Raw genomic sequence first — 144179 nt, forward strand, 5'->3', positions numbered from 1 at the left:
GGCTTAGGTTTTGGTTTGCTTGCATAAGCTACTAAGGCATTAAAGCCACCTCATTCTAATGGCCTCCTTGTTTAATTAAGTTGACAGAAGCAATTTTGCCTATCTTCTGTGTTGAAAAGACCTATAGCATTCTATATATCAATCGTCCTGAACCTGAATTCAATAATGCTAATTTTATGAAAGACAAAAAAGGGTGGAATGGAGAACATTTTATTTTTTTAAAATGTTTTCTTAGTTTTGAGAGAGAGAGAACCGGGGAGGGGCAGAGAGAGAGAGAGAGGGGGGGGGGAATCTGAAGCAGGCTCTACAATGACAGAAGAAAGCCTGATGCGGGGCTTGAACTCACAAACTGCAAGATCAAGACCTGAGCCAAAGTCAGACACTTAACTAATTGAGATTGAGCCACCCAGACTCCCTGAGTGGCATTTTAGATTAAGGGACACTGAAGGGATAGGATAGACAAATGCAGTTTGTAAACTTTAATGGGTTTACAGATTGAAAGCAAAGGAAACAATCAAAAGACATTTTCTTTTTTGTAACTGGGAAGTTAGAGTGTGTTATTTAACATTGAATCAATATTTATTTTCTTGAGTATGATAATGCTACTGTGTTATGTAAGAGACTATTCATGTTTCGAAGATAAGCCAAATGTTTATGGGTAAAATTCATAATGTCTGCAACTATTTAAGTGGTTGAACAAAAAGTGTGTGTGTGTGTGTGTGCGTGTGTGTGTGTGCGTGTGTGTGTGTGCATGTGTGTAGATAGATGGAATATGGATGTTAATTGTACTATTCTTTCAAATTTTGTTGGTTTTATATTCTTCAGAATTAAAAGGTTGGGGGAGGGAGGACCCATAAGTTGCTTTCTAGAGTGCTTGGCATGTAATAGGGGGACAAAAAATATTCTTGGGAAGAAAGACTGCAAGGATGGTCTGACTGTGGTGGATATTGGAGTGTCAGTATAATCTGGCATTACTTATTCTTTATAGCTATTTTATGGAAGTTAATCTATGTAAAAATTTTCTTCATCTATAAAATGAGAGTTAATCATTATCTTTCTTTCAGGGTGATAGAGAGCTCAGTTTGAAAAGTAGTAAGTCCTTTCTAGGTATAAGGTATAGGTAGTGGAGATTCCAGAAGCTGAGCTCGCATATATTACCATTTATATATTGAGTGCAACTGTATTTGATGCTTAAAAGTAGAGCATCTCTGTCCCCTAGGTTGATAGGTTAATTGTCCCACAATTATCCAAATGTCAGCAGTCCAAATTTCTGTATGTTAGGGAAGGCAGTAGAAGATCTGGTGCTAACACCACAGTGACATCAATCCCCACCTTCAAGTGGAAAAAGTGTAATAACCTGGTACTCATCTGATGGATGATAAGATCACTATTAAGCCTGGGCTCCAAGGACAACTGAGTTAAATTATTTTGAACCCTCACCAATCAATTACCCTTCCCCTGCTTAAATACCAGCAATTGGATAACTCAATTTCTGTTAAAGAAGCCATTCAATAGTTCTTATTTCTAGAAAGTTTTCCTTCATGATGAACTGGATTCTGTTTTAATCAGTCTGCTTCCTCTGATACAAGACAGACTTGCATAAATCTGAAGACAGTGTCCTCATTCTCCTGTACCTTCTCTGATTCAAGTTAAACAGATACTGCTCCTCAGATCTTTTCTCTTGGGACCTTGGCTCCAGCCTTATCCTGTTCTGCTCACTCTTATTGTCACTCCTAGTTTGTCTATGACACATTAAGATGTAGGGTCCCAAACCAAAACCCAATCTTCTGGCAAACTTTGTCACTTTCCTCCAGCTCAGATTCTGGATGTTCCTAAGAATTCAAATGAGCAGGTCAAGGTCCCAATCTCCAATGCTTCTAATATATATAGTAGAGGAAACAGTATATCAATTGGCTTTCTTGAAAGCTGGCAAGACGTGTGGAGCCTTAGACCTTACTGGAAGAAGAAAACTGACTGAATTCAGACAGGGGTTGCAGGTGGTGCCCATAAATTATGTGCCTTTTTCCAGACTCTTTCTTACAAAACAATTCTCTCGAAGTAGGAAGAGTTGTTGGTATTATACATGCATCCATCACAGTGTCTCAACACACTGGGGCACCACGCACTTGCCAAACATCACTTCCTGGATAGATATGTGGGGTCCAGATATTTTCAGACTTGCTGGGCAGCAATGTCTTCCTGTCTGATGGTTGGATGGAAGGAATGGGGCCTGCACACAAGTGTCCAGCCTCTGAGTATCATGTAGCAGAGGGAGACTCACCTCTAGTGTGTGAGTTACTGCCTGTTTCTCACCACTATTTGTTTAGCATCTGTCCTTCTCGATTGTGCCTTTGTACCATTGCTCATGCTAAAAAGGAAGGCAAGAGAGACAAGAAAGTCATCATACTTTCTTAACCTGGCCAGAGTCCTCTGGTTAATAAGTGAAGACTGTGAAGGAAGTAACTCTAGTTAGGAAGAGACAATTACACACCAGTCTCTGTAGTTTTTCCTCTTGAGTTGTGATAGCAGTTAGTCACAGCCATTTATGGAACATGTGAACGAAAAGATATATAAGACATCTTTTATTCTTTCAAACATTTCACAGTCAAAGACAGAGGCACTGTAGAGTGTACCAGATATGTTAATTGGTTATAATTAAGTATAATCAATGTCATTAACAACAGATTAATTAAATTTAAAAGAAAGCAGCAAATTAATCTTGGGAAGGTTGGGGGAATAATTCACATTTAGAATATTTGTGCATTATTAAACAGAGCTTGCCAGGCATAGAAGTCAGGATATGTATAGAAGTCATGATGGAATACTGAGAGAAAACCACGTACAAAGGCACAAAGAAATGAAAGTACATAGCAAAGCAATAGTAATTTGAAGAGGATAGGAGTATGGATAGGAAGTCTGAGATCCAATTTTGATGCTATGCTAAGAAGTTGTCTATGTCCTGTGGTTAAGTAGTAACCAAATTTTCATTTTAAAAAGTGACAGATTGAAGTATAGAGGATGAATAAAAGTTGCGGTTGAACTCTTGAAAGAGATTTATTTAAAATAAATAAACATTAAGGGAATCTAAAAAAGGAAATAAGTGTGTAAATTAAAGACACATAGGGCAGACAAATGAAAAGAATAGGTAATGCATGTGTAAAGAACCATATTTTAGCCACAGAGTGACTTGCGTGATTTAACCCCTGGCTGTGGAGACCGTGAGAAGATGATGGTTGTGACTTGATTAACTTTTGATTCAGAGACAAACAAAGCATATTGAGAAAGTGCTCTATATCTGGGATATGCTAAGTAATTTTACATATATTAGATGATTTTAATCAGGCGTTTGGATATCATATCTGATTGTTCCTCTATGCCAAGTTACCACTCATCCCTCTTCTGTACTCCCTACTCCAACCTGGATGTAGGAACAGAAGCACTGGATCAACAATCAGAAGCCTTTGAGCTACTGTGTGACCTTGGGTAATTCCTTTACTGTCTCTGGGCCCCAATTTCCTCATTAGTACAGAGTTTTTGAATCATCTCTAAGGCTGCTTCCCACTATTTCATACAATTTTCGGAATAAGCAATACAGATACATTAGTGCTATATAGATTCTAAGAGAATCCTATGGGCTGGGATGGTCAAGGAGAGTTTCATGAAAGATGTGAAATAGAAACAGAATCAGGTAGAACTAGGTGTCTTTTATATTTTTTCTTTTGTTTATTTTATTTTACTTTTGTTTCTTTTTTAAGTTATTTAAATTACAATTAGTTGGCATACAGCATAATCTTAGTTTCACGTGTAGAATTTAGTGACTCATCACTTATATACAACACCCAGTGCTCATCACAAATGTCCTCCTTAAAACATATTACCCATTTAACCCATCCCCCGCCCACCTCTCCTCCAGTAACCCTCAATTTGTTCTTTAGTTAAGAGTCTGTTTTCTGGTTTGCCTCTCGTTTTTCCTCCCATGTTCATCTGCTTTGTTTGTTCAATTCCCCGTATGAGTGAAATCATATATTTGTCTTTCCTTTACTGACTTAGCATAATACTGTCTAGTTACATCCAAGTTTTTGCAAATGGCAAGATTTCATTCTATATGGTTGAGTAATATTCCAATGTATGTATGTGTGTGTGTGTGTGTATATACTTTTTTAAATTTTTAATTAAAAAAATACATCCAAATTAGTTAGCATATAGTGAAACAATGATTTCAGGAGTAGATTCCTTAGAGCCCGTTACCCATTTAGCCCATTCCCCCTCCCACACCCACTCCAGTAACCCTCTGTTTGTTCTCCATATTTATGAGTCTCTTTTTTAAAGTTTTTTTTTAATGTTTATTTATTTTTCAGAAAGAGAGAAACAGAGCACGAACGGGGGGAGGGTCAGAGAGAGGGAGACACAGAATCTTAAACAGGCTCCAGGCTCTGAGCAGTCAGCACAGAGCCTGACGCGGGCCTCGAACTCGCGACCACAAGATCATGACCTGAGCTGAAGCCGGACGCCTAACCTACTGAGCCATCCAGGCGCCCCATGAGAGTGGACATCCCTGTCTTCTTCCTGACCATAGAGAAAAAGCTCTCAGTTTTTCCCTATTGAGGATGATATTAGCTTTGGGTCTTTCATATATGGCCTTTATGATCTTGAATTATGTTTCTTTTATCCATACTTTCTTAAGAGATTTTATTAAGAAAGGATGCTCTATTTTGTCAAATGCTTTTCTTGCATCTATTCAGAGGATCATACACTTCTTATCATTTCTTTTGTTAATGTGGTGTATCACGTTGATTGATCTGTGAATATTGAACCACTCTTGCATCCCAGGAATAAATCCCACTTGATTGTGGTAGGTGATTCTTTTAATGTACTGTTGGATTTGATTTGCTAGTATTTTGTTGAGAATTTTTGCATCCATGTTCATCAGTGATATTGACCTGTAGTTCCCTTCCTTAGTGGGGTCTTAATCTGGTTTTGGAATCAGGGTAATGCTGGCCTCATAGAATTAGTTTGGAAGGTTTTTAAAGTTTATTTATTTATTTTGAGAGAGAAAGAGAATGTGCTTGGGGGAGGGGCAGAGAGAGAGGGAGAGTGCTGTCAGCACAAAGCCAGATGTGAGACTCTATCTCACAAATCATAAGATCATGACCTATGCCGATATGAAGTTTGACACTTAACTTACTGAGCTACCCAGACACTCCAAACTCTTCTTTAAATGTCTGGTATAATCCTCTTGGGAAACCATCTGTCCCTGGACATTTGTTTGTTGGGAGATTTTGGATTATTCATTCAATTTCTTTGCTGGTTATCAGTCTGTTCAAGTTTTCTATTTCTTCGTGTTTCAGTTTTGGTAGTTTGTATGGTTCTAGTAATTTATCATTTCTTCTAGATTGCTTGATTTGGTAGCATGTAATTTTTCATATAATATTCTCATAATTGTTTGTATTTCTGTGGTGTTGGTTGTCATTTCCCCTCTATCATTTGTGATTTTATTTATTTACATCTTTTTTCTTTTTTGCTAATTCTAGCTGGGGTGTTATCAATTTTATTAATTTTCTTTCAAATAACCAGCCCTGGCTTTATTGATCTATTTTTCTGCTTGTTTGTTTCTATATCATTTATGTCTGCTCTAATCTTTCCCTAATTCTTCTGGCTTTAAGCTTTGTTTGTTGTTCTTTTTCTAGATCCTTTAGGTGTGAGGTTAGGTTGTTTATTTGATATTTTTCTTGCTTGTTGAGGAAAGCCTCTATTGCCATATACTTCTGTCTTCTGACTGCTTTTTCTGCATTCCAAAGGTTTTGGATAATTTTGTTTTAATTTTAGTTTATTTTAATGTATTTTTAAATTTCTTCTTTAATTTCCTGGTTGACCCATTCATTGTTTAGTGCCATGCTCTTTAAGGCTCCAAGTATATGTGATGCTTCCAAAATTTTTCTTGTGGTTGACTTCAAGTTTCATAGTATTCTGGTCAGAAAATATGCATAATATTATCTCAATCTTTTTGTTCTTGTTGAGGCCTGACTTATGACCTAGGATTTGATCTGTTCTGGAGAAGTCCCTTGTGCACTTGAAAGGAATGTGTAGTTTGCTGCCTTTGGATGAAATGCTCTGAATATATCTGTTAAGTCCATCTGCTCCAATGTGTCATTCAAAGCCATTTTTTCCTTAATTACCTGTTTAAGTGATCTGTCCATTGAAGTAAGTGGGGTGTTAAAATCTCCTACTATTATTGTATTATCATCAATGAGTTCCTTCATGTTTGTAGTAATTGTTTTATTTATTTTTTTTTTAATTTTTTTTTCAACGTTTATTTATTTTTGGGACAGAGAGAGACAGAGCATGAATGGTGGAGGGGCAGAGAGAGAGGGAGACACAGAATCGGAAACAGGCTCCAGGCTCTGAGCCATCAGCCCAGAGCCCGAGGCGGGGCTCAAACTCACGGAGCGCGAGATCATGACCTGGCTGAAGTCGGACGCTTAACCGACTGCGCCACCCAGGCGCCCTGTAGTAATTGTTTTAAATATTTGGGTGTTTCAAGTTGGGGGCATAAATATTTACAATTGTTAGATCTTTTTGTTGGATAGACATGTTCATTATGATATAGTGCCCTTCTTCATCTCTTCTTACAGTATTTGATTTAAAATCTAGTTTGTCTGATATAAGTATTGCTACTCTGGCTTTCCTTTGAAATCCATTTGCATGGTAAATATTTCTCCATCCCCATCCTTTCAACCAGCATTTTTCTTTAGGTCTAAAATGAGTTCTCTTGTGGTCAGCATATAGATGGGATTTTTTTTATCAATTCTGATGCCCTGTGTCTTTTGATTGGAGCATTTAGTCCATTACATTAAGAATAATTATTGACAGATATGTATTTAATGCCATTTTATTTCTTGTTTTGTCATTATTTCTGGAGATTGTTTCTGTTCATTTCTAGTATTTGTGGCTTTTGGTCTTTCCTTCCCACTCAAACAGTACCCCTTTCCCTATTGTAGTGAGATAAGCTGAAGGGCAGAGGCAATGGTCCTTAAAGGTATACTACATTACAGGGCACCTGTGCGGCTCAGTCAGTTAAGCCTCTGACTCTTGATTTAAGCTCAGGTCATGATCTCATGGTTTTGTGGGTTCAAGCCCCATGTTGGGCTCTGCACAGTCAGGGCACACTGTGCAGAGCCTTCTTGGGATTCTCTCTCTTTGTCTTTCTCTGTCCATATATCTCTCTCTTTCTCTTTCTCTTTCTCTTTCTCTTTCTCTTTCTCTCTCTCTCAAGATAAATAAATAAAAATAAAAACATTTTAAAAACGGTATTGTATATTAGAAAAAATATGTAGGTATTGGAGTTGACTGGGCCTGGTATGAATCCTGTCTTTGCCACTATTTGTAATCTTTCAGAATCCTTGTCTGTAAAAGCAAGATAGTAATAATACCTCCTTCAGAGAATTGCTGGAAGAATAAAGTTTTAAACAATATTTCACATAATGCTTAGAACAAATGTCTTGTATGTAATTTTTCTCCCCCTGTTCCTTTCCTGCATCTCTCTACTGCATGCCTTAGACTAGCCCAGGCCTGGACACTCAGTGGGAACTCCATCAACACTGGTTTATTCATAATTTAATTTGAAGTCTGAGGCTACAGTCAGGCCTATGAACGAACCTAAACTGTTTTGAAATGGGAAGTTGGTGTGTGAATGGTTCAGAGTGTAAATGTTCTTTCACTACCATTACATTAATTTATCAAATTAATCAATTTATTGTATAAACAAGCTACCTGCTGCTCATGGCTTAGAAGGGACTGAGAGTTCTTGCTGGTAAGGGGAGGCAGACTATCATAACAACAACTAATTGAATTTTGATGAATCTGGAACTGAAACTATGACCTGTGTAATATTTTCATATGTAATAGTAATAATTTCACATAATCAACACCACACTGAAAAGAGGTCTTACCCCGTGGCCATGTTTCGCTCCCTGAGCTTCTGCATTCACAAGAAGGTTGTGCTGAAAGAACAAATAACAACAGGCAACAGTTCTACTGTTGGAAGACTGAAATCATGTGGCAGGCTGAAGAACTGGACATATGGTGGGGTGAAGTGGGTCATGGGAAAGAATCCTGTATTAGTGATACCTATATCCACCCACATATATGCATAATCCCCTTCTTTACCCCAGCAGTACAGACGTACTGCTCCATGTCCAATGGATCAGATCCGTACACAGCGGTGGATGACAGAAAGCAGGGCCTTTGCCACTGCATGATAAAGGGAAGCTGATGGACTCAAACATCTCCATCCTGCCACCATTGGCTACGGATGTGCCATATGAATCTGTTCATTATCTCTGACACAGAGTACAAGGCAGACCCAACAAGGGAAGGATACACAAAAGATTCACTCTATGTCATTGTATATATGGAGTAACTGGAGCCCAGAGAGGGGAAGGGACTTGGACAAGAACACACAGAGAATTGGTGATAGGGCCAGAACAAGAAGAATATAACTCTTAGCTTCAATGTGCAGCCAGCCAAGTATTTCCCAAATTATACCAGCACAACTTGTCTGTGGTATGCAAAATTATTTTAAGTGGTTCACAGTTGAGTGTTTTTTTTTATTTTAACAGTTATGTATATATTTATGTTTATTAGGAAAAACATACTTGTATATCAGAACAATGATTTTGTGGATAGTTACTCTTTAAGATATGGCAGAAATTGTGAGGGTTGTATACAAATGGCTGAATTTTTAAAAACACTGATGTGGTAATAAGGATCTTGGAGCTAGCAAGACCTTGATTTGAATCATAACTTGATGCTTTCTATTATCTTGGGTCCTTGATTAATTCACCTTCTCTATCTAAATTTGTGATTTCTCATCTAATAATAGGGATAGTGATAACTACCCCCAAAGTAATTGCAAGGATTAACAATAAGCATGTATACATATATATACTAAATCTAAAAATATGTGTGCTCCACACTCCAGTAGAGGGATTCTATCCTGGGGGTTCACTAAATCGAAATGGGTGTTTATAGCTTCATTATAATATAGTTCCAACAACTTGCAAGAAACTGAGGACCTCAGTCTAGCAGCCTTCAACTGACTGCATGCTGTCAATAACCATGTTAGTTTGGAAGTAATTAATTTTCCAAATCAAGCCCAATTAAGACTGCTACTCTCGCCAACATTTTTTTTTCTTCTAACTGGTTTTTGGTTTTATTTTTTTTAACATAATTTATTGTCAAATTGGCTAACATACAGTGTATAAAGTGTGCTCTTGGTTTGGGGAGTAGATTGCAATGGTTCATCGCTTACATACAACACCCAGTACTCATACCAAAAAATTACCTCCTCAATGCCCATCACCCATTGTCCCCTCTCCCCAACACCCCCATCAACCCTCAGTTTATTCTCTGTATTTAAGAGTCACTTATGGTTTGCCTTCTTCTCTCTCTGTAACTCTTTTATTTCCCTTACATTTCCCCCATGGACTTCTGTTAAATTTCTCGAGTTCCACATATGAGTGAAAACATATAATACCTGTTTTCTCTGACTGACTTATTTCACTTAGCATAATACCTTTCAGTTTCATCCACGTTGCTGCAAATGGCATGTTTTCATTCTTTCTCATTGCCAAGTAACGTTCCATTGTATATATAAACCACATCTTCTTTATCCATTCATCAGTTGATGAACATTTAGGCTCTTTCCATAATTTGGCTACTCCTATAACTGCTGCTATAAAAATTGGGGTACATGTGCACCTATGAATCAGCACTCCTGTATCCTTTGGATAAATTCCCAGTAGTGCTACTGCTGGGTTGCAGGGTAGTTCTATTTTTAATTTTTTGTGTAACCTCCACACTGTACCAATTTGCATTCCCACCAACAGTGCAAGAGGGTTCTCATTTCTCCACATCCTCGCCAGCATCTGTTGTTTCTTGAGTTGTTAAATTTAGCCACTCTGATCAGTGTGAGGTGGTATCTAATTGTGGTTTTGATTTGTATTTCCCTGATGAGGAATGATGAACATCTTTCTTTTCATGTGTCTGTTGGCCATCTGGATGTCTTCCTTGAAAAAGTGTCTATTCATGTCTTCTGTCCATTTTTTTCAGTGGATTATTTCTTTTTTGGGTGTTGAGTTTGGTAAGTCCATTATAGAATTTGGATACTAACCCTTTTTCTGATATGTCATTTGCAAATATCTTTTCCCATTCTATCGGTTACCTCTTAGTTTTGTTGATTGTTTCTTTTGCAGTGCAGAAGTTTTCTATCTTGTTGAGGTCCCAAAAGTTCATTTTTGCTTTTAATTCCCTTGCCTTTGGAGATGTGTCTAGCAAGAAATTGTTGTGGCTAGGGTCAAAGAGGTTCTTGCCTGCTTTCTTCTCTAGAGTTTTGATGGTTTCCTGTCTCTCACTTAGGTCTTTCATCCATCTTGAGTTTATTTTTGTGTATGGTGTAAGAATGGTCTAGTTTCAACCTTCTGCATGTTGCTGTCCAGTTCTCCCAGCACCATTTGTTAAAGAGACTGTCTTTCTTCCATTGGATACTTTTTCCTGCTTTGTCAAATATTAGTTGGCCATACATTTGTGGGTCCAATTCTGGGCTTTCTATTCTATTCCATTTGTCTATGTGTCTGTTTTTGTGCCAATACCATACCGTCTTGATGATTATACCTTTGCAGTAGAGGTTAAAGGCTGGGATTATGATGCCTCCCACTTTGGTTTCTTCTTCAATATTACTTTGGCTATTTGGGGTGTTTTGTGGTTCCATACAAATTTTGGGATTGTTTGTTCTAGCTTTGAGAAGAATGCTGGTGCAATTTTCATTGGGATTACATTGAATGTGTAGATTGCTTTCGGTAGTATTGACATTTTAAAAGTATTTATTCTTCCAATCCATGAGCATGGGATGTTTTTCCATTTTTTTGTGTGTCTTCCTCCATTTCTTTTATAAGTTTTCTATAGTTTTCAGCATACAGATCTTTTACATCTTTGATTAAGTTTATTACTAGGTATTTTATGGTTCTTGGTGCAATTGTGAATAGTGCAAATTGTGCAATTTCTTGATTTCTTTTTCTGTTGCTTCATTATTAGTGTATAAAAATGCAACCGATTTCTGTATGTTGATTTTGTACCCTGCGACTTTGCTGAATTCATGTATCACTTCTAGCAGCCTTTTGGTGGAATCTTTCAGGTTTTTCATGTAGAGGATTATGTCGCCTGTGAAAAGTGAAAGTTTGACTTTTGCTTTGCCAATTTGGATGCCTTTTATTTCATTTTGTTGCCTGATTGCTGAGGCTAGGATTTCCAACACTATGTTACACAACAGTAGTGAGAATGGGCATCCCTGTTGTGTTCCTGATCCCAGGGGGAAAGCTGTTTTTCCCCATTGAGGATGATATTAGCTGTGGGCTTTTCAAATATGGCTTTTATGATGTTTAGGTATGTTTCTTCTATCCAAACTTTCTTGAGGGCTTTTATTAAGAAAGTATGCTATATTTTGTCAAATGTTTTTCTGTATCTATTGACAGTATCATATGGTTCTTATCCTTTCTTTTCTTTTTTTAAATTTTTTTAATGTTTATTTATTTTTGAGGGAGGCAGAGACAGAATGCGAGTGGGTGAGGGGCAGAGAGAGAGGGAGACACAGAATCCGAACCAGGGTCCAGGCTCCCAGCTGTCAGCACAGAACCCGATGTGGGGCTCAAACTCACGAGCTGTGAGATCATGACCTGAGCCAAAGTCGAACCCTCAGCATACTGAACCACCCAGGCGCCCCTTATCCTTTCTTTTATTAATGTGATGTGTCCCACTGATTGATTTGTGAATATTGAACCATCCCTGCAGCCAAGGAATGAATCCCACTTGATCATGGTGAATAATTCTTTTTATATGCTGTTGAATTTGATTTGCTAGTACCTTCTTGGGAATTTTTGCATCCACCTTCATCAGAGATATTGGCATATAATTCTCCTTTTTTGTGGGGTCTCTGTCTGGTTTGGGAATCAAGGTAATGCTGACTTCATAGAATGAGTCAGAATATTTCCTTTTGTTTCTATTTTCTGGAACACCTTGAGAAGTATAGGTATTAACTCTGCTTTAAATGCCTGTTAGAGTTCCCCTAGGAAGCCATCTGGCCCAGGACCCCCATTTGTTGAGAGATTTTTGATAACTAATTCAATTTCTTCACTAGTAATGGGTCTGTTCAAATTTTCTATTTCTTTGCATTTGAGTTTTGGTAGTGTGTGGGAATCTAGGAATTTGTCCATCTCTTCCAGGTTGTCCACTTTGTTGGCATATAGTTTTTTCATGGTATTCTATGATAATTGTTTGCATTTCTGATGGATTGGTTGTGATAAATCCATTTTCGTTCGTGATTTTATCTATTTGGGTCCTTTCTATTTCCTTTTTGAGAAGTCTGGCTAGAGGTTTGTCAATTTTGCTTTTTTTTTTTTTTCAAAAAAAAAACCAGTTCTTAATTTCATTGATTTATTCTCCTGCATTTTCCTTGGATTCTATATTGTTTATTTTTCCTCTGATCTTATTTTTTTTTCCTCTGCTGGACTTGGGGTTTCTTTGGTGTTCTGCTTCCACTTCCTTTAGGTGTTCTCTTATATTTTGTATTTGGGATTTTTCTTGTTTTTTGAGATAAGCCTGGATTTCAATGTATTTTCCTCTTAGGACTGCATTTGCTGCATCCCAAAGGGTTTGGATTCTTGCGTTTTCATTTTTATTTCTTTCCATATATATATTTTTAATTTCTTCTTTAATTTCCTGGTTGGTCAATTTGTTCATTAGTAGATGTTCTTTAACCTCCATGCATTTTGAGGTTTTCCAAACTTTTTCCTGTGGTTGTTTTCAAGTTTCATAGCATTGTGATGTGAAAGTGTGCATGTGATCTCAATTTTTTTATATTTATTGAGGGCTGTTTTGTGACCCAGTATGTGATCTATTTTGGAGAATGTTCCCTGTGCACTTGAGAAGAAGTGTATTCTGCTGCTTTATGATGAAATGATTTGAATATATCTGTCAAGTCCTTCTGGTCCAGTGTATCACTCAGGGTCACTGTGTTTTTCTTGATTTTCTGTAGATGGCCTGTCCATTGCTGCAAGTGGAATATTAAAGTTCTCTGTAATTACAACATTCTTACCAATAAGATTGCTTATGTTTGTGATTGTTTTATATATTTGGATGTCTTCCGAATTGGGTATATAAACATTTATAATTGTTAGCTCTTCTTGATGGATAGACCCCGTAATTATGACATAATGCCCTTCTTATCTCTTGGTACAGCCTATAGTCTAAAATATAATTTGTCTGATATAAGTATGGCTACTCCAGCTTTCCTTTGGCTTCCAGTAACATGATAGATGGTTCTCCATCTCCTCACCTTCAATATGAAGGTGTACTCAGGTCTAAAATGGATCTGTTGTAGACAGCAAATAAATGGGCCTTGTTTTTTTCGTCCATTATGATACCATATATCTTTTGATAGGAGCATTTAGTTCATTTAAATTCAGTGTTATTATTGAAAGGTAAGGATTTAGAGTCATTGTGCTATCTATAGGTTTCATGCTTGTAGTGATGTCTCTGGTCCTTTGTGGTCTTTGCAACATTCCACTCATAGAGTCCCCCTTTGGATGTCTTGTAAGGCTGGTTTAGTGGTGATGAACTCCTTCAGTTTTTGTTTGGGAAAACCTTTATCTCTCCTATACTGAATGACAGGCTTGCTGGATAAAGGATCCTTGGCAGCATATTTTTCCTACTCATCACATTGAATGTTTCTTGCCACTCGCTTCCAGCCTGTCACTTTTCAGTAGATCGGTCTGCAAGCACCCTTATGTGTGTACACTTGTAGGTTAAGGTCCATTTATCCCTAGGTGCTTTCAGAATTCTGTCTTTACCTTTGTATTTTGCCAGTTTCACTATGATATGCCATGCAGAAGATCAATTCCTGTTATGTATGAAGGTAGTTCTCTGTGCCTCCTTGATTTCAATGTCTGTTTCCTTCCCCAGTTTGGGAAGTTTTCAGCTAAGAGTTTTTAAAGTACACCTTCCATCCTTTCTCTCTCTCTTCTTGTTCTGGAACTCCTATGATAGTGTTTCTTTGAATCACTTAGTTCTCTATTTCTCCTCTCGTGGTCTAGAATTTTTTTTATCTCTCTTTTTCTCAGCTTCATCTTATTCTCCCCTCTACCTCTTCAGTTCTTGCTGTCACCACCTCTAGTTTATTTTTCACATCATTTACAACATTTTTAAATTCATCATGACTACTTTTTAGTTCCTTTGTCTCCGTAGCAATAGATTCTCTGCTATCTCATATACTTTTTTCAATCCCAGTGGTTAATCTAATGATTATTATTCTAAATTGTTGTTCAATTATATTGTTTATATCGGTTTTGATAATTTTTTAGCTGTTATATCTTCCTGGAATTTCTTTTGAGTAACAATATTCTTTTTCATCATTTTGCCTAGTTTTCTGTCCCTTATGTGTTTTAAATGCCTGCCTTGCATCTGCGAACACTACATATTAAAGAGAGATCATACACTTTCCAGGGCTTGGCCCTTCAGGAGGTGTTTTTTGGAGTGTGTTACTTGCTGTCTGTTGTTGTGACTTCATCTCCCTACTCTTAGTGATGTTTTGGACCCTCCACCAGGTGTGATTTGATTTTTTTTCATTGATGTATCCCTGGAAAGGAAAACAAACAAACAAACAAAAAATAGAAAAAAACCCAAAAACAAAAATCCAGAAACACCAACTACAACTAAACAGCTGGGTGGGGACCATATTGATGGAAGAGGCCTTATCCATACAAAGAGAAAAATGGCAGGGGTGGGGAAAAATAAAATAAAGTAAAATTGACCAGACAGAGAAATTATACAGCTTAATCCAGAAAGTGAGTGAGTGAGTGAGAGAGAGAAATAAAGAAGGAGATGTGAAACAGGTATAAAGAGAATAGATTAAATATGCCTGCTTAAACAAACCAACAGCTAGAATAACCAGAATAGAGGAGGGAAGAAACAAGAATGAGAAAAGGAAGAAAAAAAAAATATATATATATATAACAAGAATTGTCCAAGAATTAAATCAGGAAATGCAAAACTTTGGGTGCCTTGGAACCAGTGGCAGCACTTGTCTGGAGGAGGGGCTGTCTGGTTCATCAGCATCTGTCCCACCCCAGTAGATACTCAGTTACCAGGCTGGAACAGTGCGGTTTGGTGTAGGTGGGTTCCACCTCACTGTGGGCCCACTGTCCGTTCCCTGAGACCCCACCTTGTTGGTGATGGGGAGAAAAATGGCAACATGCCAGTCTCTCCTACCTGGACTGGGTGTCTCAAACCACTCTGTTCAGGCAGTCCTCACAGTGCCATGGGTATGAAGGAGGCAGTTTGTCCTGCTCTGTCAAATCCTGTGCCACTTGGTGGTCAGCTGTGATTTAAACCCCATTGTCTTAAAGGGTTCCACTCTGTGCTCCCCAGTTCTGGGGAAGTGCCACTCTGCGCAGCTGTTATATGGTCTCTGGCTGGCGGGTACAGGCAGTCTTTGTCTTTTGAATGGTTATATACCTTCTTCCCACAGCACTCCAAGCAGGATATTGCTTTCTCCCACCGTGGACAGTGCCTCTGAACTAGTTACCAAGCCCAGAGCTGGTTTCCCTCCTCCCCAGGTCCTTGAACAGGGCAGCCGGCCCCAGTTTGGAGAAAGCCCTGCAGTTAGAGATTGGATCATTCTCTGTCATGGCCCATAGTTTTTCTCTTGTCCAGATACATTTCTATGCTTCCGCAGCCTCTCTTTCTCTTCCTTTTGTCTCTCCACAGAAGGTGATCCCTCCTATCCATGCCCATGCAGCCTGTATTATCTCTCGCAGTTTGCAATCGCACACCTATGACCCTCCAGCTTGTCTCCGTGGGTCTCTGGAGATGTCTCTGTCACTCTGCAGCCTGGACTCTTGGAATTCAAAGTCCTTTGGCATCAACACTGCTGTGTTTGAGAGACGAGGGAACTTTGGGTCCCCTTACTTCTCCCCTATGTTGGATCTTTCCCCATCAACATCTTGATTTCATCTTTATGAGACCTTGAAGCAGAGGACCCAATTAAGTCATGCACTGAATCCTGACCCATAGAATCTATGAGATAATAAATATGTCGTTTTAATCTGCTAACTTTACAGTAATATTGTTACAGAGAAATATATGACTAATACAATGATACAACATAAAATAATTTGAAAAACATGCTTAGTGAAAAAAGCAAGACTCAAAAGTATACATACTTTGTGATTACATTTATAAAAACTCTAGGCATTATATGCTTATGTGTTTTATAAACAACAGGCAAGACTAATCTATGGTGCTAGTTCTCAGAATAAGGGTTATACCCAGGAAGGTAGTGAATGGAAGAAGCACCAAAGGAGCCTCTGGGGATGTTGGAAATGTTCTATATAGCTTGATCTGAGTATCAGTTACCCAAGTGTATATTTTTTTCAAAACTCATCAAATGTATACTTACACTTGAAATTAGTGCACTTTATTACGTATGTATTTTACTCAAGTACAAAATAAAATACAACAAATGTCCCTTTTGGGGGTTAGAATTCAAAGTTGTTTTTTTTTTACATTTATTTATTTTTGAGAGACAGAGAGATACAGCATGAATGGGGGGATGGGCAGAGAGAGAAGGAGACACAGAATCCAAAGCAGACTCCAAGCTCTGAGCAAGCTGTCAGCACAGAGCCTGATGCAGGGCTCGAACCCACGAACCTCAAGATCATGCCCTGAGCTGAATTCGGATGCTCAACCGACTGAGACTCCCAAGTGCCCTGGGTTAGAATTCAAATAAAAATGGAGGCATACGTTTAAAATGGTTAGCAAAATACGCGCTTTTGGCACATGCCCTGATCCCTCCTTATCCAGGGCCCATTCCACAACTTCAAATAGTTTTCTACTTCTGCATGGGGTAGCTTGTGGAACTATAGGCTAGAGAGGTCCCATTATTTGGGTTTGGAATTTCAGGACACTAGTGGTGTTCCAAACATCCTACCCCTTCCTTTCTGGTTTTGAAGACTACCTGCATACTCACTCTAGATGAATGACTGAAGGATGTTTTTGACCTGGCAAGGTAGATCTACAGTTGGAAAACCACAGGCCACTGGAGCCAAATCCGTCAACTTTTTCAAACCATCCACTGCAGCTGGTCCCACACTTAGCCACATAGAGACAGAAACATGTCACACTCGTGTCACACATATACACACACTCACCCAGTCAATATTGTATTCTTTTGTAGCTGTATAAATCAACCAATTAGCAAACCCTTACATTTAGGCTTGCTTGGTGTTCAACTATGCATAAAGATCAACGAAGGACTTTAAACCTTAGTTCCATCAGACTGACCTTTAAGTATGATTGGGAAGGCCCAGTGATATAATAAATGAGTAAAAGCCTGGAGAATTGTGATACCATATGAAAAGAAGCATGGGTAGCAATTTCTTGTGAATTTTAATTGCTTAAGTAATGCTTTTTGCCAAACTGAACTGTGTAATAATTCTGTGTAAAAGAACTGTGTAATAGTGTCTTTGGCCATCTTCTTTTTGAAGAATACCTTCTAATGATGCCTACCTTCTGCTCTGCCATTGCTAGTCCATGTATAGCCATAGCTGAGATCCCAATCAACATTTAAGTTGAAGATGCTTCAACAATGATAGCTTCCACCTGTCAAATTACCTCCAGTTTTAGAGTCCCCCCAATTCTGAAGACGTTGTGAAACAGAGACAAGTTATCTTCACTGTGCCATATCTCAAATTTACTCACAGATACCATGAACATAATAGAATAATTGCTTTTTATCTAAGTTTTAAAATAGTTATCTAAGTTTTGGGATGGTTTGTTAAACATCAGTAGATATTAAAACATCTACCTTTCCCCATTAAACTGAATGCTCTTTGTAGTCAGTGACTGTCATCTGTAACTTGAGTGCCTAGCACAGGGCCTGATATGTATTCATGGTCAGTAAATATTTGTTCATGTGCTTTGAGTTGAAATGGTTATTGAATGGATAAATAGAGGTAAGCAGCAGTGCTTAGACAAATATGGATATATATATATATATATATATATATATATATATCCAAATATATATATATATATATATATATATATATCCAAGTATATATATATATATCCAAGTATATACACACACACACACACACACACACACACACATACATACTTGGAAAGAGAGGGGAGACTGGAGTGATGTAAGAGCAGATGAAGAGATGTAGGGCTCCTTTGTTAAAGGCCAAAATTACTACTGAAGAAATAATGAGGGACTAGGAAGAGTTTGGAGAAGCAAAAGGGACCAAGGAGAAAGCTATAAGGTATGCCTACATTTAAAAAAAAATCAGGGGCACCGGGATGGCTCAGTTGGTTAAGTGTCTGATTCTTGATTTTGTCTCAGGTCATGATCTTACAGTTGAGATCAGGCCCCGTGTCAGAATCCACTCTGGGCGTGTAACCTGCTTAAGAGTCTCTCTCTTCCTCTACTTTTTCCCCTTCTCTTTCCCCTGATACTCTCTCAAATAAAAAAATAATAATAAAATAAAATAAAATAAAATATATACCAACAAATGAAGATGTAGTCAGGGAAATTAATGAATAAAAGGAGGGAAATGAACATTTTTTGAGAATTGGCTAAGTACCTGGGATTTTGTCTTTTGTTCCTTGTAACAGTACCATGAGGCAAGGCTTTGCCCAATTTTGAAGGAGAAAATATTAAAGTTCAGAGAGCCTACATGATTTGTCTAGCACTATAAGAGTAAATAGTAGGAATTCAGTACCCTGAACTTATCTACCTAATGGTTTAAACTTTTGGCCTGCTGGTAGAAAAAGAATGACGTGACTGGCTCTAATAGCTTCGTAAGCGACCCCCAAACTTTATCAACTTTCCATCATACTCGTTTCATTCATCATGACTCCCTAGGCCCAAGCACTAAGAGACCTATAACTTAGCAAGGCTTATTCATGCTGCGAGGAAACTATCATAGATGTAGTACTTGAATTTTACCTGCAGACCATTTGATCTGATTTTATCTTTGAAAATAACCCTAAAAAGTATCCTTCAGATCACCACACGTATATATTTCTGTGCATGTGTATGTATGTGCATGGTGAGAGAAGTCAAGAAACTCACCGAGATGATCATCTGCACCAGACAGACATGGAAATCTGGAAAAGGAGGGAGGGAAACAGGAAATAAATATATCTCTATCTCTATCTATCCATCTATCTATCTATTTATATACCTATATCTATATCTATATCTATCTATATCTATATCATCTATATCTATATCTATCTACATCTATATCATCTATCTGTCTAATTTTACCCTTTCTCTTTCTTTTGGAAGTAGTAGGGAAGGAGGAGAAGAGCCAAGCAGAGGGAGTGAGGAAAATTTTCTCTGGGTAGTTACAAATTGCTTTGAGGTCTCAGAAACTCATTGGTTATTATTCTTGTTGCTAAAGAAAATGTTCCAGGCTATGAGAAGACTTTTGTAAAGACATACATGTTTGAGATTAATAATAAATGATGAATGATGTCAATTGAGGGTCTGTTTATTCTCTAAATTGAAGGTTAATTACTTGTTAGCTGATGCAAGACATAATACCTTGATTACAGGGAATGTATTCAATTCCATTTGACAAATATCTTATGAGTTCTGGTTCCAGATCTGTGATCTTGAGCCAATCACTTCTCCTCTTTAAGTCTCACTCTCCCCATGTATACAATGAGATCCAGATCTTCTTTACCTTTCACTCTAAAACAAACATGGTGGAGATATATGTCAGAACTTTGCTGCTGGGGGTGTCTACCACAATGGGGACTGTTGAAGGTTTTGAGATGTTGAAGGCTTGAGATGAGATGTAGAGGAGCTACAAGAGCACTTAACTTTGAATTCTCAGTCTTAAGTTTTAGAATAAAAAAACTGTATGACTCTGAGCAAATCATTTCTTAGAGTTTCCTTTTCCTCATTTGTGGAACAAGGGCTAGATGATCCCTAAGGTAACTTCCAACTTAGAAACTACAAATGCATAAACTTTCAATTACAAAGACCCTACTTCAGGTGCTGTGGGGGAATAATTAGATAAGACAAATTCTTGCTCCCAAACAGCTTCATATCTAGGATTAAAAAAAAAATGGATGTTTTTGTAATTCTCCTTCTTACCTTATCTGCAATCCTTGGCCCTATTCACAAACCTTCACCTCCCTCTCCAATTGAAAAATTCCTTTAAATGACCCATTTTATACTGACTTGAGTGATTAATCAAACACATGTTGACATGGTAAGTATAAGAATAGCATTTATCCAAAGATATACTCTTTGCTTTCGTAACCTAATTCTTTTATCTGACATTCTAATCTGGATCTAACCTCATTTCCTCAGTCCTTTTCAGTGCTTTTGTGTACCTGTGTACCTCTATTTTCACACAATATATACATAACCAATATGGTGTGATATATCTGTCATTTTCCAGGTGGACACAGCTCTTGGAGGGCCACAACTAAGCCTTGGTCATTTCTGAGCTCTTAACATGTACCTGGCACATACAAATGCTCAGTCAATATACGCTAAGCAAAAGAATAAATGAGTAAGTGAATGAATGAAACGAAACAAATCTAATTTAATTGAAAAACATATATAAATCACAGAGGAGTTTTTAACCTCTTGCAGTTTTTGTGACTAGTGGAATAAGGTGAGGTTCTTTTGGAAGAAGTTCTATGTCATTAAAAGATTCTATGTCATTAATAAGGGGAATTTTTGAGGGGAAAGGTTCTATGTCACTAAGATTATTAGAGTTTCATCTTGTGTAAGACTCCAGTAGAAGCCAAGTTAAGCCAATAGCACTATGCAAAGAGGGTGTATATTCAGAAACAGGGGAGCAGTCCAGCTTTGTCATTCTATCAAAGTTGATAAAAGGATGAGAAGGGAGATAGGCAAAGGTTCTTCAGAAGCACGTTATAGTAAACCTTGAGTATCAGGTTAAGGGTTTTTAACTTTCTTCTGTAGGCAAGGAAGAATTACTGCTGGATTCTCAGAAGGTAAGTGTGGGTTTGGCTTTCAGTTTTGTCCAGCAAAGCCAAAGACAGCAGAAAGGATTACTCAAGAGTCCATGTAAGTCAAGAGAGGTGAGAGAGAGGCTAAAGGAAGTCTCACCTAGCTTCTCTCAAGCTCCCATATTTATTAAGCATACATTTAGGGAAATAATGTGCAATACACCAGAGGGCTACATGCCAGGAAAAAATGTATTGAAAATGTGCAGAAAAACAAGTTAAGACAGGATAAAATATTCCATATGATAATATGGTATAAGGAATTTATGAGTATAAGCAGGACCTATCCCTTAGATATACATTAACTAAATAAGCAAAGTGGGTGCCCCCAAGATATACATTAACTAGATAAGTGAAGCTTGGCCTGCTGTTTTCAGCAAGGCCAGAAAGCAGTGTTCTGCTTTTCAATGTATTCCCTATAATTTCCTAACCTAGGACATAGTTATTTGATTTCCTACATATCCCCCCCCTTTTTTTTGAAGAATCTTTTTATTTATGGGAGTTGAGGAAGGCAATCAGTTGTATATGATACCTTGAGGAGGCCGCTATGGTGTAGATCATTCAGAGGGCTATGAGAAATACAAAAAAGATTAACAAGCAGAGAGATCCAATAATCCAAATATGTAAATTGAGGCCCTGGAACCAGTTGGTTGGATTTAACCACTTCATATTGTCAGATAACTCCTGTTCAACTCATATCTGCATTTCCTATTGAATATCTAACAGTTGTTGATGCAGCTGGGAAGACAGAGCATTAATCTCAGATTGTAAATTGGTAGAAAAGGCTCCTTGTAGGTGTTTTTTCACTGAATCCCGGGAGGGTTGAGACATATTATATTTTAAGAGAGTGAGACAAATTTTGTCATGTTGCCAGTCACATTGTATATTTTGATGATCAACAAGTGCCTGTTGGTAGTCCCCCTCCATTCGAGTGCTGCTTCTGAAGTTTGCAGTCTCTGCATGATACTGTTATCAACCTCCATTTGAGTAATAATTGCCTTGGTGATATAGTCATTACGTGATTGACTAACTGTATGGATAGACTGTCAGGGAGACCACTGCAACAGAGGCTGTGGATAAGATGACAACGGATGAGATAAGGAAAGCAATGAACTATCCGACAAATCTTTTACGTCTCCACTTAGAAATAGCTTGGGATAACTCAGCAAGACCATTGGACCCTTCCCAGGGCCTTGTTAGATTTACTGCCAGCCGAATTTAAGGTTGTCATTTTAAGATGAACACATGTGAGATAGAAAATTTGGTACTATTATAATGGCTGATACAGGCTGTGTATCAAGCTGGAGGAAGTACTTCAAAAATATAATATGGGTTGTCAAAATGTTATATTAACTGGCTTAGTGAAAATTATCAAAGCATAGGCATGAGGGATGACACTGAGACATTCTGTGTGCGATTCATATAAAAGGTACCACTATTATCAACATAATATCCATGAGAGAGATTGTGTAACAAAAAGGGAAGGCTAAAACACCATAAATTGTAATACTATGGGCTATATGAATCTTTGTTTTTAATTCTTAATATTGGCTCTGAAAGTCTGCCATCAGTCCGAAGGATGGAGGAGTTGCTAGGTTCTGAAAACTCAATAGGTTTGCCTGCTGAGGCCAAGTGTCTTTTAGGACCCCAATGAATGAAGGTAAGATTTTGAAAAAAATTCCTCTTTATGGGCAATAGAGGTCTTCCAGGGCTGTCAGATTACTGCAGTTACTAGGGGACCATATCTTCTTTATTTGGCAATGATAAATGGGGGTTAGCTAAGAATCATTGGTGTAGTGAAGGTGGCTACTGAATGAATGTCAAATTTGCTCTATGGTCCTTTGTTTTAGGCATGTAGTGGAGATATATCTGTGCTGTGGTTTTTAAACATCCAGAAGTGTTCATAGTGGTTACACAAATAGGAGGGAAAAGTGACACAAAAGGAACAGAAGTACTCAGCTTTAACCAATCTCTCTGTTCAGGAAGAGGGCCTTTTGGCAGTAGCCAGGTGCCTCCAGTCCAAAGAGAATCATTACTAGCTAGCAGTGGGTTTTCATCCCATAATGTAACTGGCTCAAAGAAAGGGGGGTCTATGATATGAGACCAAATACAATGATGAAAAAGCAGCAGCAGTCTGGATAAAGAAAGAGATTAAGCAAATCATTACCTTAGCTGAGTTTTGAGAAACCACACATAAATATGCTAAAAAAATTATTTTCTGGGGTCGGTGGTGCTCCTACACAGCACATCATTTCAGTGGCGTGTTGATAGAGTGTCTTAAGTTGTCCCCGGGTGACATTATTTGCCTTGATTGTTCGTGGGCATGGTCTCCTCTCTTTTCCTTGTAAGGACAAATTGGCCATCTGAGAAAGAGGGTTGAAGGGGTGCTCCTTCCAACTCATCATCTGGTTTAATCAGATGGGCAGACACCCAGTGCGATGCTGATGGGAGACAAACACATGCCTATCCCCTTCTCCATGTTATTAGTTCATAAGGTCTTTTCCATGAATTATTGCCTCGTATGTTTTTAAGTAGCGCCTCAGCTCTGATATTTGAGCTGGGAGATGGTGCAAAATACCATTTGGCATCTGTGAGGCCATGGGAATCACAATTTAAAAAAAAAATAGGGGCGCCTGGGTGGCTCAGTTGGTTAAGCGTCTGGCTTCGGCTCAAGTCATGATCTTGCAGCTTGTGAGTCTGAGTCCTGTGTCGGGCTCTGTGCTGACAGCTCAGAGCCTGTAGCCTGCTTCAGATTCTGTGTCTCCTCCTCTCTCTCTCTGCCCCTACCCTGCTCATGCCCTGTCTCTTTCTTCCTCTCAGGAATAATAAATACACTTAAAAATTTTTTAAAAATTAGAGTGTATAAGGCTTTATATAATGAATTCCAAGTGGAGGCATTATGTAGGTTCCTCCCTTTTTGTTTGTGAATCATTTGGTTTAAAGTGGCATGTGTATGTTCTATAATAGCCTGTCCAGTAGGATTATATATGGTATGCCAGTAATGTGTTGTATATTCCAATTTTGGAAGAATTCCTTTACCATGGAGGAAAGGTATTCAGGCCCATTGTCAGTTTTAATTTCTTGAGGTTTACTGGCTTGTGAAAACCCATGTAAAAAATGGTGAATGATATTTCTTGCATTTTCTCTGGTGTGAATAGAGGCCATTATAAATCCTGAAAAGGTGTCTATAGACACATGGATACATTTGTGACATCCAAATGGGGCATAGTGTGTAATATCAGTTTGCCAAAGCTGATTTGCATTTAGACCTCTGAGGTTAATTCCCCATTGTTTTTGTCCTCCTGATGGCTGTTGACAATCAGGGCAGGCAGCAGCAATTTGTCTAGCCTGAGTAACTATAATATGGAAATGTTTAATAAGGGACTATAATTTTGATGACAAAAGTCATGAGATAATTGAACAGTTTTAAAAGGCATATTGTAGCCAACAAATTGGTCCACAACCTTGTTTCCATACCTCATTTCCAGATAAGCCTGAATGTGATCTTATGTGAGTGATAAAAAGAAGGCATGTCTGTTTATCTAGTAAGGCTTGTAAAGTCAAAAATAACAAAAGTAAAGAAGGAATTCTTTAATTCCCTAATAAGTCCTGTTCTATATTTTGTATCACATAAACTACATATTGAGAATCTGTTACCATATTAGTAGGTTGGTGAGTAAATTGTTGGAAAGCCATAATAGCAGCCTTTAATTCTGTTCTTTGAGTAGATGTTTATCCTTTAGAGAATATTTTATGCCAGCATTATTCAAACCAAGCAATAGCAGATTTAGTAGTTTTTCCAGAGTCATCTATAAAAACAGTGATTGCTTGTGAAATTGGCTGTGGAGATAATTTTGGGGGGTAATGTTTAAAAGAGGTAGTTGTAGCAATTTGATGGCAGAGAGTAAACAAGTTGGTCAATAAAGTCTGCCATAACACTTTGCAGTTTTATAGATTAAGAATCCGTAGAAAGCATTCATAAGACATCCCAGGATATATGAAATCAGGATCATATCCTGTTAGTTGTTGGTAACAATATCTTCTTTTAAATAGCAACTCTGTAATTTGTTGTATATAGGGAGTGAGGGTTTTCTTAAATGAGTGGGAAAGAAAAAGCCATTCTAAACTTTGAATTTCTTTTATAAGTTGGCCTAGAAGTCCAGTTGGCATATGGAGGGTAGGGAATATAAATAAATAGGGTAAACTAGCTTTTGGTGATGCAGTTGCCTGTTTTCAAATGCCTGTTCAATAATAATTAATTATTTTTCTGCCTCTGGGGTTAAACCACAAGGAGAGTCTAAAGCAGTGTCCTCTTTTAAAATATTAAATAAATTAGAATGTTGTCCTGTAGTAATTCCCAAAGTTGGATGAATCCAATTAATAGCTCCTGATTTTTTTTTAATTGGGGCACCTGGGTGGCTCAGTCAGTTAAGCACCTGACTTTGGCTCAGGTCATGATCTCACAGTTTGTGAGTTCGAGCCCTGCATTGAGCTCTTTGCTGACAGCTCAGAGCCTGGAGCCTGCTTCAGATTCTGTGTTTCCCTCTCTCTCTGCCCCACCCCTATTTGCACTCTGTATCTCGAAAATGAATAAACATTAAGGAAATTTAAAAAAAACTTTTTTGGAAATCATTTAAAGTATGTAAATGAGTGGTATCTAAGGAGATGCACTGAAGCCATATTGTCTGAGCAAAGACTATATGTCCTAGATATTGCCGAGGCTCCTGTATTTTAACTTCTTCAAGAGCTTGAAGCCCATGTTCTTTTGTGGAAAGTTCTGAGTGTTGACATATTGTGAAAAGTAAGGTCTGTGTAGGAGCAGCAAGAGCAGCAAGAATATCATCCATATAATGATAAATTAGAAAGGATGGAAAATTTTTTATGAATGGGCAGTAAGGCTTGTTGGATGAAATATTGACATATAGTTGGTCTATTAATTATCCTGTGAGGGAATACTTTCCATTTATATCTAGACAAAGGTTCTTCATTGTTAGTAACAGGTGGAGAAAAGGCAAAACATTCTTTGCCTTGTTCCGCTAGAGGTACGGTAAAAAAAAAAGCAAAGCTTAAGATCTATTACTGTAATAGGCCATGTTGAAGGAATAAAAGCAGGGCTGGGCAGGGCTGGGCAAGCCTGGCTGTAATGCCCCCCCCCCATAGGTTGGATTATGGCATTAATATCTCTGAGGCCATGTAACAATCTCCATTTACCTGATTTTTTAGGAATTTTAAAAATGGGTGTTTTCCAAGGACTCCAAGGTTCAATATTGCCAGCCTCCAATTGTTGTAAAACTAGATTCTTAGCTTGTTTTGATCATTCCCTAAAAGGGGGCACCCTTCATTCCCTAAAAGGGGCCACTGTTCAATCCAAATAGGCATCTGGAAAATTTCCAGATTTTCCACTGGGAAGGGAGGAAATTTAATAGTGGCCCCTATTTAAAAAAAAAGACTGAATGACTACTTTCCATTCTTTAAGTAGTCCCTTCCCCATAATGACATAGGAACAAGTGGAATAAAGGGTCAAAATAACCATTTGTCCTTCTGGCATGCATCACACATGTGAAATGCTTTTTGTTTTGTAATGGAAAGGGAGGTTTGTGCCTCCCACTCTAGTAAAAGCCAGGAGGCTAGGTCTTTTTTCCCATTATTTAGGACATTCATGGGAAGCTAGGATGGAGATATCGGCTCCAGTATCAATTAACCCTGTAAATTACTTTCCATTCACAGTATTAATTAAAAATAAGGTTTGTCACACGACAGGGATGTCCACTCTCACCGTTGTTGTTTAACATAGTGGGAAAGTGCTAGCATCAGCAATCAGACAACAAAAGAAAATCAAAGGCATCGAAATTGGCAAAGAAAAGTCAAGCTTTCACTTTTTGCAGATGACATGATATTATACATGAAAAACCCGATAGACTCCACCAAAAGGCTGCTAGAACTGATACATGAATTCAGCAAAGTCGCAGGATACAAAATCAATGTACAGAAATCAGTTTCATTCTTATACACTAATAATGAAGCAACAGAAAGACAAATAAACTGATCCCTTTCACAATTGCACCAAGAATCATAAAATACCTATGAATAAACCTAACCAAAGATGTAAAAGATCTGTATACTGCAAACTATAGAAAACTTATGAAGGAAATTGGAGAAGATATAAAGAAATGAAAAAAAAATATTCCATGCTCATGCATTGGAAGAATAAATACTGTTAAGATGTCAATACTACCCAAAGCTATCTACACATTCAATGTAATCTCAATCAAAATTGCACCAGCATTCTTCTCGAAGCTAGAATAAGCAATCCTAAAATTTGTATGGAATCACAAAAGACCCTGAACAGTCAAAGTAATTTTGAAGAAGAAGACCAAAGCAGGAGGCATCACAATCCCAGACTTTAGCCTCTACTACAAAGCTGTAATCATCAAGACAGCATGGCATTGGCACAAAAACGGACACAGAGACCAATGGAATAGAACAGAAACCCCAGAAGTAGACCCACAAAAGTATGGCCAACTAATCTTCGACAAAGCAGGAAGGAATATCCAATGGAAAACAGTCTCTTTAACAAATGTTGCTGGGAGAGCTGGACAGCAACACGCAGAAGGATAAAACTAGATCACTTTCTTACACCATTCACAAAAATAAACTCAAAATGGATAAAGGACCTGAATGTGCGACAGGAAACTATCAAAACCCTAGAGGAGAAAGCAGGAAAAGACCTCTCTGACCTCAGCCGCAGCAATTTCTTACTTGACACATCTCCAAAGGCAAGAAAATTAAAAGCAAAAATGAACTATTGTGACCTCATGAAGATAGAAAGCTTCTGCACAACAAAGGAAACAATCAACAAAACTAAAAGGCAACCAACGGAATGGGAAAAGATATTTGCAAATGATATATCGGACAAAGGGCTAGTATCCAAAATCTATAAAGAGCTCACCAAACTCCACACCTGAAAAAACAAACAATCCAGTGAAGAAATGGGCAGAAAACATGAATAGACACTTCTCTACAGAAGACATCCAGATGGCCAACAGACACATGAAAAGATGCTCAACATCGCTCCTCATCAGGGAAATACAAATCAAAACCACACTGAGATACCACTTCACGCCATTCAGAGTGGCCAAAATGAACAAATCAGGGGACTACAGATGCTGGTGAGGATATGGAGAAACGGGAACCCTCTTGCACTGTTGGTGGGAATGCAAACTGGTGCAGGCGCTCTGGAAAAGAGTGTGGAGATTACTCAAAAAATTAAAAATCGATCTACCCTATGACCCAGCAATAATACTGCTAGGAATTTCCCCAAGGAATACAGGAGTGCTGATGCATAGGGGCGCTTGTACCCCAATGTTTATAGCATCACTTTCAACAATACCAAATTACGGAAAGAGCCTAAATGTCCAGAAACTGATGAATGGATAAAGACATTGTGGTTTACATACACAATGGAGTACTACGTGGCAATGAGAAAGAATGAAATATAGACTTTTGTAGCAACCTGGATGGAACTGGAAAGTGTTATGCTAAGTGAAATAAGTCATACAGAGAAAGACAGATACCGTATGTTTTCACTCTTATGTGGATCCTGAGAAACTTAACAGAAGACCATGGGGGAGGGGAAGGAGAAAAAAAGGGTTAGAAAGGGAGGAAGCCAAAACATAGGAGACTCTTAAAAAACTGAGAACAATCTGAGTGTTGATGGGGGGTGGGAGGGAGAGGAGGGTGGGTGAGTGGTATTGAGGAGGGCACCTGTTGGGATGAGTACTGGGTGTTGTATGGAAACCAATTTGACAATAACTTTTGTATAAAAAAAAAAAAAAAGCTTTGTCAGGTTGACAGATTGAATGATCTGAGTCCAGTATAATTCCTTGAATCCTATGCTGCAAACCATTCATTTCCTCTTTGTTGTGTTAAAGTCCCTGGAACTTCAAAGGTATTAGGAGTAGTTGTGCTAACCATGTCCCGGGGGTGGGGGGGGGGGGGAATGTGTAACCTATTAACTATTATCATATTTCCCCTGTATAATCTGAGTCAGTGACTCCAGGTAGTACAAAAATTCCTTTTTTTTTTGTAGTGCTAGATCTTCCTAGAATAACCCCCACTGTGTTGGGGGGTAAGGGACAATATACCTCAGTGAGTATTGTATAGACATGATCTTGTACCTTTAAAATCAATTCTGAAGTAGTGCATAAATCTAATCCTGCACTTCCTGTGGTGGCTGCTCAAAAGGCTGTAACCATCTTTGATCTGGTTTAAGAAAACCTGAGGAACAGGGTTTTGTATGGTTTTGCTCCACTTGGGATTGTGGGTGAGGGAGCTGATGCCCCTTCTCTCATTTCCCGAGAGGGGTCATCCTTCCTTAGCAAGTTTAGATTGGCATTGATTTGCCCAATGTTTTTCTTTTCCACATCTGGGACAATCCTTATTGGGTAACTTATTTGTTTGTCCCTTTGTTTGTTGGTGATAGTCCTTTTGCATGTGCCCTGGTTTTCCACATTTAATAGCTACAAGAATTTGTGCTTTATGTGTTTCAGTTACCACATTTTGACATGCCCTAATGAATTCAGCAATACCTTTGGCTTGAGTACATTTGCCAGAGAGAATGGCCTGAGTGTCCTCATTAGCATTTTCATAGGCCAGTTTCTGCAGTAGAACTTGAGCAGCTTCTTCATTATCTATTTGCCTGGAAATACTCTATTGTAACCCATTCACAAAATTGACATAAGGTTCAGTGGATCCCTGCCATATAGTGACAAAGGAACTGTTTTTGTCTTTGTGTCAGGAACACAGGACTAGACAACAATTGCAATAGTAGAACATTATTGGAATTACCTATGATCTACCCGGGCTTGGGCTTGGGCTTGAGTTGTTGTATAATGGTGATGCCCTGTAGCATTTTTACTCCTATTGGAATACCCAAATCTCTATTATGAATTGCCTGTGTGGCACAACCCTCTTAACATTCTGAAGTCCACATAGTATGCTGAGAAGGAGAAAATATGTTTTTGTCAATGCCTTCCAATCCCAGGGGGTCATTTCATATCCATGCCCTATTGTTTCAATTATCCCCTTAGTAAAGCAGCTTTGGATACCTTTGCCAGCAACACTTCATTTCAATCCCTTAAAGACAGTAAAAGGGAGGGACTCATGCCTAGGTTGATGTCCAGCAGTGGTAATGGTGGGGAATGTATGAAACTCCCCAGCAGCATATCCCTTTTCTAAACACTGCTGAAAAATTGATGGCTTGTATCCTTCCGATTTGGTATTGGCTTTAAGCAATCAGGAGTAGTAGGGACAGGAGGAGGCCATGGAAGGAAGTTGCCCTGTATTGTAGCAGGTGCCATAGGAGAGGCGTGTGTTAGGCTTTCTTTGTTTTTTAATTCTCTGTAGATACATGTAATGGACATAATGCCATAATGCCTGGACTAAACTCTAGGTCACTAAAATGGAAGTAGGAACCTTCTCTCATTTTTCATGTTTCTTTTTAAATTTCCTCCCACTTGTTCCCGTAGATCTAAATCAACTGTACCATGGTCAGGGAACTAGGGACAGGCATCTCATATTTTCATAACAATTTACTTAATTGATCTTTTGTAACAGTACAATGAGCTGCCTTTAAAAGCTGCTGTAACGTTTTTAAATATAATAGCTGTTTCTTTGATATTTTTTGGCCAATGATGAATAAAGAGAAAAGAAATACTCTCACTGACTACCGGACACGTTGGTAGTTGTCCCAAGTAGGTATTGCTGTCCCTTACCGGGATGAGGTCTGCCTCAAGTCTGGACAGTCTCACTTTCTTCTCCTTAATGCCGAATCTGCTGCCTGAAAATCTTCCTCTCAAGGCTATCACCATCACGTCCGGGTCACCAATTGCGGGTTTGGCTTTTGACTGTCCAGCAAAGTTGAGGGTGGCAGAAAGAGTTACTCAATTACTCAAGATTCTATGCAAGTCGAGAGAGGTGAGAGGGAGGCTAAGGGAAGTGTCATCCAGCTGCTTTCAAACTCCTGTATTTATTAAGCATACATTTAGGAAAACAACATGCAATACATCAGAGGGCTACGTGTCAGGAAGAATGCGTTGAAAATGTGCAGAAAAACAAGTTAAGACATGACAAAATATGTCATGCAATAACATTGTTTATGAGTATAGGCAGAATCTACTAGATATACATTAACTAGATAAATGAAGTGAGTGCCCCCTTCATATATATTAACTAGATAAGTGAAGCATGGCCTGCTGTTTTCAGCAAGGCTAGAAAGCAGTGTTCTGTTTTGCAATGAGTTCCCCATAATGTCCTACCCCAGGACATAGCTATTTGATTTCCCACAGGTAATTCTGTAATCCAAGGTGTACTTAATGGAAAGGATTGTGGGAATGGGGCCAATGAGGGACTGAGTGGTCAGCGAAGTGAGACAATCTCAGAGACAGGAAGACAGACCCCGGATTCTGCTGTGAGATGGCAGAAGTTTGTGAAAACTCAAACACATCAAAATTTGGTGATAGATACCAATAATCTTAACAAATGAATAGTGAGTCATTCTTTACAGCTGTGAACATTAGGCAGCTGTGGCCCATTTATGTAGTATCAATCACCTGGGATGTGACATACCAAACTTAATAGGGAACTCTAAGCTCTGACTGAGCCTCTAGCAATCCTAGCTCCTATGTAACTTGGCCCATTCAGCTGTACCTGTTCCCTATGCTACCAGGGGAAATTTCCCTGCCATAATATTGCCCTCTAGTGATCTTTGTTCTTCCTACAGCCAGGTGTACACAACTTTGAGCTTAAACTGTTTGCCTTCCTCACAAATTGCAGTTTTCTTTTATATCTCTGTTTCCTTTTTCATCTGTACCTCCTCTTTTCTTTCCTTCACTTATTCCATGGTGGAGTAAAGTGAGTGAAGCAGAAAGGACTAGAGGATATTAACTCAATATAACAGATAAAGAGAATGAAACTAAGAAAGGTTAAGTAATTTACAAAACTGGATGGATTGGAATTAAAATCCTATGACTTGATTTGGAATTCTGGGTTCTCTCCTGGCGGATTCTCTCCTGCTCTCCCCACCTTTCCCTATTCTTTCCTTCCACAAATGCAAGTGACTACTGTGTGCCAGGGACAGTGCTAATACCTAAAGATGAATAGATTCTGTTTTAGAGAAAGCTTCATGTCTCTCTCTCAGTAAAGAATGCATATGATGGTTAGAACCCAATGTAATTGGTGTATTGAAAGATTCACGTTGAATATACTAGATCACCAAGGATGTGGAATAATTTATCTGTCAGAGAAGGAGGAAAAGGGGAGATGATTTTAGGACAAGGGACCAGCAAGCATTAAGGCACAGATTTGTGGAAAGGACATGGCATTTTCAGAGAAATGGTAAGGGGTAGAAGATATGCAATTCCTGAAACTTATAAGTAAATATACTTTATAGGCTCACTCGCTCTCTCGCTCTAGCTCTCTCTCTGTCTCTCTGTCTCTCTGTCTCTCTGTCTCTCTCTCTCTCACACACACACACACACACACACACACACTAAGCTATTTATTTGTCAAGCAGGCAAAAAAAATATTTTTAAGCTTTCCCAGAGACACAATGTAAACCCAGGGCTGAATAGGGCCCAAACTCTGGTCTCCTGTCTTCTAGGTCTTCTGATATTGATCAAAATGGAGGGTAGGAGGCATATATGGAGAAAGTAACTCAAAAATAGTGGGTAAGGTTACAGATATCTGGACCAGCCTCAGGTAAATCAATATGCAGACTATGTCTTTTTAACTCTGACTTTTACATTACTTAAATACCTAGGGATTGAGTGAGAAGCAAATGTTAGTTCACCAAAGTGTATCCACTGATCTCCAGAATATTTTCAGGGATGGATGCAGTTCCATTGAAGATATGCAAGCCACAATACATTAGCTTTAAACTATACAAGAATCCTCATATTTATTACAAATAATATTCTCTTTTCTTATGTTTTATCTGAGTACATGTATTAATTAATTACTAGCCTACCAATTCCACTTCTTCACATGTATGGGGCTTTGTATGAACAAAGTCCTCTTACAACCATTGGGATGTTCAACAATCCCAAGAGGTAAGTTAAGAGGTGAATTCACCTCCTTGTTTTTCAAAAGAATAAATAAAATTTCATAGATGGGGTTGCCCCCAGCTAAGGGAAGGAGGCAGAATAAAACCCCAAGTTCAGTACTGTTACTACCCATCCAGTTCCTGTCAGGAAATGTAATAAAAGGAACATTAAAACCTCAAGCTATTTAGAGACTCATTAATAAAACCTACATTAAAAATACCTCACAGTTAGTTTTTATTTCCTGCACATTTTCTCCAGATTCAGGGTTCCAAGACCCAGAAGAGCCACACTGAGCCATTGCTCTGACTAGTGTGGTGCATTTAAGAGCCAAAATGTGACAAAGGTCATTCTTACCTTTCAAAATGGGGCTCTTCAAGGGTAGAAAGGCCCCTAGGGAGTGCATGACCACTTAAGCAGCATTTATGCCTATAACTCCAGGAATTGGAAATGTACCAAAGAATTAACATATTTTCCTCCACTAGATAAAACTTCCCTTGTAATCCTGAATTGTTCAATAGCATTAAAACATTGTTCTGCCTTTAGCTGTGTTTCTTACTGACTTTCTCTTCCTTTGCACCTCTTGACCTCTGGGGAAGGGACTCAAGGATCTGCCACTACTTTCTCTAAACATTTTCTCTCTGTGTGTCTTGTATCTCTATCACTGTGTGTGTGTTTCTAAGTGATTTCATCTTTTCTGTGATGAGATTCCCACATGTCTTTGTGGGGTACCAAGTCATACATAATATAATAACAAAGATTAAGATATTTTCCAAAGTCAAACAGTTTACAAGTGCAAAATTTGAACCCAAATAAGTTATAGAGCCTGGATATCAAAGTATCATCCATTTTGTCTTAATTTTAGTTTTAGCATTCAGGGCCTCTCACTTCTTGACCTTTGTATCTTGAGTTAAGCTGCTTCCCTGCTCCCCATTCTTTTTCTATTTCTTTGTACCTATTACAGATATTTGGAATCTTAATTCAAGTTCTGCTTTCTCTACAAAACTTTTCTTAAACACTCCATTGTTAGGATATCCTAACATTTTGATTGCAGTTAGCATGGTATCTCTGAATCTTTCCATCAATATTCGAGGATAAATATCTTTTCAATTTTATTTTAACTTTTTGAAGAGTAGAGACATTTATTTGCACTCATGTGGCTTTTGCACAATACCTAAGTACATGCTTTTACTGAACCCATTTTCCAAATCTAAATAAATACAGGTTTGACAACAGGTCAAATTACTTGAATCTGGAATGAATGATTCCAGTCCACAGGATAGACAATAGCTTGCACAATAAATTATTGAAACAGTGGTCAATTGAATAATCAATTACCTTGTCAGTTAATCACTTCATGCTTATCAGAATGCTATCAGATGGAACTAAAGTACTGAGTGCCAAGCACTGCACTGAGTAATAATCATATACCCTTTTCATACAACTCTCATGGTAGTCCTGAGAATGACTTCCCACTTACTGAGTGAACTAATCCTTATTACTTGCATGAAAAATAGTGTTACATGTCAGGGCACTTTTCATGGAGGAGGGTCTCACCAGGATCAATCTTTGATGATGGCTCTCCAAAGCAGGGCAGAGTTCTTTCAGAGTAGAAGTGCAACAGTTTTGTGTCCATCTCTTCTTAAAGGGCTACAGGCTAAGCCAGTACCTTATTATAAATTAGAATACAGGCAGGAAGTTTTCCTTAGGAAAGTCACTTTAATGTGAAACCAGCAAAAGAATTTGAGTTTTTTAAGTGTTTTGTAGCAAGCTAACTAGCTATAATGGTATATATGAGGATATATACTATCTATGTATTTATCTATATGAATAAGAATTCTTAAGTGAGTTCACACCCTTTGACTCAAAATTTCTGCTTACTTCTAGGAATCTATCCTAAGGAAATAAAGATTCTGACAAAGACGTCTGCACAAAGGTGCTTCAGATGTTATATTTTTGCCAATACAGCAGGCTGTACAGTAGAAATAGAAATTAAATTGAGTTACAAAGAATAAAATTATTTTTCCAGTACATGCATGTTTATAGACTTACTGAGATTCGCACTTGATATAGATATAAATATAGATGATATAGATATACATATGCATATATGCATATACATATAGATTTATAGTGAACCACATTAAATGTTCCAGGAAAGGGTTACATAAATATAACATAATTGTTAAAGATAATATATAACCATTTCAGGGGTGCCTGGGTGGCTCAGTCAGTTAAGTGTCTGACTTCAGGTCATGATCTCATGGTCTGTGAGTTCGAGCCCCACGTCGGGCTCTGTGCTGACAGCTCAGAGCTTGGAACCTGATTCAGATTCTGTGTCTCCCTCTCTCTCTGCCCCTCCCCTGCTCATGCTCTGTCTCTGTCTCAAAAATAAATAAAAACATTAAAAAATTTAAAAAAGATAATATATAGCCATTACAAAGAATACTTAACAACAGGGGTAAATGCCAATTTTATGGCATTAAGTGAATAAGGAAGGACACAACACAGTATAAAGAGCATGATCTCAATTAAGTAAAACAAATAATACACACACATACATGCACACACGCACATACACATTCTGAAAAAGGACTGGCTCTCTCCCTCTCTAAAACCATAAGAGATTCTTGAAAACTGAGAATAAAGTGAAGGTTGATGGGGGTGGGAGGGAGGGGAGGGTGGGTGATGGGCATTGAGAAGGGCACCTGTCTGGATGAGCACTGGGTGTTGTATGGAAACCAATTTCACAATACATTTCATATTTTAAAAAAGAAAAGAAAAAGGACTGGAAAGAAATGAACCAACAAAGTTAACCGTGGTTGGTTGCCTCTTGGTTGTAGGATTAATGAATTTTTTTTCCATTACATATATCTTGTTCTCTGTACTTTTTTGAAGGGGCATTTTCCTCATTATTATTTTGTATTAATTTATTTTTTTGAGTGTAGTTGGCACACAATGTTACATTAGTTTCAGATGTACAACACACTGATTCAATAAGTTTATACATTATACTATACTCGCCACAAGTTTAGCTATCATCTGTCACTATACTGTATTATTATAATATCATTCATTGAATACATTCCTTATTGGTAAAGAAGTTCAATTGTCACCATTTGCAGGTGACCATTTGACATGATATTATACATAGAAAACCCTGAAAACTTCACCAAAAATCTACTACAAGTAACAAATGAATTCAGTAAAGCTGTAGGATACAAAATTAATACACAGGAATCAGTGGCATTTCTATACACTATTAACAAAGCAGCAGAAAAATAAACTAAGAAAACAATTTCATTCATAATTTCACCAAAAATAATAAAATACCTAGGAATAACCTTAACCAGGGGGATGAAATACCTGTAGTCTGAAAACTGTAAAACATTGATGAAATAAATTGAAGATGACACAAACAAATGGAAAGATATTCCATGTTCATGGACTGGAAGAATTAATATTGTTAAAATGTCCACATTAGAGAAAGCAAGCAACAGATTCAATGCAATTCCTATCAAAATGCCAGCAGTATTTTTCACAAAATAAGAGCAAATAATACTAAAATTTGTGTGGAACCACAAAAGACCCTGCCTGAATAGCCAAAGAAATCTTAAGAAAACAGAACAGAGGCATCTGGGTGGCTCAGTTGGTTAAGCTTCTGACTTTGGCTCAGGTCATGATCTTACTGTTTGTCAGTTCCAGCCCCACTGTGGGCTCTGTGCTGACAGCTCAGAGCCTGGAGTCTGCTTCAGATTCTGTGCCCCTCCCCTGCTTGCACTGTGTCTATCTCTCTCAAAAATAAATAAACATTAAAAAATTAAAAACAAAACAAAAGCAAGAGGTATCATGATCCCAGATTTCAAGGTGTACTACAAAGCTGTAATAATCAAAACCGTATGGTTCTGGCACAAAAATAGATACATAAATCAATGAAACAGAACTGAGAGCCCAAAAACAAACCTACACTTATATGGTCAATTAATCTATGACAAAGGAGGCAAAAATATACAATGGGGAAAAGACTGTCTTTTCAATAAATGGTGTTGGAAAAACAGGGTAATTACAATAAAAGAATGAAATTGGACCACTTTCTAACACCATACACAAAAACAAATAAAAAATTAAGACCTAAATGTGAGACCTGAAACTATAAAAATCCTGGAAGAGAACACAGGCGGTAATTTCTCTGACACTGGCTATAGCAACATTTTTCTAGATACGTCTCCTTAAGTAAGGGAAACAAAAGCAAAAATGAACTATTGGGACTATTTAAAAATAAAAATCTTTTGCATAGGAAAGGAAACAATCAACAAAACTAAAAGGAAACATATTGAATGGGAGAAGATATCGCAAATGATATATCCAATAAGGGGTTAATAAGCAAAATATATAAAAACTTTATATAGTCAACACCAAAAAAAAAAAGTCAACACCAAAAAAACCAAACAACCTGTTCTCTGTACTCTTGAAATTATCTATTTTCAGCATCTTTTACTTCTATAATAGCAAGAAAAAAAATTTACACAAAGTAAAGTGTGTGTGTGTGTGTGTGTGTGTACATGCGCGATTGGGAGTAAAGGGCGGAAGAACACCAACGGGATAGAGAAAATATGATGGTTCTTGGAACTAGGGGACTGGAATAAAAGGAACACAGCCAATGTTAGAGCAGCCCATGGAAAGCTGAAAGTAGCTATTAAAAGAATTGGGGCACTTTGGTTGCTTTTCAGAAAGAATTTGGAACCTGAAATGGGTATATTGAAGGCAAATTTTCTATGCTTGCATGTTCAGTAATGGTAGGGGTTGGAAAAGAGCGGGTGGGTGTCTGGGCAAAGTAGTAGCAGTGGGAAGTACAGTGAAAGAGCCTCAAGCACAAGTTCAGCCTAAGGGAAGAAATTTCGTTTTCATCCTACCACTCCCCCCACCCACCACCTGTTCCCCACTCTTCATACCTTAAACAGGGCCTGACAGAATAAACTGTTCAGTGTTTCAGTGTTTGTTGACTAGAACACTGAATGGCAAAGAGATAGAGACCCTTCTACCTAGAAGTTTCCATCTAGGCTTTTCCTCTGCCTCCCTGGCTTTTTCTTTTACTTTTTCTTTTTCTTTTTGCCTTTCTTTCTTTCTTTTTCTTTATTAATGGAGGCTTTCTTATATAAGCACACTCCATGACTATCATACTTTATTTTTTAGCTTGTTTTTTGTTTTTTTATACAAACAGTACATATTTATTATAGTAAAATGCAAACATACAGGTAAGCAAACACAACATTAATTAATTAATTAAACTACCTACAATTTCACCACCACTGCCTCCCTCTTCTAAGCATTTTGCTGTACATCCATTCAGACATTTTTATTATATTCTTGCAATGTTATTATGTTGTTTTATAACCTATTTCTTTTCATTTTGCAATTTAACATAAACATCTTTCCAGGATATTAAATGTTTTTATTTTCGGATCTTTAAAAAGTTACTTTAAGGTACTCAAATAACATTTGAATGTATTTCTCTTGTAACAATTGAAAGATATAAAATGTGCAGATAAGATCAATACTGTCTTTAACCATCAGTCTCACCTCTACACTAGTCCTCATCCCCTTCCTCACCCTTCAGAACTAACCATTCTTATCATCTGATGTGTATTCTTACAGATGGCTCTTTAAAGATTTTTATCTTTTCATCTATGTATCTATCATCTATGTGTGTGATGATATATATATATGTATATATATATATTTGGCCTATATATGTATATATATAGTTTGGCATATATATATATATATATATATATATATATATATATATATAATTATTTTGAGTGTTCTGCATGGTGTTTCCTTTCTATATAAATGGTATCATGTTGAACACATTAATCTGCAAGTTACTTTTCTCATTCAAAAACATGACTTGGATATCTAGATGTATTTCTATTTAACTGATCCTTGGTATTGTGTAGTACAGATGCACCGTCATTAATTTGACTATGTCACTACTGATGTGGGTTTTAATAATTTCTAATTTTTCGCTATTACCAACCCTGATATAAATATCCCTGACATGACTTCTTGTGCATATGTGTAGTAATGTTCCTTTGGGATAGATAACAGGAGAAATTAGTAGCTCATGGGATGCATAATTTTAACAATTATCAACAGAAGGCCAACCTTGTTTCATCTATACTCCATTCCCCATACACATTGTGCATTTTAAAGCAAATTATACCATCTGGATACTTATTTTTCAATTTAGTTTTGCTAAAAATTTGCCTCCAAAATGACTATACCAATTTATATTTTCATCATCAGAGTTTGATATTACCTATTTTCAATACATTTTCCAAACTTCAAATTATCAAACTTTAAAATTTTGCTAACCAGAAATAGTATTTTATTATTGTTTTAATTTGCAATTACCTGATTAGTAGTGAAATTGTTCATCTTTTTAAATATGTTTAACAACTATTTGTTTTTCCTCTCCTGTGAGATTCCTGTTCAAATCCTTTGCTGAATTTTCCATTTTGATTTTTTTATGAAACAAATTAGATATTTATGAATGAAGTGCCACTAGATAAATGTATACAACGTTAGCTTGTTTTTAGCGTTTTGAATGTTGAAAGGCAAGGAGATTTTTCTTAGCATGTACTTATTCTTTTATTTGTGTAGTTGTTGAACACCTGTTATCTTCCACACTTCAGAGAATTCCTAACCTTATAAAAGTTATGATCAACTAAGTGGGAGAGATTGATATTAATTAAATGGCAACAAATATAAATATAGAGTTTTTTATATAATTTTATATAATTACAGAGTTTTATATAATTACAAATAATTATAATTACAAGTAATTATATCAAATAAAAGTACAATGACTAGAAGGCTTGATATGGTCAAGCTGGTGGATCACTGGGTAGGCTGAAATAGAGAAATGGTGAGTAGCAGTTGCTCCTATTCAAAGAGTGAGAACAAATAGGAAAATATATCTCATTTCTTCAATACATTCACCTCTAAGACTGTTTCTCAGTAGCTTTAGTGTCACAATCTGCTTGGAAGGTATTGCTCTATGAAATAAAGTTAGCTATAAAAGCACTGGTTGAATGTGTGATCTAGGGCTTCAGTATTAATCTTTGGCCCAAAATGAATCAGAGACTATCATCTGTATCCCCAAGACAAGTGCACTGCTAGAATCCTTCTAGGAAAGCCAACAAAAACATGTGATAAATAGACCAAGTATCTTCTGAAGAAACTGGGGAAATTGTGAGTTGGGGAAATCCGATAGGACTGTGCACTACTGCCTTTATAGCACTATCAATACCAGCAGAAGCAACAATGTTAGCAACATGAAAACTCAGAGCAATTGCAAGAATATCAAGATCTATAAGAACAAGTGAAATAATTTCAGCTAGAGCAGGAACATTAACTACATCAACAGGCAGTGTGAGGACAGAGGATGATAAGGGCCCCTCAGACATTTCTGTGCCTACTCTTTCAAAAGACAAGGATGTTCAAGGATGCTTGCAACTTCTGCTACGCTCTGCATTGAGCAACCACCTCCAGCTTCAAGAGACATGAAATGCGGGTAAAGTGTGGCCCTAGGGTGATCCATTAAACTCCAATGATCCACTGTATAGATACCATCCACCATGAGGAAAACCACAATACGAGGCAAGAACTGCTTCAAACTCTTATATGTATACAAGTCCAAAGAATTTGGGGGAAGCGGTCCATTTCCTCTGTTCTGTACTCTCACATTTCCACTTTTTTCATGCTTGAATGTGAGATACCTACATAGGCTTGCTTGGGACCTAAGAAAGTCTTCCTAAAGCAGAAAATAGTTTGGCCTATGGTGGGTGGCAGTAGCCTGAAAGGCTACTATTTGTTATGCTTTATAACAAAGTAGAATGGCCTTTATGTGAATTGACTCATGATTTTAAGCCCCTAATACTTGAGAGGTAGAAAAGTATAAGACCCCAAATTCTCCAGGACTCATGGCTCTGTGGCTGATGAGAGCTTCCTGATATGGCTTAAGGCTAGGCTGCAAGCAGGGTTGGGTTGTGGTGAGTTTGCAGGATAAGGTTGCTCTGGGGGAAGTGTGAACCCACAACCATATCAAGGGAAATGTGACAGCTGAGGCTTTCCCTGTTTGTCAATGTTCCTTTCAGAGTGTGGTGTGCATAAGGAAAATATTCTGTCGTCTCACCAGTGCTAGGTAGAGCAAGAATGTCACCTTCCTGGTTCTAGACACCACATTTTTGTCAATGCAGTCAAAGATAGTGTTAACTTTTGGCCACCACGTCTCACAACTGACACATACTGAGTTCACTACCTACCAATATCCTTAAGCTGGATTACACATGCTGCTTCTAGGCCATATCTCCTCCATTTTGAATACACGTGTGTATGTGTGTGTGCACACACACATGTGTGTGTATGTGTGTGTGTAGCAAGTTTAGGGAGAAGAGACAAAAAAGACCAGAAAGAATTCAAAACTGGGTAAGAACTTCTCCAAAATATCTGGCATGGAGGCATTAATTCTCAGGCTCCATAAGCAAAGCTGAATTACCCATATCTGCTATTCATCCAACTTCTGACTGAGGGTGAGTTCATTCAGGGGAGAAGACTTGAGTGCAGAAGAGAATTTGAAAAACAGAAGATTAAGACAAAAGGGCTTAGATGCCCTTCTGGGACATTTACCTAGAGCCAGAGTAGGTGTATGAATTGGTTTCTCCAGCTTTTGGGATATTTCTGTTTCTGTGGCACAGGTCGAACCATAGACTCAATGGCCTCTCTCTCTGGATAGTGCCAGTGCCACATCTTCACATGCTGTTTTGTTCTTCTTTTATTTTTTTATTCTTCTTTTTCTCTAACCTCCATGGATACCCCATCTCCACCAACAACAACCTCCTCTCTGTTATGACAACACAACACTACAGTAACTTCAGCCAAGTTACAACATAATTGAGTAGGTTACTGTTTCTGTATACCAAATTCCATTCATGTTATCTATGTCTTCCTAAAAATCTGACTTAGGTCCTTGACGGAGACTTGGATCACATTGTATTTCCATCATACCAATATCCAAATTTTTCTTTCAGGCTGAACTTTTTCTGCAAAGGGTTCAGCTGATATGCTTCTTGGTAATTCTGTTTGGGCCAGTTTCCAAACAAAATCAAAGTAAAATTTGGTCTAACTTGGTCTCTTCATGAGCAAGTAAAGGAGCTGGGATTGGATGGAGAATTTCCTTCTAATGGGATTTGGCACACCTTTGTAATAACCATCCAAGTTCCAACTCCTCCAGAATTTATAATAGCTCTTTAGCCACTATAAGAGACCAGTGAAATACACATTGTCACCTATTTATTGATCAGAAAGTCAAAGTTTAGAGACACTAAGGCCTTTGAGTAAAATAACTGAGTAAAACAACTAATTATTCCTGAACACAGGAAATAACTAATTATTCCTGAACACAGGAAGTTCCTTGATCCATATCCAGGGCTTTTCTGCCTTTCCATTTGGCTTTGCCTAAAAGTTGGTGGGATTTCCCACCTATGTGACCCACTGCTAGGGCTATCCTGTATCTGGGGACCTCAAAGAGGGAACAAAATATTCCAGTGACAAAATCACTTGGCACCTTGTCCAAACCTAAAGTAAAAGACACAAGAAACTGGTCTCAGTGCTTAGGCTCGGCTGACCATGAAGTGCCTTGGTCATAGTGGTAAAGAGGAGGAGAGAGACCTTACCAGACTATTAAGAAGCCCTTCCTTTGCCAGGGACTCCTGATGCCTTGGGACAGGCATCAGTGGACAGTGGACTAAAAAAAAAATTGGTCCTTGCCTGCATTAGTTTTCAAAGGGCCATCATAACAAAATATACTGAATTGCTTAAAAAAACATAATCATTTATTATTTATTATTATTAATTATTTATTTATTTTCTCACAGTTCTGGAGGCTAGAAATCCAAGATTAAGGTGTTGTAAGGTTTGGTCTCCTGAGGTTTCTTTCCTGGATTGCAGATGGCCACCTTCTCACTTTATCCTCACATGGTCTTTCCTTTGCATACACACATCCAAGGTGTCTCTTTTCTGTCCAAATGTCCTCTTCTTGACAGGGACACTAGTCAGATGGGATTATGGTCCATACTAATGGCCATACATTAAGTTAATCCATTATTTAAAGGCCCTATCTCCTAACAAAATCACATTCTGAGGTTCTAGTGTACTTCAATATAGGAATTTTGGTGGGGAGATACTGTACTCAGAGGTTGGGCTGAAACTAATACACCTTTTAGGTTTAAATAAATAGAGAAGAGCTGCATAAAAAACACATAAGTAATATGTTGTGAGATAAAAGATATGAAGTGGGAAAGATCAAAGATATTAATTGCCATTTTATATCTACACCTCTTTCTCCTAGAATTTTGGGGTTGCTTGGCAACCACTGATTGTTCCCTTGCTAGCATAATCTTGTTTTTTTTTATTTTTTATTTTTTATTTTCCTAAGGAACTGTTTCTTTTCTCCTTTTTGGCCAATATATAATCACTTTAGAAAACTTTGGGCTCCTGACTTCTTTTCTAGAAACAAGCACAATAAGAATTTGCTCTATAGATCTTTAATTCAGAAATGGAAATATACAGTTCTTTCTTTAGGCAGTGTTAATCTTAAATATGGTGGACATAGATTTCAGATTTCCCACCATAACTTCAGGTCCAAAAATTTTGTCCTGTTGCTCCCATAGCTATGTGCACATTTTTAAGAGTGGTTGTTCATATCTGGGTTCAGAAAATATACTTTGGGCAAGTGCTAAGTGGATTTTAGCATTCCCATTTTGTCTCCATTGTTTTGGAGACAAATTTTAAAGTCAATATACATTCAAGGTCATCAGCAATGTGGACCTGTACATCTATGCAGTTTTGTCTCCTGTCACTCCTCAGCATATATTTGGCACTCAAACCACTTAGAATTGTAGTCACCCAAATGTACCTGTTTTATATATCCACATGTTTGCATATGCTGACATAGGATACTCTTTTAGAATGCATATGATGCCTTTTTTCCCCAACCCTACCTATAAACTGCTTGATATCTTGTTACTTATCCTTCAAGTTTCAGTCCAAATCTTCTTTGTAAAATTGTTCCTGCTCTCCCCCGAAAGTCAATCACTCCTGTTTTGCCACTGTAGCTTATACATAATATATTACATATTATCCTTGAACATATCATAGTGAGGAGCACTTTGTGCTAATTGGAAGTCTGTTTATTTGGCTATCTTCCCTAGTATATAGGGACCTAGTTAAGAGTATGTGTGCATGTGTTTGTTAAATGAACAAATGAAAACATTGGAAAAAGACACTGCCAAGGATGAGTGCCTTCCTCTTTCCATCCTCTAACATGATCAAAATGATTTCTGTGATTAAGATGGTAATAAGGGAGTGAGGTAGTTAGGTATAACCCAGTGTAGGCTTCTAGCCTGTTTACCAGTTATGGGATCTGATCTGATCTAAACTGCATTTCCAATGCTGGGCCTTAAAAAGACTAATGCAAGTTGCCAAATTAATCTAGATCCCAAAAAGTATAAGTAGTTGAAGGGAGGATAGGATGGCCTGACAGACATTTTCCCAGATAGATCAGGTGTTATGTTGAGGAATCTAGAAAACTTGTTCCTCCCACCCCTTCACTGCTCCAGGGTCTCTGAGACTCTGGGAGACCAGAACATTGCCACAGTGGTGGGGAAATGCCAGGCTGGAAATTGCCACACAAGTTTTGGGAGGCAGTATGAGAGGTAGGGTTGGGGGCAGAATGGTATAGAGGGACTGATGCAAAAGCCAACTGTCATTGTTGAGCAACTGTGGAGGTATGGGCTAGAAGTCCAGACTGCTGCTGCTAGGACTTCCCTTTGACAATGAATCTGCAATTTAGAGGCTTGGGAGGTGGTTACATAGGTTACCTTAGGCCAAACCTGGGTTAGGAGTGGTAGTAGATAAGCCACCCACTCATGAGTTCCCTACCCATTCTACTTTGTTCTTTCACATCTATTATTACATCATATCTGACAATAGCTCTGTAATTTAAGCAGGACAAAGATTATGACCTCTGTTTTACACTTGAAGATGTCAAGGTCTAGAGATATGGGCCATGAGGCAGCTTCTTTCCCTACTCCACTGCCTTTAACTAATTGCTCTTCCATTACCACACCCTGAGCTCTGCTGTTACTGGAGCTTGATGTCCATCCAACTAAACAGTTATTTGGCCTTTCCATGCCTTCAGCTTCTTTGTTTCAGCCTAATCATACAATTGATGCCAGTAACACCAACTCCTCTTATCTTGACTATGTTTTATCAGGAGCATCAGTCATTTACTCACTAAATATAAAATAAATTTTTAAAAAAGATTTGGAGGTAAGAAAAAAGTGTGAGAGGTGTGCATAGTCTAGTCATCTGGAGGTTGATAGCCATCTGGAGGCAGTGTAAGGAGCAGGAAGAGCACTGGCTACAACCTTAGAAATCTGCTAAGAGTCCATTGTTTCTTTTTCTTTTCTTTTTTTAATTCCATTATGGTTAACATACAGTGTTATATTAGTTTCAGGTATACAATATAGTTATTCAACAATTCCATACGTAACTCAGTGCTCATCACAACAAATATCCTCCTTCCTTAATTCCCATCACCTATTTCACCCCTCACCCCACCCACCTCCCCTCTGGTAACCATGAGTTTGTTTTCTGTAGTTAAATGTCTATTTATTGGCTTTTGTCTTCTCTCTCTCTCTCTCTCTCTATTTGTTGTATTTCTTAAATTCCACAAATGAGTGAAATTATATGGTAATTGTCTTTCTCTGACTGACTTATTTCACTTAACATTATACTCTCTAGCTCCATGCATGTTGTTACAAATGGCAAGGTTTTATATATATATATATATATATATATATATATATCACATATTCTTTAATTTTTTAACATTTATTCATTTTTTTGAGAGACAGAGCATGAGTGGGGGACGGGCATATAAAGAGGGAGACATAGTCTGAAGCAGGCTCCAGGCTCTGAGCTGTCAGCACCCAGCCTGAGCCTAACATGGGGCCCAAACCCATGAACCATGAGATCATAACCTGGGCCAAAGTAGAATGTTTAACCAACTGAGCCACCCAGGTGCCCCCCACATTTTCTTTATTCATCAATTGATGAACACTCGGGCTTCTTCCATATCTTGGCTATTATAAATAATGCTGCTCTAAACATAGGGGTGCAAGTATCCTTTGAATTAGTGTTCTTGTATTCTTTGGGTAAATAGCCAGTAGTGTGATTGCTGGATCACAAGGTAGTTCTATTTTTAACTCTTTGAGGAACCTCCATACTGTTTTCCAGAGGGACTGCACCAGATTGCATTCCCACCAACAGTGCAAGGGTTTTCCAATGGTTTGTGAGATGGAGCCTGGTGTAGGGCTGTGCACTGACATTGTGGAACCTGCTTGGGATTCTCTCTCTCTCTCTCTCTCTCTCTCTCTCTCTCTCTTTCCTTCCCCTGATTATGCTCTCTCTCTCTCTCTCTCAAAATAAATAAAAACACATAAAAAACACAAAGTACAGGAGACTTTGGGGGAGCCAGAGAGGTTTCTCAAAGGCGGTAAAAATTGAGCTGGGCCTAAGGAACAAACACACAGTCTCCTGGAAACATTAGAGGTCAAGAAAACTTTTCAAGACCACAGAGAAATATGTGTAAAGGTCGGAGGTGTATTAGAGTATAAGATGTGTTGTAGTTGGAATATAGGATGGATGGAGTTGGTAGACAGGTTGTGAAGGGTCCTGACCACCTTACTGAGGAATTTTGAACTTTTACCTTCATGCAATGGGAAGCCACTGTTCATTTTTTAAACAGTGGAATAACACCATCAAAGCTGTGTTGTTAAAATATTATTCTGGCAATAAATACCAAACTTTAAGGAGAAAGATGTTATTGACTAAAAATGAATAATATTATGTTTATATATTTTTTCATTTTTCTAAATCATTAGAAACAAGATTATTGCTCTTAATATAGGCATTCTGGGAGCTGACCTCATTGCTTTTCATTTAGCCCAACATTTCTTAAACAGTAGCTCACTCTGTGCCAAAAACTGGGGATGCAGAAATTAATTCATATAGAGATCCTTGTCTTTGAGGGAACCTCTGGATATAATGATGGAAAATCAAGGCATAAAATATCATGCTACAAGGTAGTAAGAGTTATAAAGTATTAATAAAACATATATTATATATATATATATATATATATATATATATATATATATATATAATGGTGGCCAAAAATGACTTATTTTTCTATCTTGGTTTCCCTCCATGGAGATACGGATTCCCTTCAGGATGATGAGTAATGTTGTTTGAGGTGAAAGTTTGAGGACATGAAGACTTAGACATTTAGAAAGATATGTTCAATATTGACTTTAATCTACAGTTCTGGATGTTGGGAAGATAGACAGTGAGCAAGTATGCAGACACACATATGTATACACACAAAAAGATACAGAGCTCTGGGAAACACTGACATATAATGAGAAGCAAGAGAAGTCCATGAAGAAAACCAAAGACAGTGGTCAGGAAAATATGTGAATCAAAACAGTATAGGTAAACACATTTAACAATTCTTACTAAACAATACTCTGGATCAGGTGCTGAGTTAAGCACGAGGGAAACAAATGAAGAAGGCAGTCGGGTACCTGGGTGGCTCAGTTGGTTAAGCAACCGGCTTCAGCTCAGGTCATGATCTCAGTTTGTGGGTTCGAGCCCCGTGTTGGGCTCCGTGCTGACAGCTCGGAGCCTGAAGCCTGCTTCATAGTCTATGTCTCCCTCTCTGCCCCTCCCCTACTCATGCTCTGTCTCGCTCTCTCTTTCAAAAATTAAAAAATGGAGGAGGCGTCACTACCATGAGCTATGATCCTTTGGCAGGAAGTTGATCTTTACATCTCATCTGAACCATGATTGTGTGTCTTCTGATGATAAAATTCAGTCAGAAGAGGGAGGATATCCTCTAAACCCAGTTGATGACAGGGCTTTAAAGAAAGAAGGAATAGCTGACAGAGTTATCTGCTACAGAGACATTAGTAGGATGAGGCATAGTAGAGAGGCTTTTGACTTTGTTGATTAGGGGTTCATGGTAATTTGGTGACACCAGATACCAGAGTCAGTGCAGAAATTGGAATAGAGAACAAATAAAAAGCTAAGTTATGGTGGATTAGAAAGTTAAAAGTTTAGAAACTACTTTCTAAGAATGTTGTATTGAGGGAACTGAAGAATGTTTGGGGTGGCCATTGGAAAGATATTGGGGGGGTTGATTGTAACTTTACTATGTTTATAGACTGAAAGATCGATAGAGGAAGGACCAAATAGAATGACATTTGAGAAGAGGTCACTGGGTTGACGAACTTTGTGAAAGCAGAGCCAGGGGAGCAGTCGAAGCAGGTGGCAGAAGTGGTCCTAATCTCAATTCTGAAACCCCATTGCTTGGCTTATGGGTCAAAATTAGAGGTTCAAAGTTTCAAAAGAGGCACCAGAGCATGGAGGCTGCAGCGTACAACTCAGGGGGAAATGTTTGGAGGATAAGGGGACAGGAAGTTGACTTAAACCACAACAGTCATGGTTCAGGTGAGATGAGAGGACCAACTTCCTACCAGAGGACTATAACTCATGACAAGAGAAGAGAAACTCTATATTTGAAATTCCCCCAAACTTACAATTATCTCTCTTCTTTGGAATAAAAATTGGTATGACCCAGCCTGGGGGTAGTGGGACTGAAATGACTCTCCCAAGTGTCATGTGGTATAGAAGAAAGTAGTAAAGTTGGTTTGAACTCCAGCTCACTTGCTTACTGGGTGACTTGAAGTAAGTCATTTGAGCACTCTGAACTTCATGTTTCTCATCTGTGGAAAGGGAAGGACAATTCCCACTTCCTAGAATGGTTGTGAAGATTATATGAGCGGTATGCATAAAGCATATAGCACAGTGCTTGGGACAGACTAGTCATTAGTCAACTGTTAGCTCTCTTCCCTTACTTTCTCTGTCTCCTCAGTCCTATGAATACAGTGTGCTAGAGTCCCAAGATGCCTTGCCCTTTTCCTCCCACTTTTAGTTTTTAATAGATAACGAGAATATGAAAAAAAAATAACCCTCTGGATGCTGGTAGTACATGCCACAATCTCCAAAGAGCTGACCATGTCCTGTATAAAGTCAAGCTGATGAGAGAGGCCTGCACAACACCCCTCCTCTTGTCTCCATTGCCAAGCATTGAGACAAGCCAGGCAGCTTCCATGATGTCTGATACCATCAGTAGGCCAGAGAAGTGGACATAATATGTAGTTAGATCTAAAACATATATATATATTTTATTTTCAGAGACAGATGGCATCAGCTTCACATTACAGAAAACAGCAGCAGATCACCCTACAAGTCCCATAGAGTCTTGGGTTCATGCTCAGGTCCAGCCTCAAGAGCCCATGGAGTGACAGCTACCCATAGTATCCTAAAACAGGTCCAAAGAAATTCCCAGCCACATGAAAAAAGTCATCACTCACATTTGTATTATTTTACAGTCTAAAAAGCTTTCTTCACATGTTAGGTAAAGATTTATATAAATGTGTGTGTGTATGTAAATATACATATGTATTTATGTTTAATATGTTTACAATAAAAGTATATATAATTATATAATAAATAATAAATATATAACATAATTAAATATGATATAAATAACATTAATGCTTAATATGTATGTTAAAGAATCCAAGGCCCAGAGAATTTTAATTAGTCTGGATCATTCTTTGGATCTTAATTTTAGACAGTTTTGAAGAAAGACTTAAACTCTCATATCAGATTATATTCACTATTGCTTTCTCTCATAACACCCTATATTTATATTCCATAACACATTTTTATTGTGAGATTGTTTGTTGAGTGCCTCTTTCCCTTGTTAGGACATAAGTTCCAAGAGGGCAAGGTCCTAGTCATATTATCTTTGGTATCTTTATTGCTCATACCATTTGGGAAATTTATGAATGGGGGAAAAGGGCTCTTAAAGACCAACTAGTCTACCACTCTTATAAAGAAGAGTAAAGAAGGGACTTGCCCAAGGTCATACAACAAGGCATGGCATAGCTGGGCCTGAAACTCGGGTTTTCTTATATTCTCTGTCTACATCTTTTTAAAATGAATCTTCAATTCTGGTTAATTTCAGGCCCCAGGTTATCAGGAACCAGGGGAAGGGAAGGCCATGGAATTCAGTATTTAGATGTCACCTTATTTTCAGGCCTGTGCAACAGGAAGAATTATTTTTCATCAATAAATATTTATTGAACACATACTATAAATAAGGCACATTTCTAGTCATTAGCTATATTGTTGTGAATAAGATAAAATTGCCTTCCTACAGCTTGGTAGAGCACCAACAATAAATAAAAATATAAAATGCTAGAAGCAAAGTCAAAAGGCAAATGATAAAGTAATGGAAATATTTGAATTCTTATACAAAAGGAAAATTTCTCTAATATATAAAGAACCCTGAAAATCAATTTAGAAAAAAAATTCAGCAACTTAATAAAAAAATTAGGCATAATAGACATGGTTCTTTCTCTCATAGAGCTTGTAATCTAGTGGAATAACCCCTTTTTCTCTAAGACTGAAGGAGTGGCTTGCCTGCAGGGTTTAAAGGAACCAAAGCAAATGTTGAACTCTTGAGTAGTCCCTTAAATGCCTTTTTAGGGGCATGGTTAAAAGTCTGAACCCCAACTCTGCCACTTACTAAATATGTGACTTTGAGGGAAATTGTTTAATGTCTTTGGGTTTCAGTGACCTCATTTTTGAGATGGGAATGATGCTTATTTCTACAGGATTGTTGCAAAGAATGAGTTATGTAATAGATACGAGCATTCTTAAGAACAACAACAACAACAAAAAAAAACACAGATTTTTTTTTTTTGCCCTTCCATTTCTCACTTGTTATTCTTCCTAGGACTGAGAATAGAAGAGCAGTGCCCTTTACTGTGGCAACATGTAGCTTTTTGTTTTTTCTTTGTTTGTATTATCTGTTTTTTTTTTTTACCTTGTATTATCTCGTATTGACAGAAGTTCTGAGGTATATCACTTTCCTGAAATCCCATGAGGTACCTATTTCTTAACTCAATTTTGAAATGGGGAAATGGATAGTTAGAAATATTAGTAATTTCCACAAGTCCCTAAAACTGCAAAGTAGTAAGTTGAAATTCAAATCCAGGTCTTTGAACTCCAAGCTCAATGCTTTTGCCACTCACTATAGCACAAGACCTCACGTGACAACCTGGGATACGTGCCACCAGTCAAAAACCAGCTTTGAGCATCTCTGATATTTTTGTTTCCCACCCAATACAGTTGTGACATTCTTTAACAGTAAGAGACATTTGGTCATCTACATTATAGCATCTACTTTTGAGATAGAAAAGTTCAGGTTATATGTTGGAGATTCTGAGCTACCTATTGCCATACAAATTGTGATGGTTGAAACTCTTTAGATAAGCCTATAGAAACTGACATATGCAAATATAGGACCAGAACATTAAGGAAGAGTGTCATGGTAACTAACCCTAGAGAGAAGTATGTAGGAATTGACTGCCTTCTAAATCAATGTTAAACCAAGTTCTAGCATCCTAGTTCTAGAAGATGTTGAGCTGTGGTGTAAGCTCAAGGGTTTGGCCTAAATTCTCTCCCCGCCCCCCAACAATACACTGTGTTTGCTATTCCCTTCATCAGAGGAAACACTAGGAAGATGAAAAGAGTCTGTGTATGTCAAATCAAAGACAGTAGGGATATGCACCCCATTCTGAATTAGAAAATATATATTTTTTAAAAATGCAGTTTTGTTCTTTCCAAATATATGTGACAGCTTATCACAAGTTAGTTTATCCTTCTTCCCTTCCCATTCAAAACTGTTGCCTAGGGATTTTTCCCTTAGGTGGACCATTGTAGAAAATAGATGGGGATGGTTGTCAAGGGCACTTAAGTTATTTATCTCATAGATAGAAACTTCTGAGTGAATTTGAAAGTAAAGTACAGGGAGTTAAGAGTGGAGCCAGTTTGATTTTCTAAGTCTTTATCTAACTCTCTTGGACTCCTATCTTATTTACTTCATTCATTCTTTATATCTAAGAAGCTAAACAAATGTCATCTTCAGCTCAGCATTTCTAATGATCATAAATTGGAAATTGAGTTCTTTTCTGCCTAAAATTGCCCTTGTAGACTGTGAAGATAACTGGCCTGAATTTCATATTTGTTAGTCAGAACCATATTATATATTTTTGTTGATTGCTTCAAAATCCCTACCCTTCATAAATTGTTTCATTACATTTCAATCCTGTCTCTGCTATTTACTAGCTCTTCAACTTTAGGCAAGTGACAGCTCTTCATCTGTCAAAGGGAGATAATCATAATATCTCCCTCATAAGGTCATTGTGAGGAAATTACATAAAATAATACACGTAAAGGGCTTGAAACAGTGCCTGTTACTTGGTAAGTTCACAATATGTATTCATTACTATTTTTTATGATTTTTATTTATTTTTAATTTGAGAAAGAGAGAATCCCAAGCAGGCTGTATGCTCAGCATAGTTCCCAATGTGGGGCTTGATCCCATGACCCTGGGATCATGACCTCAGCTGAAATCAAGAGTCAGACGTTCAACCAACTGAGCCACCCAGGCACCCCTATTTATTATTATTATTATTATTATTATTGTTATTATTATTATTATTCAAATTTAATCTCTTTGTAGCTCCAATGTCTTTGCCTGGTTTCTCCCAGAACACATTTAGTGTGTTGGATAGGACTTTGGGCTTCAATTATTCTAGTACATCTGTAGATACTCATAGATTTTCTTAGATTAATATTTACCTTGTTGCATAAGTGGTTCCTCAATTTACACAAGGTCACCATGTTCTTCCTTATCTCTACACTTTTATTCATGTTTTCTCCTCTGCCTGAAAGACTTTTCTGACTAGTGATCTTATTATTCTTTAATGACCTTTTAAAACTGCCTCTTCTGTGAAGTTTCTTGTCCAACTAGTTGGAATTAACTTTTCTTTCCTTGATCTTAACTTAAAAATTCCTTGTCTTGGTGATTAAAGGGCACTGCATCTGTACCTTCCCTGGCTATTCATGACTCATTGGGTAAATTTCAAACCCTCCACATAATATACAAGACCTTTCCCACTTTGGCACCCTGCTTACCTCTCCTACTACCATTCTTTGAGCTATTCTTTCCTTTGCTCACTCAATTCGAGGCCACATGAGCCTCCTTATTTTCCTGGAATAGAACACATTCTTTTGCATATCAGAACCTTTACACCTGCTTTTTCCTTTGCTTGGAATGACATTTCACCAATTATTTACTTAGTTCACTTCTCATTTTTCAGACAGCCTTCAAAGGTTACTTCTTGTGAGAGGCTTCCTTCATCTATCCAAGCCTGGTAGATTGTGTTATATGTTCTCCCAGCCTTCTGTGCTTTCCTCTTTCTTGTCATATTTACCCATAACTGTTTGTTTAATAGCTACTTTCCACTACACTGCAAGTGTCAAGAAGGCAAGAATTGTACGTGTCTTGTTCATCTACGTATCCTGAGTGCCTTGCACCATGCCTGATACTTAGAAATCATTCAACATATATTTGTTGAATAAAAATAATCTATTTAAACCTCATTGTAGAGATGGAAATATGGAGGCCCATAGAGGGAGAGGGATTTACTCAAGGTCACACAGAAAATCAGTGACAGAGAAGAAACTATAGGCCAGGACTCCTAAACTCTGGTGAAGTGCTCTTTGACATCCATGCACTCTACTATAGTACTTGTTACTTATACATGCTTATGTATCAGTCTGGCTCATAGACTAGGCTGTGAATTCCTTGAGGGCAGGGACCACATCTTCTACATGTGCTGTCCAATTAGCTACTTGCTATATGTGCCAATTGAACACTGGGAAACATGGCTAGTCCAAATTGTCTAATTGTGTAAAATGCACACTACATTTCAAAGCATGTAAAATATCTCATTAATACATTTTTACATTGCTTACAGGTTAAGATAACATTTTAGATGCATTGGGTTAAATAAAATATATTATCAAAATTATTTTCACCTATTTATCTTTCAAATTTTAATGTAGCTATTAGAAAAAATTGTAGCTCACATTACATTATATTAGATATATATTACTGGTCTGTTATATATTTATTTTTTCTCCTTGGTACCAAGCATAGAGCTATGTAGTCAGTAAGTGCTCAACACACCATTGTTGAATAAAGTTGAACTGTTGTTGGTAGGTTAATTGCTGCCACCTCTCTTGTCAATGTCACTGGGCTTGTGTGGAACATCACAGTAAATCTTTTGTCCCCAGGCCCAGGTGTACATGAAGTTTTTCAGTCCTGGCTTGGAGGTGCCTTATAAATATCTTCAGCCTTTAGTTCCCTTTCAGAGGAAGCCCCATTGCAATCATGTGCACAGCAATCACCAGGGTTAAGGTGGATTGTGTAGACACTGGCCTCTTGCACAGGAAGTGGCCTCAGCTTTGCAATTGTTCTTGGGGACTTTTCTTGACAGGTTTCCAACAGGAAGTTGGGGGTAAGTGAACAGAGAGAGAAACTGGAAGTTAAAGGGAGGCCTTCTCAGTTTCTTCATGGAGGTGAGGCAAGCTAAAGAGTGTGGGCAACTTGGGCTATGGGGATTCCTTCTTTTGCTAATTCACTGATAAATTCATTTATTCAATTTGCAGTTCCTGGGAAACTATTTCATGTCTGACCCTGTGAAGAAAATAACGGACCAAACATGGTTCTTACTTTGGGCTGTTCTTGGTCTCCTGGAAGAGACAGACACATAAGGTAGTATGAAAAGGTTTTGGACACTAGAGGCAAGCAAAGCAGGGATCAATTATTTTCACTGGGAGAAGACTAGTCAGAGAAGTCTTTTCAGAGACAATGAGCATCATTATTTTCTCTCTCCATCTTTTGACATCTAGCTAAAATACTACTTTTCTAAGAGCCACCTTCTTGCCCCTGCCCTGGAACAATTACACCTTTCTTACCCACTCTTCTGATAGCACTTGTACCTTTGTCAAATTACTTATACTGAAGAAATACATGGTTCCTTGGATGCATGCCTGTCCAAAAATCCCTCAATATGATGTGATGGCTGAGGCTCAGACAGGCTGTGCCTGATTTTTTAAAGGCATATAGTCAATGAGTTATAGAGGTGGGTCTATAACTCAAGGGCTAAAACCTACAGTCCAAAGCAAAAGACTCTGACCTAAAATTCAGTTTTTCTTTCCATTCCAGTACTGAGTCCAGTGTGGGACTCCAGCACAGACTAACAGCTATCCCTACCCAACGCCCTTCTCTCTCATCCTCCTTCATAGACTTAGCCAAGTCAAAAAGCATCCAAAATGAGAGAACTATGTATCTTTTGGTTGCACAACAGACTTAAAGGAAAGCTCCCTTTGTGCTGTTGCTGCAAAGTTGGCCCTTCCCAGCATGCTTTGTGCTTGTGTGGTAAAGAGGAACTCCAAGAATCCCAATGCCTTTGCTCTAATTCAGGTCTTCTGCATAGATGGCATGATATTCAGGTCTTCCTGGCTTCTAATGTTCTCTTCCATGGACATAGTGCGTGGCTCCAAGGGGCCACTATTAATTACTACTTTATGTAAAGACATTGTTTCCAGAAGGCCCGTGTTAAAAAACAAAACAAAACAAAACAAAACAAAACAAAACACAGTAGAATACTTTAACTGATAGGTGAGGAAAAAAAGAGTGGGCAGCTGAACTTAATCTCTGTGGAGTGAGTAGAAAGGAGGGAGCCCCTCCCTTGGAAAGTGCCCACAGGACAACCTTGACTCCACCCCAAGCTTTAGTCAGAAATCAAAAATAAAAAGGAACTGAATATTTCTAGAAGCCATATCTGGGGAAATTGGTCTCAAGGACTAGCCAATAAATTATTCTGGTAGAAAGGAGTTTCTGCAGAATAGTGTAACTGCAAGTGAATCTCTATCCCAAGCTGTGCCTACAGCCTCTAAGCCCTGCTACCACAAGTACACAGTGAGGGGAGGGCAGGGATAGAGAAGTTTATAAAGAAACCAGGGAGTATTTGAATATTGAGCCACTAAGATCATCTAATCCAGCTTTTGTTGTTTAAATGGAAAACTCAAGCTAGGGGGGGAAACACAGCTGACAAACCTAGGACTGGGGCACAAGAGCCCTGGCTCCAAGCATGTGGTCTTTTCTCTTGAACTTGAATTTATAAAACTGGATGTAGCTTGGATAGATTATTCAACAGGGCTTGAGCATGGTCCAGGGTACTACTTCTGCTATGTAGACTAAGGACTGGGACTTGAGCACTGCAATCATTGAAGGCAATCACAAGTATTCCCTAAAAGAATTGAAAAAAAAATTGCCTCTCTCTTCTTCAATACCATCAGGATTCATGATGTAGAATACTGCATAATGGGAATCAAGTGTCTTCCAAACTGTGAATGGGGACTGCCCAAAGATTGCAAACATGTGGCACCAAGAGGTCACTCAATTTCTTCTCACACTTTTCATGTCCTTCATGAAGCCTGAAAGTCACAATTGAACTTAAGGATCTGGCACCATATTTTTCTTCTCAAGGTCAACTACTTTTTTCTCTCCTTGTAGCCAGTGTGTGAGAGTAGAAAAAGCCTAACTTTGGAGCCAGAAAGACCTGAGTGGAAATTATATCTTCTCCATTATTTCTTAGTTTTGTGTTCATAGGTAAGTCACTTTACTTTTATGTGCCTCACTTTCTTCACATATAAATAAGGATAATGATAATACATACCATACCAAAGGGTTGATGATTAAATAAGATAACACATGTAAAGCACATAATTTTATTATTAATAGAAGTGAATTTCTTTCTTCCCTTCCTTCTTTAAGGCCCTTCATGCCAAAATGTGATCTGTGGTCAGAGCTGTGCCAGCAGGGCCAGCTTTATAGGCATGTGACCTGTAAAGTTTTTCAGGTCCCCATACTTAGAAATACCTCACACTTGGCTTAATGTTCTTCTTCTTCTTCTTCTTCTTCTTCTTCTTCTTCTTCCTCTTCTTCTTTATTTTTGGAAAAGTTTATTTGTTTTGGGAGAGAGAGAGTGGGGAAGGGGCAGAAAGAGAGAGAATTCCAAGCTGCCCTGTCAGTGAGGAGCCCGATGCTGGGCTCAAACTCATTAACCATGAGATCATGACCTAAGCCTAAGTCAGATGCTTAATTGACTGAGCCACCCAGGTGCTCTGGCATACTATTCTGCTGTCACCATTCTGAAATCTTTTTTTTTTTTTACAGGAGCCCCCCCCCCCATTTTCATTTTCCACTAGGCCCTGCAAATTATGTAGCTGTAGCAGGTGAGAAGCTGTGCCAGGGGAAGTAAAAAAGGTGTTTCAGGACCTGAAGACATTCTGACAGAGTGAGAGAACACATGCTTTGAAGTTGATAGAAGTGGATTTAAATTACATATATACCACTAATTTGCTTTTTGATATCAGACATTTTCTTTCATCCCTCAGATCTGTTTCTCAATTTTGACAATGTAGATTTTCATTTGATAATGTCTCAGCTCTGACATTCCTCATTAACTCATTAACCCATTCCTCATTAACTCTAGGGAAAACTCTGACCCATAGGTAGAGCCTAGGGCAGCCAGAGGCTTTCTGCTTCAACTCTCTGCAGCTTGGAGAACCATTGTCTGTAGGATGTCAGCTACAAATGGGCTGGGGGGTGCATGGCAGTGGGAACTGTTGCTGCAGTAATGGACCCTTTCACAATAGCACTGTTTTGTCATTTTTCACCCAGATTTCCGTTGGTTAACCTCAGCCTTAACTTCCTCATTTATGTTTCCTCTTGAAGACATCAATGACCCTTCAAAACACACGACGTTCCTGCCCCAGGCAAAAAGCCCAGTTACCTCTGGCCACTGCAGTTTGGCTCATCATCATGGAAACTTTGCCTCCTCCAAGACCAAGACACCACTCCAGTAACAGGTATAATATCCATTTTCCCTCCCTGCTTGGATTCCCAAGCTGGGGGAGGTCCAAAGGTGGCTTGGACCTACCTACCCTATTCTCTTTGGACTCTCCTCAGGGATTCTGAGTGAAGGGTGGGTGAGAAGAAGGTTCCCATTGGTTTTCTATCTTGAAAATTCTAATGGTGAGAAGGAAAGATAACATTTCTTCCTCAAAAACATTGTTTATGAGCTAGCCACTTGGAAATGGAGTGTTCTTTGGAATCATGGGTCAGGAAATTTGAATAGCAGTCTTGAATTTGCCATTTACGCACTATGTATCTTTGATAAGTCCTCTCACCTTTCTAGAACACATTTTTGGCCTCTTATGCAAAGAAAAGGAAGGGAAATATTAGACGAATAGTGTCTAGAGGCTCATTTAGTTTTTATATCCCTTATTTTTATGGTTGTCGACCCTCTGTTGAGAAAGATATAAGAGAGATGCTGAATAAATATATCTGGGTGGGGCTGAATGAGGGGATTAAACCATGCCGAAAAAAATCCAGACTGCTTCCAGTATGAGGAGGTCCAACTGGTTCAGAAGCAGGATACATCCTGCTGCTTGTTGTGTTAGCCCTGCTAGGGTAGATTAGGGGCAAATGATTTTATTTTGTGTAGTATGACACACTAAGAGAAGAGCTTTCAGAGTTCCTTAATACCTCTATGTCGATATTCACATTTTCTTCCCATGGGTTTGGCAAGCCTTTCTCAATTTGAACCTGTTTTTCTTATATACACTCATTTGGAGAGGCATGCACTAGAACATCAAGAGTGGGAATAAAACCTATCTGGTTTCAGCTCAGCCACTGACTCCTTCCATTAATATTGAGGTGACATGGTCTATAAGGCTCTTCAATTTCGAGTATACTAAGAAGGAATATTTAGCCACTTCATATTTCTCTCTCTCTCTTTCTCTCTCTCTCTGATGAAGTCAGAAAGAGGTTTCACGAGGCTACAGGCACCTCCAGTTTATCCAGGTCTTCTCACGGGAGCCGGTAGCCAATGAGGGTAATGATAGAGCTTTCTGGACATGAGTCCAGTTCTGTCTTGCCACCGTGAATGCAAGCTCTATTAATCAACTTTCTTGGCTGGCCTCCACCCACAACTCCAGGGACTGAGCCACAGTGCCTATTAGCTCCTATATGGGAAGCTCTGAAAAGCTGAGAAAACTTTCCTAACAATTCTGCCAGGTAAGTCTTCTTATTCCCATTTCCAAAGAAGACAACTGAAGCTCAAAGAAAGATTTTCCCAATGCCATGATTGGCTAGTTGGTACTCAAGGCAGCATTAGAATCCAAATTTGTCTGATTTTTCCCACTATACTCTGTATGGTGACCAAGATTGTTGCTTTTGCTGCTCTGGGTGGCTTGGGATGAATTGACTGGTATGGGAAATAAGGGGATGGAGAAAATTGTTTATAGACTTATATTTAAAGTCACTCTTATATTTCAAATTGGAGAAGCATGGCATCCCCTCATCCACACCTATTAAACTAAAGGAAATAATATTAAAAAAATATTGTTGTTCCTAAAAGACAAGTCCTTCTGCCTTGTCTTAGCTCAAATAGGGCCTTCTGGCCTCATGGGGTACTTTTCTATTCCTGACAATCTTGTAATGTTTGCCACTTGTCATACCAGTATTTAATATGAGCCAGCTAATTTCTCACAGATCAACTGCCACAGCTGGAAAGTTGAAGCATTTGACACAGACAACCTGGATTTTTTTTTTTTTTATCAACAAGATCTGGGTGTTGCCAAGGGAATTACTCTGTAAATTCCAGACATGACCATGTTCCTAACAGCTTTCTTATTTCCCTAATGGTTGTGGATTGAAAGATACCAATGCCTCACTGCCACATCTACTGCTTGTCTTTTGCCATCATTGTTGACGTGTCTCCCTTTTCCTGGAGAGAGAGAGATATACAGAGCAGAGAGCTAAAAGAAACAATGAGGAAAGCTGAAAGGCACAATGAGGTGATATAAGGCATAACCCTAAACTATGAACAACTTGTATAACCTGCAGCTACTTTCTTCTTCAATATTAACCTTCATTTCCTCATTTATAATATGAGTGGGTAAGACTAGATGATGTTTCGTTTATAGCTTCCATTTGTGAGTCCTGATGGGACAAGGAGGTCCATGTTAGGCAAGGCTGAAGCCATACAACAGTCCTGTTTCATCTGGCCTGATCCTGTTAAATCAATTGTCACTGGCCCTTGCTTTCCTTCTCAATAGCACAACCACCATTTTTTGAATATCAAATACTGAACTAAAGGCTTTGCATACATTAACTCATGCCATTCTCACAATAACTTATTATGTAGGTATTCAAACCCATTTTGTGGATGTGGAAAACTGTAGCTCAGAGAGACGAGATAATTTATCTGAGGTTTCCCAGCTACTTAGTGACAGTCAAAATTTAAGCCCATGTTTAACCTCAAAGTCTATGTTCATACCCACAAGACTGTGGGACATTGGAAAGTGAGTGGGGGGGCTCATGGATACTAATCTGGGGCCTAGTCTTTTCCTGAGGTCAGAGAAGCAGGACAATGACCAAATTCTCTCCCTTATGCATATAGGAGCCAACTGAAGCTTGGAACTCCAAGGAATGCTAAAGCTATAGCCCGAGGACCTCTGGGTGAGCACTGGGGCCTCATCTGCAGTCCCAGCTGGGCTTCCCTTAAGGATCCATCTTCTGGTTGGGAGACTTATGCCTGTTTTTGCTCACTTCCTTATTCTGATGTTTCTGCTAGTCCTTAGCCTTTGAAGTTTCTCTGGGGCTCAGGGTGTGACTCCTTTTTCTTTCATTCCCTCCAGGGCCATATCTCCCAGGAAGATCTTGCCTCCTCACTGAAGCTCCTGGCCTGGCCTCCTGCAGTGCCACACTCCGTGTATTTGACAAGCTGAGTTGGACACTCCATGTGGTAGAGTGTCAGTTTGTCAAATACCCCAAGTGCGGCATATGCCTAACAGCTCCAAGCCAGGGCAGTTGGGATACAACAATCAAATTGCCAGCTGAATACAAGATCACTCTCCAAACACAAACTAAACTTTCACAAGTTATTTTCAGTGACTTGAGGGAACTGAAGCATTGTATCTGAGGGTGCCAGGGGAAAAGTGAGGCAACTCTTGAAGCCACAGATCTGGAATGTTTCTATACACATTGTCAGAGCCCAAGCAGGACATAATGGTCTTGAAAAGGTATATGGAATCCAGGGATGGAAGTGCTCTTTGATTTGTATTTTTTTTCTTCACATTCCTCTTACAGTCTCCTAGAAAGGACACCAGAATTCTCACACAAGCTTCATGATAGGGCTTAGAAACCCACTTTCCTGACACTCAGCCTTGGCTTCTAGACACACTTTGACCTTATCTTTCTCTTCTTCTTCATGTCTTTTCTCCTTCTGGTAATACTTTATCTATTTTTTTCTGCCTACTCAATTATTTCTCATACTTCTGGCTCAGAAAAATTCCAGTCTCTCGAAGGACTTTTGAAAGTCAACCTACACTTTTTTTCTTCTTCATTTGAAGAACACACCTTGCCTTAGCCCTTGTATGTACCCATTTCTTCTATTGTCCAATGGCACCTCTTGAATTATTAATAAACTTTTGCAGTGGATATTTTTAATTCCCCCCATGAAATTGTGAGGAAAATACTGTTTTCTTGAATTGCTGTCTACCCTTTCTATCCCTACATCCAGTAGCTCTGCTTGCAGAAAATAATACATCTTTACTGATTGACTTTCTACTAGACTATTATCCTTGGATTTGGGTCAAGATGCTATTCAGAAATTTGTGAAAAAAATTAAACTGTGGTCACCATAATGCTATAGGATATGTGAGGTAATAATCAACATTGAGGGATTTTCCTCCTGAGAAATAGGGTCAAGGACTGAAATGGAAAAGCAAAAACATATGCTCAAAGGACAAATATGTTTTGAAATTATTTGGTAACTCAAAGTTATACAGGTGTTTTATTGCAGAATTTTCAGTGTCTTTAATTTTCTAATGTTGCATTGGAAATCTCAAGTAGAAAGATTTACAGAATGAAGCATTTTTTATTCCTGTCTAATTGTGGATTCCCCCCCCCCCCCCAGGGCCATCTCTTGGTCAGAATCTGGGAAAATGCCCTAGAGGGACTCCATATCTTTTGTCTCTCTTTTGGAGATCTGCTTTTTTTTTTTTTCTCTTCCAGCTTTCCCTGAATGGCTATCTGCCTAAGACAAATTCTGTTATCATCCCATGTTTGTTTAGCCTATCCTACAGTTTTGAGATAACCCTGTACCTATGACTCTCTTACTGACTTGTCTTGTATGGAAAAAAAAATATTAGTTTTGGGGCAAAGATGATTCCTACTGCAATGAATATATGATCCTAACAATTCACAGGCCTGTTTTCTGGTCTCTCCTCTACCACTGACTTGATGTATGTGATTTTATACTGTCATGTCCCTCTCTAGGATGTATTTCCTCATATGTAATATGGGAGAATTAAAATTAATAATTTCCAAGATTTCTAAGATAAGAGACTTTGAGATATCCTTTGGAATTCATAGCTTCTATGGGAGTAGCAGGGGAGTGTTCCTGGGTTTGGGAATCCTTTTATTAATTTACTTTGCTTGTGTTTTTAATTTTTTAAAACTTTTTTCAATGTTTATTTTTGATAGAGAGTGAGAGCAAGCTGGGGAGGAGCAGAGAGAGAGGGAGATAAAATCTGAAGCAGACTCCGTGCTGTCAGCACAAAGTCTGACATGGGGCTTAAGCCCACAAAACTGTAAGATTGTGCTAAGCCAAAGTTGGACACTCAACTGACTGAGCCACCCAGGCACCCCATTACATTTATTTTTATTTTAGAGAGAGAAATAACATTCACAAGCGGGGGAGAGGGGAAGAGGTAAAGAGACAGAGAGAGAGAGAGAGAGAGAGAAACTCAAACAGGTTCCATTCTCAGCAAGGACACCGACTTGGGGCTCAATCCTACAATTCTGGGACCATGACCTGAGCTGAAATCAAGAGTTGGGTGCTCAACTGACTGAGCCACCCAGGCACCACTGAGGATCTTTTTATTAACTGACATGCAATTAGGATTGTCTTCCTAACTCCAATCATTTATTTCTCTAAGGGTAGTAGGAAGAGAATAATGGCTTTTTTTCTGAGCCTAAGGGTCTGGAAACAGCTGTTTCATGAAGGAAGCTGAGGTTTCCACTGGGTGGGTCCCTGTTTCAGAGGCTTGTAAGCATGATGGGGAAGAATAAGTTGCTCCTTTCACCAGCTATGTGAAGCCGGCATATGAGGATGAAGAAAATCCTGAGGTTTTGACCATGGACTTGGCAGGTTGATGGTGGTGAAGCAAAGGAATAATTCTTGTTCACTTCTGTGTACTATTTTGACTTCTGTAATCATCCCAAAAGAGAGAATCTCCTGGTGAAACCTGAGCTGACCTTGGGCTGCATTAGAACCCAAAGTGTCAAAAACAGCTTCCATGAAGAGCAAAGAAGTTTATTTGACATGAATTACATGAAGAAAAGGAAGAAGTGCTGAGTCAACCTAGAACAGGTCCTCATAGAAGAGATTGAAATAAAGGTGTATGCATGCGTTCACACATACAAATTGTCAAACACATGCATGCATGTAGGCATGAGCGCGCACGCGCGCGCGCACACACACACACACACACACTCCTAGTTCTCATTTGTGCTTGAGGAAAAATATTTATTTGCTTGGACCCCCACATTGTAAGAAGACCAGAGTATAGGGATGACTTATGGTGAAGACAACTACTGCAAAGATTTCAGGATTCCAGGAGGTAGAAATCTTTGAGGGTGGTGTATTCATACTTTGGAAATAAATGGAGCCTTTCATCTCTGCTCCACAGTCCCCTGAAACAGAAGAGGGGGTCCCTCATTTTCAGGTTTCCAATTGACTTAAGAGAGTCATCCAAATGGAGTTGGCAGGATAACAAGGAAGGGAATGGAAGATAGTTGAATACGAATTTGCCAAATATTCATTGTGTCCCAGATGGGCCCACATCTGAAGTAAAGTAAAGATGGTATGTGTGGGAAAGAGAAAGAAAAAAAAAAAAGAAAAGGTACTATTCATAATTCCAAGTCCCCAAACATAACCAGTCTCATTTTAATCACTTGATAGGTACTTGAGAGAAGACCAATATAACCAAGGTTGCTATCATGATTTGATATTTATTGAGCACCAAAAGAATACCAGAGCACTAGACTCACAGCTCAGGAGCAAAACTTAACCCTAGCTTGTTACACAAAAAGGTATCTGGCCCTGAAGAAAGGGAAGTGATCCTGGACACAACCGATCCCCCAAGCAGGCAAAGCTGCATTTCCCTCTGGTCTTCTGGTGGCAAGAGACCAAAGCTGTGTGGTGTCTGGAAGCATGATGACCACGTCTTAGTGCTATCGGAACTTCCCTCTGGTGTTTGAAGAGAAGAAGCAGAAGGGATAATAGAAGGATCTAAGACATGACCCAGCAGCAGGCTTGCTTGAAGTGCATATAACTTCTTGGGCAAAGCCAGTCACTCTTAGAACTTCAGTGATGAAAGACCCATTGGGCTATCCAGGAATGGGAGTAGCAGGGAGGATGGCTGTGCAGAATTCAGGGGCTGACTAGGCAATTATGTCAGCAGACCATGGCCTACCAGGTGCTTTTTGGTGGTCAAAAGCTCATAATCTGGAGGAACTGTGTGCAGCAAGCGAGAATAGTCACCATTGATCTGGGCGATGATCTGGTGCTCCTGGCCCAAGCAGGGATCGTCAGAGTAGTCATTGCCCGGAGTCTGGGAAGATGGCTCTTCACTGGAGCAGTCACTTGTGAAAATAGCCACTCTCCAGGTTTCACCAGAATTGCTGTCCTCCGTGGAATGTGCCCTGTGGCCCAAGATCCCACCACACATAAAAAGGGGCTTGAAGCTGGGACTCTAGTTTCCCACACTTCTGCCCCAATTCTTGCCAACTGACCCTTAGGCTCTTGTTACTAAGAGATTCTGGGAACAGGAGCTGGTGAGCCTGGATTATTCCATGTCATCAGTGGGCCAAGAAAGAACCTCCGGAGGTGCTTCAGAGGGGGAAGAAAGCTATTCCCTGACCCTGAAGGTCTCTGGGCTTAGATTTGGGTTTGTGCCAACCTCTCTTTCCTCCATGCCAGTGACAAACAGAATGAGGGCAGGGAAGGGGTCAGAAGATGGAAAAGCAGAGGTAATCTTACCTGGCCACTTCATAGACGTGCTCTAGAAAAGAAGAAATCAAGTCAGAAGTCTCCATGGGGAGTGGACAAGGGCCAAACATGGACACTAGTTACCAAAGAATGATGGAAGGAGAGACAAAAAGAGATATCTCCATTGGGAGGTATTGGGAAGATAAACTGAAACACAGGGATACAGATTTCTCAGAGAAAGGAAGAGTAAGTACACTTTGTTACTATCCTCTTTGGTATACTCTGGTTCAGGACATTGGGCTGGAACAGTTGCTTGGTGTGGTAGAGGAAGGAACACTGGAGCTGGACCCACTCTCAACCCAGAAATCTTGCCAAAGATCCCCAGGGAATTTTTGTGAAAACTTGGCCAGGCCAGGGCCCAGGCAGAAGGGGCTAAATTAGCCTCTCAGTCACCATGGCCTAAGCCATTTCCAAATGCACTCATCTCCACTCTGCACGCAGAAAAAAATCCTGAAGTAGGTCAACATTTCCCCCTAGTGTCTGTGGAGGAGAACTATCTGCAGTCCGTGCAGGCTTAAAGGCTCTATAACCTGATACAAACATGGATGTTTCTTGGTACTTCCCTCTAGGAGTTTATAAACTTTCAAGAATGCAACTGGGAATGCATGCATTCAAACACAAGAAAGAAAACAGAGCATGCCACAGGTCCTCTGCTTTGTGATACAGCCCTGTGTTTCCATGTCTTACCTGCCCCACTGGCCTGATAGCTCCCATACCACAGGTGTTATCTATTTCATTTTTTATATGTCCACACTTTGGCACATAGTATTCACATGTTAAATTGAATTAATGGCCTAAGGCTATCTCCATTATAGAGAGATAAAAATAGAAATTCTGGGAAGGCAATCATGAGAAGGCAATCCAGAAGGGAAAAAGCATAGAGGCATTAGGTGTGTGTGGCGTATTTGCCTATTTGAGCCCAGTGATTGGAAATGAAATTAAGGAGTGATGGGGGTCAAGAAAATAGGCTAAAGCCACATCAGAGAGGGCCTTGAATGGAATTCAAATTTTTACTTCTATTCCCGGGCCATGAACAGCCCTATAAGGCTTTTGTGTGGGAAACAGCCTAATATGTTTACAGTTTACACCTAATCTCATTGAGACTATGATGAATGTTGTTTTCACTGGGATTTGTGGCTACTTGAGTTATCTCTACTTCCAAGTTCAGCCTCATGGGTCATAGCCACCCTGACTGGCCAAGACCTGAGCTTATACTTAAGATCCAGGAGAAGGAAATACTCAGGTTACCTTCTCCTCTTTGGCTGCAGAAACTCATGGTGGAAACTAGGCTACTTGGGAATAGAAGCTTCTATGGAGAAAAAGACACACTAATGTTAGGCAAAATGGCCAGTGCAGCAGGCATTGAGGTGTAACTAGATTTTACTTAGAAATCAACATCCAAATTCCCTTTTTACTCCTCTGTTGGCTCACAGTTATTAAATGGCCCTGACAACTGCACCTCCATGATGTCATCCATTTATTTTTTAAAAAAAAAAATTGCTGATTTTAGTTCCTTTGGAAGGCCTAGAGAAAAACATTCCAAATTCCTTAGCCTGTTATTTAAGATACTCTGTTATCAATAATAAAATTTCCTCTTCTCCTGAATTTCTCCTCTGAATTTTCTACATTGATGGCCCCACTCACCGTCATCTTGTAAGCTTTTGCACCTTTGCTCATGTAATTCCTTCTTCCTGGAATACTGCCTTCTAATTTTTTTTTCATCCTCCAAGGCCTAGTCTAAGTCCCACCGCCTCCTAAAAGTTCTTGCTAATCTCTTCAGCCTTAACTGACTCTCCTTTCCTCTGGAAACCTTATCATTGATTATATTCTCCAGGCTTTGAGTCTATAACCTTTATTGTTATGTATGATTATTGATAAACTTCATATTTCTACTTTGAATCTTCTAAATAAATTGTAAGAAACTTGAAGCCAAGGATTGTGACTTGCATTTCTCTTGCATCCTCATGAGACAAACCATTACAGTGATGGCTTTCATTAAGCTAGTTAACAAAGATTTCTGAATTAACTTCCACACATGATCTTGTCATTGTTGGCTTGCATATCTATCTCCATACACTCCTTTTCTCACTCCCACTCTAGGCTGGGAGCTCTTTGAAGTGCCTATCACAGTGGCTGGTACAGAATTTATGCTTAACTATACTATCAGAATGAATTAATGAGCAAAAGCCACTCAGTTATATTCATAACTGACCTTGTTGGGATGTCTTCCGGCAGAGCATGACATAAGCCAGGATGGAGACCATCATACAGCACAGGGAAATGACGAGAATGATGGAAAAGGTAGGTAGGCCCTTTCCTAGGAGGCAAAACAAGACCAAGAAGTATATGATTGAAAATGAGTTTAAAAACAGAAACTCCAAGGAACAGCCCAACCAGCCCATAACTTTTTTAAATTTTTTATTTTTTTAAACATTCATTTATTTTTGAGAGAGAGAGAGCAGTAGTGGGTGAGGGAAAGAGAGAGGGAAACTGTGGATCTGAAGGAGGCTCTGCACTGTGAGCACAGAGCCTGATGTGGGGCTGAAAAGCACAAACCGTGAGATCATGACCTGAGCTGAAATCAAGACTCGGCCACTTAACCAACTAGCCAACCAGGCACCCCACCATAACATTTTCTTTTCCATTTTTAATTTTCTCCTGGCTTTATTTTCTATTCAGAGAGACAAGACCCGAGACCTACGAGAAAGAGTTGAGAGAGGCGAGAGACTCCATGTATAAATACAATCTTCCAAGCCCACTAACTGATGGCTGATTGGCTTGGGCATTTGAACTAGTCATCTAGGCTTTCCCGGGGGCCAAGACAAGATATTCTCACATTCTCTTAAAGGAAAATAGTACCTTGACTTCCCCACTTCACAAAATGCTACCTAATTGATACTCTGGTCAATTATGTCTAGCCAAAAGAATTATTTTCTTCACACTTTCTGGGCAAGTACTCAGATTTCTTTTTCCTCAAAACATATTTCTAGAGTCTCCTGAGTTAACTATCCCAATTATGCCTATAAGCTGAAGGAAACCACTGGACTGGGCTTTTAGTCTTGGATCTGTTATTTCCTTGCTGTATGACTGTGGTAGGCAGAATAATAGTTCTCCAAAAATGTCCACATCCAAATCCCCAGAACCTGTGAGAATTTTAAATTGTAAGGAAGAATTAAGGTTGCAGATATATTTAAAGTTGCTAATTAGCTGACCATGAGATGGGCATATTATTTTGAATTACCTTGGTGGGCTCAATGTAATCAGTCTTTTAAAAATTAAAGAGGGGTGGGGCACCTGGGTGGTTCAGTCAGCTAAGCAACCAGCTCTTGATTTTAGCTCAAGTCATGATCTTACAGTTAGTGAGTTCAAGCCCCACATCAGGCTCTGCGCTGATACTGCAGAGACAACCTGGGATTCTCTTCCTTTCCCCTCTCTCTGCCCCTACTCTGCTCATGTTCTCTCTCTCCCTCAAAATAAATAAATAAATTTTTAAAAAGTTGAGGAAGCAAAAGAGGTCAGAATTAGAGAGAGACTTGAAGATGCTGCATTGCTAGTTTTGAAAATGGTGGAAGGAGATCAAGATCCAAGGAATGTGAGCAGCTTCTAGAAGCTAGAAAAAAAAAGAAACTAATTTTTCCCCAAAACCTCCAGAAAAAAACACAGCCCTTCTGATACCTTGATCTTAGCTCAATGTGTCAAACGTCTGATCACCAGGAGTGTATGATAATAGATTTGTGTTATTTTAAGGCACTAAGTTTGAGGCACTTATTTTTATAGACATCTTAGAAAAATAAATTATAGTGACTTTAGTCAAATTATTGAGTATGTATTAGTTTCCCCATAAGTTTAGTGAAAAGATTATATAATGTCTAATGCACTTATAGCTACAATATTCTGAATCTAAGGGGTGAGATCAGTGGATAGAGAGGGGTAGAGAAAGAAACTCAATTATCCTTAGGATTACAACTGGCTTTATTTTTACCAGACCCTAAAATATTTTGTCTTATAAATCTGGAATATTGGGCATTGGATGGCTGAGTTGGTTAAGCATCTGACTCTTGATTTCAGCTCAGGTCATGATCTCATGGTTCATATGATCAAGCACGTATTATGTTCTGTGCTGACAGCATGGAGTCTGGGATTCTCTCTCACCCTCTCTCTGTCCTTCCCCCACTTGTGCTCTCTCTCTGTAATATTACTCACCTATAAAAAGTACTATCTTGTCATTTGAATAAAATAGATCTAGAAGATATAATGCTAAGTGAAATAAGTAAGTCAGAGACAGACAAATAACACATAACTTTACTCATATGTGGAATTTAAGTAAGAAATGAAACAAATAGAATAAGAAACAACAAAAACACTCAAATATAGAGAACAAACTGGTGATTGTCATAGGGGAGGTGGGTGGAGGGATAGGTAAAATAAGTGAAGGGGATTAGGAGTACACTTATCGTGATGAGTGCTCAGCAGTGTATAGAATTGTTGAATCATTACATTGTATACTTGAAACTAATATAACACTGTGTGTTAATTATACTTGAATTAAAAAATAAAATAAAAACATCTAGTATTTGTGGTCCCCAGAACTGTGATTGAAGCTGAGAGAATCCAAGCTGTATTTCTTTGATTTTTTGATTCTCCATTTCTTCCAGATTGTTCAATTTGTTAACATGCAATTTTTCATAATATTCTCCTATAATTTTATTTTTGTGGTGTTGGTTGTTATCTCTCCTCTTTCATTTGTGATTTTATTTATATGGGTCCTTTCTGTCTTCTTTTTAATAAGTATGGCTAGAGGTTTATCAATTTTATTGATTCTTTCAAGGAACCATCTCCTGGTTTCATTGATCTGTTCTACTGTTTTTGTTTGGTTGTTTTAGTTTCTATATCATGTATTTCTGCTCTAATTTTTATTATTTCCCTACTCCTTCTGGTTTTAGGCTTCATTGTTGTTATTTTTCTAGCTCCTTTAGTTGTAAGGTTAGGTTGTTTTAGATTTTTCTTGCTTCTTGAGGCAGGCCTGTATTTCTATATACTTCCCTCTTATCATCACCTTTGCTGCATCCCAAAAGTTTTAGACCATTGTGTTTTCATTTTCATTTGTTTCCATGTATTTAAAAAATTTCTTCCTTGATTTCTTTCTTAACCTATTCATTCTACAGTAGCATGTTGTTTAATCTCCATGTATTTGCAGTTTTTCCAATTTTTTCTTGTGGTTAACTTCAAGTTTCATAGTGCTGTCATCAGAAAATATGCATGGTATGATCTCAGTCTTTTTGTTCTTGTTGAGGCCTGGTTTGTGACCTAGTATGTGATCTACTTTGGAGAATGTTCCATGTGCACTTGAGAAGAATGTATATTCTGATGCTTTAGGATGGAATAAGAGAACCCAAGCTATAAACTGTTAGAGATTGAAGGAAGAATCTCCTTTGGAGGGAATCAAGTAGTAAAAACAAAAACAAAAACAAACAAAACAACAACAAGAACAAAACTTGATAGAGGATGCAATGCACACACCCAATATCTGAAAATTTCCATTCCCTTGGGGTTATCTTCTCATTTTATCAAAATAACCCTCCAAAAATTATCTTCTCATCTCCCTTGTCTTATTGGATGTTGCCCTGCAAAAGCCATGCAATATGGAAACCTTCAAACCAAAGGTGGCAATTCAAAAGTAGCCCACAAAACAGCTTTGGGCTATGCCTAAAGATAAAATGTTGTGCAGCCAAAAGGGGAGAAGTACATGGGCATTAAGAAGTCCACCATTAACGGTATACAATCAGAGAATGAGACCAATAGTGACAGTCGTCACTATTTAGCATCAGCTAATCGAAATAGATGTTTACTATAAACTTGGGGTCTCTACTACACACTTTTGTTGCAGGACAATGTGTGGTCTGGAGAGTTCTAAGGGATAAGTGAGGGCAGCTCTGCTGATAATGGGGATGTCGATTATTAAGGGAAGTAGCTAATTATCAAGTAGTATGAACGCATTTCATTATTTTTTGAAAAAAATTATCACTGATTTCTTTTTGAGAGAGAGAGAAAGAGAAAGCAGGGGAAGGACAGAGAGATACAGAGACACAGAATCTGAAGCAAGCTCCAGGCTCTGAGCTGTCAGCACAAAGCCGGATGCGGGGCATGAAACCACGGACCATGAGATCATGATCTGAGGTGAAGTCAGACGCTTAACTGACTGAGCCACCCAGGCGCCCCTATATTTCATTATTTTAACAATCAATGCAGTCATACCAGTGCAAACAAGCTGACTAAGTTCCAGGGAAAACAAGCTTCTCTTCGGGGTTTGGATCTTTGATACCATGACTTAGGGATCCTTGAAACTCTCGAGAACTCAGAAATCAGCTACAAGCTTCTTGGTGAGCCCTGGTTAAGAGCTCAAGTAACGAGGCCCTCACATTATCCTTATATGATCCAATACCTATATCCCTAAGAGAGCTGGCTGAGGTCATAGTCCAATTCCTATTCTTGCTTAGAGTGTTTGGGAGGTGTATTACTATGACAACAGTAAACCAGCTAAAAACACAACTACCACTTAACCACACTCTGACTCATTACTGAATCTGCATCTGTCCCTCCCCATCCCACCCATTAAGCTCATCTCCAGGGCCTTTGACCATTGTGCAGCATTCGTTTGAAGAGTTTAATGCCACAGAATAGTGTGTATTATGAAAAGTTTCAGTTGCAAAGTTCAGAGCCAAGAAGGAAGGCTAGAAGTCCTGTCCATTTCCTTACCTGGTTCAGCACTGGTGTCCCCAGAGTAGCCATCCACTTCAGTGGTCCACTTCCAAAATGAGGTCACTGTAGATGTTGCTATAAGAACAAGGTATTAGGATCAGAGGCCTCTCTTCCATCCAAGAACTATGAGGCAAAGGGTGGCTGAAAAGTTTGGGTACCTTCACTGGGAATTTATTCTGAGCTTTCCAGAATTCCTGGAAAGGAATTGACCACTGGCACTATGAGATGATGTATCTTAGTTTCTTACTGTTGATGGTGGGAAGAGGCCCATGGAGGGTGGGCAACATATCCAAAGTCCCACAGAAAGTCAGATTAGAAGCAAAACATAAGTCAGAGTTTTCTCTTTTCCAACATGAGTACTCTCTTTTCTTACTTTTGCCTCAGATGTTCTCACAAAGAAGAATATACATATTCATTATTCCACTTCTTCACAACATTTCTGAGGAACCCAGTAACCTCTTATTACAAATATAATGGCATTGAACCTTCTTCTTTGGTTTCCATGACATCATTTCAGACCTCTATTGCACCCACAGAACCATAGTAAAACTCACCTTTCAAGGGAGATTGCATTGTTGTAGGTGTCTCAGTCTTAGTCTTGAGTGACTTGGAAGAGTCTGCAAGGAAAAGGGAGACCAGTCAAGGGCCCTGGTACCCTTGAGTGAACAGTTGAATGCTCTGGAGAAATTAGTAAGTAATAAAGAAAGCTAAGTAGGAGAAAGTAAGTAAAGGTCAGTCAGGTCCATACCTGGACCTGTCTCAACACTTTTCTTATGATGCTGAAAAGTTGGGTGTTACCTGGTCATCCTTCACATCTTTCTAAGGCAAGCTTAAGCCAGGATTCATAGGCCTCTAATAAATGTGTAGCTATAGTCCTGAGCATCTTTCAACATGGATTAAAAAGACATATTTTGCTTTTAATAACTTATGAAATTTAGCTATTAATTTTCTTGAGAGAGATTTAGGAAGTATTACAAAGAAGGTGGCTATGGGTGATGTCAGTGGAAATGGTACAGTTATGACTTCTGGGTATTTACTTCTCTACAAAATCAATAAAATAACTGGCAAAGTTTTTTTAAAAATCAACTTTTTTGTTCTGCACCAGGAAGAGAATCTGGAACATAGCTTGGTGACCCCTCTTAAAGTGTGGTGGTCTTGAACCATCCTTTCTTTTGTGTTTCCTTCCCCTATTTCCTATTTTGGACCAGATCTTTTATTCTAAAAACTTGACTCCTACCCTATCCCCCTCCCCGAAACAGTCCCCTTCCCACATATACCTTTAAACCCTGAAAAAACTATAAACATTCCATCCCTTGTTCCTAATATCTTGTGTCAAGACCATTCCTTGATGTGATTCATACCAATACACTTGTATTTGAATGGATCAACCCTACTTTAATCTCTAATCTTAGGGTAGAGAGAAGCAAAAGCAATGAGGGGGGCCTTCCATGTAGAAATAGGGTCTGGAGACCAAGAAAGGGAAGATGAATGTATAATCCAAGTCACTCAGGAACTTTTATGCAGGTGCAAGAAACTTATGTCAAAGTGGCCACAAGATTGTTTAATAGGAGACGAACGAATGTAACTCCATGTTTACTGCTAGAAACCAAAGCTTTGTGTGAAATCTTGAACTTATGGGGGTGGGTTGGGGTAGGAAAGCTTGTACCTATCTGTTCTTTCCCTGATCCCTTCCCCTCATTTCTTGAACTGCAGGAGACTGAGCCCCCTTGGGCTTTAGTGACTCCATCTCTGGGGGGTGTTTATGTGGTTGATTTTGCTGTGCCGGGTACTTCCTTTCCCCACCTGCTATTGTTTTGTAATACACATGCTGACCCTTTTCCCTTCTCTTTTTACCCTGGGAAAATCCAATGAATAAATAAAAAGTTATTGGTACTGAAAAAAAATAATAAAAAAAAATTAAAAAAATTAAAATCAACTTTTTTTACAAACAAACAAACAAAAATCAACTGTTTTCCAAAATAAAAAATAAATAGCTAGAGGTTTGCATCAATCCAGGGAGCATTTTTAGGATAAAAACAGCTAAATGTTGTTAATAACAGCAATTGTGTGGCATTTTAACTTTTTCTAAATACATTACTCCTCCCCAGGCCATTAGTAGCCTTGAGTTAGCAGAACAGTTTAGTTTCCAAGCAACTGTCATTATTTGACATGTGTGTTGGTTCTCTGACTCAAAACGCTTGTCTTTATTGATTACTCCATGCTAAAATTCTCCCTTGGGAAAAGGGTATATGTGTCATACATCTGCTTGAAGCAATGGATAACAGTTGAGGGAAACAAGAGACTGACCAAAAAGTTTAAAAGGAAAAACTGAAGAATTAAATGTCAATAGGGGCTATGAAAATCTCTGACACATTCCTAAGAATCTAGAAGGAATGCACTTGCCAAGCATAGTGCTGTGTTCATGTTCAGGAAAGACATGAGGTCATAAGTCCTTACCTCTGGCTAGCCTTGGGGCTCTGCATAAGCAGGGAGTGAAGGTTATGGCAGTTATAAGCTTCCTGGGTGAGTGTTAAGGACATATGTCTACAGGCAACAGAGCTCTTTAGAAAAGAGTGGGACATTTGTTTGTCTTAGGTATTTAAGGAATTCTCTATCCAATCATTTGCTAACTATCAAGCTAAACTAGTAGAGACTTTGTTGGCCATCCATGATAAAGAATACAAAAGACTATGCTGAATTAGTTCAGTAAAGTCACTAAACAAATAAACAGTATCTAAGACAACAAGCAATGCCATCATTAAGCCCTGGAGAAAGAGAGAGAATCAGGCTTCCAGAATTGCTACATTATATTGTTTAAAATATAAAAATATAAAAAACTGTTTAAAAAACAGTTTTCAACAAAAATATGAGATATTCAAAAAAATTAGAAAGTACAACTCATAAACAGGTAAAAACTCAATGAATAGAAACTGTTTCTGACATAGTATAGGTATTAGACTTGCTAAACCAAGATTTTAAATAAATTATTTTAAATCTGTTCAAAAATTAAAAATTTCATGTCTGAAGACCTAAAAGAATGAAACTGATTCAAACCAAATAGAGAATATCAAAAGAGACATAAATTATAAAACAGGAGCCATCTACAAATGCTTCAGTTGAAATTTACAATAACCAAAAGAAAAAATCATTGGGAGAAAATTTTACTAGAGCTAATTAACGTGGCAAAAAAATCATTAAACTTGAAAAGATGACAATTGAAATTAGCCACAAAAACAGAAAATAGAATGAATGAGGAAAAGTGAGCAGCCCCTCAGAGACATGTGGGACACCATCAAGCGTACCAATGTACACATAATGAAAGTCCCAAAAAGAGAGGATGGAAAATTACAGATGGAATATTATTTTTAAAATAACTTTAAAAATCTCAATTTGATGAAAAGCATTATTCTTCAAATATAAGAAGCTCAATGAACCCCAGTAGGAAAAAAAATTTTTGAAAAAAAAATCTACAATTAGACACATATTCAAAAGCCAAAGCCAATGAAACGAGAAGGAAGTCATCATATATGAAATTCTAAATTTTCACTCATATGTAAAGTTTAAGAAATGAAAGAAATGAACATAGAGGAAGGGAGGGAAACATAAAATAAAACCAGCGAGGAAGGCAAACCATGGGAAACTCTTAAATACAGAGAACAAACTAAGGATTGATGGAGGGGTGGTGGGTGGGATGATGGGCTAAATGTGTGATGGGTATTAAGGAGGGCACTAGTTGTGATGATCACTGGCTGTTATGTGTAAGTGATGAATCACAGGGTTCTACTCCTGAAACCAGTACTACACTGTATGTCAACTAATTTGAATTTAAAGAAATAAATTTTTAAAAATAACATGAATTTATGTAAAAAAAAAGATTTATGGCTGATTTCTCAATGGAAACAATGGAAGCCATAAGACAGTGAGATAATATTCAAAGTACTAAAAAATGAATTTCAATCAAGAATTACATATTTAGCAAAACTGCAGTTTAACAACAAAGAAGAAATTAAAGTATTCCAAGATTAGCAATAACTGGGAGAGTTTGTCACCAGCAGATTTGTCGTATGAAGAATCCTATGGGTAGTCTTCAATTGGAAATAAAAGGACACTAGATAGTAACTTGGATCAACATGAAGAAATAAAACATCAAAAAATATAACTACATAAGTAAATATAAAGAAAGTATAAATGTATTTTTTATTTGTAACTCATTTTTTTCTATCTGATTTAAAAGACAACTACATAAAGCAATAATGTTAATGTGATTATAATGCATAAAGATGTAATCTTTTACAGTAATAGCATAAAGGAGGGGAAATTGAAAAATGAAATAATAACAGGATATATATAAAACAAATAACAAAAGGGCAGACACATTGTTTTGTAAACAATTACATTAAATATGAATAGATTAAATTATCCCATTTAAAGGCAAAGATTGGTAGTGTGGATAGGAAAACATAATTATGTGGAATCTAAAAAAACAAAACACATAAACAAATAAACAAAAAGCATAATCATACCTATACATACAGAAAACAAACTGATGCTTGCCAGAGGGAATGGGGGTTAAGGGAAGGGGAAAATGCATTAAGGGGAGTAAGAGATACAGGCTTCCAATTATGGAATGAATAAGTCATGGGAATAAAAGGCACGACATAGGGAATATAGTCAATGATATTGTAATAGCATTGTATGGTGACAAGTAGTAGCTACACTTGTTGTTAGCATAGCATAACATATAGAGATGTTACATCACTATGTTGTACATCTGAAACTAATGTAACATTGTTTGTCAACTGTACTCAAACCACAACAAAATTTAAAAAGACAACTTACATTAAAAAAGAAAACAATCTAACTGCATTGTATGTATATGTAGGATTCAAACACATAAATGTTTTGAAAGTATGGAAAAAGATATACCATGCAAGCAGTAACTAAAATACAGCTGGAGTAGCTATACAAGTATTCAACAAAATAGACTTAAAGACAAAAACTGTTATTAGAGATAAAGAAAGACATTTTATAATTTTAAGAGTCAATCCATCAAGAAAACATTACAATTATAAACATAACTACTTCTAATAAAACAGCCCCAAAATACATGAAGCAAAAACTGACAGAATTTTAGAGAGAAATAAACAATTCAACAATAATAGTTTGAGGCTTCAATACTGTAGTTTCAATTATGGATAGAAAAATTAGATGAAAGATCAGAAGAAAATTTAAGATTTGAACAACACTTCTTGAACAAGACTGGTAACTAAATGGCTCTAACTGACATATATGGAGCACTCCACACAACTGCAGAATATATGCGCTTCTGAAGTGCATATGGAACATTATCCAGAACAGACCATATGTTAGGCCACAAATTCAGGCTCAGTAAATTTGAAACAACTAAAACAATACAAACTATTTTCTCCAACCACAATGAAATTAAATTAGAAATAATTAACAGAAGAAAATTAGAGAAATTCACAAATATGTGGAAATTAAATGACACATTCCCAATTAACCAGTGGGTCAAAAGAAATTTATCAGGAAATAAGAAAATACTTTGAGATGATCAAAAATTAAAACACAACATATTGAAACTTATTGGAGGCAGTGAAAGTAGTACTCAAAGAAAAATTAATAACTATAAATACCTACTTCAGAAAATAAGGAAGCTCTCAAGCCAATAATCTAATCTTCCACCTTAAAATGAAAACTAGAAAGAGAAAAGCAAATTAAACAGAGAACAAATAGAAGGAAGAAAATACTTAGCAGAAATAAATGAAATAGTAAGTGGAAATTAATAGAGAAAATCAACAAACCCAAAATTTGTTTATTAAAGAAAATCAACAAAATTGACAAACCTTTGGCTAGACCAACCTGGGAAAAAGAAAGAAAACTCAAATTGTTAAAATATTTAATATATTTGATAAAAAGAGGACCTTACTACTAACTTTGTAGAAATAAAAATAATTCTAAGGGAATACTATGAATAACTGTAAGACAATGAATTAGTTAAGATGTAAGAGAAATTCCTAGAAATTTACAAACTATTAAAACTGACAAAAGAAGAAATAGAAAACTCGAATAGGTAGAAATTTAACAAGTAAAACGATTGGATCTCTAATTCAATACCTTCCCACAAAGTAAAGGTTAGGCCCAGATGGCTTCAATGATGAATTCTACAAAAGGTTTAAAGAAAAATTAATGCCTATTCTTCACCAATTCTTTCTAAAACTAGGAAGGTAACTCTTCCCAACTTCATATATGAGACCAGTATTGCCCTGATACAAAAGCAGATAAAGACATCAAAAGAAAAGAAAACAAAAAAACCCCACTATGCGTTATGAATATAAATGTAAAACTACTTAATAAAATACAAGCATATAAAATCCAGAAGCATATTAAAAAGATTATGTACCATGACCATTAGGGTTTATCCCAGGAATGCAGGATTGATTCAACATACAAGAAATGAATCAATGCAATACACTCTATTAATAGAAAAGACACAGAAAATGCACTTGACGTAATCCAACACTCTTTAATTATAAAAAAAAAAAAAACATTAAGCAAACTAGGAATAGAGGCAATTTTCTCAGCCTGATAAAAGTATTTATATAAAACACACATGGGGCACCTAGGTGTCTCAATCAGTTGAGCATCTGACTTAAACTCAGGTTATGATCTCGCAGTTCAAGTTTGAGCCGTGCATGGGTTTTGCTGCTGTCAGAGAAAAGCCCGCTTCAGAACCTCTCTCCCCCTCTCCCTGTCCTTCCCCTGCTCACACTCTTTCTGAAAAATAAGAAAACATTAAAAAAAATGCATACAGCAAACATTGTACTTAATGGTAAAAGACTGAAAGCTTTTCTTATAAGATCAAAAACAAGACAATTATGTCCACTCTCACCATGCTTATTTACCATTGTACTGAGGTATTAACCAAGGAAATTGTGCAATAAAAAAATAAAACACATCAATATTGGAAAGAAAGACTACATGTCATTTGCAAATGTCTTCCCCCATTCTGTCAATTGCCTTTTAGTTTTGCTGATTGCTTCCTTTGCTGTGCAGAAGCTTTTTATTTTGATGAGGTCCCAGTAGTTCATTTTTGTTTTTGTTTCCCTTGCTTCTGGAGACGTGTTGAGTAAGAACTTGCTGTGGCCATGATCAAAGAGGTATTTGCCTGCTTTCTCCTTGAGGATTTTGATGGCTTCCTGTCTTACATTTAGGTCTTTAATCCAGTTTGAGTTCATTTTTGTGTATGGTGTAAGAAAGTGGTCCAGGTTCATTCTTCTGCATGTCCCTGTCCAGTTTTCCCAGCACCACTTGCTGAAGAGACTGTGTTTATTCCATTGGATATTCTTTCTTGCTTTGTCAAATATTAGTTGGCCATACGTTTTTGTGTCCATTTCTGGGTTCTCTATTCTGTTCCGTTGATCTGAGTATCTGTTCTTGTGCCAGTACCATACTGTCTGGATGATTACAGCTTTGTAGTATAGCTTGAAGTCTGCGATTGTGATGCCTCCTGCTTTGGTTTTCTTTTTCAAGATTGCTTTGGCTATTCTGGGACTTTTCTGGCTCCATACACATTTTAAGATTATTTGTTCTAGGTCTGTGAAGAATGCTTGTGTTATTTTGGTAGGGATTGCATTGAATATGTAGATTGCTTTGGGTAGTATTGACATTTTAACGATATTTGTTCTTCCTATCCAGGAGCATGGAATATTTTCCCCTTTTTGTGTGTGTCTTCTTCAATTTCTTTCATAAGCTTTCTATCATTTTCAGTGTATGGTTTTTCACCTCTTTGGTAAGATTTATTCCTAGGTATTTTATGGTTTTTGGTGCAATTGTAAATGGGATCGATTCCTTGATTTCTCTTTCTATTGATTCATTGTTATAGAAATTCAACAGATTTCTGTGCATTGATTTTTATACCCTGCCATTTTACTGAATTCATGAATCAGTTCTAGCAGTTTTTTTGTGGAATCTTTTGGGTTTTCCATGTAGAGTATCATGTCATCTGTGAAGAGTGAAAGTTTGACCTCCTCCAGGCTGATTTGGATTCCTTTTATTTCTTTGTGTTGTTTGATTACAGAGGCTAAGTCTTCCAATACTATGTTGAATAACAGTGGCGAGAATGGACATCCCTGTCTTGTTCCTGACCTTAGGGGGAAAGATGTCAGTTTTTCCCCACTGAGGATAATATTAGTGTTGGGTCGTTCATATATGGCTTTTATGATCTGCAGGTATGCTCCTTCTATCCATACTTTCTTGAGGGTTTTTATCAAAAAGGATGCTGTATTTTGTCAAATGCTTTCTCTGCATCTTTTGAGAGCATCATATGGTTCTTGTCCTTTCTTTTATTGATGTGATGAATCATGTTAATTGTTTTGTGGATATTGAACCAGCCCTGCATCCCAGGTACAAATCCCACGTGGTCGTGGTGAATAATTTTTTTAATGTATTGTTGGATCCTGTTGGCTAATATGTTGTTGAAGATTTTTGCATCCATGTTCATCAGGAAAATTGGTCTAAAGTTCTCCTTTTTACAGTGGTCTCTGTCTGGTTTTAGAATCAAGGTAATGCTGGCTTCATAGAAACAGTTTGGAAGTTTTCCTTCCATTTCTGTTTTTTGGAACAGCTTCAAGAGAATAGGTGTGAACTCTTCCAGAAATGTTTGGTAAAATTCCCCTGGAAAGCCATCTTGCCCTGGACTCTTGTTTTTTGGCAGATTTTTGATTACTAATTTGATTTCCTTACTGGTTATGGGTCTGTTCAATTTTTATATTTCTTCCTGTTTCAGTTTTGATAGTGTATACATTTCTAGGAATTTTTCCATTTCTTCCAGATTACCCATTTTTATTGGCATATTCTTGCTCATAATATTCCCTGTTTATTGTTTTTATTTCTGTTGTGTTGGTTGTGACCTCTCCTCTTACATTCTTGATTTTATTTATTTGGGTCTTTTCCTTTTTTTTTTCTTTTTGATCAAACTGGCTAGTAGCTTATCAGTTTTGTTAATTCTTTGAAAGAACCAGCTTTTGGTTTCATTGAACTGTTCTACAGTTATTTTGGTTTTAATGGAATTAAGTTCTGCTCTAATCTTTATTTCCTGTCTTCTGCTGGTTTTGGGTTTTGTTTGCTGTTCTTTTCCTAGCTCCTTAAGGCGCAACGTTAGGTGGTGTATCTGAGATCTTTCTTTCCTCTTTAGGAAGGGCTGGACTGCTATATAGTTTCTTCTTATGAACGCCTTTGCTGCGTCCCAAAGGTTTTGGGTTGTGGTGTTATCATTTTCATTGACTTCCATGTACTTTTTAATTTCCTCTTTAACTGCTTGTTTAGCCCATTCATTCTTTAGTAGGATGTTCTTCAGTCTCCAAGTATTTGTTACCTTTCCAAATTTTTTCTTGTGGTTGATTTCAAGTTTCATAGCATTATGGTCTGAAAATATGCACGGTATGATCTTGATCTTTTTGTACTTACTTAGGGCTAATAATTTTTTTAATGTATGGTTGGATCCAGTTGGCTAATATCTTGTTGAGGATTTTTGCATCTATATTCAACAGGGAAATTGGTGTATAGTTCTTCTTTTTAGTGGGATCTTTGTGTGGGAGTTGCAGGAGGGAAGCAATAAAGGAAAAGACTTCAAAAGGAAAGGGCTGGAGAAGGTACAAGGCCTTAGGACATGTTTACACAGCTGAATGTGGCTGCAGCTTGTAAGGAACCCTAGAGCCATTAACATTGCCCAGGGCTGGATCCTCCTTCACACCTGACCCTTACTATAGCTATAGAAACCAGTGAACTCGAAATTCAACCTTGAAAAGCAAAACAATTAGATTGATTAACACACTCGCTTAGTTGACTTTATGCACATAGTCTTTAGCAATTATCGTAATAAAAAGAAGCTTCATTCTGGAGTTGGGCCTCATTCTGACTCGAGTATGAGGACCTTCACCTAACTGAACTTTGCGGACTCATCTTTTGTGACTCCAGCTATATTCCCTGCAACAATTGGCCTAGTCAGCAGGTTAAGGCAGTTTTCAGACTACTTTGGTTTACAGTCGCAGAGGATTAAAGCAGAGCGGTAGGACAGGTAAGTCCCGGCTCTGGGATAGTGAAGTATGGGAAACTCACTGTCTCATGATCATGAAGCTTACTCTAAATTACTTCGTACTTTATTGCGAAGTTCTGGAGTAAAAGTGAAAAGAGGAACTTTTGATGAGTTCTGATACTTGGTTTAAAAACATTGCTATTGGTTTAACCATTCTGGAAAAAATCTTTTACACCTTAAACAATGGAGATTAATTATGAAATCGCTTAGACGTGCTCATCAAAATGGAGATATCATTTCTTTAAAAGTTTGGTCTTTATGCTCTTTGAGATGGCTTTACAGCCTTTACAGTCCGACTCAGAACAAAATATAAGTTCACCTAAATTAAAAACTCATCAAGAAGAAGAAGATGAGTCAGATTTTACATCTGATAGTTTTGAGGATGAGTCTTCCTCTGAAGAAATCAAAGCTATAGCGTCTGAGGAAGATACTTTACCAGAATGGCCTCTGCCACCACCCACAAATGATAACTTGGAGGATAGTGCCTCCCCTTATAATAAAGTATACCCCCCCTCTCCTTTACCTAAAAATACAAAAATTCCTACTCATGTTAAACGAAAGACTGCCTATCCAGTCACTTCCATTCCTTTTTCTAATGATCAGCCTCACATAATAGTTCTTTCCAAGGGATATGGGGGCCCTATAATTACACCTCTGATGTGAGGGTTGATAAAGGCTAAGGAGGAAGGAGATTTAGAATTGATACAACCGGTACCAGAAATATTTCCAGTTACTCTGAATGCTTTTCCACCAAATGCACAATATCCTAATGGAAGCTATAATGCTATAATACTCTCAGATCCCTGTAAAAATTTTGAAAGATCTTAAAATGGCTTGTGTCCAATACGGCACTAACTCTCTTTATATGCAGGGCTTACTTTCAACATTTTCTGATACCAAACGCTTGATTCCTAAAGATTGGGAAATGTTGGCTAGAACTGTTTTATCCCGTGCTGAATATTTATGACTTATGACTTGGTGGGAAGATCATACTAAGATTCAAGAGGAAAGAAACATTCATGATAATATTCCTATTGACAAGGAACAACTTTTTGGACAAGGAGAATATTCTCAACTAAGATATCAATGTGGTATGAGTGATCAAGCAATACAACAAGTACAGAATTGCTGTAAGATGGCTTGGCAAAGTACAGCTACTCTAGGGGAACTTACCCCCTCATTTGTAAATGTTAAACAGGGAAATACTGAACCTTATGTTGACTTTGTAGCAAGATCAAGGGATGTTCTGGCTAAAACAATTCCTCAGGCAGGCCTAAGAGATTTGTTGGTTCCTATTGTGGCTTATGTAATGCTAATTCAGAATGCCAGCCAGCTCTTCATCCTATAAGAGTGGCTGCTGGGTCCATGGCTGACTATGTGACAGCATGTGCTGATACTGGTACCCCACTTTACAATATGTACCCCTTTGCTGCCGCTATAAGACAGACAGGCCCTTTTAAAACTAACACCAAATGGTTTGGTTGTGGAAAAATTGGCCATATGAAAAAAGACTGTTGAAAAATAAAGGACAAATTAAAAAAAAGCAAGCATAATGTTAATAATACCAGTACTGATAATCTATCTAAATTAATGTCTCCAACTGTTTTATGCCCTCGTTGTAAAAAAGGATATCATTGGGCCAATCAGTGCCATTCCAAATATCACAAAGATGGGCATCCTCTTCCATCTCTTAATATTGATCAAAATCAGGGAAACTTCTCACAGGGCCTAGCTCAGGGCCCAACAAACAAAATGAGCTTTTATCCAGCCAGCAATGGGTCTCAACACCACAACATCGACAGGTCACAGACCTCTGTCATGCAACAACTGGGAGTCCTGCCTTAGATCTCCCTGCTATAGACCCAGCCTTCTTTAGGTGTCGTTAAAGTTAGAACAGGAATTTATGGGCCTTTGGAAAAGGCACAGTAGGCCTTATTTTTGGGCAGAGTAGTCTTACACTTAAAGGTATTCATGTGCATCCTGGTGTTATTGACTGTGATTAGGAAAATGAAATTCAAGTTATGATATCGGCCGATAACCCTTATAATATTCAACCAGGAGATAAAATTGCTCAATTACTTATTATTCTTTATATAGAGGGCCAAAGCAATCCTGTTATCAGAACTGGAGGTTTTTGCAGTACCGGAAAACAATTATATTGGCAAACATTTTTGAAAGATTTTCACTCCAAAATACATCTTAAAATTAATAATAAACCTTTTATAGGATTAGGAGACACTGGAGCTGACGTTACCATCATATCTGAAAAGTTTTGGCCTTCATCTTGGCCTGTTGAAAATGTACCTGTAATTTTTACAGAACTTGGCTCCTTAGGGGGAATAGAAAGAAGTCAACAGATTATGAGATGTGAAGGACCCGAGGATCAGATAGCAACTCTTAAACCCTATGTGGCTAACATTGCCATTAATCTGTAGGGTAGAGATATACTTCAACAATGGGGTGCATATATTAATATCCCATCTGTATTTACTCAAAGTAAAAATATAATGTGTGCCATGGGATATGACCCACTGAAGGGATTATATATAAATCAACAAGGCATTAAAACACCCCTCAATATTTTCCCCAAACATAAAGCCACAAGTCTAGGATATCCAAATTTACCCTAGTGGCCACTGCCAGAGAACAAAAAATGTGTGCTGCCTTTAAAATGGCTTATTGATGAGCCATTTATGAGCCATATCTTATTGATATGGATAGAGCAGTGGCCACTTTCTCAAGCAAAACTGGCAGCTTTAAAATTTTTAGTTTCTGAACAATTAGAAGCGGGACATATTGAACCTTCAACTAGTCCCTGGAATTCTCCGGTTTTTGTCATAAAAAAGAAATCTGGAAAATGGAGAATGCTGACTGATCTCCGACCCATAAATAAAATCATACAATCTACGGGGGCACTACAGCCTTGCCTTCTGACACCTGCTGCTATCCCTCGAGACTGGAAAATTATAATTATTGATCTTAAGGATTGTTTTTTCTCCATTACCTTAAACCCTAAAGATTCGGAAAGATTTGCATTCTCCATTCCTGTAATTAATCATGAGAAGCCCAAAAACAGATTTCAATGGAAAGTTTTACCTCAAGGAATGTTAAATAGTCCTGTTCTTTGTCAGCTTTTTGTTGCAGACCCTCTCTGATATTCATTATCTGTTTCCTCATGCTCAGATCATTCATTACATGGATGACAGCCTATTAGCGTTACTGGAATGACATGATTTACATGCACTCTTTTTAGCAGCTCAGGCAACCCTCTCAGAAGATGGCCTCATTATTACAGAAGACAAAGTTCAATTTGAAGATCCCTTATTCTATTTAGGTCAAAAATTAGTACAAAATTCAATAATGCCTCAAAATGTTCAAATTCGTAGAGATACCTTGCATACTTTGAATGATTTCCAGAAGTTATTAGGAGACATTAACTGGTTAAGTCCTACTCTAGGTATACCTACTTATCAACTGACTCATCTTTTTGATGTACTTAAAGGGAATTCCAATTTAAATAGCTCTAGAAAATTAACTCCGGAAGCATCCCAAGAATTACAATGGGATGAACAAAAAATTGCTTCCAGTCAGCTTACTCAAGTTGACCCCTCGCTACCTGTTTCCTTGTTAATTTTACCATCACCTCATTCTCCTACAGGAGTACTTTGGCAGGCTAATGGAATCATAGAATGGATATTTCTTTCCAACAAAGCCTTTAAAAAATTACCTGCATATTTAGACAAAATAGGAATGTTGATTTTTAAGGGTCGGGAGAGACTTAAGGAAATAACAGCCCAAGACCCTGAGACAATTATAGTACTTCTGTCTCATGCACAAATATCCATGGCCTATCAGCAATGCATTTCATGGGCAACTTGGAGTTCCAGATAATATAGGTCACATAGACATCCATTATCCTAAATCCAAGTTAATTGAATTTATCAAAACCACCTCCTTTATCATGCCTTGAATTGTACAAGCAGTACATGTAAATGGACCTAATTATTTTACAGATGCCAACAAATCCAGTTATTCTGCATATTATGGTCCTACTTCTAAATGTGTAAAATCCCCATATGCCTCAGTACAAAAGGCTGAACTCGCTGCCATATTTCTATTACTTAAGGATGTTTCCTCCTCCATCAATATCTTAATGGATTCAACCTATTCTAAACAAATGATTGAAAATCTGGTGGGAGGGAGGGGAAAGTGAGTGATGGACATTGAGGAGGGCACCTGTTGGGATGAGCACTGGATGTTATATGGAAACCAACTTGACAATTAATTTCATACTAAAAGAAATTTTGGAAACCATTAATATTTATTCAGATGGCTCAGAATTGTCTGACTTATTTTTTCAAGTCCAACATTGTCTCCAACACCAATCCCATCCTATATACATTACTCACATAGGATCTCATTCTGGCCTCCCTGGCCGCTTGGCAGAAGGAAACGCTACAGCGGATTCCTTATTGGCAGCTCCTGTTATTACAGCACAAGATTTTCACATTATGACTCATCTTAATTCTAAAGGCTTAAGTAAATGCTTTTCTATTTCCCTTAAACAAGCCAGAGAAATTATCACACTGCCCCACTTGTGGGCCCATTGTTAGTCCTCCGTACTCTTAGAGGGTTAATCCCAGAGGTCAACAACCTAATGATTTATGGCAAATGGATGTTACTCATGTTGCACAATTTGGTTGCCTTGCATATGTACATATATCAATAAATACATATTCTGGTTTTATATGGGCTACACCTTTGTCAGGAGAAGAAACAGCCCATGTTATTCAGCACCTTTTAGAAGCATTTGCCATGATGGGACTCCCCCAGAATCTTTAAACTGACAATGGCTCCGCTTTTACTTCTCACACTCTTCTTATATTTTGCCAAAAATGGGGCATTCATCATACTACAAGCATTCCTGTAGTCAAGCTATTATTGAACATGCTAATCGTACATTAAAAACCATGTGACAAAAACAAAAACAGGGGATATGGCCTTAAATCCAAAGGATCAATTAATGAAAACATTATTTACACTTATTTTTTTGGATTTAAGAGGTGAACACGAGCTCACCGCAGCTGAAAAACATCACACAGTCTCTAATACCAGACCCCTTTCACAACCAATATTTTGGAAAAATGATAATAACCAATGGTGCCCTGGGTATGTTAAATTGTGGGGTCAAGGATTTGCTCTTGTGTCCACAGATAACGGGTATATCTGGCTCCCAGCCTGGCAATTAAAAGCACGATATGAACAGATGGGTGAAAAGAAAGAGTTGACGATTTTCGACCACTGAAGAAAGATACGGAAGAATTAAGCCTGGAATGAAAGATAAAAAGAAGAACCAAAAAAAAAAACAATGAAAGCCAAACCTCCAACATGGGGACAGATGAAGAAGATGACTCTAGAAGCAGAACAGATCCTCCAAAAAAGAGGAACACCTAAGACTTCTACTACTCTGTTTATTGCCATGATGTCGGTTCTTACTTTAACCATGAATACTAAAGAGAATCACACATATTGGGTTTATATTCCAAATCCACCTCTTAATAGATTAATTACATGGGATGATCCCTCTTTCCCAGTTTATGTAAATGATTCAGTCTCGTTGCCTGGACCTTATGATAATAGAGGTCCATTTAAACCAGAAGAAGAAGGAAAAATAATCCCTGAATATTCTGTAGGTGCAGATGGGCCACCTATATGCTTTGGAACAGGTGAACACTGTGTTACATTTCATTCACAGGCATGGATAGCAAAAATACCCAATGGGACTAATGTCTCTATATTGTACTTACTACAGGTGTCTCCATGAGAAGTCAAAGAATTATATACAATTACCCTCCTAAATTGCCTTGATGTCAATTAAGAAAGATTATAAATCCTGAGGAATGGGTTAATTGGGAGCTCTGTAGAGGAGAGGTTGGTAGAGTTCTTAACACTTCCAAAGGAAGCATCATTATCTGGGCCTCTGTAGGCTCTGCTCGGATCAAACACTCCAAAAGAGAGCTCTGATGGCTTCAATATCAAGACGACATCATTTTAGATGTAACATCTGAACCCATTGTATGGCATGAAGGAGGGATGACTTCTCCCAGCCCACGTTTACCTGATGGGCCAGTTCATTCAGAACTTTGGAAGATTGGCACTGGATTATTAGGCATGGCCACGTGGAAAGGCCACTTAATGAATACTTCAAATAAATTATCCATCTCTCTTAGATTAAATGAGACTCATAAAATTCAAGTATGTATCAGACTTCCTTTTCTGTTTATGTTAGGCATGCCTCATTAGGTCCTTGATAACAATCTTCTGACTTGCCATAATTGTTGTTTTTATACTTGTCTTAATTCTACTATTTCTTTTAATCAGTATAAAAAAATCTTATATATCCTTAAGGCATGTAATGTGATTTGGATGACTGTAATTATGGATCGGTCTTGGCCACATTCCCCTGAAATGTATCTCATAGACGAAATATTTAGAAAGTATCTTACACTGCACCCCATGTTTTTTGTAGCTTTACTGGTAACCACTCTACTTGGGATTATAGCTATTACAGCTACAGCAACAACAGCCAGTTTTGTACATCAGACTGTACAAACCACCCACTTTGTACAAAACTGGCATCAAGATTCAGAAAGGCTGTGTAACAGTCAACGGCTGATTGATAGCCGAATAGAGAGCCAATCATATGACTTGCAACAAGCTGTACTTTTTCTAGATCAATTGATTAGTTTACAACAACAGATAAAGCTTCAATGTGATTGGAACCTTTTGTGTCACCCCCCACGTATATAATCAATCTACAATATCATGGGACCTGGTGCATCAACACCTTTTTTTAAAATTTTTTTTAATGTTTATTTATTTCTGAGACAGAGACAGAGCATGGACAGGGGAGGGGCAGAGAGAGAGGTAGACACAGAATCTGAAACAGGCTACAGGTTCTGAGCTGTCAGCACAGAGCCTAACGCGGGGCTTGAACCCACAAACTGTGAGATCATGACCTGAGCCGAAGTTGGATGTTTAATCGACTGAGCCACCCAGGTGCCCCGCATTGGCACCTTCTTAATCAAGGTACACCTCTGCTGATATAGTTTAATTACAAAAGGATATCTATGAAACATTCAAAAATAAACTTGAGATGATTTGTGGTGTTCCTTCTCTATCTGAGATAACTAATCGAATCTCAGAATTTAATCCAATGAATTATATAAAACCCTTAATCTTTTCTGCGATTGTTAGTTTTATATTAATCTTTGTCTAATTACTTTGCATATACCTAATGTGGAGAATAGGACAGCAATGAAGCCAAAAATATGCCTCACAAGCCTCTGTCTTTGCCCTCCAGCTTTGCCAAATGAAAGAAAAAGGGGGAGATGTAGGAGATGCAGGAGAGAAGCATCAAACTGAAAACTACAAGACATTGTTGAATGAAGTTTCAAATAACTGGAAAGACGTCTCATGTTCATGGATTGAAAAATTTAATATTAAGATGGCAATACTGTCAAAATCTGTAGAATAAATTCAATCACTATAAAAATCTCAATGACCTATTTGCAGAAATGGAAAAGCTGATCCTATATGGATCAATATAACTCCAGATGGAATTGCCATGGATCCTAAATAACCAAAACAATCTTGAAAAAGAGAAACAAAATTGGAAAACTCACCAATTTAAAAACTTACTACATTCTTTCTCATTTCCAAGTAGTATTGCATTGTATATAGTTGTAGCAACGTGGATGGAACTGGAGGGTATTATGCTAAGTGAAATAAGTCAGGCAGAGAGAGACAGATACCATACGTTTTCACTCATATGTGGATCCTGAGAAACTTAACAGAGAACCATGGGTGAGGGGAAGGGGGAAAAAGTTACAGACAGGGAGGGAGGCAAACCATAAAAGACCCTTAAATACTGAAAACAAACTGAGGGTTGATGGGGGGTGGGGGAGAGGGGAAAGTGGGTGATGGGCATTGAGGAGGGCACCTGTTGGGATGAGCACTGGGTGTTGTATGGAAACCAATTTGACAATAAATTATATTTAATATAAAAAATAAAAACTTACCACAAAGCTATAGAAATCAAAACTGTGGTACTTGTATCAATATATTGATCATGTAATACAATTGAGAGTCATAAATAAATTTTTATATCTTTGGTCATTGATATTTGACAGGACTGCTAAGACCATTCAGTGGGCAAGCATAGTTTCTTCAACTAATGCTGGGACAACCAGAGAATACAATAATGAGCTTGGTCCCTCTGTCTCCTGCTATATATAAAAATTAATTCTAAATAGATCAGAGATCTAAACATATGAGATATAACTTTAAAACTCTGAAAAGAAAGCATAGGAGTAAATATCTGTGTCCTTGCGTTGGTAATGGATCCTTAGATATGACACCAAAAGCATAAGCATCAAAAGAAAAAAAAATAATAAGTTAGACTTCATCAAAATTAAAAACTTTTGTGTATCAAAGGACTCTATCTAAAGAAAGTGAAATTCAACCTATAGAATGAGATAAAATATTTGCAAACAATATATCTGAAAATAATCTAGCATTAAGAATATATGAAACAATATTACAACTCAACAATTACAAAGGAAAACAATCAAATTTTGAAATGTGCACAATTACATTTATAAAATTAGACATGGGGATACAATGCACAACATGGGAAATACAGTCAATAATATGTAATAATACATAACAACTTTGTATGGTAAATGATGGTAGCTAGACTATACATGGTGATCACTTCATAATGTTTATTAATGTTGAATCACCACATTGTACACCTGAAACTAATATATTATTGTATACCTCAATAAACTACACTTCAATAAAAAATAATGTGCAAAATATTTGAATAATCTATCCTCCACAGAAGGCATACAAAGGGCCAATAAGCACATGAAAAGATAGTCAACATCATTAGTCACTAGGGACATGCAAAGTGTAACAAGGTGATACTAATTCATACCCACTTAGTTTGTTATAATTTAATAAATAAAATGCAAAATAAGTTGATGAAAAATGAGGAGAAATTGCAACCCTCATACACTGCTGATGAGAATGTAAAATAGTACAGCCACTTTGGAAAAGAGTTCAGGAGTTACTCAAAAATATATGTATAGAGTGACTATATGACCCAGAAATTCCATTCCTACTCATATACTTAAGCGAATTGAAATGAAATTCAAATGAAGACATGTACATGATTGCTACTAGTAGCATTATTAATAATAACAAAAAAGTAGAAACAACCCCAGTTCCCATCAATTGATGAGTGAATGATAACATGCGTTATATCCATGCAATGGAATAATATTTGGCAATAAAAAGAATGAAAATCTAATACATGCTACACCATGGATGAACTTTGAAAATATCATGCTAAGTAAAAGAAACCAGACACAAAATGTCACATATTGCATGGTTCAATTAATATGAAATACCCAGAATAGATAAGTATTCTAAGGTAAGTAAACAGAAAGTAGATTAGTGATTTCTAGGGGTTGGAGGAATGGAGGATGAGAGTGATTGCTTAAAGAACATGGTGGTTCCTTTTGGAGTGTTTAAAACGCTCTTGAATTGGATAATGGTGATGAGTGTGCAACAATCTGAACCACTGAATCATATTCATTTAAATGTTGAATTTTATAGTATGCAAAGTATATCTCATTGACAAAAAGATGTCAATGGAGGTGGATAGAATTTCTTTAGACTAAGAAGAAGGAAGAAAATTGCAGGTAGGAAGAACAGCACTTTATGTTACAGATGTGGAAAGATAAGTCTGGATAGGTTGTCTGGGAACAGACTAAGGGAGTTTAGGCTTTGTTTTTTGTAGAAGTGTCCATGTGGAGCAACAGAAAGTTTCTGAGGAAGGAATAAACATTGCCCAATCTAAATTTTGCAAAAATAATTCTGACAACAGTGTGGTGAGGTTTTTGAAGGTGAAGGAGTGGTATATCTTGTCTATTCATTTACAAATATCCATTAAGTGCTTCCTATATGCCAAGTACTTTGCTGGACCCTCATGGATTTTATATCTCATGACATAGAATAGATACTCAATAAATGATGATTTAGTTGATGCTTTGGTGTGAATGGATGGACATAGAGAAGTCATTTAAAAGGTGATTGGAAAAAAAAAAACTGACATTCTCCTTATTTCCATTCCCCAGAAATTGTTCAAGAAAAAATATGATGAAACTAATGAGGGTATTGGAAAAGAAAAGAGGAGCTTAATAAGAGAGCTGATTCAGTAGTTGAATTCACAGCACTTGGTGATATTGATGATTATTTGAAATGGAAGGGGAGGAGGAAGTTAAAGATGTTGCCGAAGCTTCAAACTAGGTCTTTGACAACATTTATGATCCAAGAGATAAATTAAGGAAAAGCCAGCAGAGGGGTCTTAGAAGGATCAGTCAGATATGTCTTAGGAGAACCAAAAGAGAACGGTGGTGGTGATAGAATTTGAAAGACCTTTGAGGAAGAAGGAATGTCAACTGTTACACTGATGTTGAAGAGGATGAGTGTGAATGAAAAGGTCTAAAATTTTCATAATTTGGAGGTTAGTGATGACTCAATAGGTGGGTCAGAGAGTTAGATTAACTGAGGTTAAAAGCACAGATGGAGGGTTTGCTGTGGAGAGAAAGGCATATTTTACTCTGCTCCAAGAAGGAATTGGTAGGGAAATGTCAAGACAGAGAGGGTAGTTGAGAGAATTCACATCTGAGACGGATCTGGGTATTCTCTCATGTTATGAGAGCCGAACTGGAGGCTTAAAATAGAGTAAAAGTGTTCTCAACAGCTGCTATCAGGAATGGGACAAAAATTCACAAGTTGGTAAACAGTATGGGAATAGGCAGTGGGTGTCACAGAACATGAAAGTAAACTGATAACTGAGGCCAAAGAATCTCTGCAGTAAAAATGTAATTAATGTTTATTTATTTTTGACAGAGAGAGAGAGACAGACAGACAGAGCATGAGTGGGGGAGGGGCAGAGAGAGGGGGAGACACAGAATCTGAAGCAGGCTCCAGGCTCTGAGCTGTCAGCACAGAGCCTGACACGGGGCTCAAGCTCACAGACTGTGAGATCATGACCTGAGCCAAAGTCGCATGCTCAACTGACTGAGCCACCCAGGCGCCCATCTCTGCATTTTTTAAAATCAAAGCTTAGCTGTCTGAATGTGAAGAAAGGCATGGCATCCAGAGCTATATCATAAGTGAGGAATGGCATAGAGTGTAAGGCAGAGGAATGAGGATTTAGAGCTATGTAGGTCAGAGATAAAATGCAACCAGAATCATGGAACCAGGTTGAGGTGCAGAAAGAAGGTGAAGGCTCACAGAGCAGAGAAGGGTGCAAGACTGAGAGTAACTTCTCTGAGTCTCATTTTCCTTTCTCATCACTAAAGGACAATGGTAAATAGTGCCTAACGACTTTGTTGCCTGTAAGCATAAACTTTGATAAGGAATGGACAGGTTGTTTGTAAGCAAGGTCCTTCCCAGATTGGCTAGGAACTAACTCACAGAAAAGTGAGAATTTTCAACTATCACTTTATGAAGTATACTTTCTTGGACTTTCTGGTCATGTTCTGCCCTCTCTGCCTGACCATTTGTCAACTCTCAGAGAACTGGGCTATGTAATTCTCTAAGAGTCAGACTGCCCTTGTTCCCCCAACAACTAACAGACGAAAACATACACACACACACTCATTACAACTCAACTTTGGGAAATAAATTCTTTCAAGAAAACAAAGGAGTCTCAAACCAACATTAATCTCCTAATCCAAATAGTGAGTGAGAGCCAGCTTGCTCATTTTCCTTACACAGAGCTATCTTCTGAGGATAATAATTTTTAGGTGGCTCAGAGGATAAGTCCCTAAAAGTTAGTTAGTTCCCAACATGTTTTGGGCAATGGCAGCCTTGTTGGAATAAACATTCTCCCTTCCAAGGAGATGTCTTGCAAGGCAACAAGATGCATTTAGACATACCACTGCTGGGATGGCTGTTTAAACCCCAACCTGCAACCTTTATGTACATAATTTGTTGTGCTCCCAGGATAATTCTGTAAGAAACAGCCAGACCTTGATTTACCAGAGTCAATCAGAGACATCAACCAGAACTTTCATTTGACTTTAGAAGATGGAAGGCGGGGGGGTGGTGGTATCAAAAAAAAAAAAAAAAAACCAGTATGTAGATATCTGGGCTTTATTTCATGAAGCAAAACCAAACACAAACAACAAAATAACAACAAAAATCCTCACTAAACAAAACAAAGAAAAAGCAAAATGAAATATCACCTTACACCTGTTATAATGGCTAAAATCAAAAAGACAAAAAATAACAAGTGTTGGTGAAGATGTGGAGAAAAATGTACCCTCATACACTACTGGTGAGAATGTTAACTGGTACAGCCACTGTTAAAAACAGCATGGAGGCTTTTCAAAAATAAATAAATAAATAAATAAATAAATGTAGAAATACTATATGATCCATTAATTTTGCTATTGGGAATCTACCCAAAGAATATGAAAACACTAATTTGAAAAGATATATGCACCTCTATGCTTATTGCAGCATTATTTACACTAGCCAAGATATGGAAACAACATAAGTGTCCATGGTTAGACAAATGGATATGGAAAAAGTGGTGTATATATGTACAATGGAATATTAAATAGCCATAAAAGAGGATGCAATCAAGCCATTTGAGACAACATGGATGGACATAGAGGATATTATGGTAAGTGAAATAAGTTAGACTGAGAAAGACAAATACCATATGATTTCACTCATATGGTATCTAAAAAATGAATTAAAAAAAGCAGAATTATATGTATAGACACAGAGAACAAACTGATGGTTGCCAGAGGGTAGGAGTGTGGGAAGATGGGAAAAATGTGTGAAGAGGAATGGGAGATAGAGGCTTCTAGTTAGGAAATAAAAGAAGATAAAAGCACAGTAAAAGGAATATAGTTAATTATATTGTAATAGTGATGTAATAGTAGTTGCACTTGTAGTGAACATAGCATAATGTATAAACATGTCAATTCACTATGTTGTGCACCTGAAACTAATGTAACACTGTGTGTCAACACTACAAAAAAAAAAAAAAGAAAGAAAGAAAATAACAACAACAAAAATAGATTCCAAAGGGTGTCCGGGAGCTAATAAAGATTCAAACATAAGAGACAATTAGATGTAATGGAAAGAGTATGCCATCTTCATGCAAGTTCCAACTTGAACTTTCTAGCTGTGAGCTCCTGGGCAAATATATTTCCCTTTCTGATTTTCAATTTCTTCCATAAAATTAGGCTGATGATAGCTATCTCATGAAGTAGATGTGGGAATCAATTATAAAATGTCTGCTGAGTTCTTGTGAATTGTGTCTGCGAAATATGAATTACCTATTGAATGTCACTTTCCCCATTACCCTCTTTGTCTTCTTGACCCACAACATGACAGGCATTGTCTCCAGCCTTGTGATTATCAGTTCAGAATTTTTCTTTCTCTGTGATTGCACAACCCAGGACACCACCCCCCTCCACACACACAAAACTGTCTTCTATGGAATAAAGATATCCCCATTACAAGGACTGTGATTGCAAGGATCTCCAAAAGAAAGGATTGCTCACCTTTGACCACAAACTTCACAATGTCACTGCGCTGCTCAGATCCTACCCGGCCCTTGGCAGTACAGAAATAGGAGCCGGAGTCAGCCACCACGGCATGCTTGAAGAGTAAGGTACTCGACCCTGCTACTTTGATGGGTTCTTGATTGACAGTCTGTTCCTTATACCAAACATAACTGATGGGAGGAGAACCCCAAGCCTGGCATTGAAGACTAATCCTCATTCCCTGGGGTACTGTGAAGCCATAGCCACTGCCAGTCGTCACTGTGGGCTTGGAAACAGAGACTGCAAAAGGGAAGACAAGAGGGGAGGCTCTGAGAAGTTACAAGGATATGTGAAGACAAGGCTGAGTCATGCTTCCTGTGTATAGGAACAAGTATATATCTGCAAAGGGAACTAAAAGGGGCTCTTGACTTGGGAGAGAATAAAAAAATCTTTCTTTGGACGATTAGGTACTGTTTTGTGTTATCTAGGGTTGGGGATTATCTGGAATTAAAAATCAACTGATTTTTTTTAAATGTATAGAGATTTTTTTTTTAGGCATCAATAGATTGAGTTTTTTGATTATCTGCAATTTTGGATTACCAGGGCAGGCTTTCATAAATTGTCAAGTCAGCAATATTTATCTTGGCTGACCCCAGCATCCCTTTCCCCAGAGCTTTTCTGTCAACCTCTAGTTACTCTCCAATATTATGATTAGATAGATATACTCATTTTCATGAGTTTTAAGACCCATAACCCAAGGAGGGAAACCAGGGTGTGGATGCTGGAACTTCTGGGAAACTTCAAGGGGTAAATATTTGAAGATGAGGAGCCCTTTTCAACACTTCTTAAATTATACTATAAGAGTGGTGACCCTGAGGATCTTATGCCTGTCCACTTCTCTTGATTAGCACATATAACTGAAAAGAGTCTGTATACAAGTAGACAAAATTCCCTGGGTTTATCAAGGTTTTCTAGGATTATAGTCCTTTATTTGGCCTTCATCTATTAGTGCTTTCCTACCGCCCACAGTGACTCACCTTTCTGGACGCGGAGCTCAATGATCTTATCTTTCACCACTTGGTTACCATTAGGGGTCTGCCAAGTGACTTCACATGTGTAGTGGCTCCGGTCATCCATCTCCAGGCTATTCAGTTGGAGGGACACATCTCCTGGAACCTTGTGGCTCACTTGTAGGCGGCCTCGATACTTTGCTTGCTGGATATGGTCTCCAGAGGAATCATGTAGAAATATGGTGACTGGGTCCAAGTCACGTTGTACCAGCCACTTTACCAAGACTTGAGTGTAACCTTGCAGAGGACCATAGGTGCATGGAATATTTACATCCCCTTTCCAAGGCCCTGTCACACTCTCAGGTGCTTCCAGGATTGGATGGCCTGAAGAGGAGAAACAGAGGAAGAAAGCAGACATAGATAGCCCACCCATCTGGAAGCTAGGATAGAAGTGGCAGATCTTAAGAGGCTTCTGAGAAACACCTCTCAAATTTCCTTCCATAATACTGTCAGATTGATGTGTCATTTTGTTCTCTGCCAGCCTTCTCATCAATCAGAACCTGTTCTCAGAAGGAAAGCTCTTAACACGTTAGCTTTTTTCAGTTTCAAGTCCTTTTCCTGTCACTACCTTGCTGTGAGATGACTCTGGGTAAGTCACTTTTCACCATGAGGACCCATTTTCTTATCTATAATGTAGAGAGTTTGAATGGAATGATCTCTAAGGATTCTTCAAACTGTGAAATTCTGTAAGTCTATTAAAAAAAGCTTCTTTCAACATTTTCCAAAAGAAGTGTAGGAGCAAATGCTAAATAGCTGTGTTTAGGATATTTTACTATGTAATTATGTACCTGGAGAAATATGTGGGCTTCAGGGCTAAGAAAGAAAGGGCCATATTCCCTGCTTACTCCCCATTGCTCTACAGAAGGGCTCAGTTTTTGGGTCCTCATCCCTAAGCTCTTCTCTAGAAGGGAGGAAGGTTGCTGAAAAGGGCAACTCTGAAGGTGGAAACATGTGAAATGTATTCCTGTTTAATAAAATCATTAGTTATTGTTAACTTTGAAACTTGCAGTTAAAAGCCTGACTTTTTTCCTTATTTCTTTTTCTTTATTTTTGCTTTCTCTTAGGTTTCACCAAAGGTACATTGGAAAATCCCATCCCAAGGGGTAATGGAGAGAAAAATGTCTGGAGAGGAAAAGGATATGAATAAAATCCTAGAGCTGGCTATGGTAAGGATGGTAGTAGGAACAAAAGGAGATTGATCCTTGGAATGCTGGGGAAGGAAACATGGGGAAGGCAAGTTGGGGGTGTTGAGAGAGCCATCACCTCCCTTTAGAAATTTCCATTCATAAAGTTGTATTTTGAGGACTTTGTGTTTTACTTAAATCTGACCAAGAGTGAGGGATTGTATTTAGACAATTTCTTTATGTCTGTACTAGAAGAATGAGCTTGAAACTGTAAGATGTAACTGAATAAAAGCCTTTTATGTAGCTTAGATTCCCAGGCTTCAGTCAAAGAGATGGAAGACAGGATGGGGGCATCCTCCCAGAATTTATTGCCAAGTACCAGGGCTTCTATCAGTGGGGAGACTAAAGTCAAGTCTCTAGTCTGTGCCCTCAGCAGAGATTCTTAGAGCATAGCTAGCATATTTTTGACAAGATAAAAGCCTTGAGTAGAAAAGAATAAACAAACATGAGTCCATGTTTTTAAATCCACCACATATTCTCTGGAGGGTTTCAGATTGTGCAGGAAGCAGAATTCAGACCCATGAATGGGAGCATAATAGGGGTGGATTTTGGTTTGCCCTAAAAATGAACTTTATAATTATCCATATCTGTTTATTGATGGACTAAGTTGTCAGGGGGAAATTCTGAGCTTTGTTTATGTCTTGGACAGTATTACTCTTTAAGGTACCTTCCAATCCTAGATGGTTCAATACTAATTGTAATGGAAATGGAAGTTAAATAATTACATTTTCTAGCTGGTGGTGAACTATCACCAGACGGTGGTGAGTTTCACTGTGCTATTGCTAGTGTAGGCCTCCATATGCATGCAAATACACCTTATCATCATCATGAACACACACGTGTCACTTGCAAACACACATATGGGGCCTTAAGACCCATGAAAACCATCTGAGCCTCCCAGTTTAATGTGCTGTTTCCCAATAATCTTTCAGCTCTCCCAAATCTGTCTCCCCTCCTCTGAAAACATTCTCACACTTTTCTCCTGCACAACAAAGCAGCATTCTGCTGTGAGGACATTTGGAAAAGCTGAACATGCCTTTGTCTATATGTATGTATGTCTTCCTTCTCGGAGGACTTTAGGGAACTGCAAGGCCTGGCTTACATTACCCTTTCTGGGAACTTCCTGGGTTATCTCACAGAGCCCACTGTGGTCTGTCAAGAATATGAATAGCCAATCTCAATTTCTCAATCTTGAAAGTCACTTCTAAAAGTAGATTGGGCTTGGGGCACCTGGATGGCTCAGTCAGTTAAGCGTCTGACTCTCGATCTCAGCTCAGGGTTTGATCTCAAGGTTGTGAGTTCAAGTCGTGTGTTGGCCTCCACTCTGGGCATGAAGCCTACTTGAAAAAAAAGAAGACAAAGGAAGAAAAGAAAAGAAAAGAAAAGAAAAGAAAAGAAAAGAAAAGAAAAAAGAAAAGAAAAAGAAAAAAAAAGAATTGGTTGGGCTTTACTTCCACATTCCAGAATAAGGGCATGGGACAGAGTTAGAAACAATTCTAAGAATTACATATTTTTTCCCCTTTTACTTTTTTCTTCCCCTCTCCTTTCTTCTTTCCTACCTTCAACCCGTCCTTCCATCTGGTTTATATTCTTCTTCCTTCTTTTTCTTGTTTTCCCCTCTTCCTTCTGCTTCATTAGTAGCACAACGACAAAGTGTATGGTAGGCATAGAGCATCACACACACAAAAAAGACATTGTACATTATGTACTCTGATCTCCAAAGTGAAGGTAACCTCAATAGAATTGACTTTCACCTGCCAGCTTTCCTTGTGATTCTCAGAGAGCCTAGAGAAACAGTGAATAGAAGCACCTAATGAGATCAGGAGAATAATGAATAACAGCATGATGTAGTAAGAAGAACAACACCAATCGAAGTCCAAGGTCTATCATAACATGTGACCTGTGTCACCATGTCTCTGTGTGACCTGGAGTAAATTTCTAAACCTGTATGAGATTCAGGTCATTATCAATAAAATGGAGATAACAATAAACCTTCCATTCAAGGCTATTTGAAGATCAAATGAGCGTTTAGGTGTGAAAGCACCTAGCATGATGGATGGCATTCAGTAGGTGGTAGATAATTGCCAGTCCTGTCTCATGCCTCAAGAGAAACTTTTCATATTTGTTTTGATTCTTCTTATCTTACAGAAGTCCTCTATATGTCTTCTCCAGAGGAAAGATTAATTAGATTATATCATTTTCAGTTTTAATGATGACCTGAAGGAGGAGTTAGCACATGAGAAGGTAAGCGGCTACCCTCACCAACCTGGGGGAGCCTACCAAGTTATGAGCAGGAAATAGGCCATCCATGGATTGTAAGGAGCCAGAAAGGATAAAGTAGCCTGTATAAATAGCAACAGGACTTGTTTGGAAGCCAATGTGAAATGTTGATCAAATTAAGCAATATAGATGTCTTTCCTGGAAGACTGGGTAGGGAAAATCTATTTCAGGAAACTCTCACCTCCTGGGGAAATGCTCTGCCTTTTATGGATCCGTGAAAACCACCAAATGGCAAAGCACTTGCTTTGACAGGGATTGAAGTACCAGGCAGTATAGAATTTGAGACTTCTAGAATGGCATAGCTGCAAGGGCTTTTGGTTGCATTTCCTCATGGTACATGTAGGCAAGCCAAGAGAAAGAAAGATGCTTATCTAAAAGTTACACAGAAAGCAGGGCTGAACTGGGCCCACGGGCTTAGAAGAAAGGCTTTTGGATGCTACACTGCCTTCTTACCTTATTAAACCACTAGCCACAATTGTAATTAGTAACCCCTTACTTGACATGGTTTAAAGTTGCTTGATTTGACTTGCTGAAAAAAAATTCCATCTGCTGGCTATTTTCTGAAAAGCGTTTCCCACGCCTTCAGAGTCTTACTCTCTTTTCTCAGGGAAAAACTGAATTTTCTCTAAATATTATCCCTCTACAGGAGAAAGACCTGGGCTAGGCATTGACTCAAGGGGCTTTGTTGAAAAGAGTTTAATTTGAGAAACAGGGGACAGTACTTGTTCTAGGAACTGGACTTAGAAAAGCAAAATGCAGGGCCTGTGTAATAGTCCTAAATAAAGGAAAACCTTAGTTTTCTGGGCAAGAGTTCCTTTATAGGGCCAATTTTAGGTCCTTTTTAAAATCTTCGTCCTCTCACCATCACACAGAGAGTGGGATCTTCCCATAACCCCACACCCCCATGTGTGGCCTCTCTCCCTCTCTTGGGTTGCCTCCTGGCTTAGATAATAGCTGTTAATAAAATGTTTATAATGTTTATAAAGTGAAAATATTTATTATTATTATTATTATTATTATTATTATCATTATTATTTCAACATGTGTCTTTGACCCAGCAGCTGATTCTGGCCCCTAGAGGCCCTATGAGGCCAGCCAAGCTGATGTAATCACTGTACAGTAGGCTGGAGACACTGAGATCCAGGGAGAGGGAAGGTGTTATTGGTCATTCAGTATGTCCTGAGCTCTAGATCTATAGTGTTAAACACTCCACACAAAAGGAAGTTCTGCTTCCATGTCTAGAGGACCTCACAGGCAGAAGAAGGAACAATATACATGAGAGTACTCACATGAACACACACAATTTAACTTTAACATGTACATAATGTTACCCTGAGCGCCAGTCCTGCTTCTGTAAGTCTCCGCTAAAAACAACAGATTTGGAGAAGGTAGAAAGGTGTATTCTAAAACCTGGAAGATGATGAAATATTGCTGTTTTTAAAAGGCACTATTATTTAGGAAAATTAACTCTGTCACTAATGCTCTGTGGCCTGGAGCACATTCTTTTCCTCTCAGGTAACTTGATTTAGTATCTCTTTTAGCTTTGAGGATCTAGAATTTGATGGGTCACAAAGGCCCAGGATAGATTAGCATAATTTGAGTCTGTTGTGAAAAACTGAGTTCTTTCTGACCACAAAGGGACACCAACCTAACATCCATCCATCCTCTCCCTCTAAAGATATGGAATAAGCAGAGGTGCAGCAAGAACCGATTTGCCCTATCTTGGGTCTCACTTAGCTATTACTCATGCTTAGTTACCTAAAAGTCTATCTCAATTCTCAGGGATATAAATGAGAATGGGGGAATGCCCAAGGAAATAATGCTTCTATGGGATAGCCAGACTTCTTTTAGGATATATATCCAGCATTAATTTCCCCCAAGTAGCCTGGACAAACTGGGCCATATTCACAGGGAAAGGAGCTACCGCAAGAGGTGGTAAGAAACCACCAAGTCCTATGAATAGCAATTGAAGAAGCTAGGGTTTGTTTATTTTGGAGAAGAGATAAATCAAAGGGACATGGTGTCTGTCCTCAGAACTCTAAAGGGCTGTCACAACATCAAGGGAGTAGATATGTTCTTTGTGTATCCAAGAAATAGAGCTGGAGCTTTAGGATGAAAATCACAAGGAAGTGGATTTAGTTCAACACAAGGAAGAACTTCTAACATTTGGAACTACTCTTGCACAGACTAGATAGTCTGGGGAAGTGGTGAACTCTCAATGCCTGGAATTATGTAAACAGATATTTTGAGCACTTGTTCATAACTATGAAAAATGGGTCTAGATTACTTTTAAGGTCCTATATAACTCTTGGACAACATTCCTTCCTTGAAGCTTATATATCTTAACAGGGATAAAGACCTAGAAATAGAGGAGTTAAGGTATAATGGCATAATTTCAGGTGAAAGAAGATGGAGGAAGGATTTGGGTGGCATTGGGCACCTTCTTAATGTCCCCAAGATATGACAAGTACTAGAAAATCATGTGGATATTTTCGAGAGGATCCTTTTTAATTTCTACCCAAACTTACCTTCTAGCTTCTTTAGTAGTCTTCAGCTGCCCCAAACTGAGAGAGTCTGTAGCACTGTTTGAGAATACTCACCTATTCAGCAGGAATAGGCTTTCCTCAGTAACCATTCAATCCCCACACCCCAGACTTTTGCCTGTGACAGCAGTAGCGGCCAGATAGCAATTTCCTTCCTTACCATAGGTGACCATTGTTAGGTGGCCCAGGAGCAGGAGGTCCAGTAAGAGCCTCATCACAGCTTTAGACAGTTTTTTCCTTTGTTCCAGTCTCCTGCTGTCAAAGGCTTGAACTTATGATGGCTGTCAGCTTCTGTGCCTGCTTACTTCCCTTCCTTCTCTATATCTCTCACTTGGACTCCCAGTCTCATCTCACATTCTCCTTCCTTCCCTATTTCAGCACAAGTCATGTGAGTACGCCCTCCCTCCCCTGCCTGGGATTGGGGGTTCAGGGTGAGTGAAGTAATTCCTCCCCTTGTTAGGGTATTGATTTGACTTTCCCTGGAGCAAATAAGGCTTTCTGGTCTTTGATCTCCCAGGATGTATTTATTTTGTGTTTCTTCCACAAGACTCTGAGTCTGGGGATGACCTTTGGGTATGAGTTTTCTCCCTCTACTATAGAGATATTTTCCTTTCTGGTAGGCCCAGGGAGGAGAGATCAACATTACTGGCCTATGCAATATTTAGCAGTCATACCTTTAACTCCTGCCTGATATGCCTGTGCAAACGAACAGAGTGTTGGCAGTGGGTGCCTGTGGGCTTCAGAGTACAAGAGATTAAGTGTATGAAAGAGATTTCTGTAAATCAAAACGTAAGTAATTGGCAAGCCCATGGATAAAGTCGTTATGGGGATATATATCCCTATGTCTCACCTTTGGGAAGCTTTTGAATCACTTCCTCCAATAGCTCCACTTCTTTGGTGGTAAATATTCCCATTAGTGCTCATTAGGGTTTGTTTGCTTGTTTATTTGTTTATTTATTTATTTATTTATTTATTTATTTATTTATTTATTTAAGGGAAAGTTAAGTTTAACATCCAATGTACTTGTCCATTGACCTGTAGTGGTATGCTCTATTAGGTTGAACTTTTCAATAATTTTCAATTGCTACTTGTCTATGACTAGCAAGAGAGAAAGGAATTAAGCTTCCAAGCTTAACTGCTTCTCTTCATAGACCCCAGAGCAACTGTAAGTTCACCAGCAGTCTACACTTAGGTTTGGCATTGCTCATAGTCTACCAAGCTTTGAAAATATAAACACCTTCAAAAGGAGAAACACTTCCAATAAATTCATACCAAAATATAAGTAAGTCTAACCTCGGCCTTTGCTTTTATGGTTTTTGTTTTTGTTTTTGATTGGAAGGATAAGAGAGGCCTTGATCAGAGAAGGGGTGAACTTCGTAGAAATGGTGAGTAAGACCCCAAGGACAGACATTATCTCCTACACATGATTGCCAAGGGGTAGTTATATACAGGTGATTTGGGACTTGACAAAGGCTAAGAGGAGACTCCAGCATTTCTTGAGTCTAATATTATTATTTCATGGAATTCTGTCAAGCACCTCTGCCTCCCAGATTCAATCCCTCTTGTATGGTTGCCCTTTGATTTTTGGTTCAGTCCACCTCATTTGAACTTCCAGTCACTGATTTCCATTGGGTCCTCACACAACGAACCCTGAATTTTGGAGATCCCTCCTTTTGTATTTTAGAACTAATACTCTACCACCACTACCAACACACACACACACACACACACACACACACACACACACACACACCTCTCCTTTACAGTCTTTCCTGATGAAGAGCCTACCAAAAATCCATGTCCCATTGAACTGGTGTTAATTTGTCTGGCCTGGTGACTGTTTTTATTATATGTTTATTTATTTATTTTAGAGAGAGAGACAGAGACAGAGAGAGAGAACTGGGGAGGGGCAGAGAGATAGAGGGAGAGAGAGAATCCCAAGCAGGCTGTCAGCACAGAGCCTGATATGAGGCTCAATCCCACGACCATGGGATCATGACCTGAACTGAAATCAAAGTTTGGATACTTAACCAACTGAGCCACCCAGGGTCCCTGGTAAGTGTATTTTTGAACTGCCTCTTGCCTCTTCTCAGGAGTTTATATATGTGAAGATAAAGAAATTTCCTGGGAAACATGCACAGCCTTTCTCTGGGGAAGAATTCCTGTTCTACAGTTGAGATCAGTAACCCTGAGAAGGACACTGAAGGGGAAGTCAAGAAGCCTAGAGAAGGGCCTAGTTCTGCATCTACTTCATTCTGAGCATTTGAGCAAGTTAAATCTGAACTTCAGCTTCCCCAATTGTAACATGAGCGCTATTAGACTTGATGTTTACGTAGTTTCTGATTTTTAAAAATCAAACTACACCATACATACAATAACGACTATAACAATGATAGCTAATATTCCTTGATCATTTACTCTTCCATGCACTGTACTAAGCACTTTTTTTGGATTATATCATTTGGTACTTTCATGGTGGGTATTGTACTTACTCTTATGTCTCTTCTGTTGCTCTTTTCTTTTTTCCCCCTCAAGCACAGAGACATATTTAATAAAAAATATTGTTTTCTTTCCTTTTTTTTCCAATTTTTATTTTAATTCCATTTAGTTAATACATGGTGTTATATTAGTTTCAGGTGGATAATAGTGTGATTCAACACTTCCATAAGACATCTGGTGCTCATCACAGCAAGTGCACTCCTTAATCCACATCACCTATTTAACGTTGCCTCACCAAACACCCCTTTAGTAACCATCAGTTTCTCCTCTATAATTGAGTCTGCTTCTAGATTTCTTTCTCTTTCCCTATGCTTGTTTTTCTTTTTGTTTCTTTAATTCCACATATGAGTAAAATCATATTGTATTTGTCTTTATCTGACTTATTTCACTTAGCATTATACTCTCTAGCTCTATCCATGTCCTTGCTGGATCCTAGGGTAGTTCTATTTTTAACATTTTTATATTATAAAAATATTATATTTATTTATTTATATATATCATATATATAAATAAAAATATTATTATATATTTTAATATATATTTAATATATATATTTAATATATATATTTAATATATATTTAATATATATATTATATATTTTTATTTATATATGATATATAAATAAAATTATATGCTATTTATATATTATATATATTACAATTATATTACTTTTTTAAGTTTTAATTTTAATTCCATTTAGTCAACATACAGCACTATATTAGTTTCAGTTGTAGAATGTAGTAATTCAACAGCTCCAAACATCACCCTGTGCTCATCAAGACAAGTGCACTCCTTAATCCCCATCACCTATTTTTTAAACCCATCCTCTCACCCACCACCCCTCTGGGAACCATCAGTTTTTCTCTATAGTTAAGAGTCTGTTTCGTAGTGTGCCTATCTCTCTCTCTCTCTTTTTTTCTCCTTTGCTCATTTGTTTTGTTCCTTAAATTCCATATATGAGTGAAATCATATGGTATTTGTGTTTCTCTGCCTGACTTATTTCACTTAGCATAATACTCTCTAGCTCCATCCACGTTGCTTCAAATGGCAAGATTTCATTATTTTTAATGGCTTAATAGTATTCCATGGTATATAAATACCACATCTTCTTTAGTCATTCATCTGGGATGGACACATGGGCTGCTTCCATATCTTGGTTATTGTAAATAATGCTCTAGAAAAATAAGGGTGCATGTGTCCCTTTGAATTAATATTTTGGTAATTCTTTGGGTAAATACCTACCAGTGCAATTGCTGGATCATAGGATAGTTGTATTTTTACTTTTTGAGGAACCTCCATACTGTTTCCCAGAGTGGCTGCACCAGTTTGCCTTCCACCAACATTGCAAGAGGGTTCCACTTCTTCTACATCCTCACCAACACCTATTGTTTCCTGTGTTGTTGATTTTACCATTCTCACAGATGTAAGGTGATAGTCCATTTTAGTTTTGAAATGCATTTTCTTAATGATCAGTGATGTTGAGCATCTTTCCATGTGTATGTTGCCCATCTTGATGTCTTCTTTGGAAAAATATCTGTTCATGTATTCTGCACATTTTTAAATTGGATTTTTTCAGTATTGAGATTTTTGTGGGGGTGTTAAGTTTTATAAGTTCTTTAAATATTTGGGATACCAACCCTTTATCAGATATGCCATTTGCAAATATCTTCTCCCATTCCATAGGTTGCCTTTTAGTTTTGTTAAATGCTTCCTTCACTATGGAGAAGGTTTTCACTTTGATGAAATCTCAATAGTTTATTTTTGCTTTTGTTTTCCTAGCCTCAGTAGACATATCCAAAAAAGTTGCTACAGCTGATGTCAAAGAGGTTACTGCCTGTGTTATCCTCTAGCATTTTTAAGGTTTCTTGTTTCACATTTTTTGAAATACAATGAAATGGTCTTTTATCCATTTTGAATTTATTTTTGTGTATAGTGTAAAAAAGGTGGTCCAGTTTCATTTTTCTGCATGTGGGTATCCAGGTTCCCCAACGTCATTTGTTGAATAGATTGTCTTTTTCCCATTGAATATTATTTCCTGCTTTTTGAAGTTTAACTGCCCATATAATTGTGGGTTCATTCCTGGGATTTTCATTCTGTTCCATTGATGTATGTGTCTATTTTTTGTGTCAGTACCATACTGTGCTGATCACTAAAGCTTTGCAATATAACTTGAAGTCTGGAATTTTGATGCCTGCAGATTTGTTTTTCTCTTTTTAAGATTGCTTTGTCTATTTAAGGTATTTGATGTGAGTGGGTGGTTCCATACAAATTTTAGGAGTTTTCTATCGGTGTGAAAAATGCTGGTGTTATTTAATAGGGATTGCATTAAATGTGTAGATTGCTTTGGATAGTGTGTAGATATTTTGACAGTATTTGTTCTTCCATGAGCATGGAATATCTTTCCATTTCCTTGTTTGATCCTCAGTTTCTTTCATCAACACTTTATACTTTTTATAGTAAAGATCTTTCACTTTTTTGGTCAGGTTTATTCATAGATATCTTGTTATTTTTGGTGTGGTTGTAAATGGGATTTATTTTTTAATTTCAATTTCTGCTGCTTCAGTATCGGTGTACAGAAATGCAACAGATTTATGTACTTTGATTTTGTATCCTGAAACTTTACTGAGTGCATGTATTAATTCTAGCAGTTTTTGGGTGGGGTCTTTCAGGTTTTCTATGTAGAATACCATGTCATCTGTAAATAGTGGAAATTTGATTTCTCCCTTACTGATTTGGATGTCTTTTATTTCTTTTTGTTGTCTGATTACTATCTCTAGGACGTCAAGTACTTTGTTAAATAACAGTGGTAAGAGTGGATATCACTGTTTTATCCATAGCTGTAGAGAAAAAAAAAACTCTCAGTTTTTCCTCACTGAGGATGATTTTTACTGCATGTTTTTCATATATGGCCTTTATTATGTTGTGGTATGTTCACCCTGAACCTACCTTGTTTAGTGTTTTTACCATGAATTAATGTTGTACTTTAGCAAATATTTTCTGCATCTACTGAAATGATCATATATTTTATCCTTTCTCTTACTGTTGTGATTTGCACACATTGAACAACAATTGCAACTCAGGAATAAATCCCACTTGATTGTGGTGAATTATTTTTTTAACGTATTGGTGGATTTGGTTTGCTAGTATTTTATTGAGAATTTTTGCACCTGTGTTCATAAGGGATATTGGCCTGTAGTTCTTTTTTTAGTGGAGTCTTTATCTGGTTCTGGTATCAGAGTAATGCCGGCTTCAAATAATGAAGGTGTAAGTTTTCCTTTCTTTCTACTTTTGGGATAGTTTGAGAAGGTAAGGTATAAACTCTTTAAATGTTTCTTAGAAATAATCTCCTGTGAAGGCATGTGGCGTGGACCTCTGTTTTTTGGATTTTTTGAATTACTGACTCATTCTCTTTTCTGCTTATTGGTCTGTTCAGGTTGTCTATTTCCTCCTGTTTCGTTCTTGGGGGTTTATGTTTCTAGGACTTTATTCATTTCTTTTAGGTTGTCTAATTTGTTGGCACACAGTATTTCTTTTTTTTCTTTTTTTCAATAATATATAAGATTTATTGTCAAAATGGTTTCCATACAACACCCTGTGTTCCTCCCAAAAGATACACTCTTCAATACCCTCAACCACCCTTCCCTCCCTCCCACCCCCTCATCAACCTTCAGTTTGTTCTCAGCTTTTAAGAGTCTCTTATGCTTTGGCTCTCTCCCACTCTAACCTCTTTTTTCTTTCCCTTCCTCTCCCCCATGGGTTTCTGTTAAGTTTCTCAGGATTCACATAAGAGTGAAAACATATGGTATCTGTCTTTCTCTGTATGGCTTATTTCACTTAGCATCACACTCTCCAGTTCCATCCATGTTGCTACAAAAGGCCATATTTCATTCTTTCTCATTGCCACGTAGTACTCCATTGTGTATATAAACCACAATTTCTTTATCCATTCATCAGTTTCTGGACATTTAGGCTCTTTCCAAAGTTTGGCTATTGTTGAGAGTGCTGCTGTAAACAGTGGGGTACAAGTGCCCCTATGCATCAGTACTTCTGTATCCCTTGGGTAAATTCCTAGCAGTGCTATTGCTGGGTCATAGGGTAGATCGATTTTTAATTTTTTGAAGAACTTCCACACTGTTTTCCAGAGTGGCTGCACCAGTTTGCATTCCCACCAACAGTGCAAGAGGGTTCCCGTTTCTCCACATCCTCTCCAGCATCTATAGGCTCCTGATTTGTTCATTTTAGCCACTCTGACTGGCATGAGGTGATATCTGAGTGTGGTTTTGATTTGTATTTCCCTGATGAGGAGCGACGTTGAGCATCTTTTCATGTGCCTGTTGGCCGTCTGGATGTCTTCTTTAGAGAAGTGTCTATTCATGTTTTCTGCCCATTTCTTCACTGGATGATTTGTTTTTCAGGTGTGGAGTTTGGTGAGCTCTTTATAGATTTTGGATACTAGCCCTTTGTCCGATATGTCATTTGCAAATATCTTTTCCCATTCCGTTGGTTGCCTTTTAGTTGTGTTGGTTGTTTCCTTTGCTGTGCAGAAGCTTTTTATCTTCATGAGGTCCCAATAGTTCATTTTTGCTTTTAATTGCCTTGCTTTGGGGGATGTGTCAAGTAAGAAATTGCTGTGGCTGAGGTCAGAGAGGTCTTTTCCTGCTTTGTCCTCTAGGGTTTTGATGGTTTCCTGTCTCACATTCAGGTCCTTTATCCATTTTGAGTTTATTTTTGTGAATGGTGCGAGAAAGTGGTCTAGTTTCAATCTTCTGCATGTGGCTGTCCAGTTCTCCCAGCACCATTTGTTAAAGAGACTGTCTTTTTTCCATTGGATGTTCTTTCCTGCTTTGTCAAATTTTAGTTGGCATACTTTTGTGGGTCTACTTCTGGGGTTTCTGTTCTATTCCATTGGTCTATGTTTCTGTTTTTGTGCCAATACCATGCTGTCTTGATGATGACAGCTTTGTAGTAGAGGCTAAAGTCTGGGATTGTGATGCCTCCTGCTTTGGTCTTCTTCTTCAAAATTACTTTGGCTATTCGGGATCTTTTGTGGTTCCATATGAATTTTAGGATTGCTTGTTCTAGCTTCGAGAAGAATGCTGGTGCAATTTTGATTGGGATTGCATTGAATGTGTACATAGCTTTGGGTAGTATTGACATTTTGACAATATTTATTCTTCCAATCCATGAGCATGGAATGTCTTTCCATTTCTTTATATCTTCTTCAATTTCCTTCATAAGGTTTCTATAGTCTTCAGCATACAGATCTTTTACATCTTTGGTTAGGTTTACTCCTAGGTATTTTATGCTTCTTGGTGCAATTGTGAATGGGATCAGTTTCTTTATTTGTCTTTCTGTTGCTTCATTGTCAGTGTATAAGCATGCAACTGATTTCTGTACATTGATTTTGTATCCTGCAACTTTGCTGAATTCATGTATCAGTTCTAGCAGACTTTTGGTGGAGTCTATCGGATTTTCCATGTATAATATCATGTCATCTGCAAAAAGCGAAAGCTTGACTTTATCTTTGCCAATTTTGATGCCTTTGATATCCTTTTGTTGTCTGATTGCTGATGCTAGAACTTCCAACACTATGTTAAACAACAGCGGTGAGAGTGGACATCCCTGTCGTGTTCCTGATTTCAGGGAAAAAGCTCTCAGTTTTTCCTCATTGAGGATGATGTTATCTGTGGGCTTTTCATAAATGGCTTTTGTGATGTTTAAGTATGTTCCTTCTATCCCGACTTCTCGAGGGTTTTTATTAAGAAAGGATACTGAATTTTGTCAAATGTTTTTTCTGCATCGATTGACAGGATCATATGGTTCTTTTCTTTTATTAATGTGATGTATCACGTCGATGGATTTATGAATGGTCAACCAGCCCTGCAGCCCAGGAATGAATCCCACTTGATCATGGTGAATAATTCTTTTTATATGCTGTTGAATTCGATTTGCTAGTATCTTACTGAGAATTTTTGCATCCATTTTCATCAGGGATATTGACTTGTAGTTCTCTTTTTTTACTGGGTCTCTGTCTGGTTTAGGAATCAAAGTAATACTGGCTTCATAGAATGAGTCTGGAAGTTTTCTTTCCCTTTCTTTTTTTTGGAATAGCTTGAGAAAGATAGGTATTGTCTCTGCTTTAAACGTGGCACACAGTTTTTCTCAGTATTCTTTTATGATTGTTTGTATTTCCATGTTTGTCGGTTATTTCTCCCCTCTCACCTGTGATTTCATTTATTTGTGTTCTCTCTCCCTCTCTTTCTCTCTTTTGATATGTCTGGCTAGAGGTTTATCAATTTTATTTTTTTCAAAGAAATCAGCTCCTTATTTCATGTATAAGCTTTATTATTATTTTTTAGTTTCTGTATCATTTATTTCTGCTCTAATATTTGGTATTTCCTTCCTTCTGCTGACTTTAGACTTCATTTGTTGTTCTTTTTCTAGTTCCTTTGGGTGAAAAGTTAGGTTGTTTATTTGAGATTCTTGTGCTTATTGAGGTAAGCCTATATTGTTATATACTTCCCCTTAGGACCACTTTTGCTGCGTTCCAAAGGGTTTGGACTGTTGTGTTTTCATTTACATTTTTCCATGTATTTTTTTAAATACATGGAAAATTTATTTTTTAATTTCATGGTTAATGCATTCATTGTTTACTAAGATGTTTTTTAACCATGATGTATTTATATTGTTTTCAGATGTTTTCTTGTGATTGACTTCTAGTTTCATAACTTTGTGGTCAGAAAAGGTGCATGGCATGACTTTAATCTTTTTTTTATTTGTTGAAGCCTGATTTGTGACTTAATATGTGATGTATTCTGGAGAATTTTCCATGTGCACTTGAAAAGAATGTGCATTCTGCTGCTTTAAGATGGAATGTTCTGAATATAACTATTAAGTCCATCTAGTTTAGGGTGTTATTTAAAGCCAGTGTTTCCTTGTTGATCTATTCTATAGATCATCTGTCCATTGATGTCAGTGGTGTGTTAAAATCCTCTGCTGTTATTGTATTATTATTAATGAGTTCCTTTATGTTTGGTATTAATTGTTTTATATATTTGAGTAGTTCCACGTTGGGTGCACAAATATCTATAATTGTTAGATTTCTTTTTGTATTGTCCCCTTTATCACATACTGTCCTTTTTTTCTTGTTTTAGTATTTGCTTTATTTTTATTTATTATTATTTTTAAATGATATATATTTTTAAGTTTAGTTCTTTATTTTGAGAGACAGAGAGCTCATTAGTGGGAGGAGGGCAGAGATAGAGGGTAAGAGAATCCCAAACAGACTCTGTACTCTCAGTGCTGAGCCTGATGCAAGACTCAGTTTCATGAACTGAGAGATCATGACCTGAGCAAAAATCAAGAGTCAGACACTTAAATGACTGAGCCACCCAGGCACACATAATCATTGTTTTAAAGTCTAGTTTGTCTTATTTAAGTATTCTTAGTTCAGCTTTCTTTTGACATTCATTTGCATGATAAATGTTTCTTCATCCCCTCATTTTCATTCTGTAGGTGTCTTTAGGACTAAAGTAAGTCTCTTGTAGGCAGCTTATAGATAAGTCTTGTTTTATTATTATTATTATTATTATTATTATTATTATTATTTATGACACCCTATGTTTTGATTAAAGTGGTTAGTTCATTTACATTCAAAGTAATTATTGAGAGATATGTATTTATTGTCATTGTTTTATTTGTTGTGTCATTGTTTCTGGAAATTTTTTTTCTGATCTTTTGTTGTCTTTGTTACTTTTGGTCTCCTTTGCACTAAAAAAATCCCCTTTAATATTTCTTGCAGGTATCCTGTTCACAGAACTTGGCATTTCAGTATTCTATTTGTTGCTCACCCCCTGCAGTTGTGTCTGAGTCACTTTTACTTTCATTGCAGATGTCTGCACTGACTCTGCCTTTTGTGGGCTGTGTTTGTTCTCTGTAGTGTTAGTGGGACACAGGCTGGCCAACTCTGAGGGGGTGTGCTTGTCGGAGAACATGGGAGTGAGGCAGCAGTGCTTCAACTATTTGTGCTGGGCCACTAGTCCTATGCTGGCTCCCCGAAAGTGATGCAGTGGCTAGGTCTGTTCGCTGGGGTGGCCAAAAGTGCAAGACTGGATGTGGTGCACAGTGATGGTGGGGCATATCTTGGGTCTACTCACAATGGTAGCTGGGGCCATGTGACTGGGGGCTGCACAGTGGCTGGTCATGGTCTTCTTTTGTCGCTCTTTACTCTCTTACATTGCTTTTCTTTTTCTTTATAAAATTTACCACTACTTGGCGTATCATATATTTCCTGGTTTACTTGTTTGTTGTCTGTTTCCCACTCTGGGATATAAGTCTCACAAAAGGAAGAAATTTTGTTTTGCATGTTCACTGCTATATTCCCCGGTGCCTAGAACAGTGCCATAAAGAGTCATAGACAGTATTTTTAATGAATTAATTAAATAAATCAACATTTCACAAATGACATTGAAGCCTAGAATAGCGAAATCAATTGCCTTGTTAGACAAGAAATCAATTGCTGCGTAGACAAGATCCAAATCCATCTCTGTATGTCTCCAAAAATGATACTGTTAAGCATCACGCTATTCTTTTTTTTTTCGTTCTTTTGATGACCACTTATGAAGTATTTCCAGACCTTCTCTGAATGTTGTAACATAGAGAGAGAAAATTTTAGGCATGACCCTTGGCTTATTGAAATTTTAGTATAGATAGTGTCAGAACACATGTATGGACCACACCAGTGGACACACATACATACATACATACATATGTACATACAAGGTGGATTATTAATTTAACTTTAAGCCTTATGGTTTAGACAGCATCTAGTGAACAATGTGGAAAGACTTCCCAGAGGAAATAATATGAAAACCATTTATAGAATTCTGCTCTGGGTTGGATACATCTTTAGGCTGCACCCTGCAAGGAAAACATTATGAATTTCTTTTTTTTAGTTAAGGTAACTAAAGTCTAGAGACACCAAGGGACCTTCCCTCATAACACAGCTATTAAGTGTAAGAAAGGAGATTTTCAATTCATGTTGGTCTATTTCCAAAGTCTGTGTTCTTCTTCCCCATTCCCTAGGGCTACACTTGAACTGAGCCAAGAATGATGAGGTGGTTGAAAAGAAAAGGAGGGATAAATGCACAGTTATGTTAATCTAGAAAGTTCACCTTTTCCTTATCTTTAAACCCAATGGTTCCTGAGATGATAATATACATATATGGTAAGAGCTCACAGACTGTGGTGAAAAGCAGAGAAAACAACCCATAACTTTTGAAGCCCAGTATTCAGAAGTTATTGTGACTCTGTGCCTACTTGTACTTCCATAGCCTACCATTGTAGGAAAAAACAGTTGAAAAGACAGATGGAATAATTCATTAGTGTACAAACATTAGTTGAGACCCTTCTCTATGCATGTGCACCTTGGGCTTGACTGAACTGGAGGGAAGCAGTGGTGCAAAGAGGAAGTCGACACAAGTCCTGCCTGAGAACACAAGTACACTGAAACACATAAACCCATAAATACCACATATAAACAGAGATGCACAGAAACACACATATGTACCCACATATATGAAATGGCCATAGACATAAAATATTAGCATATTTACACAAAAGACACAAAATATATATGCAGAAATATATAGCACACAGACACACAAGTCACATAGACACATAAATATACACAGCCACACACATACACACACAAAAAAACATTGAAACACAGACACCTCCAACCAATCAGAACATCAGACAACACATACATATAAACATATGAACATTCATGTAAACACACATATATGCATATATAAATATTAACAAAAGATACATAAAAAGGTAGGCAGATTTTGTTAAAAGCAAACTAGCAATAACATATCTCACATACTAAGGAACAGGGGAAAAACAGAATCTAATTTGCATAATGGAAATAGTAACGTGTTAACAAATCCCATGGACTTCAGTGATCTAAGAAGGCTCCCCAGAGAAGGTGGATCATGGGCTGGGACGTGAGATTTAATTAGCATTTGCTAGGCAAAGAGAAGGGGAAAGGAATTCCAGGTAAGAAGTAAGGAGAGAGAACAAAAGCCTGGAGTCAGCAAAGGTAAGAAGAATGCTGGTAAAGAGGGAGAAAATTAGACTTTAGCTTGCTGTATATATAGAAAGGTAAGGACAGGAAAACCTTGAGAAGATTGTGATGGGTCTTGAAAACTAAGCCAAGATGCCTCAATTTGACCTTATAAGCTTCTATGGTAGCTATAGAAGGTTTTAGAGTGTGGCCAGCACTTGCTGCCGCTGCTGTTCAAGGAGGTATTTCAGGGCCAAATCTGTTGGCAGAAAACCAATGGAATAAGATGGAAAAATGGGAGGTGGGGTGATGGGAGACTATTAGGCTATTGACAGCATAATAATGTAAAAAACATCGGAATGGGAATGGGGAGGCCTGTATTTATCACCTTCTCTGGGCCTCAGTGTTCCAATATGTATCCTAACAATGTCATATTCACCCATGGATTTTGAAGCTACATTCTGGGGATCCCCACAAGTCCTGTAAAAGTGTCACTATAGGGAGAATTGGGGGGTTTATGTGACTATTTCAACCAATGGGTACTGGAGGCAAATCAAATCTGAAGAACTAATTGTGCATATTTCATCCCAAATCAATGCTCAGTAACATCATGTTGATAGTTTGAAATCAGCCATGGTAGAAAAATCATCAAATGCCATAAGCAAGGGCTTCTTTTTCTTTTTTCTTCAGAGAGCTTGTTTTTAAACATTTACCCATATACTACCAGTTTCAATTCTCTAAACCCACATTAACCACTATAACTCTGATTTTATCTGCTAGATCTATTAGGGTTCTAACATGTCTTTTGTCTGAAAGGGGTCTATAACTTAGTTTGAAAACCACAGACATAGTTTGTCATTAAAGGCCCTGCTAGATCTGGCTTTACAAGGTTTGGGTACAAAAGCCCACACATGAGACTAGACACAGAGTAGGTACTGAACAAATGCTTATTATGTACCTTCAATATTTCTGATACTGTACCAGGTCCTGGGAATATAAAACCAAACAGACATAGAGCTTAGTCTCTAATGGGAAGAGATAGATATTAAACAAACAACTCAAAATATGGAAAATAAAAGTAAAATATATAATATAGCTTAGCTATGAAGTCTCAGCAAAATAAATGCCAAATCTTGCTTTCATCACCAAAATTATTTATGAATTTATTAGAAGAATGGGAAAACAGGAAATATGCATGAGTGTGTATGTGCAGGATTGGGGTGAATGGAATAAAGGGAGCAAAATGGGAGCTAGAATCTCATCTTTTATAAAAGATGAAAGGAGGGGTAGCAATATAAGGATGTTATTTAGAGTTATGAAGTGAAAATCCCCCCAAAATCAGTTAAAATGTTTGAAAATAATTGTCTCTGAAGAACGGGAAATGCTTTAACAACCATCATAAAATTATCTGATTGTTTTGATTACATGCATGTTTAACAAGAAAATAAGAGTATTAGATATAATGTGAGAAGTGGTTAAAATTAAGTGTCATGGGGCAGAGAGTGTGGTAGGCAGAATACTGGGCCCCCCCCCCCCAAATTTCCATTAATTCCCAGAATCTGTACATATATGCTAGAATACTTGGCAAAAGAGACTTATATTTATATGTAGAGTTAAGGTTGTTAATCAGCTTCCTTCAACATTGAGATTATTTTGGATTATCCATGTAGTGTCAATGCAATCACTAGGGACTTTGAAAGTGTAAGAGGGAGGCAGAAGAGTCAGAGTTAGAGGAAAATGTTACTATGGAAAAAAATCATAAAAGGTATAACAGTGCTGGCTTTGAAGATAGAGGAAGGAAGGCATTTGCCAAAGAATGTGGGTGGCCTCTAAAAGCTGAGAAGGAAATAGGTTACCCCCTAGAGTCTCCAGGAAAAAATGGTGCCCTGTTGACATCTTGATTTTAGCTCAATAATATCCGTGGCAGAATTCTGTCCTCTAGAACTGTGAGATAGTAAATTTGTGTTGTTTTCTGTGACTGAGTTTTTGGTAATTTGTTATGGCAGTAATATAAAACTAATAGATTAATAAGGTGGCATGTATGAGAAAGTGACATTTGAACAAAGATTTGATACAGTGAGGGAACAGGCTTGGCAGATATCTGGGGAAAAATAATTCCAAGTTTGGAAGACTGTAAATGGAAAGGTCCTAAGGAGAAAACAAGCCTGGTATGTGCAAGTAGGTGTGGTTAGAGCAGAGTGAGTGAAGGGGAAAACTTGTAGAGAATGTGTGGGAAAGGGGATGATTGAGGAGGAACATATCATGCAGGGTCTTGTAGGTCTTTTAAAGGACCTTAGTTTCTGTTCTGGGATAAGGAATGATTGGAGGGATCTGAACATGGAAATGACATGGCCTGATTTGTGTTTTAAAAGGAGTTCCCTGGCTTCTCCATGGTAGACTCTAGAGAGGCAAAGGTAAAAACAGTAACACCGGTCTAGATGATTATACAGAAAATGAGTAAATGTAGGATGGTGGCAGAGAAATCAGAATAGAAGTAGATGCCAGAGACTGGAGAAAGAAGAGTGGCTAGGATTTGGCTGTGTCAGAGTGAATCATGGTTAAATGGAAAACACAGACACTGCTTATGTGGTAGATCTGGATGACCTAGGCAACAACGGAATTCTGTTATTTTTAACAGAAGATAGTTTGAGACTAGTCACGTGAAAATAGAGTGATTCAACTCTTGTACTGAGATGTCTTCTTAAAGAAATATGGCAGGACTGGAGCTGAGAAGTCATGGCTAGAGGGAGATCTTTGACAATCCTTTAGAGATGGTGAAGCCACAGGAGTTTGTCATACCCTTGAGAAGAGGAGAGTAGAAAAAGGAGCAGAGACCCATGAATGGTAAACCAGTTCAAGTACATCCAACTCCCTCGTTTGCCACCAATTCCAGACCCATACTTAGAATCACAGAAAGTCAGAGCCTAGAGACCCTGTGAGATCACCATGGGTCCTATTTTGCCTCAAGTGCACAGATGGGAAAAATTGAAGCCTAGAAAGCAAATGGAATTTGTTCAACGCTACACAGTAAAAATCAGTGTCAGAGGTTGGATTAGAACTCAGACTGCTTTTAACTACCTCACACTGCCGCTCTGGCTGCTACATCCCCTAATTCTGAAGGTTTTGCTAAATAACTCCCTGTAATGTATTTGGGAGAGGCCTCTTCTATACTGTTCAGAGTAGAGTTACTTTGTCCTTATTGTGTTCCAGTTTCTCTCTCTAAAGTATAAAGCTAATAGGATTGATCAATCTCCTGGAACAACCAAGAATGCACTTGAAAATTAAGACTGGATCCATTGGTTACATGCATGTACACATAATGGGAAACAAAAAAAAATGAAACAAGCATATGCCACCAGCTCCTTTTTGATTGAACAATAGAACCCCAAATTTTTTGAGCTCTGCTTCTTAAGGTGACAAAAAAAAGTAAGCAAAACAGTTGTGGTGAATGTGAGTGCATGGATGTGATATATACACACTGCCCACATTTCATGAGTTTCCTACTCTCACCCACTCTACCCACTGACTTGGAGAGTTAAGCAAGCGACACTGATATCCCAATGCCTAGGAAGATCACTGACAGGCTGTGCCTGCCAGTCTTTCCCTTAGACCACTTCTGAGTGGACTTTCATTTTAATTCCAATCTATTTCACCACTAACTTTTTGTCAGGCTTGTGTTAGGTTTCTTACAGGGATTGTGTCCCTTATTTAACCCTTACAACTTATACAGTTTGTAGCCAGAATTCATGTTTTGGCTACCATTATCCAATATTGTGTCTTACAGTATGAGTTTCATCTCTGTAATTCTGGGCACAGCCAAGGGCCTGGTATATACCAGGTGCTTAGTGTCTGTTACTTTTAACCAAATTGAATGTGAAAGATGGTATAACTAGTACCTTAAAGTATTATAAAACCATAGAGGAATGAAGGATTAAATCCCCCAAAGAGTTGGGAAAGGGTTTGAGGTGGTATTTGAAATGGATTTTGAAGACTTGCTTGGTCTTAGAGGAAAATAAATAAAGTGAAGTTCAGGGTGAAGCAGGACCACTTTTGAGTGGATGGATAACTTTCTCTTCAGCACCTCCACCCTTTCACTAATATGCTAGACTTCAGCACCCAAATTTGAGCAGCTGTTTTGCCTCAAGAAAAGATTTGACCTAGGGCATACCCAAAACTGTGTAATTGCATACCATGAAATAAAATTTATACTGTATTAAATATAAGGTTACATTACCTGACACATATAATCTGAGAGATTTCAAGAAGTTGTCTGGGTCCATATTGGTAGGTAGAAACAAGCCAGCATTAAAACTTCTTTTTAAAAAAAGCAAATTTATAGAATAATGATTAGCTGTTTCCTAGGGCTGGGAGACAGGGGGTACTGAGGAGTGACTGCTAATAGGTACAAAGTTTCTTTTGGAGATTATTAACAGAATCTAAAATCAATTATGATAATGGCTGTGCTACTCTGTGAATACACTAAAAACCATTGAATTGTACACTGTAAATAGGTTAACTTGATGATTTGCAAAATTTATCAATATAATAAAGAATTCCATAAAAATAATGGGATAAATATATATTGTATGTTCAGATACAAAAGATGTCTACAACATATTCTTACTTGAAGAAAGAAAATTTAAAAGAATATGTAATGAATTTATTTAAATAATAGGTTAAAATATACAATATTATAGGATAATATAGGACAATTATGTGCAGAGAAAATGACAAACTGTAATCTATGGGGTGGATTTATAGGGGACTTTCACTTTCTACAAAGGAGGAGGATTGAATTTTAATTTTACACCTGCTACTTACTAAGGCATAGAAACTTATGTAAGTTACATCATCTCTCTAAACTCAGTTTTCTCATATGTAACAGAAACCTAAAAATTGTATATATTTCATAAGACTGACTTGAAGATAAAATGGAAAGTGTGAGTGTAAATGCTCAATAAATATCAGTTATTCTGCTTTGTAGAGTTCTAATTTTTTAATAATTTTCATGCATTCTTTATGGTTTGATGACCTACATTTAGATACCTAAAAACCTACATTTAGATAATGGTTTGACAACTGTCAGAGTGGCAAGCAAAGTCAGCAGAAATTGTCCAAAACTTTCCTATGGGGAGCAGAAAATTGTAACCTGAAAAAGATCTCTCTGGATGGGAAAAGACTCAAATCTCTGATCTTAAAGATTATTGAAAACTAATTTTATACACACACACACACACACACACACACATTAATCAAACTCTGTCAGTTATCATCACTCTATAGATGAAATAGAGGCTCTGAAGTTAAGTAACTTGCTCAGGGTCACACATAGTAGAACCAGAAATCTTACCCTGTTCTGTGTGATTCCAAGTTTGTGCTTTTTCATATTGTGCAACACTGTCAAGACCAGTTCAAGTAAAGAGTGAGACTTTCCCTGGTACATCCCCTTTGTCCCTTACACAGCCATTACCTTTCACACCCAGACCGTTTCTTTGCTTTAGGGACTAGAAAGCGGAAGTGGAACCCTTCATGTTCTGTTCTGGGATATTTCCGGACTGACTCAAGAGTAGCTATGTGTCCTGCTAGGTCATGGGCTTTCACTGACCACAGAGGTTGAGAACCCTTGAGCAAACTAAATTCTTCTATCTTGTTGGTCTGGGAGCAAAGCAGAAGTGGCAAAAGCTGACAAGGCCTAGCTGAAGCAGAAATGTTGAAATTGACACAATAACATGCTATTATGAACATAATCAATATAAATGTTCTAAACTTAATTCTGCTCCTTATGCTTATACATTTTACTAACGTATCCCTAATTTTAGAAGTACTAAGTACTCTTCCCTTCCCTTTTCTCCCTTATTTTAGGTGCTTCATTGTGCTGCTCTCTCCTTTTTATCCTTATAGTCAAATATCTCCGTAAATTTCTTTGTGGCTCATAGCTGGATTGTTACAAGCTTTTCCTCATGGTCCTAGCTATATTAAATTTAGCTTTAAATTTACACCTAACACTCCATGTTGGCAATCTTTTCTTAGTTCTGAAAACTTCACAAACTCCTCCTCTGAACTTAAATATCCCAGATAGTCTTATGGAAGACAAGTAGAAGTGGATGAAACAAATATAACTTCCTTCTAATTATTATCTGCTAGAATGTGAGCTGCATGAGGGAGGGATTTCATGCATTATGTTTGCTGATATGTTTCAATGCTTGAAAACTATTGAGGGCTCAATAAATATTTGTTGAAGGAATGAATTAATTAATAGATGAACACTTTAAGATATGATATTTTATTATCTTCCTTTCTAGTGATCAAATAGGAAATTAAACATGCCCTTAAAGCTTAGAAGTCATATATCCTAAATAAGAATACAATGTTTCTAAAAAATCCAGTCTGTAAAGTTACTTACTGCTAGAGTTTGTTCTTTTCTTCATGTACTCATTCATTCAGTTGTTGAGTGCCTACTATGTGTCTTAACATGAACTGGTGTCAGAGTACAAAAATGAGTACAAAATATTCTTGCTTTCAGAAAACCCAAAATCCAGAGTGAGGCATAGATACAAAACTAATTAGACTTCTAGGATGCATACAATAAGTGTCATGTTATACATACCCAATAATCCAGACGTGGAAAGGGTGGGGAAAGTGAAGCATAGCTTCACTTAGCAAGGATGCCTCCTTCTCTGAATAGTCCTTCTCCAGGCCTTTTCTTCTCTATAATATATAATTCCAGTTCCATTAACCTTGATTCACAGGTCATGATCTCATTACCTTGAGCAGTTTCTGGGAGCCTTTATTAAGTTTTCTTCCTAGTGGCTATTCTAGTAAGCCATGATAATCAACCCCATGACTGGGAAGTTGGGAAATTAAAGGATTCTCAGAGGGTGTGCTGACAGAGATGGAAAAATGCTGTTGGTGACTTAATAGTATAATCATCTCTCCACTTCCCTAGACTATGGAGCAACTAGTATGATGTAGCAATAGGGCAAATTTGGGAATGAGAGAGAAGGTAAGAGAAACAACCAAAACAGAATTAAAAGGAGTTACCAGAATTCTTAAAGTTTAAGTCACTGCCACTTGTACTTCTTTGATTGTTTTGATCACTTTCACCTAGATGAAGAGTGGTGCTATTAAATTTATTACTGTGTTACTTTGTAAAACTGCTCCTTGCTGGCACTATTTAAGATAAGTCAGGAAGACAAAGATCTATAGACCCAGCTACCTATGGTAAAAGTAGCTTAATGGAACTGCACTGGTGCTGTATCATATGAAGGGATACAAAGTGTTAAACAGTAAATGCTACTTTGTTTCCAACATACACAGACCATATAACAACTCAAACACAGCTGTTGCCCATCTCCGCTTTGGAAGCCATTGCAAGGAAGTATCTCAGAGTTTTGTAGTTAATGCTACTTCTTTTTTTCTGTCTCCCTTTAAGTCTTATGGTCTCTGAGAGTTATACATTAATGAAAATGTAAAAAAACAAGAAATAAAAAAAGCACTTTCAAAAGTGTTTTATTTATTTTTCCAAAGGCCTGATAGTTGGTGCTCGGAAGAAATGTATACTCCTCATATTATTTTGGGCCACATATATTCATATTGCTGGTTGGAAGGTGCTTCAAAAGTTGGTTTTGTTCCAATTACTTCAGGGTAAGTTCTCAACTTTATGGATTCAGAAAGTCACTATTATCACATCTGATGAATGGTATAAAATCAATCAAATATGTAAAGCAGTATTTCTCAGTATTGCTTAAATTTTAGAATCATCTAGGGGAATGTTTAAAGTCTCAATGCCCAGATAGTACTTCAAACAAATTAAATTGGAGTCTTTAGAAGTATTCGCAGACATCAGTGCTTTGTAAACTCCCCAGTGGATTCCAATATGCAGCCAAGTTTGAGAACCACTGCATTAGAGTAATCATTGTGTAAACCCAAGTGTCATTTAAATTACTGTGATGACAGATATAATTAGCAAGATTTCCAGGAATTACAACTTCTTCTTTCTTTCTCCTTTTTGGTATGAACATACATAAGAAATACTATCCTGGGAAATCAAACTAACTGCTACTTTTAATGGGCATGTGATTAAAGTGTATAGTCAGTGGCTCCCAGGTATGGGAAGAATTCTTATGATTTGAGAAAGTGAATAAATAGATTAAAGGGAAGGGGAGATCTTGGAATTAGATAACAGAAGCCAAATACCCTCCCATCCCATGAGGCTCTAGCATTGCTATTATTTAACACTTTCCTGTATGTAAAGGGACACAACCACATTAATCAATTCTTTGGTAAATTTCCTACTCTATTATTTCCTTCTGTGATTTATTTCTTTAATGGAAACCAATGCTACTTAAAATTTTATTTTAAGAAATTCATTTCCTAGTCAACTTTGTTGGTATCTATATCTATCTATATCTCTATCTCTATCTATATCATAATATATGCAATAACTGTGCTCATTATGCTAAGATAAAATTAGAATAGGAATCTTTTGGGCTCCTATTGTACTCAGATTAAGCTCTCACTTTTACAGATCATCACCACGGTGTGGGATAAATATATATATATATGTATATATATATATATATATACATATATATATATATTTAAAGAAATAAATGAGTATGTGGAATTTAAGAAACAAAATGGATGACTGTGGGGAATAAGCTTAGGAATTCCCTGTGCTTGCACCAATGGGTTAACAAGCAGTAAAGAAATATAAAGTAACAGGATGAATGCATCCATGATTAGTTAAACAAGATTAGGTAAACAGGGCAAAGGTTCCCAGTATAGGACAAAAGTATAGGAATAGGAAATCTCAGGATGGAAGCATCCAAAATTAGGTAAACAAGATTAGGTATTCAGGGCAGAAATGCCTCCCAATTTAGTACAATAGCAGAAAGCTGCTTTCACAGGAAGGAAGGACTAAAATAAGTAAACAGGGCTATAGACTGCAGCAGGGCAAAGTTGCCCAAAGCTAAGCTAATTAGCAAAAGAAAGGTGCCTTGTTGACCCTGAGGTAGCATGCTCTGTCTTGTCCCCTAGGCTAGCTAAGATAAACAGGCATGTCGCTTCATGCCTGCCATAAACAACCATCTGCCCAGCACCAGGACTTTGTTTTTGTATTGACCCAAACCCCTAACACTGCATTTCTTCAAAGCCCCCTTTCCCTGACACACATGAGTTAATGTTCATGGTGGTCCTATTGTCTCTTTGTGCATGTCCATCACACTTGTAAACCCTCTGATCCTAATAAAAATGGAGCAAGAACCCTTACTCAGGACTCTTTTCTCCTCAAGGACATTAGTCTCTCTTGCATTTCAAGCCTGTGTCCGCTCTCTTGATGGACAAAAGAGAACTCCAGATCCAGAGTCTATGACAGATGAACACATGGGAAGGGGGAGGAAAAAAAAAGAAGAGAAGGAAACAAACCACAAGAGACTCTTAATGATAGAGAACAAACTGAGGATTGATGGAAGGAAGTGGATGGGAGATGGGCTACATGGATGATGGAAGAACACTTGTGATGAGCATTGGGGGTTGTATGTAAGTGATGAATCACTAAATTCTACTCTGAAACCAATATTGCATTGTATGTTAACTAACTAAAATTTAAATAGATTTTTAAAAAGAAATAAATGAATACTGGGAGGCAGACAAAAGGAAATAGTTACTAGCATTTCAATCAGAAAAAAAAAAGTAGACTTTTTTTCTAGTCTATGGATGGGTTCCACAATGAAACAGGATAGGTTCAGGCTCTCCATAAAAGGTGGAATATCCTTTAGCTTTATTTCAAGTGCTCTCCAAGGCATATTTCTCTGCTGTAAGTGAAATGATCCAGATTGAGTATCCCCTTTAGGAATTTCACTGGGTGTAGAGACAGTTCATTGTCCTAAGATCTTGTGGTTCTGTTCAAGCACCATGAAACCACTCCCTCTAATCAACAGAGAGCTTGTTCGATTCTTTATATATTTAGTCACTCAACAAACACATACTGAGAGGCTATTATTTTCCAGGTTCTAGGAATATAGGGAGAAATAAAAGATAAAATCCCTGCTCTTGAAATTTATAGACTAGTTAGGAGGAATGAACAAAAATACATAAAGTCTCTTTTCCACTTTTACTCTTTGCATTTAACACAATTACATAGTTTTGTGATTAATATGACTCCCCTAATAGACTAAGGGGAGGGCAGGGACCCTTCCTTGATGACCTCTAACTTCCAGTTCTTGGCAAAAAGTAAGCAGTCAATAAATATTTGTTAAATGAAAGGACTCATAGCAATAGAAAATCAGGGTGTTGTTTATCACCTTTTTAATTCATGAGTTTCACTACTTTGTTTATTCTACTCTATCTTTGTCAAAGCACAATAGTTAAATAGCAAAGATTTATCTTTGCCTAAAGACCTTGTGTCTTGAAAAGGCACTTGAGAAATGGGAACTGAGATCTTCCTCCATTGTTCTAAACTCAGATCTACTAGTTCTGATTGCTGAAGGATAATGCCCTGAGCACAGGCAAAATAAAATGAGCTAAGGCATTTTACTGAAAACTTTTCATTGTATGACCTGAAGATTTTCATATTTTCAAATTGCTGGGTCAACTGTTAGTAGCTTCTAAGTCTTCATGAAGCAAACAAGTTAATACCAAAATATATTTCATTATAAATTTCATAATACACGGTGTTTCTACTTTGAGGGAAAGTTCCCACCCTCTGCATAGTAAACATTTGTTATAATAAAGGATTTTAAGCTTTTTCAGGCATTTTCCCTTGAAGGAGTGTCCATAAAAGCAGTTCGACACTTGCCTGGCCTGGTAAAGAGACCATGACTTCCCTGAAAGGGAAGAAGAAAAGTAAATCCCACATTCTTAGAATTTACTTAGTGATATGATATGAGGAAATTTTTTACAGATTACTTTGAGGTAGTCATACCACTCAGCACAGTCATTTCCTTTCTTCTATAGGCTGTGCAAAGCAATGCAATGATAGGATTAGAAAAAAAAAATCTTACCAAAAGAGAAAAGCCCAAGTTCAATATTCACTTGGTAAACATTAAGACCTCTTGATCATTTGGTCTTTTGTTTGAGGCTAATAGCTAAGTATGTTGACTATTTTATTACCTATTTAGGGTGAGCTGTGGACTTTGGGAAAATATTTGCTAGACTTATAAATGTTTGATTCTTAAAACTAGCAGAACTACAGCCAGATTATTTATACAGCACACCAATTTAATCTCATCACACATCTCAGATATTCTCAGTTGCTTCTCATTGCTTATCACTTTAAAATATAAACTTTTGGGGCACCTGGCTGGCTCAGTCTATTAAGTGTCTAACTCTTGGTTTCAGCTCAGGTCATGATCTAGTGGTTTCATGAGTTCAAGCCCTGCATTAGGCTCTGAGCTGGCAGCCTGGAGACTGCTTGGGATTCCTTCTCTCCCTCTATGCCCCTTCCCCACTCACTCTGTCTTTGTGTCTCTCAAAATAAATAAATAAACTTAAAATATATATTTATATATAATATATATAAATATATATATAAACTCCTGAACTATGGACTTGGAAATACTGCCTTACTTTGCCTTTCTTACTCATTTTTTTGTTCTTATTTGTAGTCCCTGCTCCAACTATGTCATCTTCACCTCTAATACTCCCTCTTTTATTTTTTTAACAGTCTTTAACTGTTTTCAACAATCTTTAACAGTAGGTTGAAGTCTGCTTATCTGGTAAACATAGAAGTACCTATAAATCTAACGTATTTTTGTTCATGCTGCTTTGTGATACATATGACTCTGTGATGTTCTTACCTTGCATAGAGCCACATAATGAGAAGGCACTCAGTCCGGATTTTTTTGGTATCATAAAAAATGCTTCAAACACAAATTCATATATATACATATTTTACACAATATTTTATATCTACATGCACACATGTCTAGAAGTTTTATTGCTTCTTATTATAGGCCCCAGTCTACCCTAAAGAAGAGGATAGTGGGAAATACATGCTAAGTTCCATTACAAATTTTAAAGATTGTGCAGTGGCGCCTGAGGGGGTTAGTCAGTAACTCAGTTGGTTAGGTGTCTGACTCTTGATTTCGGCTCAGGTCATGATCTCAATGGTTCATGAGTTCAATCCCTATGTAGGGCTCTGTGCTCACTATGTGGATCCTGCTGTGGCTCTTCTGTTCCACCCCACTTTCTGGTCCTCTCCTGCTCTATCTCTCCCTTGCTCTCTCTTTCTCAAAAATAAATAAATGTTAAAAAAATTTAAAGATTGTGCAAACCATTATATTTAAATTCAATGAAAATGCTCTAAGTTATACTGACTGAAAAAAAGTGACAAAATTGCTTTTTTTTAAATTGACTTCATTTGGTAGGCTACGAAAGCACACATAGAACTATAAAATTGAAGAAGCACAAAATAAGTAGCTATAGAAGGGGAATATAAATGATGGGAGTAAAAGAGTAAGAAAGTGGTACTAACATATCTTTTTAAAATTTTAGCTTGAAGTTTTCATATTCATGTTGTAAACCTAAAATGTTTTAGATGCTCCATTTACCAAATAGATGATCTAAATTCTAAGAGTGGTAGTGCCCATTTAATGGACAAATATGAATGTTGTTGCAAGAAAAGTTTATATAAAAACTTTTTCAAGTTGATAAACATCATAATGTTTCTGAAACATAATTAATTTGAAAATAATTGCATATATGTCAGAGTGTACTTGAAGCAACCAGAAAGATCTTGGAGAAGGGAGATATGAGAAATGATTGACTGTGTATGTGTCATTTCTCTTTCTAGTAATCCACTTGTTCTGGGATTTCCTAATGTTTTAGGGAAGAATTTACCTAGATTATGACTCTTGATGATTTTGCACAAGGCTTTAGGTTGGATTTAAGGCATTGAGTAAAGAGAAAACTTTGACTGGAGCGACAGATGGCCACTGGTATATAAAAATAACATTTTTAATGTTTATTTTTGAGAGAGAGTGAGTGTGTGTGAATGGAGGAGCATCAGAGAGAGAGGGATATAGAGAATCCAAAGCAGGATCCGCAATGTCAGCAAAAAGCCTGACACGGGGCTTGAACTCATGAACCATGAGATCGTGACCTGAGCCAAAGTCAGATGCTCAGGTACCCCTATAAAAAGAACATTTTATGTTGAAAATTAAATTTCACAAGAATTACAAATTGTATAAATAATAAAACTAGCTTTAATTATAGATTAATTATTAAAAATTGTAAAATAAATATGCCTGAAAAATCTAGGAAAAACTTAAGTCCCATATTTTCAATATTAACAGAAAATCCTGCTTTTTAAAATCAGATATGTCTCAGAAAAACCTGGAATGATAGAAGTCATTTTTTGTAAGTAGAATCAATCTACATGGATTTGCAAATTATTTAGCTAAATGCCAAACTCTGTGCTGTTTAACAAAAATTACTTTTCTAAAATATCAATAAGGTATTAGAAGAATGCTTAGAGGTTTTTTTAATAAAACTTTTTAATTCCCTCCAGCTTTGATGTATTCCTTATCAAAGAATAGAATTTTGATGTGTTCTGTGTGGTCTTTAATTGCATCCTAGATATTAAATCTTGCTTAGGTATCAGGAAGTAACAATTTAACCTATCAGCACAGAGCCCAGTGTGAGTCTGGAACTCATGAGCTGTGAGATTACAACCTGAGCCAAAATCAATAGTTGGATGCTTAACCAACTGAGCCAACCAGACACCCAAGAGACTATGCTTTTTATACATAATGTGGAAGAAGAGGGGGTCCAAGAGAAAGTATAACTCACATCTTATACTTCTAAATGCATCACAGCACAAGATTTGGGTTATTCTCTCACTCTTCTGAGCACATTCTCCAAATTAGCTATTGAAAGGGTATCTCAACCATGAATAATATACTTTAATCTCCAGTCTTAAAAGCTTCTTTAGTAAATACACTATTTCAATTTATTGCTTCTACAGCAGAAGAAAGGTCTTTCATGTGAAAAACAAAATTAAAAAAAAAAGATCATTCATGTAGTCACATCAATATCCATTGATTTTGGAATAGTGCTAAACACTAGAATATAGATCTCTGCTTCCCATAAAATCTAAGGCAGACTGTGGAGGACTAGGCCCAGTAAGCAGCAAAGAAGCCCTTTCCAAGAAAGAACTTATTTGAATACCATATGCAAACCCAAACTTATTATAGTATATCACTTTTGGGTTTTTTTCATATTTTTTCCTTAAAATCAGAGATATCATAATATATTGTCTGAAGTTTACATAATATTTTTCAGGACTCTTTCATATATATTTGTCTCATTTGATATTTACAATACCTTATAAAGCAAGAAAAACAATTGTTATTATCCTCAGTCTACATAAAAGTAAACTCAGATTCAAAGAGGTTAAGTGACTTTCCCAGTCATCTAGGTAGTAAGAAAGAGGTAGGATAAGACTAAGACATAAGTTTACTGATCCTGTTGCAAATATGCCATCATACTTTTTCTTTCCAATCAGCTTCAAGTGGACTTATCTCTCCTTATTCGTTTTTAAATTAAATTTAGAGTCTAGAAAGCACTAGTATTTTATCAGCCTATCATTTTTAGAGATTTGTTAAATACTTTGGTTAGCAAGCCTATCTCTTGAGAGATTAACAAAACAGAAAATATTTTCATTTACTTAATTTTCTAAAGACTGTAGTTTTCTTTACTAACTGTTCTTTATACAGGAAAGAGAAAATCAATAGATGGTGCTGTGAGAACCAACTGTACAATGTAGGTCCAGTTGTCATGTAGCTTGAACAACTATTGACCAATATTTATCTGCCAAGACAGAACAACGATAGTAAATGTTTGATTTTAACCTGAAAGATGGCAATAATAAAACATACCTAATCTGTCTGGCATACAGGAAAGAACACTTCTTTCAATTTATCCTTACTAATATAGCAAGAACTGATTTGTGTCAGGATTTACCCTCATTACTTATTGGTCAATGACAAAACAAATTAACAAAAAAAGTTCCACCTATAGATCTTCCCTTGCTGGAGAAAACAATTATGGAAGAGAAGAAAAACTAAATTATTTTTAATTTTTTTGGTTTTAAAATAACAATGAAAATAATAAGACTTTATTAACTAAGAGAAAGACACCTGTAAGAACAGTATTAAAGACAATTATCTGCCAGGAATTATGTTTCTTTGCTGTTCACAGAAAGTTGAGGAAAAGCTTAACGAAGGCAATTTAAGAAAGCAGATGCTCTGGTCTTTTTGGTCCTCATACAATTTCCAGTTATAATCGTGGCCATTTACCACCTGAATCAGTCCAGTAAAAATGTATGGTTTCTTTTTATAAAATAATTTTGTTACCTACCTCATATTTTCACAGTAGTACATTTAACCATATCACAGTCCAAAATGTATAGATTATCCCTTTATCAAATACTCTCATTAAAATGTCACCCATGAACACAAACTTATGGTGTAAAAAATGAAGTGGGTATCCTAGGGCATAAAGTAATGTTAAAATAAATCAGAGAGGTAATGGGGTAATGCTAGTGTTTAAACTGCCCATATGTTTATTTTTTTCTGACTGATGAAGTATTTTTTAAAAGTTCCCCCTTAAATACTCTCCACAGTTTCATTGACAACAAATGAGAAGTACTCCAAAAAGTTATGTTATTTAACATGGTAACTAGAGTAAAAGCCAACTAAAAATAGACATATTTTCAGTTTGTGGTCATATAGATGAGTATAGAATAGAATTTGTTTGTATAATTTATAAATAAATAAACTACCAAGAAAAGTGACAGTTTACTTAAGAGAAGGGCTTGTCAATTATTTTCATCACTAGACATTTGCAAATGTGTGAAAAAATAATTTGTATTTTACTAAGCTGGTCTCTGGAGTATCTTTTATGTACACCAAAATAATACATTATTGAAAAATTACTTTTTTTTCAATATATGACATTTATTGTCAAATTGGTTTCCACACAACACCCAGTGCTCATCCCAAAAGGTGCGCTCCTCAATACCCATCACCCACCCTCCCCTCCCTCCCACCCCCCATCAACCCTCAGTTTGTTCTCAGTTTTTAAGAGTCTCTTATGCTTTGGCTCTCTCCCACTCTAACCTCTTTTTTTTTTCTTCCCCTCCCCCACGGGTTTCTGTTAAGTTTCTCAGGATCCAAATAAGAGTGAAAACATATGGTATCTGTCTTTCTCTGTATGGCTTATTTCACTTAGCATCACACTCTCCAGTTCCATCCACGTTGCTACAAAGGGCCATATTTCGTTCTTTCTCATTGCCATGTAGTATTCCATTATGTATATAAACCACAATTTCTTTATCCATTCATCAGTTGATAGACATTTAGGTTCTTTCCACAATTTGGTTATTGTTGAGAGTGCTGCTATAAACATTGGGGTACAAGTGCCCCTATGCATTAGTACTCCTGTATCCCTTGGGTAAATTCCTAGCAGTGCTATTGCTGGGTCATAGGGTAGGTCTATTTTTAATTTTTTGAGGAACCTCCACACTGCTTTCCAGAGCGGCTGCACCAATTTGCATTCCCACCAACAGTGCAAGAGGGTTCCCGTTTCTCCACATGCTCTCCAGCATCTATAGTCTCCTGATTTGTTCACTTTGGCCACTCTGACTGGCGTGAGGTGATATCTGAGTGTGGTTTTGATTTGTATTTCCCTGATGAGGAGCGACGTTGAGCATCTTTTCATGTGCCTGTTGGCCGTCTGGATGTCTTCTTTAGAGAAGTGTCTATCCATGTTTTCTGCCCATTTCTTCACTGGGTTATTGGTTTTTCGGGTGTGGAGTTTGGTGAGCTCTTTATAGATTTTGGATACTAGCCCTTTGTCCGATATGTCATTTGCAAATATCTTTTCCCATTCCGTTGGTTGCCTTTTAGTTGTGTTGGTTGTTTCCTTTGCTGTGCAGAAGCTTTTTATCTTCGTAAGGTCCCAGTAGTTCATTTTTGCTTTTAATTCCCTTGCCTTTGGGGATGTGTTGAGTAAGAGATTGCTACAGCTGAGGTCAGAGAGGTCTTTTCCTGCTTTGTCCTCTAGGGTTTTGATGGTTTCCTGTCTCACATTCAGGTCCTTTATCCATTTTGAGTTTATTTTTGTGAATGGTGTGTGAAAGTGGTCTAGTTTCAACCTTCTGCATGTTGCTGTCCAGTTCTCCCAGCACCATTTGTTAAGAGACTGTCTTTTTTCCATTGGATGTTCTTTCCTGCTTTGTCAAAGATGAGTTGGCCATACGTTTGTGGGTCTAATTCTGGGGTTTCTATTCTATTCCATTGGTCTATGTGTCTGTTTGTGTGCCAATACCATGCTGTCTTGATGATGACAGCTTTGTAGTAGAGGCTAAAGTCTGGGATGGTGATGCCTCGTGCTTTGGTCTTCTTCAAAATTACTTTGGCTATTCGGGGTCTTTTGTGGTTCCATATGAATTTTAGAATTGCTTGTTCTAGCTTCGAGAAGAATGCTGGTGCAATTTTGATTGGGATTGCATTGAATGTGTACATAGCTTTGGGTAGTATTGACATTTTGACAATATTTATTCTTCCAATCCATGAGCAGGGAATGTCTTTCCATTTCTTTATATCTTCTTCAATTGCCTTCATCAGCTTTCTATAGTTTTCAGCATACAGATCTTGTACATCTTTGGTTAGATTTATTCCTAGGTATTTTATGCTTCTTGGTGCAATTGTGAATGGGATCAGTTTCTTTATTTGTCTTTCTGTTGCTTCATTGTTAGTGTATAAGAATGCAACTGATTTCTGTACATTGATTTTGTATCCTGCAACTTTGCTGAATTCATGTATCAGTTCTAGCAGACTTCTGGTGGAGTCTATCGGATTTTCCATGTATAATATCATGTCATCTGCAAAAAGCGAAAGCTTGACTTCATCTTTGCCAATTTGGATGCCTTTGAGTTCCTTTTGTTGTCTGATTGCTGATGCTAGCACTTCCAACACTATGTTAAACACCAGCGGTGAGAGTGGGCATCCCTGTCGTGTTCCTGATCTCAGGGAAAAAGCTCTCAGTTTTTCCCCATTGAGAGTGATGTTATCTGTGGGCTTTTCATAAATGGCTTTTATGATGTTTAAGTATGTTCCTTCTATCCCGACTTTGTCAAGGGTTTTTATTAAGAAAGGGTGCTGGATTTTGTCAAAGGCCTTTTCTGCATCGATTGAGAGGATCATATGGTTCTTATCTTTTCTTTTATTAATGTGATGTATCACGTTGATTGATTTGCGAATGTTGAGCCAGCCCTGCATCCCAGGAATGAATCCCACTTGGTCATGGTGAATCATTCTTTTTATATGCCGTTGAATTCGATTTGCTAGTATCGTATTGAGAATTTTTGCATCCATATTCATCAGGGATATTGGCCTGTAGTTCTCTTTTTTTACTGGGTCTCTGTCTGGTTTAGGAATCAAAGTAATGCTGACTTCATAGAATGAGTCTGGAAGTTTTCCTTCCCTTTCTATTTCTTGGAATAGCTTGAAGGATAGGTATGATCTCTGCTTTAAATGTCTAGTAGAACTCCCCTGGGAAGCCATGTGGTCCTGGACTCTTATTATGTTGGGAGATTTTTGAGGACCGATTCAATTTCTTCACTGGTTGTGGGACTGTTCAAGCTTTCTATTTTCTCCTGATTGAGTTTTGGAAGCATATGGGTGTTTAGGAATTTGTCCATTTCTTCCAGGTTGTCCAATTTGTTGGCATATAATTTTTCATAGTATTCCCTGTAATTGCTTGTATCTCTGAGGGATTGGTTGTAATAATTCCATTTTCATTCATGATTTTATCTATTTGGGTCATCTCCCTTTTCTTTTTGAGAAGCCTGGCTAGAGGTTTCTCAATTTTGTTTATTTTTTCAATAAACCAACTCTTGGTTTCGTTGATCTGCTCTACCAATTTTTTAGATTCTGTATTGTTTATTTCTGCTCTGATCTTTATGATTTCTCTTCTTCTGCTGGGTTTAGGCTGCCTTTGCTGTTCTGCTTCTATTTCCTTTAGGTGTGCTGTTAGATTTTGTATTTGGGATTTTTCTTGTTTCTTGAGGTAGACCTGGATTGCAATGTGTTTTCCTCTCAGGACTGCCTTCACTGCATCCCAAAGCATTTGGATTGTTGTATTTTCATTTCTTTTGTTTCCATATATGTTTTAATTTCTTCTCTAATTGCCTGGTTAACCCACTCATTCTTTAGTAGGGTGTTCTTTAACCTCCATGCTTTTGGAGGTTTTCCAGACTTTTTCCTGTGGTTGATTTCAAGCTTCTTAGCATTGTGGTCTGAAAGTATGCATGGTATGATTTCAATTCTTGTATACTTATGAAGGGCTGTTTTGTGACCCAGTATATGATCTATCTTGGAGAATGTTCCATGTGCACTCGAGAAGAAAGTATATTCTGTTGCTTTGGGATGCAGAGTTCTAAATAGATCTGTCAAGTCCACCTGATCCAATGTGTCATTCAGGGCCCTTGTTTCTTTATTGACCGTGTGTAGATGACCTATCCACTTCTGTAAGTGGAGTGTTAAAGTCCCCTGCAATTACCATATTCTTATCAATACGGTTGCTTATGTTTGTGAGTAATTGTTTTATATATTTGGGGGCTCCAGTATTTGGTGCATAGACATTTATAATTGTTAGCTCTTCCTGATGGATAGGCCCTGTAATTATTATATAATGCCCTTCTTCATCTCTTGTTACAGCCTTTAATTTAAAGTCTAGTTTGTCTGATATAAGTATGGCTACTCCACCTTTCTTTTGGCTTCCAGTGGCATGATAAATAGTTCTCCATCCCCTCACTCTCAATCTAAAGGTGTCCTCAGATCTGAAATGAGTCTCTTGTAGACAGCAAATAGATGGGTCTTGTTTTTTTATCCATTCTGATACCCTATGTCTTTTGGTTGGCGCATTCAATCCATTTACATTCAGTGTTATTATAGAAAGATACGGGTTTAGAGTCATTGTGATGTCTGTATGTTTTATGCTTGTAGTGATGTCTCTGGTACTTTGTCTCACAGGGTCCCCCTTAGGATCTCTTGTAGGGCTGGTTTAGTGGTGACAAATTCCTTCAGTTTTTGTTTGTTTGGGAAGACCTTTATCTCTCCTTCTATTCTCAATGACAGACTTGCTGGATAAAGGATTCTCGGCTCTTGTGCCAATCCTTTCTGGCTGCTAAGTTTCAAAAGAGAGATCAGTCACAAGTCTTATAAGTCTCCCTTTATACGTTAGGGCACGTTTATCCCTTGCTGCTTTCAGAATTTTCTCTTTATCCCTCTATTTTGCCAGTTTGACTATGATATGTCGTGCAGAAGATCGATTCAAGTTACGTCTGAAGGGAGTTCTCTGTGCCTCTGGATTTCAATGCCTTTTTCCTTCCCCAGTTCAGGGAAATTCTCAGCTATTATTTCTTCAAGTACACCTTCAGCACCTTTCCCTCTCTCTTCCTCCTCTGGGATACCAATTTCTTTTTAGTATATCACTTAGTTCTCTAATTTTCCCCTCATACTCCTGGATTTTTTTATCTCTCTTTTTCTCAGCTTCCTCTATTTCCATAACTTTATCTTCTAGTTCACCTATTATCTCCTCTGCCTGTTCAATCCGAGCCATCGTCGTTTCCATTTTGTTTTGCATTTCGTTTAAAGCGTTTTTCAGCTGACTGTTCCTTAGTCCCTTGATCTCTGTAGCAAGAGATTCTCTGCTGTCCTCTATACTGTTTTCAAGCCCAGCGATTAATTTTATGACTATTATTCTAAATTCACTTTCTGTTATATTATTTAAATCCTTTTTGATCAGTTCATTAGCTGTTGTTATTTCCTGGAGATTCTTCTGAGGGGAATTCTTCCATTTGGTCATTTTGGATAGTCCCTGGAGTGGTGCGGACCTGCAGGGCACTTCCCTGTGCTGTGGTGTATAACTGGAGCTGGTGGGCGGAGTCGCAGTCAGACATGACTTCTGCCCCTGGCCCACAGCTGGGGCCACAGTCAGCCTGGTGTGTGCTTTCTCTTCCCCTCTCCTAGGTGCGGGATTCACTGTGGGGTGGCGTGGCCCGTCTGGGCTACTTGCACACTGCTAGGCTTGTGGAGCTGGGGATCTGGAGTATTATCTGGGGTGGGTAGGCAAGGTGCAAGGGGGCAGGAGAGGCAGTCTTAGCTCGCTTCTTCTTAGGTGATCCACTTCAGGAGGGGCCCTGTGGCAGCGGGAGGCACTCAGACCCGCTGCTGGAGGGGTGGCTCCACAGAAGCACAGCGTTGGGTGTTTGCGTGGAGCAAGCCAAGTTCCCTGGCAGGGACTGGTTCCCTTTGGGATTTTGTTTGGGGGATGGGCGAGGGAGATGTCGCTGGTGAGCGCCTTTGTTCCCCGCCAAACTGAGCTCTGTTTTCCTGGGGCTTAGCAACTCTCCCTCCCTTTGTCCTCCATGCTTCCCGCTTTCCAAGCAGAGGTGTTAACTTATGACCTCCCAGATGCTAAGCAAGTCCCGCTTGCTGTGAGAACACACTTCGTCTGGCCCCTCAGCTTTTGCGGGGCTCTGTTTGGCCGGCGGGCCGCCCCTCCGCCCCGCCTCTCTCCCACAGGTCCGTGGAGTGCGCACCGCCTCGCTGCCCTTCCTACCCTCTTCCGTGGGCCTCTCGTCTGTGCTTGGCTCTGGAGACTCCGTTCTGCTAGTTTCTGGTGGTTTTCTGGGTTAGTTAGGCACGTGTAGGTGGAATCTAAGTGATCAGCAGGACGCGGGGTGAGCCCAGCGTCCTCCTAAGCTGCCATCTTCCGGTTCCTATCGAAAAATTACTAATTTAGACTGGAATTTTCTATAATTAGTCAATATTAAGGCAGAGGAGAAAAAGCATGTACAAGACAGTGGAAGGATACAGATGACATACCTTAAGCCCCCTGCTTTATTCACTTAACTGAAAAGTTTTCCTGCTTAAAATAACTACAATGTGATCTTCCTTAGTGTAGGTACAATACAGCTCCTTACAGCTGGGTAGTATATAACAACAATATAGAAGAGTAGAGAAATAAATCTCACATTTATTTCTGCCATAATGTCCATATTGAGTAAAGTTTCAGTTTTACTTGTTATCAAAGTAGGAAGTTTAGAACTGTTTTGTTAAAAAGAAAAAAAAAGATTGCAATAAACACAGGGATGCATACATCTTTTTGAATTAGTGTTTTCATTTTCTTTCAATAAATAACCAATAATGAAATTACCTCCATACTGTTTTCCCAATGGCTGTACTAATTTGCATAAAATGAGGAAAGTCCATCTTCTGATGAAGGAGGAAAGAAGCCAAGTCTGATTAGTATCATATACCATGTCTTATCAGTTGTCCCTGTATCCCTTCTTGTATGATCCAGAGGAATGTTTTTATTAACTATTTTATAGTTAGTAAACTACAAGGAGGGAATTCCACCTTATCCCATTTTTAAAATGTAAATGCTTTTTTCAAAGAGGTGAAATTATTTTCTGGTTGTTTACTTTTTGGTACAACCAGAAAATAGGGGGATATTGAATATGGGATGGTTTGATTCTCTTAGTTTAAAATTCCATGGAAAGGATAGTTTTTATATCCTATAATACCAAGAATAATAGATGGCAGTTTGGAGTCCCTCGTGCATTTAATATGTCATGAACATTTTAAATTACTTCTATTCTCATGTTGTTTTTGGTAGAATTATTTCCTAACAGAAACCACTCCTTGATCTTGGCTCTCCCTGTCAGAATTTTGTGCACTTTGTAAAATATTGATTGTGTGGTAGTCCAGTTTTTCTAGTAACTTTGTTAATGTGCCGTGCAAGATTAAAAATTTGAGTATGTAGTGTATATGATATTAAATTGTGAATTAATGGGACTTAACAATGTAACAGTGTATCAACATTTGAAGATACTGGTACTTGATATACTGTTAAGGAACAATTTGCCTCCAAATTTTAAGCTGGAAACTCACTGGGGTAACTTTTAGAAAAGAATCACAACCAAATGATTCTTTATATTTTCAGTATATAAGAATGTGAACAAATTGAAGTGTCTGTAACTGATCTTCAGAACAACAAATAAAAACTCAGTTACAAAAGAAAAAAAAGAAATAATTATGAATAAAGTCCTTTAAATACAATAACTTAAATTCTAGGACTTCATTTATCATAGGGAAATAAAAAGATTTTACACAGTGATGAAGGATAATGTGACAAGAAAAGGAACTTTGAATACATGAAAAACTATTATTAAAGCATCACAATTCTACTCAATGGCTATTTTCTTTTTTTAATTAATTTATTTTGAGAGAGAGAGAGAACGTGAGTGAGGGAGAGACAGAGAGAGAGAGAGAGAGAGAGAGAGAGAATCCCAAGCAGGCTCTGCACTGTCAGTGTGGAGCCTGATGTGGGGCTCAAACCCATGAACCATGAGATCATGGCCTGAGCCAAAATCAAGAGACTTAACTGAAAAGTTAAGCCGACTGAGCCACCCAGGCCCTCCTCTATGGCTACTTTCATATTGACTGTATGTTATTGGAGCAAGTAACAAAACAAAACAAAACAAAACACATAATAGCAAAAATAAATGTGGTATTACTATGGGGAATATAGGCTATAATAACCTCTTCATTGTCCAGTTCAAAACACCAATAATAAATATCATATACATTAAAGTGGTGGAAAAACTAAGGTAGGAATTCAAATATTCTTCAATACCAGGCCTTTTATCCTCAGTATCTGTTTTCACATATCATTTTCTTTGTTGCATAACACAAGTATTTGCAATAAACTCTCTTCTTTTTGAATCAAGTTTTTATTTAGATTCCAATTAGTTAACATATAAGGTAACATCACTTACATATAACACTCAGCACTCATCACAAGTGCCCTCCTTAATACCCATCAACCCTCAGTTTTTTTCTTTATATTTAAGGGTCTCCTATGGTTTGCTTCCCTCTCTTTTTTCCCTTCCCCTATGTTAATCTGTTTTCTTTCTTAAATTCCATGTGAGTGAAATCATATGGTATTTGTCTTTCTCTGACTGACTTATTACACTTAGCATTATACACTCTAGCTCCATCCAAAGGCAAAATTTCATTCTTTTCGATAGCTGAGTAATATTCTATTGTGTATGTGTGGGGGGGAGTATACCAACTCTTATTTATCCAATTGTTAGTCGATGGACATTTTAGCTCTTTCCATAATTTGGCTATTGTTGATAATGTTGCTATAAACATCAGGGTGCACATACCCCTTCAAAACAGTATTTTATGTATCCATTGACTAAATACCTAGTAGTGTAATTGCTGGCTCAGAGGGTAGTTTTATTTTTAACTTTTTGAAAAACTTCCACACTGTTTTCCTGAGTGGCTGCTCCAGTTTGCATTTCAAACAACAGTGCAAGAGTGTTCCCCTTTGTCCACATCTTCACCAACACCTGTTTTTGGCGTTTGTGATGGCCTCCTCTCTCACATTTAGGTTTTTCTTCCATTGTGAATTTATTTTTGTGTATAGTGTAATAAAGTGGTCCAGTTTCATTCTTCTGCATGTTGCTGCCCAGTTTTCCCAACATTTGTTGAAGAGACTGTCTTTTTCCCATTGGATATTCTTTCCTGCTTTGTCGAAGATTAGTTGACCATACATTTGTGGGTCCATATCTGGGTTTTCTATTCTGTTCTATTGATCTATGTGTCAGTTTTGGGGCCAGTAAATTAAAAAAAAAAAGAATGAATTGACAGGCTTACTTCACTGACATGATCAGTCACATACACTTTCTTCCCAGACAGCAATGACTTTTTCTCCACCAAATTAGCTTCAATGCATTGCTTGCACATTTCATCCCTTAAATTACAAATGGAGGGCTGGGGAATCAATAAATTCCATCTCCAAGCAAGATGGGAAAATGACAATCTGACTTTCAAAGGACACACAACCCTGAGACTACTACCAGAATCAGTCTTTCAGAAATCGTCCCAAAGGTAATAAATTTCACAGATTGGCAGGTTTTCAATAAAGAAACTACAAACCATATGGCATTTTCCATTCATAGATATTTCAGTTCCAGACAGTAAAATCTATTGTTTTCATAATATCTTTTTAAGTTTTGTTTTAGAGAGAAAGAAAGCATGCTTGGGGGTGGGAGAGAGGAGAGGGAGAGAATTCCAAGCAGGCTCTGCATTGTCAGTACAGAGTCTGATACGAGGTTCAAACTAACAAACTGTGAGATCATGACCTGAGCCAAATTTGGACTCAACCGACTGAGCCACATAGGTACCCCATTCATGAGATCTTAGTACATAATTTATTGGTTATAATTCAATCACAGTGGCCCTCTTCCAAGTAATGTGCCAGAGTTTGTAATCTGAAGAAACTCAGAAAAGAATAGAAGAAAGAAGGCATAAGACTATTTTAGTCTAGATAAGATTTTAGGAATCCTAAATAGGAAAGAAAGCTCTCACTTCAAAGGATGCCGTTTTGCTCATGTGGTGTCAGGTAGACAATAAATCAGAACAAAGTGAGGTGTGAGGTACTACAACAATGTAGGTGGCTAACCCAAATGACCTCTAGGGTCTGCCTGTCTATGAGAATCTACACACAGATAATTTAGGCTTTGAAATGACTATATTATTCCCAGTAAAAAACATTCAACCTGAATTTCATCAATACATAAGCGCCTCAGACTTGAAGGGAGGGAGACACATCAGTTGCCAGTGAGGGAAAAAACGTTGCATATTTTGACTTTAGCCTGTGGCACAGATATTGACTTCAATTTATGGTGCCATTCATTAAGAAATCATGTTCTCTGAAAACCATTTATGATATTACTGTCAACTATTAATGTTTAATCTGATTTCAAGAGGCCCAGGTACCACTGAATTCTTATGGCCCACTAACACAGGAAGAGTGTTCTCTATAGTATTCTCAATCAAGCAGAATTTCAACTGAGCTTTCGTGGCTAACGCAGACATTAGTGTTAAAGCTGTCTAAAATAATCATCAATTGGCAGAGCTTCTATGATCAGCTAAGTTCTAAGGAGCTTCAGTGCCCAGAAAAACAAAGATTATTCCATTATCTAGATTAGTTCCCTTTGGTACAGGTCCAAGGGTATATTATCTGCAGTAAAGTTTGGGATAAGACTAAGAAATTTCATAGGGCTCCTTTTTGAGTGTTTCTCAGGAAATTATTTATGTGAAAAGATATATCAAGGCCCACACCTGATCTTTTTCTCCTTGGGGTTGGGCAATAAAAGATCAGTAGTAGGTAATAGTAAAAATATAAAATGATAAAACATATAAACAGATGATTGTAAACATTGCTGATGATGGTGAAACTTAGGCAGACACCCTTCCTCCACATGCCACTCAGGGATTTTATGGGTAGAGATTTGCTGATGATAGTGCCTTCATGGCTCCAATTTAGTTGTATTTATGCTGAAGCAAACACAACCTCCTGGTTTCGGGAAATGAAGACATCTTTTTTTCCCTCCTACAGTTCCTTGCCAAGCAGGAGGTTTCACCCTACTTAAAAAGTGTACTTTTAGATGTAAGATGGAGGGTGAATTTATGGATGTCTGGGTCTTATTCTCAGAAGACTACAGAGGGAGAAAAAGAGTGTATCTCTGGTATATGAGAAACAATGATAATATTTCAGAGTAGAGATACAAGGAAAATGCTTCCTTAATCACATCTCACTCCCATCATTATAATATTACTCTTTGAACTACAAGGTGATTTTCTAACCCCAGAAAAATACATATCTGAAAAATCAACATACAGACTACCTCAGAAACATAAACCGTACATCAGAGCTAAGTCCTAGTATAAGATGTGGAACACAGTTTAGTTTTTCCATAAAAAAAAATTCTGGTAGGGGCGCCTGGATGTCTCAGTTGGTTGAGCATCCGACTTCAGCTCAGGTCCTGACCTTGCAGTTCATGGGTTCAAACCCCGCTTCGGGCTCTGTGCTGACAGCTCGGAGTCTGGAGCCTGCTTTGGATTCTATGTCTCCCTCTCTCTGCCCCTCCCCTGCTTGTGCTCTCTCTCTCTCTCTCTCAAATATAAATAAACATTTTAAAAAATTTAATAAAAAATGTTGTCTGGTAAATTTTTTGACGTGAATGTAGATTAAATATTAAACTGTAAAACCATAAATATAGCATAAAACTATGCTACCTGTTAGCTAGATTTGGGAGTTATTAGCTAAAGACTTGAATTTCTAAGTCCCTATCACTATTCCAAACAATGCTCCTGGGCTTCTCAGAAAGAAATGGAATTACTGCACAGAGGTACTCCTCAAAGACTTTTTAAGTTATTGTTGACATATTTCTTCCTTTTCTCAGGTCTATACAAAGAAATTTCAGGACTATGAAAACATTTTTTAAAAAGCACATCCTCCTGAAAAACAAGTGGATCTATTAAACTGATCATATGGTTCTTATCCTTTCTTTTATTAATATGGTGTATAACATTTATTGATTTGCAAATATTGAACTATACTTGCAACCCAGGAATAAATCCTGCTTGATTGTGGTGAATGTATAGTTTTGGCTTCAAGAATAGAACCCAGTGATTTATCTCTTACATATGACACCCAACCCTGTTTGTTCTCTGTATTTGAGTTCCTCAAATATAGGTTTGCCTCCCTTTATGTTTTTATTTTATTTTTCCTTGTCTTCCCCTATGTTCATCTGTTGAGTCTCTCAAATGCCACATATGAGTGAAATCATATGATCTCTGTCTTTCTCTGACTGACTTATTTCACTTAGTTTAATACCCTCCAGTTCCACCCACGCTGTTCCAAAATGGCAAGGTTTCATTATTTTTCATCGCTGAGTAGTATTCCATGTGTGTGTGTGTGTGTGTGTGTGTGTGTGTGTGTGTGTGTACACACACCACATCTTCTTTATTTATCAGCCGATGGACATTTGGGCTCTTTCCATAATTTGGCTATTGTTGATAGCACTGTTATAAACATTGGGGTGCATGTGCCCCTTCAAATCAGCAGTTTTTTTATCATTTGGATAAATTCCTAGTGGTGAAATTGCTGGTTCATAGGGTAGTTCAATTTTTTTTTAATTTTTTAATGTATTGTTGGATTTGGTTTTCTAGTATTTTATTGAGAATTTGTGTGTGCGTGTACATCAGAGATATTGTCCTGTAGTTCTGTTTTTTGGTGGAGTCTTACATGGTTGTGCTATCATGGTAGTGCTGGCTTCATAGGATGAGTTTAGAAATTCTATTTCCTCTTCTATTTTTTGGAATAGTTTGAAAAGAATAGGTATTATCTTTTCTTTAAATGTTTGGTAGAACTCACGTATGAAACCATTTGGCCCTGGACTTTTGTTCGTTGGGAGTTTTTTGATTTCTGATTCAATTTCTTTACTGGTTATTGGTATGTTCAAGTATTCTATTTTTTCCTGTTTCAGTTCTGGTAGTTTTCATGTTTCTAGAAATTTATTCTTTTTTTCCAGATTGTCCAATTTGTTGGCATCTAATTTTTTATGATTGTATTTAT

At 37.7% G+C, this 144179-nt stretch overlaps 1 protein-coding gene across 3 annotated transcripts; it reads right to left on the reverse strand.

Annotated features, from left to right (window-relative positions):
• Nucleotides 1-14771: 14771 nt before the first annotated feature.
• Nucleotides 14772-103449, reverse strand: VSIG4 (V-set and immunoglobulin domain containing 4). 3 transcript variants are annotated; one of them, XM_053202399.1, is made up of 8 exons: nt 103266-103449; nt 97066-97422; nt 96047-96328; nt 72826-72888; nt 72269-72346; nt 67725-67829; nt 19187-19221; nt 14772-16817 (listed from the first exon to the last, which is right to left on the reverse strand). In XM_053202399.1, exons 1-8 carry the CDS (start codon nt 103318-103320, stop codon nt 16617-16619), a joined length of 1176 nt encoding a protein of 391 aa, XP_053058374.1. In that variant the 5' UTR covers nt 103321-103449; the 3' UTR covers nt 14772-16616. The 3 variants fall into 3 exon arrangements, with proteins under 3 accessions (XP_053058374.1, XP_053058375.1, XP_014935993.2); XM_015080507.3 differs by lacking the exons at nt 14772-16817; nt 19187-19221 and adding exons at nt 63803-65166; nt 65504-65525 and having other exon boundaries at nt 103266-103446; XM_053202400.1 differs by lacking the exon at nt 14772-16817 and having other exon boundaries at nt 19100-19221; nt 103266-103447.
• Between the last annotated feature and the right edge of the window lie 40730 nt (nt 103450-144179).

This window comes from Acinonyx jubatus, chromosome X (genome assembly GCF_027475565.1).
Source record: "Acinonyx jubatus isolate Ajub_Pintada_27869175 chromosome X, VMU_Ajub_asm_v1.0, whole genome shotgun sequence".
In the NCBI taxonomy this organism is placed as follows: domain Eukaryota; kingdom Metazoa; phylum Chordata; class Mammalia; order Carnivora; family Felidae; genus Acinonyx; species Acinonyx jubatus.

Bases quoted from the DNA above. Each gene is read 5' to 3' on its own strand.
- VSIG4 (XM_015080507.3), bottom strand. From the start codon at position 103,320: ATGAGGCTCTTACTGGACCTCCTGCTCCTGGGCCACCTAACAATGGTC. The intron at 72,889-96,046 runs GTGAGCAATCCT...TTTTCCTTGCAG, and splicing joins TGTGAAGTTTGTGGTCAAAG to ACTCTTCCAAGTCACTCAAG. The intron at 65,526-67,724 runs GTCAGTTATGAA...CTTCTTTTCTAG, and splicing joins CCGGAAGACATCCCAACAAG to AGCACGTCTATGAAGTGGCC.